At 42.2% G+C, this 121,366-nt stretch overlaps 2 protein-coding genes across 10 annotated transcripts; one reads left to right on the top strand and one right to left on the bottom strand.

Moving 5' to 3' along the window:
* Nucleotides 1–2,870: 2,870 nt before the first annotated feature.
* On the bottom strand, nucleotides 2,871–10,773 carry ERG28 (ergosterol biosynthesis 28 homolog). 2 transcript variants are annotated; one of them, XM_033142512.1, is made up of 5 exons: nucleotides 10,737–10,773; nucleotides 9,759–9,915; nucleotides 7,249–7,339; nucleotides 4,146–4,264; nucleotides 2,871–3,856 (listed from the first exon to the last, which is right to left on the bottom strand). In XM_033142512.1, exons 2-5 carry the CDS (start codon nucleotides 9,889–9,891, stop codon nucleotides 3,777–3,779), a joined length of 423 nt encoding a protein of 140 aa, XP_032998403.1. In that variant the 5' UTR covers nucleotides 9,892–9,915; nucleotides 10,737–10,773; the 3' UTR covers nucleotides 2,871–3,776. The 2 variants fall into 2 exon arrangements, with proteins under 2 accessions (XP_032998403.1, XP_032998404.1); XM_033142513.1 differs by having other exon boundaries at nucleotides 10,741–10,761.
* Nucleotides 10,774–11,141: 368 nt separating this feature from the next.
* On the top strand, nucleotides 11,142–120,096 carry TTLL5 (tubulin tyrosine ligase like 5). 8 transcript variants are annotated; one of them, XM_033142487.1, is made up of 37 exons: nucleotides 11,142–11,267; nucleotides 12,711–12,877; nucleotides 18,876–18,982; nucleotides 19,514–19,596; nucleotides 20,138–20,244; nucleotides 20,816–20,946; nucleotides 22,107–22,189; nucleotides 25,813–25,882; nucleotides 26,335–26,419; nucleotides 31,325–31,426; nucleotides 32,315–32,406; nucleotides 33,922–34,029; nucleotides 49,502–49,583; nucleotides 49,817–49,878; nucleotides 51,126–51,214; nucleotides 52,894–52,935; nucleotides 55,175–55,288; nucleotides 55,719–55,810; nucleotides 56,174–56,236; nucleotides 56,750–56,785; nucleotides 57,901–57,957; nucleotides 61,172–61,323; nucleotides 61,948–62,263; nucleotides 63,588–63,708; nucleotides 64,979–65,125; nucleotides 67,169–67,269; nucleotides 68,191–68,303; nucleotides 68,759–68,872; nucleotides 70,514–70,656; nucleotides 70,849–70,903; nucleotides 77,038–77,228; nucleotides 83,729–83,874; nucleotides 101,110–101,308; nucleotides 106,705–106,925; nucleotides 113,926–114,011; nucleotides 115,527–115,652; nucleotides 119,506–120,096. In XM_033142487.1, the coding sequence occupies exons 2-36, from the start codon at nucleotides 12,801–12,803 to the stop codon at nucleotides 115,649–115,651; spliced, it is 3,912 nt and encodes a 1,303-aa protein (XP_032998378.1). In that variant the 5' UTR covers nucleotides 11,142–11,267; nucleotides 12,711–12,800; the 3' UTR covers nucleotide 115,652; nucleotides 119,506–120,096. The 8 variants fall into 8 exon arrangements, with proteins under 8 accessions (XP_032998378.1, XP_032998372.1, XP_032998353.1 ...); XM_033142481.1 differs by having other exon boundaries at nucleotides 77,035–77,228; XM_033142462.1 differs by having other exon boundaries at nucleotides 70,514–70,903.
* The last annotated feature ends 1,270 nt before the right edge of the window (nucleotides 120,097–121,366 follow it).

Genomic DNA, 121,366 nt, shown 5'->3' with positions numbered 1-121,366 from the left:
ACCCTCCTCTGTCTCTCTGGGATCCTCAGGGAGTGTCCACAACTTTGTCTTTCCTCTTTCCACTGAATGGTACTGAGCTTGTAGCTTGATGGAGGTAAGTTGTATCTGCTAACTTCTTTGTCTGAGGTCTAGCTATTCATATCCAGCCAATGTATGGCCATTCTTCATAGAAACAGGGGAAGTTAGCACTGAGGTTTTCACATTAAGTGGAGGTAAGGAACCATAGATCCAATGCCTGGCTTTGTATTATCTTCATTCAGGCCTGCCTACACTCTCTCTTTGAATATACTGCTTCCATTTCCTTATCCAGGGAAGTCTGTCTAGTGCTATAGCCTATCTGAAGATGTAGCTTCTGGGACTGGCAGGTTCTTACACAAGCAGCACTTGTTGTTATGGTGAAGCATTAACTTCCCCATCCCATAAAAAAAACAAGAACCCCATGCTGCTCTTATCTTTTCTGGCTTATTGGCCAACAACCCAAATGTGACCCATGAAGCTAATTCACTTGATTACTTTGCTCATCACCTTTTTCAAACTTGGAAAGGTGGATGTTAGAAGCAAATTCCAAGAAAGTCACTAGTGCACCCGTTTTCGAATGAATCTGTGGCACAACAAGGTCAGAGGGGCAGAAGATAGATCTGTATCTACTGATAGGTCTCTGAGTGGTCTGTAGTAGATTGGAATGGATTTCCAACTCCTTATTGTTGATAGTAGCACCAAAACCTCTCCCCCACCCACAATTATACTGGGTAACCAGAAGTGGATTTTTAGCTCTTTTTCAGTTCTGTTACTCAAAACAAACTGAACTTAATTCCAAGGGTATGACACTGGAGGAACAAATGTAAGCACTGAGGTCAGAGGGAATTGAAATGTAAAAAACAATCTAATGTGTTGAAATTTGAACTTATGTAAATAATTACAGTGATTATTCACAGAACAGTATCAATGATAACACAAAGATGCTGGTATTGGTCAGGTAATTAGCACTTGAAATTAGCGGGGTAAAAACCCACTAACATGCTGCAAGCCACACAAGTGATAAATTTTAACAACTTGCTAAATTACAATTAATTGGTTTCATGCTGGAGTCTTCTTTCAACATGTCTTCGTTTACAAATGATCCTTTAAGGCCAGTAACAGTGTCTGAGATGTTAAAATATTCACTGAACAGTTTCTGATTACTGCCCTTCCTAACACCATCATTGTGTCCATTATTTTGGGTGTTGGGGGGGTGCTCCTCTGTGAGTGGGTGCTTTGGGTTCTGGGAATGCCTGTGCTAGTCTCTTAAGTTCAAACAGTTAGGATACAGCAATGTTCTGATAGCATCATTCATGCTTGAGCTGACACCAAATGCCTTGTTTACTTAGCTATAAATGGATGCCTGATCCAGTGAGCTGATGCAGATCAAAGGTGGCTATACCTGGCAAGAGGCCAAATCCCTTTCGTCTGTTTTCATTAAAGATTTTTAGAAACAAATACCACCCAAGCCAGATGCCTCAGTTAAGGATCCGGATTCTGCATGGTACAGCTGATTTCTAGCTCCATCCTGCCTCTCTGTGACCTACAATGGTATTGTCTACGTTTGTTCTGGCTTTTTTTGTTGCTGTTGTTGTTGCCTGGTTGGCTCACAGACATTCGTTCACCTATGAACTTTTGGAGCACTATGTATACTTGATGCACCTTCCAGGTGTTTTTTTTTTTTGTTAGTCCCTTTTCTGTGCAATGAAACACATACAGTGCAAAATTGTGTATGCTTAGAGTTTGGTCTAGTATCAATTCGGTGTGCCATCATCTTCTAGCAGCATGTTTAGCAGTACTTATAGCTTTGCTCCAAGTTGGGCTACCTGGAATGCAACTTTCCAAGAGTTGTGCAGCCTCAAAAGATACTGAGGGAAATGACCCCCATTCTGTATTTCAATATTTCGTAAGTAAGTCAGATGCACTGCCATGGGAGAGCTAAAATCTCACCTTCCTTATGTTCCACCGTATGCTGAACAACCTAAGAGTAGCACATTAAATGATTAAGACCAGCATTACCATTTTGCAATTTTTATTTTCAGTTTCAGTAGCTTAGTATACTTATTTGCATTGCAAATTACTTCAGCTGGACTAAATACCGAGCAGCTGGACTAAATACTGAGCACCATTACCAACAAGATCAGAATCCTAATTTCACCTGTTAGCATGCACTTTAAAAAAGGAAAAATCCACCCTTTAGCATTCGTTCACCACCCCGATTGAAAGGACAACTTAACTTACAAAGATCTGTTCAGCACCAAAATGAAAACGGGCAGCCTGCCTGACCCTTTGATTAAATAGGTTAATATCTCACCATCCTAAGATACCTAGAATGCAGGGGATATCACTCAGCCTGTGAAGGGTTCAGCTGCCTCTGGGCATCTCTTTCACAAGTGTCTCTCCAAGGCATTTACATAACTGAGGCAGATGCTCCTGGAATTTTGGCACTCTGGGTCATTGCCTAGTTTGTCTCTAGGCTAGGCCAGCCCAGCACTAACCTATAAGAACGTAAAGAAGAGCCTGCTGGATCAGGCCAATGGCCCATCAAGTCCAGCATCCTGTTCTCACAGTGGCCAACCAGTTGCCTGTGGGAAACCCACAAACAGGATTTGGGCACAACAGCACACTTTCCACTTAAATGCTGTACTCTAGTAAAGAGAGGCGTATGTATCCTCATCTTTGTGACTTCAGCAGCAGGCATTCCACTGAATAAGACAACATTTCAGGAGGACGTGACCTGGCCTTTTTTTTTGTAGCAGCAGTGAGAATCCAATCTCTCTACTTGTCTCTTCAAGTCCTCTGTTCTACATGGCTCCTACTTCTATCACCCCAAAACTATGCAATAGTTGTTGTTTTTTAACTAGCTTGCTATGCCAAGCTTCTTTTCCAAGCCTGAGGTTTGGTCTAGCTCTTCTCATAAGGCAGTCAAGAACAGTACTATACAGAAGTCACCTGCTTACGCTTGAATTTAGTGTGCCAAATGGAGACTTGAAGGAAGTAACACAGCTACCTTAGGAAGGAATGAGAGGACAGGTGAGGAGAATAGGGAGATGTTATCTAGAACTATAGCCTAACCTGTTAAAGGGGAAATTGCCAAAGCAGATTCCCCAGAACTTAAAATGAAGAATACAAAAAGTCATGGTACCTCTTGCTAAGGAGTGAGACAGACAAACAGACAATCTGCTATCTCCTTTTCCCTACCAGATAAAAAGAAGCTGCAGTTCTGCACAATTTTTGCCTGTTTATTGAAAAACCGTGCTTATGGACAAACACACAGCTACTATGTGCCATGATGACTTTGGTCTGGCCTCTTCACACAATACCAGTCTCCACTGGATTTGGGGCAGCACTACATTTCCCTTCCCCTGCAAAGGTGATGGGGGCAAGATATCTATAGCCCTCTCTTCCCTTCCCACCACCAGAACTGAGGATGCTTTAAGAATCATAGAGTTGGAAGGGATCCCCAAGGGTCATCTAGTCCAACCCCCTGCAATGCAGGAGGGCGCCCTCCACCAGGGAAACCCACACCCAGTTTAGAACAGCTCTTCAGGTCTCCGCGTCTGCCACTGGTTGCAGGTCAAGTACTGCCTGTTCAGATCAAAATCAATTGCAAACAAAAGAAAGGATGACTGAAGTCCCAAGAACGATCTGACCACTTGCAGGGTACGGGATGAAGAGGGAAAGTCAAGGAGGCAATGTGGTAGTAGACACTGGAAGATGGCTGGGAGGCTGATCCGACAGATATGGGATCCGTAACTTCAGTTCCGTTTCTTGAGCTGCGATGTTGCTTCTACTTCAAGATATTGCAGCCCAATCAGCATACCCAGGATGGAGAAACCTGAGACAGACGGAAAATGAGAGGGAGCAGAGGACATTGCTACCCTTTCTATATCTTTACGAGGTGCTAGTTGCATTTGGTTACGAAAACCCCCATTTCAGCTCTGTTCGGTTATGAAGCTTACTTGTCGGCTTTGGGCATATCACTGTCACTTAGCTTGTCTAAACAACCCATCACAGGGAAAGTGTGAGGCTAAGTTTGTGATCTTCTCGGGGGGGGGGGGGGAGAAGCAGGCTGCTACAGCTTTAACAAGCCAAGCACCAGGCACCAAAGAATGGGCTCTACTTACTTGCCACCATTAGGGGTGCCAAGACACCGATTGTAGCAGCTGCTGTGCCATAAATAAACACTTCAGAGAGGAAGTGGCCGAGGGCAAGGAAGAAGGTCAAAAGTGTGATGTTATAGAGGCTGCCAGAGAGAACAAAAAAAAAGAAAAAAGAAAAAGGGAAGAGAATTATTGCAGGCCACAGAGAGATGCCGATAAATTAAAAGCCAAGGAGTTAAAACAAAAATTTTTTGCACTATATCAGTGATAGCCAATATAATGATGCTTTCAAAATGCTGTTGGACTCCAACTCACATGAGTCCCCGCCAGTATGGCCAGTGGTCAGGGATAATGGAAGTTGGAGTCTAGGAACATCTGGAAAGCACCACACTGGCTATCCGGTAATACAGCTACATGCTATACTGGCTTCTGCATTTCTTGGAAACGACAGAGAGCCTCTTTCGTTGCTCAAATGGCAATTCAGATTAGCTGGTTCAGTCCATCTTCCACCCACTAGTCACCACATGGGATATTGGCCTTCCCCAGGCTGTTTAATAGGATTAACATCATGGATGGCAAGGGGTGCACCAACTTGTGGTAGTTGCTATTGCTTTGGTTAAAGCGAGATTACTTTTTTATTTAAAAAAGTTTTATTTTAAAAATTACAGTGACTTCGAGAATAACCAGGTTTGACGTGACCCTTGATTTACCATCAAAATGTTGAAAGCCTACATGTACAGCACAACCCTATATGTCTTCCCAGAAGCACGTCCCACCAACCAGCATTACTCACTCACCTGCGTGGTGAAAAATTAATTTGGTATTATCTAAATCCCTCTTATTATTAGGGCTAAAATGACATCACAATTGGAAAAGAATTGGGGACAGGTTTCAGACTTGCTGCGTAACTCTGGGGAAGCAAACAGACCGAGTGCCCGTTCTCCAGCATGCAGTTCCTTGCCACTCTGGGAAATGGGAGATGAAGCTGCCAACTTTGATGATTAAAAAAAAAGAGAGCTATTGTGGCTTTTCACAAATTATTCCTGTCGAGCCAACAGAGTGGAAGGAGGGTGAGCTGGCTTGAATCTCTGGAACAGACTCCTCAGCTAAACTCTGATCAGTTATGCCTACACAGAGGGTAACGGGGACAGCATAGTGCTTTGAAGTCATGGAAGTATTACTAATGAATGAGGGCGAAATGGCTACATTTTACTTTAAGTATGTTGGCAGCGCTGGCAAGTTAAAAAAAATTGCAATCCAAAAACCTTGCCCTTTGAAACTTTATCTGTGCTTTCAATCCCACATCTTTCTCTGTAAATAAGTGACATGTTTGCAAATGTATTATTTCAATCATGGTGATTTTAAATAAATATAATGTAATAGAAACGGAAACCCTGATATGTTTATATACTGTATGCCATTTGCTTTCCAGTCCTAGGCGATCAAGGTTGAAACCCCAACTTGAGCCATGATGCTTACTGGGTAACCTTGGGCCACTCACAATCCTTCAGCCTAACCTTCCTCACAGGGTTGTTGTGAGGATAAAATGTGGAGGAGAGAAATGTGTATGCCAGCTTGAGCTCCGTGGAGGAAAGGTTGATGTAGAAATGCAATAAATAAAGCAGATTGTGCAACTAAAATTAAACTGCAAATTGTGTAAATGGCCAGTTTCGTGTAACTGAGGATGCTTTAACCAGGACTGGGATAATGGAGGGCAAGGGGGGAAAGGGGGAAGAACGGTCTTCATCCTGATGCTTATAAACATGTCAGTCTTACTGATTTCAGTACAATTTAACTTTCTGGTAAGTGTGCTTCACTGTCACTTTGCTTCATCTGCCAGCGGAATAGGAAGGCAAAGGAAGGGAACCATGTCAATGCAGATGAAAGAGTGATGAAAATGCAAGCAATAAGGGAAAAGGGTTTGTGGGGGTATATTTTTAAAAATGTCAAGATCAGGAGCAGGAAGTCTATTTCAGAGGACTGAAAGCTACGGTGGGTGAACTCAGAGCTGTGCTTCCTTATAGAGGTCCCATATGCCCAAATTGCTATTTTTATAAATTTCTCCAAGCAACTACCCAACCAGATCTCAAACGCTTCCATCTGCTTTTTTATATATATAAAAAGGTTACTGGCTTCAAAAGCTCTTTGCATTTATCCATCAACTGCTCCTTTAACAGTTTGTTATTTTTATCACAGGAAGCCCTCCACTGACAGTTCAAGACCAAGACAGTAGACTGTTGTCCCATCTTAAGCCTCCTGCAGAGGCTCTCCTGACGTCTCAGACAACCAAACTAGGTCTCTTAGCACACACAACGCCAAGCTAATGCTGAAGTCAAGCCAAATAGAAACATAAGCTCAGCCCATTCATGCATATGGCTTTCTTGGAAATCACCGACACAAAATATATGAATGGAATAAAAGTTCCAAAAACGACTTCCAACAGAAAATGACTGAAAGTGTACTTGCGAGCTATCCAAATATCACCAAAAGATAGGGCGAATACCTAATTAGAGTGTTTCCACTTTTGATTCCAGACCTCTAATCAAACATGTGCTGTAAAATAACTACCTACATTTCAGTATTATGCTAAACAGTCTTTCCTTCATGCCTGTGCGAATGAAGCATTTCAAGAAAATAACGTTGCCTCAGCTACCTGATAAGAGAGTTTAGGATAACCGGGAGGGAGTCAGGCAGTGACACCATGAGGGTCTGCGCCAGCCAGATTATTCCCTCCTCTCACAAAACCAACACCATCAGCCACGTGAGAAGGAAAAAGAAGGGCATGGGGAGGGGGTTGTTTTGTGTTTTATTTTTATTTGCTGGTATGTGGGTGGGAGACATGTAAAACTGTAAACTGGCTTGAGCGCCTTGGCAAAAAGGTGGTATAAAAACCAATAAATAAATAAACCACTGCCCTCCAGATAAGTGTTGGACTACAACTCCCATCTTCCCTGATCGATGGCCATGCTGGCTGGGGCTGATGGGAGGTGGAGTCCAACAACACTTGGAGGGCCACAGGTTACCAGCCCCAGCTATAGGGGTTATAGAGTTACTGTGGCACCCAAGTGTGTACATGATTAGGAGGTGGGTAAGACAACATGCCCCCCCCGGCATTTATTGTACATACGTCTTGTTGCGGATATCAATGGCACAGTAGCAGCGAATTACAGAGGAGAGTAAGGTCCAAATGCCAAAGGTCCGAGCCTGAAGGCCATTTACTGTGTAGAGATAACAAATATAGAATTACTAGGGTCTGTTGCCCCTGCTTGCTCCGCTCACTAACCCCAATGACCCCTTTGCCCACCCCTCCTCCCTTTACACCCCCTTTATGCTCGCTGACCCCATCCCCATCCCCTCACAGCTCCCTCCACAGTTCAGCCCAAGCCCCTCTGCCCATTGCTCCCAACCCATGCCACCTTTTAAAGGAGGGGCCAGAGCACTTTGGCAAACTCCAGCGTGATGGCAGGCCAAAGAAACCTGTTTAACCATGGAGTAGGCATTTCACCAAGCAGTTTAACAAACCACTCTGTGAAGCACCTGCCCCTCTCCATTAAGCCTTACTGGAGCCATGTTTAACTGGTGGGAGGGGGACGACTGTTTAAGCGCTTCCCAAAGTGGTTTGCAAAATCGCTCTGTGAAGCACATCCTCCCGTTTAAACAGCTTGCCTAGGTTGCCTGCCACCAAGTCATCTACCTGCCTGCCATCATGGTGGAGTTGACAAAGGCAGCCACATGAACTGCAGCATGACAACCATACATTTTTATGTACAGGTATATATGGGCGGGGGACAACTATCTTTTCTGATACTCTTCCAGTCTAGGCAAAGCTAAGCAGTAGGTATGGATAGGGCTCAAGACTAATGGAGTTGGAAAGCGTCGTAGGGGTCAAGGTCTTTCCAAATGATGGAGTAATGCTACTATCCATTCTGAAGAAAATCAGCCCTGAGTGCTCACTGGAAGGGCAGATCCTGAAGCTGAGGCTCCAATACTTTGGCCACCTCATGAAAAGAGAAGACTCCCTGGAAAAGACCCTGATGTTGTGAAAGATTGAGGGAACAAGGAGAAGGGGACGACAGAGGACGAGATGGTTGGACAGTGTTATAGAAGCTACCAACATGAGTCTGACCAAACTGCGGGAGGCAGTGGAAGACAGGAGTGCCTGGAGTGCTCTGGTCTGGTCCATGGGGTCACGAAGAGTCGGACATGACTAAACGACTAAACAACAACAACAATACGTAAGGGAGCAGGGAAAATGCTACTGGCAGTTAATTAAAACTACTTGTTTACTTGAAGTTTGGTTTACTGGTACTTCAGCTGAAGCCAGCAGATCCCAGTCTCTACACATAAGGGTATATGGTTGTGTTTGGGATGGAAGGACTAGACTTAAAAATGTAGATGAGTTATTCACCATTGGACAGGAGTGCATGTATAGCTTTGGAGGGGACAAAAATCTAGAAAAGGTGGCAGTGAATTTAAAATGATGTGGAAGAGCTTAATAATGTGCCAGGCAATGCTTCAATAGGTGCCTATGCCTCTATCATAAGGTCCATTCTTCATAAAAGACATCCATAATATCTGCACTTGCTGGGCCAAGAGATACCTTTTACTAACAGTTCTGGTTAGTGGCTTGAATGCTGTTCAACAGTGATTGTCTGCAATGGGAACTTTTGCCTGGATGATGTCATCTGGGTGGGTGAGTGCCAGCAGCACAGTCTTTTCAGATGGACCATAATGTCTGGAAATGCCCAAAACTCATAATATGGCAGGATTTGCTAGGCTCTTCTTATGTAATACAATTATACTCACAGTATAAGTGTCTGAGATTGTATTTCTTAGATGGGGAAATATAGTGGATTGGCTGATTGTAGAATCAAAGAACATGTGGAACTGTGCACTCACTTTGAAGCAAATAAGCCCATAAGGACCCATGGAAAATGCTCATTTTAGTACTGCAGTAAATGCTTGAGACCACTCCAATGTGGATATGGAACTACACTATTTCCTGCGATAATGCATCATGAGGTGACAGAATATCACTACAGGTGAAAGGGAGATTAATGGAAAGGGCTTTAACTCAATGGCAGAGCACATGCATAGTATGCAAAAGGTCTCAGGTTCAATCCCTGGCATCTTCAAGTAGGGGTGGAAAATTCCTAAGTCTGCAACCCAGAAGAACCACTGCCAGTAAGAGTAAATCACATCGAGATAGGTGGACCAATGGATCAATTGGGTATAAAGCTGCATCCTATGTTCCTAAGGGCTGTCTGACATATTTGCAACTATGTGGTCTTATATTTATTTCACCACATAAATATGCTCCAGAAAGCTATAATGGGACCCTGCTCTCCATTTCATGTACAAATAGTGAAACAAACACAAGCCTTTTTTTACACATCATTGAGGTTTTGGTATACCAAAGATACACAGAACGTTTCACCTAAATTTGTAACACGTTTAGTGGCCTTCAAGCTGTCACTGTTGAAGCAAAAACAGCACTAGCCACTTCTAGAAGTTTAAGTAAGCAGAAGGTGGGTTATTTTGAAATTTGAACAAAAAAATTCAGAGCTCAGGCAGGATAACCCAGGATTAAGGTTCCAGCATTTCTTGAGTGCAAAAATGACAACCTGTGCATCTTACCGAGGCTTGGTCTGCCAGTGTATAGTTTCTCAGAGAGGAAACTGTGATCTCTGAAGCTTTGCACTGTGTTCCCCATGGCAATAATGGACACCATAACTAGCCAGCTACGGAGGACATTCAGGAAACGGCTCATCTTGAAGTGTCAAAACACAATCTGCTAATGGGAACAAAGACAGAATCCAGAATTCACAATGCTTCCATGCATCATAATTCAGTCACCCTCCTTTAACTGTCTGTAGCCTTTCCTCCTAAAGTAGTGTAAAGGGGCTTCATAAGAATCACAGCAAGGGCCATATGCTTATTTTATCATTCCCCTTCATCCAATTTGTCCTATACGATAGCATTCCATAATAATTACAAAGATGGAAATCTCACACACATTGTCCACAAAGCCACTGGCCTTTCTTCCAGAGAGGACTGGTAGCTAGCTGTCTTTACTTTGATCCTCTGCATGCTGCCTTGGGGTTAAACCACAATGGACACGGCAGGGCTTATTTCACAGCAAATACATTTGGGATTGGCTACTGGAGAGAGGATCAGCCTTGAGAAATCATTTTATGTTCAAAATCCTAATTTAATCTACAGCAGAGATAGCTGGCTGCCCAAGGGGGAAAAAGGGAGCACGAGGCACAGTTGGTTTTCCTATTAAGATGCTTAGCTTTGTGCCTATATAGGTAGGTATATCCAGTTTAGACGATTGCATTTAGGAATGATGATTTTAAAAGCTAACTCGCTTTTGGCCCTAGTATTAACCATTCTCGCCCCTCTCCCACTGAAGGGAGCAACGTTTGTACCTACAACGTTTGTGGTATTTAGGAATGCCCTCCAGATATCAGCTCGCCCAAATTCAGTTCCCACGCTGCAATGCCACCTGCTCGCTTGCCTCCAACCCTACCCGCACCCACATCGCGCCTCTTCGTTATCCTCCACCCCCAAAATGCAACCCCACCCATCAATGGACACCCTACATCGCCTTACCTGGTCCTCAGCCGCAGCAGCTCTCCACCCCCCCCCCTCAAACCAGAGCAGCAGCAGCAAGCGCCAGTCCCGCCTCCCCGGACTCTACGCAACGATTAGCGCACTGTTGGAGCTTGGCTTCCCCTGATTGGCCGCTACGCCCATAGCTAGACCACTCCTCCGCGCCACATGGAAGGGTAAGCGACTGCGCCAGTCACACGCGTGGAACCCTTCTGAGGCGCTGTGACGTTTTCATCAAAGGCGTGGTTAGAAGAACGGACGGCGCTACGGCCTCCTTGGTTCATTTTCTTTCTTTTTTTTCAACAGAGGGAATGTTGCAAGACTCCATCTTAGCAGAGGCGAACGAACGGGCGAGTGTTCCCTTGTGCGCACGCGCGCGGGGAAGGAATCCGGGCGGGAGCCGAGAGCCGGCGCTTGCGCAGACGCTTCTTCGGCGAGGGGAGGGAACGGTTGCCTGTTGGTTGTTGTAGTAACAGGAGAAGCGCCGGCGGGAGCCGCGGCTACCGGGCCCGAAGGGAGATGAAGCAGCAGGTAGGGCGCTGGGGGAGCCCGGCAGTGACGGCGCTGGCAGCTGTAGAGGTTGCTTAGGCAGGCGGGTTGTGCTTGGGCGGCGGCAGCAACTTCTCCACTGCTCGACAGGAAGGACCAGGCGGCGGGGCGGGGGGGGGGGGCTGCCTTGGAACCGAGGGCGAGGGACGGCTCTCGCCCCAACAGCCCCCCCCTTTTGCCTAAATAGAGGGCCAGGCCAGGGTGGCCCGGCTGGCTGAGCAGCAAAGTTCGCGGAGTTCACACCGGCGATTCCTGAGGGCCACGTGCAGGACCGACTTCCCCTCACACTTTCACCCCCGAAACCCCCTACAGACTTGGGATGGGGGCCCCGTTTGTCGGGGAAATGCGTCCTCTGGGAACGGTGTGCGCTTCAAGTTGGGGCTCAGAGACGTCGCTACCCACTTGCAGTGTCTCTCTCCCCCCCCCCCCCGGTGTCCCTGCACCTCAGTCCCTAGGGCCGCCTGATTAAAATTAAACATCTTATTTTGAACAAACTCCGCTGGCAGAAAGCAGTGGTGTGTGTTGGGAGGGATTTGAGTTTCATTTTGAGGAAGGAACTTGGGCTGCCGGGAAAAGAGCCCCAAAGTCTCAGTAGGAGAGTGTGAACCGAATAAAAAGTTGATAAAGAAACGGTGCTGAACTGAATATGAGTTGAACTTCTGACAACCGGCAAGTTTTCAGCACAGGCGCCTATCTCAGCCCTCCCATTCCAGTCTATGGTATATTGTATAATCTTTCAAGCCGGTAGATTAGAGCCAGTGAATGCATGTCAACGTGTCTGGGATAAGGATATATGTAACTGACAGGTTGTGACTGGTGTGGATATTGTAAGTGTTGATTCCCATAGCAGTACAAGTAGTGTAACTCACCCGGAGGAGGAAGGCAATCACAGTACAGTCTTCTGCCAGTCATTTATTTATTTATTTATTCATTTAATTTTATCAGGTATATTTATAAACCTCTGAGCATCAAGATAATGCCATGCACTATACAGAAATACAAATAAAATAATAATAGATAAGCGTTCTCAAAATGCAGGAGGCACTGTTGCCGTTTCTGCATGAAGTGCCTGTGAAAATATGGCTTAGATCAATATTAAAGGTGGTCTGTTAGAGAGTATTAATTATTCATATTGGTATCCTCCCCTTTCTCTAAGAAGCTCAGGGTGGTGTATCATATTTTATCCACTCAGCAACATTGTGAAATAGTAACTTGGCTCATAAGCATTGCGGTTGAGGGGGATTATTACCTATGTTCTCGATACCCAGATTTATATCCAGTTTAGACGATTGCATTTAGGAATGATGACTCTTGTCATGACACCACCCTGACTTTCTTTGTAAGGGAGGAAATAATGCCAGGGTACTCCATATCTGCATTTTACTCAAAGCAGTCATTTTATTGTTGTTGCTGTTGTTGTTGTAGAAAACAGCACTGGTGGATAGGTTTACTGATTCTACGGGGGAGAGTTTGAGAGGCCACCGTTTCTGGGCTGTATGAAAACGTCCACAGGAAATGCCCGTTGGAATGGCTCGGGACTTGGAAGAAACAGATTCGTCCTCAGAGGAAGAGGAAGTGGTGGAAGGACCAGAGTGAGTTAACATGGTACCTGTATATGACATTGAAACTGTACATCTTGCATCTCATCATCCATACTTGCAATATTAATTCTCATCGTTAAAAAAGGGGCGGGTGTTGGTTGGTTACAATGCATGAAAGATCAGTATTCAACTTGCACCTGAGTGTTCTTTTAGAGCCTGAAAAGCTGTGTTCTCCTGTAATTCTGGAGTCAGGAAGATAGAATGGTCATACATGAACATACAAAGCTGCCTTATACCAGATCATACTGTTTGTCCATCTAGTCCAGTGTTCTCTGACTGACTGTGACTCTCCAAGGTCTTTCTTGCTCTCTGATCCTTTAACTGCATATAATAATAATAATAATAATAATAATAATAATAAATTTTATTTATACCCTGCCCTCCCTGGCCAAAACTAGGCTCAGAGCGGCTAACATCAAATGTATAACACATTAACATAAAATCATACAATCAGTTAAAATACATCCTAAAATCAGATCAGGATCAGAATAAAATCCAATCAGATGGTAACCCGTAGATAAGGGTTGGGGACCTTAAATGCTCACCAGGCCCAACGGTTTGTGCTGAACTTATATGAGCCTGTGAGAAAAATTGGGAGGCCACTTTCATACAAGTTCTTATGAAAGGGGAGAGGGAGACCGAAGACCTGGCGGAACAGCTCCATCTTGCAGGCCCTGCAGAAAGATGTCAAATCCCGCAGGGCCCTGGTCTCTTGTGACAGAGCGTTCCACCAGGCCGGGGCCATGGCTGAAAAGGCCTCGGCCCTGGTCGAGGCCAGTCTAATCTCCTTGAGGCTCGGGACCTCCAAGATGTTCTTATTTGCAGACTGTAAGGTCCTCTGTGGGGCATACTAGGAGAGGCGGTCCTGTAGATATGAGGGTCCTAGGTCATATAAGGATTTAAAGGTTAAAACTAGCACCTTAAACCTGATCCTGTACTCCACCGGGAGCCAGTGCAGCTGGTATAGCACTGGATTAATGTGATCCTGCAGCGAGCACCCCATAAAGAGTCTCACTGCGGTATTCTGCACCCGCTGGAGTTTCTGGGTCAGCTTCAAGGGCAGCCACACGTAGAGTGAATTACAATAATCAAGCCTGGAGGTGACCGTTGCATGGATCACAGTGGCAAGATCAGGGCGAGAGAGGTAAGGGACCAACTGCTTAGCATGGCAGAGATGGAAAAATGCTGCCTTTGTTGTAGCTGTAAACCTGCATCTCCATAGAAAGGGCGTTGTCGAAGATTACACCCAGACTCTTGACAGAAGGCGTTGGCACTAATTGCGCCCCACCAGCCCCATGTCGTCCCGACCCAGCCAAAGGACTTCTGTCTTTGAAGGATTTAACTTCAACCAGCTCCCATGCAGCCATCCAACCACAGCTTCCAGGCACCTGATCAGTGTGTCTGGGCCCAAGTCAGGATGGCCGTCCATCAACAGATAAAGTTGGTGTCATCAGCATACTGGTGGCAACCCAAACCAAAACTCCAGACAAGCTGGGTGAGGGGGCGCATAAAGATGTTAAAAAGCATCAGGGAGAGGATTGCGCCCTGCGGTACTCCACACACCAAGGAGTGCCGTGACGACAGCTTCTCCCCTAGTGCCACCCTCTGTCCCCAACCTGAAAGGAAAGAGCGCAGCCATTGTAGGACCGTGCCTTGAATCCCCACGTCGGCAAGGCGATGGTCCAGATGTTCATAATCGACCATGTCAGAGGCTGCTGACAGAGCTAGAAGAATCAGCAGCCCTGACCTGCCTCGATCCAGCTGCCTATGGAGGTCATCTGTTAGGGTGGCCAGAACCGTCTCGGTCCCGTGACCAGGGCGAAAGCTGGACTGAAATGGATGCTGGGGACTGAACGTAGGATCCTCTACATGCAAAGCACTTGCTCTATCACTGAGTTATGGGTAGGGTATAAATAATAACATTATTGTTATTATTGTTACCATGAGGCAGAGTGAGACAGCTGCCTCAGGTGGCAGATTGGAGAGAGCTCTGTGTGTGCGCTATGCAACCTTTCCTGCATCCACTAAACTAGGCTCCTGCCCTCAGGGTGCTGTGGAGGATGTTGAAATAAGATTAAATGGTTTGCTGAGCTATTGTATGTGTAATAGACTCCGGGGAGGCAACTTTTCGCCCTTTGCAAAATGCCTTTGGTTGGCTCTGGCTTCTTCCTGAATGGTTATCTTTAATTATCACCAATTTTTATGATCTTGTTATTGATCTTCTTAAACAGATACTGCCATGACTTACTAATGGGTCCTTTGGTGGTTGCCACCAACCCCCTCTCTTTCCCCAAGTCTTTTGGAGTGCATGGAGAACTCTGAAAGGTGGAGGTTATTCTCTCACCTGTGCTGTGGTTTGGAAAAAAACTTTGTTGTATCTTATCCAAAGTACAAGGCAAGTGAGAGAAAACCCTGCTTGCTAGAGAGTGGATGGTGAACTGTGCTCATCTGTATTCATGCTTAGAGAAGATGAGAAACATCAAGTGATTTCTTAGCTTCTCCAAATTGTTTGTACTTGAACATCCATCTAACCTGAGAGCCTGGGCAGCCCTGGATCTGTCAATGCTTGCAGGTAAATAGAAGATGATACTGAAATACAAGAGGTTTGGGAACCTTATCCTGCTTCATATACAGTATTTGTAGAGTTCTGAATCTTCTAAAAATGTTAGCCCTGAGCCATAGAGAAATGGTACAATATAGAGAAGAAACCTATTGCTAACCAGTCATGCTACTAGCATCAAGTGGCAGCAATATCTATTCCTGAGTAATCTGTGTGGCGCTTCTATCTCAGCTTGTTGCTATAAGATCATTTACATAGTATTAAGAATTGAAAACTGCTTTTTTTCCTCTTCCCTCCCAGTTCCTTTTTACCTTTGTAGTATGTTTATTGGATTGTAGGCCAGAGGGCAGGTATAATTGTTTTTAAATATCTGTACAGTGTTTAGTAGACTGTAGGTGTTCTAGAAGTGATAATTAATAACTTGATCTGGTCACTTGAACAACCTTACTCTCCCAGCTGTCTTTTATTTGACTACTGATATACACTGTGAACACTATTTTTTCTAAGGTTGCTATTATAATTTATTTAAATAAGTAAGAGTTTTGCCCACTGACTTGAAAGAAACGTGGACCGCACCTCAGATCAGGTGGGAATGCCCATAAAACTTTTCAGGTATCTTCTCTCTCTCTCTCTCTCTTGAGTTACATCCTGCTAGGGATTCTATGTATTCTTCTTATTGAGGCCCAAATCTTCCTTCCTTCTTGTAGCCAATCTGCTTTGGCAGGCATTTGCTTTTTTGTCTGAAATACCACACTGTGCACAGAATAGCATGGGATCAGTGCCATAGTTGCAGGGATCTCCAGTCTGTATGTCCAAACATCTTTCTCAGTGTACTGGTTGCAGTGCATAGATGTCTGGATTATTCTGTAGACAGTGACTGCTGTCCTCCAGCATGTTATTCCAGGAAACTGAGGGTCATGAAGAGGGTGAGTGTTAGTGTCTGAGCTGTGGTGTCCTTAGTGTAAATCCTCAGAACAGGAATTAGCCTAAAGTACCTTCCTTCAGTCTTGGCTCTGTTCCCACTTACATAAGCTGTTAGAGTAGGCATGAAAAATATTTGACTTAAAATCTTTGCTTGACCCAGCTCAGTCTTCAGGGTGAACAACCTGGGGCATCAGAGGACACAAAATTGTTCTTCATACTGACATGGTGATGTGGGATTTTAATAAAGAATCCTGTGTAAAGGAATTTAAGGAAAGGAAGTTTACAACTATAGAATCACCTTCAGTGATTTGACTCCTTGCAGTTTCTGCAGATAGATAGAATTGTCCTAGACTTGGGCATGTGTTCACATGAAGGCTAATGGTTATTTTTGTGAGGGGTCTGTAATAGCTTATTTGCACTTTTAGGTCATATTGAAAATATGCTTGAGAGCTCTAGCTAAGCAACATGCTGCATATAATAATTTGCATGCTCCATCTATAGGTGGAAAATATTTAATGTTGGTGGACCTATTGTATATGCTGTGCACTATTTTTTTAAATTCTGAAATAATTAAATGTGGGCAGAGTGCTGAAATGTTGATGTGCTGACAGCACTACATAGACTATCAAGCATTTTGGCTTCCTTCCTTCTGTAACATATGCTTGAATGGTCTGCTGTCACATTTACAGTTTACAGCAATGATGTGAGAACTGGAAATCTCTTTAAAACAACAGTAAACTAAAGCTGTTGTTTTTAGGACTGTTAAGGCAGCAGCTGAAAATACACTCATCGCTTCAAGACTGTAAATGCATTGCTTTGTATTTGTAGTAAGAAACATTCTTATTCTTGGTCTACTTGTCAGTTTAAGTACAGTGGTACCTCGGGTTAAGAACTTAATTCGTTCTGGAGGTCTGTTCTTAACCTGAAGCACCACTTTAGCTAATGGGGCCTCCCGCTGCTGCTGCGCCGCCAGAGCACAATTTCTGTTCTTATCCTGAAACAAAGTTCTTAACCTGAAGCATTAGTTCTGGGTTAGCGGAGTCTGTAACCTGAAGCGTCTGTAACCTGAAGTGTCTGTAACCTGAGGTACCACTGTACCTGTATAGTAGTATACTCTTAAACATCAGCATGTTTTTCTTCATACTTTAACAAAGGCAAAAGTGCCTACAGTGGTGCCCCGCTAGACGAATGCCTCGCTAGACGAATGCCTCGCTAGACGAAGGCATTCGTCTAGTGGAAGGCTGCCCCGCAAGACGAATTTGTCTATGGGGCTGCCTCGCAAGACGATTTTTTTTTCCGTCTAGCGAAAACCGCGGTTTACATTGGTGCTTCGCTAGACGAAAAAACCGCTAGACGAAAAGATTCGCAGAACGAATTATTTTCGTCTAGCGGGGCACCACTGTACTTGCAACTCAGTCCTTGTACATCCTAATTTTTCTTCCTGTTCCTTAATGGGAGTCTTGAACTAGCATGTGTTTTTGTATCATTTTGTTCTTGGGCAGAATATTAGCCATGTAGGAGATCTCTTAATTTACTGCTCCCCACCTCCCAGCTTATATGCTATTTTGGAGAGAAAAGGGGTGAAATTGGTGTGGGGAATATCTAAGCGTTCCTCCTTTCTGTTTCTAACATGTCTTTTAGTACAGGGTAATACTGGAAGATGGGTATATAATAACTCTTATCTTAATAGAAATTTCTTGTGAAGTTTTTGGTGCATGCTCTATAGTTATCACACCACCAAAATATGCAAATTTTAATTTTATGTAATAGAAATATTGATAAAACAAAAACATTTCTGCATATGATGACTTGCTTAATTTATAAGTAAGAATTTCCTTGTACATTGCCACATACTATACCCTGGCTTTTCTTCTTCTGACTCCACTTTTTCTTATTTTTCTGCTTTGCTACGCAACATTCTAGACTGAATTAAGCCTTTTGCTGTGTGGTAACTGTACAAATGTCAACATCTCTGTGTTTGAGCTGAGGTGTAACCTTAGTGTAGTAATGTGTTGTCATTTGACTTGCTGTGGCATGGGTTGCCACGATACCTGGCCATTTTATAACTTGAATTGCACTCGGAAAATGTAAGGGTTTGTCTTGGAATAATTCTTTGAATATTGTAGCCCAATCTAATGCTATATAAAATATCGAAATCATCTCTCTTTCCCTAATAAGCATTTTAATGCCTTGCTTTAAATGTTGGATCAGAAAAAAGGAAAAGAAAAATTGCATTCTCCTCAATTGCTAAAGTTCAATGTATTGTAAGTAAGACTAGGAGATAGCCAGATTTTAATGAGATGTGTATATTTTAGCTGTACGCTTCAGCAATAAATGTTTGTTATAAGAGTGTTAACTGCTGTTTTTATGTTTCTGAATCTTGAGGCTTATATTTACTTTTAAGTAGTTTTAATCTACATAGGGGTTGCTGTATGCAGGTATTCTGACTCTCTTAATAATTAGCATTTTCCTGTTTGTGTTCATAATTGTGTTTTGCTGTTTTAGGGACCACCCATGCATCATGTGGACAGGTGGATTCAGAAGGATCCCAATCCTTGTATTTCATGCAGAAGCTATTCTAACCAAGGACAGTTACATCCGCTTGATTGGGGGTAAATGTGGTTTTATGCAACTCATTATCTTAGCAAGAGTATATAAAATGAAATTACCTGTATATGATTTCTCTTCTTGTCATATAAATAAATGAAATGGCTCTTGACATATTAGAGTTATGTGTTGCTTTGACTATCAATAAATAAATCAAAACAGTCAAGTTACAACCTTCTAAGTTCCTAAGAGAAGAATTTAAACATGCACTTAAAATGTCTGTTGAAAACAACAGAAGTTAAAAAGTGCTTAACATTGTTTGGAAGTCTAAAAAGTTCATAGGCTCATTCTTGTGCAGCATCAGTAAATTAGCTGATTAAACAACAGGTGGAAAAAAGAAAGAAAGAGGGAGGGCTAGGGTGAATTCTGTAATTTACCCATATTGGTTTTGCTGCATAATAATAGTAGTAGTAGTAGTAGTAGTAGTGTAGGATTAATAGAATGTGTCAAGTTCCCTAACACTGTTTTCCTTTGGCAGCCAGTGAAATATAATGTGGCTGGGGTGGTGTTACTAATTTGTGATACTTTCTTCACAGAGCGCTATCGCTTGTCTTTTAAGATTGTGAGAACAGACAGTCGCCTGGTGCGGAGCATTTTGTCAGCTCATGGATTCCGTGAGGTATGTTCATTAGGACTTGTTAAATATGAAGAGACTGAAAGTCCAAATATGTTTGCCTGCTCTTAGAGCCAAGAGACAGATACAGTTCAGAGTGTGGATTGTGTTAAGCTCCAGCTGTTAAAACAAAAAGCATGACAAAGCACACTCCTGCATTTGGTAGCTTGTCATACACTGTTTCTAATATGATAACTTTATAATGTACATTCCTTTTGTATAGTATGATATTTTGAAAACTATAAATTGTATACATACCCGAAGAAACAAACTTTGTGGAGGTGGATTAATACCGGCTGTGTAAATTGTTTTTGTTTTGGATAGCATCTTTGGAGTGAGATACAGTAAATGTATAAATATCCTCTAGCAAAATGTGTATGTTAAGAAAAGGGCTTCTTTTTTGAAATTGTAGCTGGAAAATATTTCACTCAGGTTGAGACATACGTCATATTTTTCTGGACTAGAAAGCATGTAGATCTCAGTTTTTTAATCTAGTGCCTTGATTGGTAGGTAATATACTTTCCCCCAACTTCCTTGTCATGTCTAGGTACACCCAAGCAGCAATGAGTATAACCTTATGTGGACAGGATCCCATCTGAAACCCTACATTCTACGAACCCTCACAGATATTCAAAAGGTCAACCACTTCCCCAGGTAAGGGGATATGTGATGACTGGATGACTGCATAGAAATGCCTCTATAGAAGGGTGAAAATAAGCAGTGTGACTGCAATATGCACTATATTATTCTTCAGTCTCTCTTATAGCTTATGTAGAAAATTGGGACAAATGAGATTTATAAATTCCCATACCCCAAAGTCATCATGCTCAGTAAAGCTTTCATAAGAACACTAATAAAAATCGTTTCTAAATTAAAAAACAAAATAAAATCCCTTGCCATGAGATACTTGCTCAAAGAGTTGCCTATTATTGCTTAGAATTAATGGATCTCTAGCGAAATTGGAATGAGGAACCACCACCAAGAAATCTTTCTGTAAGCTTGGTACATTCATACCATCCTTTAGAATGCCTTCAATAGGAGAGAGTCAATGATCAGTTGGTGACTGCAGACCTTTATGTTGTATTCAGACTGACAGTAGCAAGAGAGAAAGCTAGAATTGTGCAAGTTCCTTATGTTCCTTAAAACTTGTGAGTGTTAAGGTAATTAAACTTCAAAGATCCTCACAAAGAGGCGACATCTGAAAACTGCATGTACATCTCTTCAGGTCTTATGAATTAACTCGAAAGGACAGATTGTACAAGAACATCATTCGCATGCAGCAAACCTATGGATTCAAAACCTTCCATGTGCTCCCTCAGACCTTCATTCTCCCTGCTGAATATCAAGAGTTTTGCTGTAAGTGACTGACTCAAAGTGACCAAGTATTAAGTGAAGCTGGGAAGTGTTTTTCATTTTTCATTTTATGACCTTCCTGGTGCTCCAGGCAACAAAATGTATGTCAGCTTTTGAAATTGAAACTCATGATATTTCCATGACTCCCCTAGGAAAAAGTCCTCTCTTAACTCTTTGAATCCTTGCAGTGGAGGTCATTCATGCATTGGGAAAACCTGGGAAATAGATATTTAAATGTGGGACATCTCTGTTCCTCCATACTAAGGCACATGGCTTGGAGTCCTAAGCCTTAATTAAAAAAAAAATCATGAGACTGTAACAATTGACAGGGGGTGATTCCCGAGCTCGGTGCTTACTTTAGTCTGGTTTGCACATAGCCATAAGCCAAACCATGACTTATTGTGAATGAGCAAGCATGCTGGTGCACAGGGAGAGAATTGTGTATGCTTTGCTCTTCCCCTGCTGCCGCTGCAGTACTTTGACTTAGCGTTATGTCCAAACGGGCTCACAAAATGTGATCAGTAACCAAAGTTTGTACTTGGTTTACTGCTTATGGTTTGGGAGAAAACAAACCACAAGCCTGGGTTTGGACATAGTTCTAAGGCAAACCATGGCTTAGGTGCTGGTAGTTCAGCAGGAGTGAAGCAGCACAAGTTTCCCTGTGCAGTGGCACACTTGATTATTTAGGTCTAAATCACAGGGGAATGGCTGTAGCTCAGTGGTAGAACATCAGTTTTGCATGGAGGAAGTCCCAGGTTCCATCCCTGGCATCTGCAGGTAGGGCTGGGAGAGAACCCTGTTGGAAATCCTGGAGAGCTGCTGCTGGTTAGGGTGGACAATACAGATGTAGATGAACCAATGATCTCACTCAGAATAAGGTAGCTTGTTATGCTAGGTACAAACCAGGCAAGTGAATTTTCCAAATCCCATAATTGCTATGTGTCGCTATCTATGACCAAACTGAGTATAAAGTGAGGAGGAAAGATGCAGAATGAAAAGACACCTGTGGCAATTTTTAGCAGTTCATATAAAGACTGGCTGAAATAGGCCTGTAAGTACTGCTGAAATTCCATTCAGTCATTGCTGGAAGCTGTGGCAATGTCTGGTAAACCTTTTGGTAAAGCATTTGATAGTGTTTGTGATTTTTATTCTTTCTCAACCAGGTTCCTATTCAAAGGATAGGGGACCCTGGATAGTGAAACCTGTGGCATCTTCTAGAGGACGAGGTGTCTATTTGATCAACAATGTAAGCACTTAAATATACCAAGCTTGATAAGTCACTTGCATCTTTGAGCAAGTTAGGTGACTCCCGCCATATTGCCAGAGAGGTTATAAGAATACTGTATCTTTTCAGGGGTGTATCCAGTAGAAGAGGGGTAGATTCAGAAAAACCTTGTAAGTCTAGGAGCAGTTATGTTCAGATGGCTGCTGTTTAAATGTGAAGCTTGTATGTTTTCTGTGCATTCTCACCTTCTGAACTGAGATCGCTCATTTGTTGGCTAATGTTACTTCTTAACAGACACATCCCCATTCTGGCAAGTGGAGATATCTTGAGGTTCATAGTGCAAAAGTTAGCATGCTTTTAGGGCAGCCACAGAATGATTAGAAGCGACTATCAGATGGTAATGGGGTCATGTTGACCGTACACTCATGTTAGGCTAGTTGTCTGTATGGTGAGGCAAATTTTACCAAACAGAAATCTGGAGAAGCGAGGGTGTGGTGACATTTTTGCTACAGGTAACTAGCTCACCTGAGTCTGTTGCATTCAGCACAGATTAACACTTGGTAAATAGATTTTACCCATGCAGAACAGTGTAGCAGATTCACTGTTGACTGTTTTAAGTACCTTGTCTGTCACTAGTCGTGAAAGGAGCCATAATGGATAGGAAAATTTGTGTGTGTCCCCCCTAAAACTAATAGGCAAACTATAAAACTGAACAGTGAGTCACTGCTTTCACTCATATATATCTCTCCCTTCCCCATATTGAAGGGGCCAGTTTGTCTCATATGTTCTCAGCCTGGCTTCTTTCCCATGGAATAAGGCAGCTGCTAGCCAAGTGCATGAAGCAACTGTTTCCAGAGCTGCACAAGGCTTTACTCTCCGCTTCAAGGAAAGACATATGTGAACAAAGGGTCAGAACCTGGAGAAAGGCACTCTAAGCTTATTTCCCATAATATCTGGCTCTTCCAGGATTGTTAAACCCACAGATCTGTCAAATGTCTTACTCTTTCTCTAGAGAGTGCTCTCTAGAATCTGATTCTTAAATCGCCTTAATCTCCTGCAGATAAAAGGGCATGCTTTTGTTTCTGTGTGTCGCACTAGATAAACACAAAGTTTTCCAGCTGACTGTAGTTAACTTGTTCATACCCAAACTTATTTGAATAGTGGTTGCTGCATAGGAAATATAGATTTGATTATCTATATTGCTGTTAGAAACTATATCTGTGTTCTGTGCTTTCAGGATGTTGCAGCCCTCAGACTTATCCACATGCAGTCTATAGTCTATTCCCGTCATAATATGAGCCCTTGATCATGACTTTATCAATAATTTACTATATTGAACTGTCACTAGTATCATAGTTGTCACACACAATTCTTTTCTGTGCTAACAGTTCAAGGCCTTGGACAGAATTGCCTAGTTTGGCATTTGGACTATGGTGCAGAAAGTATTATGTAAGGAAGTTGTTTTCTCTGCTGATGTTGTGCAGCCTGAATCCTATGTGAGAGCCAGTGTGGTGTAGTGGTTAAGAGTGGTAGACTCGTAATCTGGGGAACCGGGTTCGCGTCTCCGCTCCTCCACATGCAGCTGCTGGGTGACCTTGGGCTAGTCACACTTCTCTGAAGTCTCTCAGCCCCACTCACCTCAGAGAGTGTTTGTTGTGGGGGAGGAAGGGAAAGGAGAATGTTAGCTGCTTTGAGACTCCTTCGGGTAGTGAAAAGCGGGATATCAAATCCAAACTCTTCTTCTTCTATGCATGCTTACTTAGAAATTTGTCCCACTGTGTTTAGTGGGGTTACTCCTAGGTAAAGGGACGCGGGTGGCACTGTGGGTTAAACCACAGAGCCTAGGGCTTGCTGATCAGAAGGTCGACGGTTCAAATCCCCGCGATGGGGTGAGCTCCCATTGCTCGGTCCCTGCTCCTGCCCACCTAGCAGTTCAAAAGCACGTCAAAGTGCAAGTAGATAAATAGGTACCGCTCCAGCGGGAAGGTAAACGGTGTTTCTGTGCACTGCTCTGGTTCGCCAGAAGCGGCTTTGTCATGCTGGCCACATGACCCGGAAGCTGTACGCCAGCTCCCTCGGCCAGTAACGTGAGATGAGCGCTGCAACCCCAGAGTCTGACACGACTGGACCTAATGGTCAGGGGTCCCTTTACCTTTACCTTTACTCCTAGGTAAGTCTGCATAGGATTGCAGCTTTAGTTCCTATTACAGAGTCCTCATTCACAGCAATGTGGTCAACAATTCCAGTTTTTGCTGGAAGGAAAGAGTAATATTAAAAACCTGAAAGGGAGAAACACCACCACTTAATTCTGATCCAGTTTTGATATGAGAGGGAGCCCTGTGATTGTGTAGAATCATAGAATTGTAGAGTTGGGAGGGACTCCGAGGGTCATCTAGTTCAACCCCCTGCAATGCAGGAATCTCAACTAGATCATACAGCCTCTGCTTAAAAACCTCCAAGGAAAAAGAGTCCACCACGTCTCGTGGGAGTCTGTTCCACTGCTGAACAGCTGTTACTGTCAGAAAGTTCTTCCTGATGTTTAGTCGGGATTCCCTTTCTTATCACTTAAATCCGTTGATTCAGGTCCTAGCCTCCAAAGCAGGAGAAAACAAGCTTGATAATAAACTGCCTTCTATTTTGCTCTCTGATGCATTTGTATTATATGAAGATGGATAATCTCTGAAAATGTTGAACTTGGTGTCTGATATTTGCATGTCTTTATATACAATAACAAGGACGTGTTCATATAAAGACAATTTTGCAGCACTTAATTCTTGCTATTCTGCTCTAAGCTGCAAGTGGAATAGCAACTCTGTTTCAAGATTTCTGGAATCAAAATAACTTTCTGCAGCCATTTGGGCAGTCTCATTTCTCCAGCTCCAAATGTTGTAGGGCAGGCATAGGCAAACTCGGCCCTCCAGATGTTTTGGGACTACAGTGGTACCTCTGGTTACAAATTTAATTCGTTCCGGAGGTCTGTTCTTAACCTGAAACTGTTCTTAACCTGAGGTACCACTTTAACTAATGGGGCCTCCTGCTGCCACCGTGCCGCCAGCCCACAATTTCTGTTCTCATCCTGGGGCGAAGTTCTTAACCCGGGTTAATCGGGTTAAGTTAACTTCTGGGTTAGCGGAGTCTGTACCCGAAGTGTTTCTAACCCGAGGTACCACTGTACAACTCCCATCATCCCTGAGCACTGGTCCTGTTAGCTAGGGATGGTGAGAGTTGTAGTCCCAAAACATCTGGAGGGCCGAGTTTGCCTATGCCTGTTCTAGGGGTACAAATTTCATTCATATGGTTGTGTATGTGTATTTAAGAGGATAAATGCTCCCTTTTCACTTGTTGCACTGCCAATTATATTTTTATCTACTCACCCCACATGCCTCCTGAACCAGTTCATGGTTTTTACACAACCCCCTGGAGCTGAATTTGGGAAAGGGCCCGAGGGATGTAAAGTTCCATTGAGCAAATCCTTGCACAAGTGGGACAACTTCATTGGATATAACCCAATAGCTTTTGCCACAGCGTTTCGTTAACCTAGTAATCAGGCAAACATTTCCTGGCATGCAGCAATTGGGGGACAGTCTGTTAGCATTCAGGTGTCCTGTTCCTCACTCCAATGTGCTGTCTGTTTCTTCCTGTAGCCAAGTCAGATTTCCCTTGAAGAGAACATCTTGGTCTCCCGCTACATCAACAACCCCCTACTCATAGATGGTGAGTTTGTGTCTGAGTTAACTTTTCCTTCAGGAGATGTATGTGGAGGCTTCAGAATTTTATTTATTGATTTATTGTATTTATATCCTACATTTCTTCCAAGAAGCTCAAGGCAGCATATGTGGTTCTAGTCCTCTGCCACTTTCTTTCAATAATCCTGTGAAGTACATTAGGCTGAGAGATAGCAATGGTCCCAGTCGCCTAATGAGCTACAGAACTGAGTGGTGGTTTGAACCTGGCTATTGAATAATAGGAAAACAATTCTGTTTGATTCTGTTGTGAAGCATTCACTCCATTAAAAATACAGTTGTGTCATCCGAACGCACAAAGCATCACTGTTCAGAAATACTCACTGGAAATATCTGATCCCCTGACCCTGTTCTTCTCAACTTTTAGGTAGGTTCAATTTTTGAACAATTTGTGGCCACTGATCAGTGTTGTTACTTTTTCAGATTTCAAATTTGATGTGCGGCTGTATGTTCTGGTGACGTCTTATGACCCCCTTGTCATCTACCTCTATGAGGAAGGTCTGGCTAGGTAGGTGTCGGTTCTGTGTCCCATGCTATAGAAGGCAAATATTTTGCTCCACAAAGTTGATGAGTCAGATGTCTTAATTTCATTTTTTGACTGTCTCTTTTAAGATATTGAAGAGGTCTCTTGGTAATTTTATTTAGCTTTTGGAAGTTGGGAATGATGAATCAATGCTTATAAAGTATCTTGATAAAAATTATTTTCTCTCATTATGAGTGGATTTCCATTCCTTTCCTGTCCTATTCTTCTCAAGCCCCAAGTGTTAGGGGCAGTCTCTGGTGGAGAATCTGCTGAGCTTAGCTACTGGCTGAAATTCAAGCAGCCTCAGCAATGACAGGGAATTATGGAATATACCATATTTTTTCACGTATAAGACGTCCCCATGTATAATTTGGGGGACTCCAGATTAAGAAAACACCCCTTAGCACTACCCGTGTATAAGATGAGCCCCAATTTTAAACCTAATTTTCTGGTAAAAAAAACACCTAGTCTTATACACGGAAAAATATGGTATGTATCAGTGAATGAAATGCTGTTTCCTGACTGTGGCCTTGAGGTGGCAGTAGTGGACTTTAAGGCTTTCATTGCCTTCCAAAGTTTTTGTCTTTCCTGAATTTCTGAGTATAGGCACAAGGGAAAGCTTTCATGACTTTGGCGCCATCAGGTTACGACTCTTTTTGTCCACATATTTCCGTCTCTGGCCAAATTGCCAAGAAACCTATACTATAGGAACATAGGAAGGTGTTTTATACCAGGTCAGGCATGTGTCCTACCCATTATTTTAATTGAGAACTTGGTTGGAAAAGTTTAAACATTCCACAGCCTTTCTTCAGTAGCTATATTAAGAACTAGAGGCAGTATACAATGACTTGTAGGAAGTGGTACAACAATACTGCATGTGAGATAATATGGGATAAAAGCAGAATGTTGCTCCCCTTGTACTGAATTTAGGAAGAAGTTGTGGTGTCCTTAGTACATAGTGTTATGGGACAGTGGTCCTCTCTTGTTTGATATAGGCAAATGGGTTGCAAACTGTGTCATATATATTGCAGGTAACAATCTGATACTTTAAAGTGGAAGGTATATTTGTGATGAACCTCTTTTTTCCCTACTCCTCCTAATGAACTTGGTATTTGTCTCTTATCACCTCACCTGAAGTAGATTTATTTATTGCATTTTTCAGAAATTATTGTCTCCTAAAGTGGCTCACATCCGTAAGAATAAGAGAGGCCCTGATATAAGGCATACTAACTTAAAAACAAACAAACCCGCAAAAGTGAAAGGAGTGAAGGGGAAAGGTAGAGGAGGGAGATCAGTTCTTCAAGGCCAGAACAAAGTAGTGAACTATATAAGCAGGCATTTGTTTTTATTCATGCTGATCTTCCCTTTGCTGGTGTTTTTGCTTGAATAGCAAATGGTGGCTCTTGTTTCTTTGGCTGATAGATGAGGCCAGAGTGTTCTTTCCTCTTGCTTCTACAGTTCCAGAGCAACAGGCAGCTGGAGCTGAGTGTCCTTTCAGGCTGTAAAGGGGGAAGCAAACTCCCTGCAGCTGCTTCGTCTCTGGCTGATGGATGAGGCCAAGTTGGTCTCCCTCTTGCCTTGATGTTATTCCTGGGAGGCAAGGGCTGTGGCTTCCCAGTGGCCCTCGGCCCTCTGGTCAATGGCAGAAGTCATGCTATGTTTCCCTTCTGCTCTCCAATCTCAGAGCAGTTCACTTATCAAGTGAATGTACTTAATTGTGAGCTGATTTTTTTTTGGGGGGGAATCAACTTTACATTTGAATATCACAGCACAACAGGCAGCTTCTGTGGTGCATCTTAAAACAGCCCGTTGTACATGATCAAAATAAAGTGCAAAAGGCTTAGATGCATGCTGGTATTTTTTTGTGTGACGTACCTTTGCAACGTGAATGTTGTTGCCACCTTTTGTGGGCTTTTGTGGTCTTAAGCAGCCTGTGCCCTTCATGTTTTCTGGTTTCGGATTGTGCGCAAACTTCTGACAGCAATGAAGTGCCAGTAGGGGGCACTCAGGCACAGGTTTTGCAACTTTCTTCCTCAACTTAGTTTTTCTTTGTTTGGAGTCAAAGGGAAAAAGTCAGTTAGTTTAAAATATCAAGTTTTAAAGAGCTATATTTTGGGGCCTAAACTCTTCCAGGCAGACATTTGTAGTTGGACCAGTGCTGATCTGTGGAGAAAACGCAGTCGTTTTGTGGAAATACAATGGATTGAGCAGAAAACCAAATGTGCTTCAGTGGGGCCCCAGAAGGAGAAGGGGTGGGAAAAGAACGTGGCTGCACAACTATGCTCTGAAATGAAGGAGCAGGCAGCAGAACCTCGCAGTGCCTGACAGTGTGCTGCTTTCCTGTTCCCTAAGCCCCCTAGTGCCCTCTCCTTTGGTAGTCCCGCTTGCTAATTAGCACTGGCTCCATGGAGATATTTACCTTTTCTCTGCTGGATTCCTGTGGTTTCCAAAGAATTCAGGTACTTACTGTGAGCCAAGGAATTCACATTACCTCATAGACTATGTTGTGGCCAGAGCCTGTTACAGCAGCCCAGTCCCCTTTTCAGTAACCCCTGCCTGGCAAGCCCTTGATGTTTGGGGAATGTAGCTAACTTAAGCAGTGGGGGGATTGCAGTTGGTCTCATGATCCCCCTTTCTCTCTCCCTCCACCTCCCAGGTTATAGCAAACATAACAATTTTGAGCAGCAGTATTTTGTACTTCTTGCTACTGCTGAGCATGCCTCGATCAGTTAAGCTAGTATGAAGCAGAATACCAACATTGGTTTCCTACATTGAAGAGCGTTAGGCTTATTGTCTGGATATGAGAATGTTGGTGCTATCTGTTTTTGTGCATGTGAAGTAGTAGCTAGAATTTGAAAATGGTTCTTCATTTTTTTGTAAGTGGCTTAGAAACTTTTTTGTAGTAAGCAACTAATAATAATAGAATTGTAGAGTTGGAAGGGACCATAAGGGTCATCTAGTACAACCCCCTGCAATGCAGGAATCTTTTGACCATTGTGGGGCTCGAACCCATGACCTTATGATTAAGAGTCTCATACTCGACAAGTAATAAATTATGTACCTGTCAGGGAACTGTCCCCGGCTCAGCACAGGGTGGTGGAAGGGCTCTCGGGATGCTACAGAGAGCCCCAGCCCCACCTGACCAGCAGCACCTCCTCTTTCAGCGGAGGAAGTAGCGATGTCTCAAGCAGGGAGGGGCAGGCAGTTTCGGGTCTTGAGAGCAGAGGCTCTGGGGATGTTGGAGAGACCCTGCACTCCCCTCGCTCAGGGGGCGAGGAGGGAGACACGCCATTTCCGGCACCCCAAGTGCGCAGAGGGGTGAAACGCAAGGAGGGGAGGCAGAGATTTGGGATACCGAAACTCTTATGTTGGGGTCACAGCCAGAAGGGGCCACTCCCGGATTCTGCGAGTGACTGATACAGACATGAACTTGTAGCTCTGCACTGTAAATAGCATGCACAATAAACCTGTTAAAAGACGGTTTGGAGTCTTGCCTGGCTACTCGCGAGCAACCACCCCACGGACCTTACAGCACCCATTAGGAGATTACACAGATCTGACTGAAGAAGTATGGAGAATTTGGAGTGGCTTTCAAAATGGTACACTGGGCCAAGTTGTTTGTGTTTATATACAGTCTTTCCTCCTGTAGGAGCCTGGGGGTGCACAGCAAAGTTACAATACAAAAATCTAATTACAGTAAAACTCCTTAAAGCTTGATTGTCTAAAACAAACAGCCTAATGTAACGCAGCCAGCCCACCATACCAGCCACTGGCTTCCAGGGCTTATTTAGGTTCCCACAGCCCAGATGAATAAATATGTTTCGTTGACATCTGAAAATTTTCAGTGTGGGAGAAAGATACTTCCTCATAGAGGGAATTCTATAACTAGGGTGCCACTACCATGAAGGCTCAGTCTTGGGAAACCAGCTTTCAGGTTATACCTAGTGGTAGAACCATTAGCAAGACCTCTTCTGCTGATCTCAAAGTGGGAGTCAGTTTGGAGACCAACAGACTTATGGGGAAGAGCTCCCCCCCCCCTTTAATTTCCTTGGCACGGTTTATATACCATAATGCCATTTGTGTGTCCTCATTCCATTTAACTTCCATCATTCATTTGCAATGATATTAGATGTTCCGTAAAACTTTGAATTTCAAATTAATTTGCATCGAAAACTGTCAGTTTGCATTGGAAAATTTTCTGATGCCCCTGAGCATGATCTGATTTAACATGCTTATTTTACTTGTATTTAGAACACTAGGCTAAAAATGCTGAAACTGCCAAGCTGGCCTAATAAATTATTTGCATTTGGTATCCCTCAATTGTTCCTAATTAACTTAAGAAACAGAACATTTTTTTTTGGTTGAAAAATAAAGCATTGACAAAATTTTCACTCCACATTCCTGTTCATTTGTGATCCCTGTGTCCATATAGAGTTAAATGGTTTAAAAGTCGTTTAAACTGCTTCCTGCATTGACAATAGGGTCCTTCAATCGATTAGTTCACATAAGTCCAATTATGTGACACAAACAGAAAAAAGAATTAATCAAAGATGGTTCCTGTTACTGATGTTGGCAGAACAGATAATGAATTCAGTTGCACTGCTGTTTCTAAATGTATGTGTGTTTCCTGGATAAGACTGCAAATAGCCCGTTGCAATTTGGTAGTGGATAAGAGACTGTGAAAAAGAGATGATAGCAGTTTCTGATACGGTGTGATGAGGGATGGGTTTGGGGAGGAAGCATGGAAGTTGGCAGCTAGCTTACATCAGATGTATAGGTGAGGGGAGAAAGTAATATCTAGCCATTCCCCAATCTCTAGATAAAAGATGATGGGACAATTGGCCTGCTATGCTTTGAATTATTGTTGTAGTCTTGGTTCTTGTTTTGTAGGTTTGCAACTGTGAGATATGACCAGGGAGCAAAGAATATTAAGAACCAATTCATGCATTTAACAAACTACAGTGTCAACAAGAAGAGTGGTGACTATGTCAGGTACTTACATTTTGCTGAGGAGTTTTTGAGTCTTCGGTTGTCCAGAGAAAAGCAGCCAAAGCCATTATATTTATTTATTTAAATATATTTTTATCCTGCCAGTTAGACACCCCCCGCCCCCACAAAGTAGCTTACAGCAGTTAATATATATAATACACTAAAGCACTAAAAACAAAACTAGTATTTTGTTGTGGCTGTCTTAAACTGATGCAAACACTGATTTAGAGACCACCTTAACCCAGTAGATCCTTGTGGTCTGCGGGAAGTTTTCTTTTGCAAGCTTCAAAGATCTCAGCCGCCCACTCTGTGGTAACTTGGATCAGTCTTTTTTAGTGTGGCTGCCTCTGTTTTTGTCATATCTGTTGAGATATTACAGACACCCACTTTTGGCACTTTCCAGAAACAATTGAAGACATTCTTGTTCCTACAGGCTTTCCCAGTTGAATAAATGGGTATTTGCCATGAGTCTCTATTTTGTTTTTTGTTTGTTTTTTAATGTATTTTTATTAAAGATTTCTTGATTTACAAAAGTATGTGCAATGTCTCTCTTGTATTTTTTCCATGTATCATTTTTACAAACCAGTTTCATTTGTTGTTTTAAAGGTATTGGCTCTTTTGTGTGTTGTTAACTTTTTTTTGCTGTTTTTATTGTACATTGCCTTGAAATGTTTGCCCAGAAGGTGATTAATAAAATAGTAATCATGGTGATGATGATCTATGATTCTATGTGCTGCTTGTCAGACTTGACCCAAATTGTTTATTTCTGTTAAACATTTGTCAGCAATAATTAATACAAAAACCCAAAACTTGTAAATTGACATTTAAACAGAAATTGGAGACATTATACTGAAGTTTTTGAAAGTGTGAAATCTATTTCTTTGGTTATAGCTGTGATGACCCTGAAGTGGAAGATTATGGGAACAAATGGAGTATGAGTGCAATGCTGAGGTATCTGAAACAGGAAGGGAAAGATACTACAGGTGAGTAGAGAACTGTTACCCCCAGAACAGCACACGATAGGAAGAGAGGAGGGATAATTCTGTCTGACAAGCAAAAATTCTTGCACTGACAGAACATTCAGAAGAGTGTGAGGTTGAATACTTCCCATGTGTCTTTTGTAAACAACTATTCCCTATGTAGTATTCACTTTATTAATTCATTGTTTCTTTCCCTCACATTTGATTGATTTACTGATAGCATCATGAATGAGCAATGCAAATTAGAAATTCTTTTTAGCAACAAGTTCTTAGCATTAATTAATGATGACTAGCATCAGTACCAGTGTTGTCAAAACTCTTGTTTAGTGGAAGGAGACTGGTGAACTCAAAAGTGTGTAATGCATGGAATAATGCATGCTGTTTGAAGCAGGCATTGTTTTTTGCAATAGGGAAGAGTCAATGCCTATGAGAATATTTGGCTTCCATTTTCATGTGAGAATTGAAATGGCTTACAATTAATATATACACAGGTGGTTTAGCCAGACTAAGACATGAGCATTCTGATGTACTTTAAATTTTTTGGATCAACTTTGTGTTTGTCTGAAATCTTGAAAGTGATAGACAATAGTCTGCAACAGAAATGGACAATTTTTTTATTCATGTGGGGTCACTAGTCTCCAGACAGTGGTCTTGAGGCCAATATAATATTTTTTGGCATAGTAGCTAGGTTCCATAATAAAACTGATGCTTCCTAAAGGTTTTACATAGCTTTTGTACTTGGGCATAGCAATACATACAAATGTGTACAATTGCTGATAGTCAAGAAGAGCTATAACATTAAAGTGGAATACCTTTCTTGAAAAGCAGCAAGTTTACAAACTTTATTTTTCCACAGAATGAAAGTGTAGGCAAATATATTAGGAGTTTCATGAAAAAATAATGATAGGGTTAACAGGAACTGGAACTAATTGCCTTGGGGGCTGTCATTAGGTTATCCTAGTTTAGAAGAGGCACAACTTGCAAAAGTAGTGGAATTCTGTCCCCACGGAGGTTTGCCTGGCACCTTCATTATATAGCTTTTGTTGTATGCTGAAGACACACCTCTTTACCTTGGCCTTTACCTCTTGAGTTATATATTTTGAAGACCCACTCTAGTTGTGATTGTAATTAGTTTTACACCGTTTTAATGCTGTATTTTATATTGCTATAACCAGCCCTAGGACCTTCTGATGAAGGGTGGGTAATAAATCTAATAATTAATAATTATTATAATAAGCAATAACACTTTACATTGTACCGTGAAACTATAACATTACTTTACTTGGTTTTAATTCTTATACTTTGGTTGGTATTTATGGTGTACCTATAAGCAAGCCTCCTAATTCCGTCCTACAAGTTTCCTTTAAAGTTCTCTTGTGGGTGTGCTCTTAGGAGCTTTCTGTTTGCTGGCTGCTGTTGATGCTCATGTTCTCATTTGTCTTTGTTGCGATATCACAGGTTAACAATTCTCATATCAAATTTCTCATTCTTTTTCGCTTTACCTTTTTCTCCTTCCAGCTCTGATGGCCAGTGTAGAGGATCTGATAATAAAGACAATACTTTCAGCTGAACTGGTAATAGCTGCTGCCTGCAAAGCCTTTCTTCCACACCGAGGTGTTTGTTTTGGTAAGGAAATGAAGGCACCTCATCTGTTGTATGTAATTTCTCTGACAATGCAATCCTATGTGTCTAGTCAGAAGTAAGTTACATTGAGTTCAGAGGAACTTTTCCTTCCAGGTAAGTGTGAAAGGATTCCAGCCTTATGGTGGAATTCAGTATAGCACTAAGTGGGGTATGCATGGGGGTGGGGACAAGGTCTGCTCATGTAGTGGGACATGCCCAGTGTGTGTGATGTCGTGACATCATGCGTGCTGCCCAGCCTAGGAACCTGACTTCCAGTGACACAGGAAGTCAGGTTCTGAGACCTCACAAAGCCTAGGATGTGACTTCCGGTCTTTCGCGAGGCACCAGAAGTTGCAACGGGGGCCCTGCAGTGTGGGTGCCGAGTACCCATAGCAGTTTTTTTGTGGGTGCTCAGGCACCCAGAGCCCCCTATAGTTGGCACCCCTGCCACCAACCCTCCAGAGCAAATTTAAGGGGTGCACAGGGGGAAGTCCCGTTGTACTAGCAGACCTCGTTCCCCACATCCATCAACTTAGTTGAATTCCCCCCTTCAGTGTTTCTTCTTCCTCAAGTCATATTTTGAAGGGGGTCAGGGTAATTTGCACTTCATACTAGATCATTAATGGACAAAGAATGGGCCGGACACCTGTAGACCATATAAAGTTGTAAGCAGCTGTTCTTTGAATGATGCCATACATTGTCACAACATGGGTGGCTGGTTGTGTTTGTTGGTTGTGTACGTCCACTGTGGCATGGGCTGCTGTCAAAGAACAACTGTAACAGGTAAGCTGCTTTGTTTTTCTTAGTAATGTAATATGGGCAGGATGCCAGCAATTAAATTAATGTGCAAGGTTTAAAATGCAAGAGAATATTCATCTGTTCAGTGCTCAGATGACCTAGAGGGTGCATTCCGCTAGTAAAAGTGTAACAAAAAAGCACTCAACTTATTAATGAAAGACTAGGAATGGCAGCAGCTGTGAGATGGAAAACTTAATCCTTTTTTAAAAGAAAAGAAAAGAGAAGCATATTTCTTGTTCACAGTTTGAAAATGTGCATCAGATTTCTCCTGAAATAAGAGGGCTTCAATGATGCTTTAAGAACAGAAGGAATTGAATTAGGGTCATCGTCCCCACTCTTTATGATCTCTTGGATCTCTCTGCTTCTCAAGGCATTTTGTTAATTTTTGTCTTGCACTTGGTTGCTTTTGTGTCCTGGTTTTTTTTTGGGGGGGGGGAGCAGTCTAGGTTGGTGATTATTCAACTAGTTCCTGGTGAGTGTGGTATTGCCCAATGCTTTCTCCTAACCCTGGTTCTGCACCGGGTGGGGAAGGATCACTGGCTCCTCCCCAGGACTTGAGTTGAAAGAGGAGCTGAGAAATGCTTTGACTGCATTCTTGCCAGGTGCATGTGCAGAGCCAAAGCAAGCCTCCACTTCTGCCTCTCCTCCCTGGCTCTGCAATTGAGGAACATGGTGGAGACATGTGGGTTTGCCTCTGCTGGGCACTCTGAGCTTGGAAGATGTTGCTGGAGCAGAAGAACTTGACACATCTCTGACTTTCCATGCTTTCAGATGAAGATGAAACAGGGAAGCTTGTTTCTGTGTTTACATACATACATAATTTTATTTGTATGCCGCCTTTCCACAGCTTACAACATGAAAAAATATATAACTACAACATAACAAAAGTAGTCATAAACCATAAATAAAACATTACAAAATACACAACCACATAAATCACAAGATCTAAAATAAAGATACAAAAAATGAACAGCAACAAGTCCCACCAAACAACCTCCGCAACCCACTCCAGCCCAAGAGGGTGTTCAGCAGCTTCAGTTTTTTGTAGCTGGGGTCAATCAAGGCCCCGCTCTCCCAGACCAGGTAGAAAAGGCCTGCAAGAAAGGAAGCAGATCTTCCTGGTTGTTTGTTGAGTACTTGTAAGATCTAGAACAAAAGCAAGGCTCCACAAACCCCCTCCAGTAATAAAGCACTGATGAGGCTTCTTGTATGGCAAGGAATGCTTCACACTTCTCCCCAGCTTCAAACTTGGAGCTAAAGAGGGAAGTTGTTGTTGTTGTTCAGTCGTTCAGTCGTGTCCGACTCTTCGTGACCCCATGGACCAGAGCACGCCAGGCACGCCTATCCTTCACTGCCTCCCGCAGTTTGGCCAAACTCATGTTAGTAGCTTCGAGAATACTGTCCAACCATCTCATCCTTTGTCGTCCCCTTCTCCTTGTGCCCTCCATCTTTCCCAACATCAGGGTCTTTTCCAGGGAGTCTTCTCTTCTCATGAGGTGGCCAAAGTACTGGAGCCTCAACTTCAGGATCTGTCCTTCCAGTGAGCACTCAGGGCCGATTTCCTTGAGAATGGATAGGTTTGATCTTCTTGCAGTCCATGGGACTCTCAAGAGTCTCCTCCAGCACCATAATTCAAAAGCATCAATTCTTCGGCGATCAGCCTTCTTGATGGTCCAGCTCTCACTTCCGTACATTACTACTGGGAAAACCATAGCTTTAACTATACGGACCTTTGTTGGCAAGGTGATGTCTTTGCTTTTTAAGATGCTGTCTAGGTTTGTCATTGCTTTTCTCCCAAGAAGCAGGCGTCTTCTAATTTCGTGACTGCTGTCACCATCTGCAGTGATCATGGAACCCAAGAAAGTGAAATCTCTCACTGCCTCCATTTCTTCCCCTTCTATTTGCCAGGAGGTGATGGGACCAGTGGCCATGATCTTAGTTTTTTTGATGTTGAGCTTCAGACCATATTTTGCGCTTTCCTCTTTCACCCTCATTAAAAGGTTCTTCAATTCCTCCTCACTTTCTGCCATCAAGGTTGTATCATCAGCATATCTGAGGTTGTTGATATTTTTTCCGGCAATCTTAATTCCGGTTTGGGATTCATCCAGCCCAGCCTTTCGCATGATGAATTCTGCATATAAGTTAAATAAGCAGGGAGACAATATACAGCCTTGTCGTACTCCTTTCCCAATTTTGAACCAATCAGTTATTCCATATCCAGTTCTAACTGTAGCTTCTTGTCCCAAATAGAGATTTCTCAGGAGACAGATGAGGTGATCCGGCACTCCCATTTCTTTAAGAACTTGCCATAGTTTGCTGTGGTCGACACAGTCAAATGCTTTTGCGTAGTCAATGAAGCAGAAGTAGATGTTTTTCTGGAACTCTCTAGCTTTCTCCATAATCCAGCGCATGTTTGCAATTTGGTCTCTGGTTCCTCTGCCCCTTTGAAATCCAGCTTGCACTTCTGGGAGTTCTCGGTCCACGTACTGCTTAAGCCTGCCTTGTAGAATTTTAAGCATAACCTTGCTAGCGTGTGAAATGAGTGCAATTGTGCGGTAGTTAGAGCATTCTTTGGCACTGCCCTTCTTTGGGATTGGGATGTAAACTGATCTTCTCCAATCCTCTGGCCACTGCTGAGTTTTCCAAACTTGTTGGCATATTGAGTGTAGCACCTTAACAGCATCATCTTTTAGGATTTTAAATAGTTCAGCTGGAATATCATCACTTCCACTGGCCTTGTTGTTAGCAAGGCTTTCTAAGGCCCATTTGACTTCACTCTCCAGGATGTCTGGCTCAAGGTCAGCAACCACACTACCTGGGGTGGATGAGACCTCTATATCTTTCTGGTATAGTTCCTCTGTGTATTCTTGCCACCTCTTCTTGATGTCTTCTGCTTCTGTTAGGTCCTTTCCACTTTTGTCCTTAATTGTGGTAATCTTTGTACGAAATGTTCCTTTCATATCTCCAATTTTCTTGAACAGATCTCTGGTTTTTCCCATTCTGTTATTTTCCTCTATTTCTTTGCATTGCTCGTTTAGAAAGGCCCTCTTGTCTCTCCTTGCTATTCTTTGGACATCTGCATTCAATTTCCTGTATCTTTCACTATCTCCCTCGCATTTTGCTTGCCTTCTCTCCCCCGCTATTTTTAAGGCCTCATTGGACAGCCACTTTGCTTTCTTGCATTTCTTTTTCATTGGGATGGTTTTCGTTGCTGCCTCCTGTATAATGTTACGAGCCTCCATCCACAGTTCTTCAGGCACTCTGTCCACCAAATCTAAGTCCTTAAACCTGTTTTTCACTTCAACTGTGTATTCATAAGGAATTTGATTTAGATTGTATCTTACTGGCCCAGTGGTTTTTCCTACTTTCTTCAGTTTAAGCTGGAATTTTGCTATAAGAAGCTGATGATCAGAGCCACAGTCAGCTCCAGGTCTTGTTTTTGCTGAGTGTATAGAGCTTCTCCATCTTTGGCTGCAGAGAATATAATCAATCTGATTTCGATGTCGCCCATCTGGTGATGTCCATGTGTAGAGTCGTCTCTTGTGTTGTTGGAAAAGAGTGTTTGTGATGACCAGCTTGTTCTCCTGACAGAACTCTATTAGCCTTTGCCCTGCTTCATTTTGAACTCCAAGGCCAAACTTGCCAGTTGTTCCTTTTATCTCTTGACTCCCTACTTTAGCATTCCAATCCCCTATAATGAGAAGAACATCCTTCTTTGGTGTCATTTCTATAAGGTGTTGTAAGTCTTCATAGAGTTGGTCAATTTCAGTTTCTTCAGCACTGGAAGTTGGTGCATAAACTTGGATTACTGTGATGTTAAAAGGACTGCCTTGGATTCGTATCGAGATCAATCTATCATTTTTGAAATTGCATCCCAGTACAGCTTTCGCCACTCTTTTGTTGACTATGAGGGCCACTCCATTTCTTTTACGGGATTCCTGCCCGCAGTAGTAGATATGGTAGTCATCTGAACTGAATTCGCCCATTCCCGTCCATTTTAGTTCACTGATGCCTAGGATGTCAATGTTTATTCTTGCCATCTCATTTTTGACCACATCCAGCTTACCAAGGTTCATTGTTCTTACATTCCAGGTTCCTATGCAATACTTTTCTTTACAGCATTGGACTTTCCTTTCGCTTCCAGGCATATCCGCAACTGAGTGTCCTTTCGGCTTTGGCCCAGCCGCTTCATCAGCTTTGGATCTACTTGTACTTGTCCTCCGCTCTTCCCCAGTAGCATGTTGGACGCCTTCCGACCTGAGGGGCTCATCTTCCAGCGTCATATCTTTTATATGCCTGTTGTCTTTGTCCATGGAGTTTTCTTGGCAGGGATACTGGAGTGGGTTGCCAGTTCCTCCTCCAGGTGGATCACGTTTGGTCCAAACTCTCCACTATGACCTGTCCATCTTGGGTGGCCCTGCACGGCATAGCTCATAGCTTCCCTGAGTAATTCAAGCCCCTTCGCCACGACAAGGCAGTGATCCATGAAGGGGAAGAGGGAAGTAGAGGATGGTAACTAATCATGTACTGCGTCAGGGACAAGATCTCTCCTATTGGAGGAGGGACATAATATTGATGAAGGCTCAGGCTTCCTCAGCTTCGGCCCTCCAGATGTTTTGAGACTACAATTCCTATCATCCCTGTTAGCTAGGGATCATGGGAATTGTAGGCCAAAAACATCTGGAGGGCCGAGGTTGAGGAAGCCTGATGAAGACAAACATTTGAAAGCCAGCCATACATTGTCCACCCTGGCCCCAATTTTATCTCAATTATTAAAATAATGACTCAAATGTAACAACATAACATATTTCCTTTCTGGATTAGATCAACAATCCATCTACTCGTAATACTCACTTTCCTCCAGTGGCTAACCAGATGCTCCTGGAAGCTCAGAAACTGAGCGTAATTGTCATTGCTGTCTCCTGTTGAGTATAATTAGAAATACACTGTCTTGGATATTTCAACTATTATGGCGATCTTTCATGTATTTGTCAAATCCTTTTAAAAACTATTTAGGTTAGTGGTTGTTGTAGCCTTCTGTAGCACTGATTCCCACAATGCCTATCAGTTGCATTGGGTAACCCAGAGCTGTAGTTGAAATTAATGAAAAAATTTAAATTACTCTCCAATACAATGTCCATATCACTCTCCTTGTTCTTGTCATTCTTAGGCCTCTCTCACAATGACACACTACCCCAATGATTTTAGTTCTTCTTAACACCCCCCAGTTTTCTCCAGCTTTGCAATATTTTTTGTACAAAGGCAAACAGAACTACCCACAATATTTTAAACACTGGGGAAAACAGCCTTTTGGAGCTCTTCAGAACTTATGAAGCACTGTACACTTGGCTTGGATCCTGATATAAGAATAAATTTTGTCTGAACAGTGTGCCTAGAATTCTCAGGGTATCCTTCCCAATGCTGTGGATTTCCCCACATGCCAGATGGATAGCTTTGAATCACTAACTTCTGTTTCCACCATTAAATTTCATCCAGCACCTGGACCTCACTACTGTCAGGCTGGGATAAATCAACTGATGGTAGCTGCGAAGCTGTGAATTACACTATCTGTCATCCATAAAAAACTGTGAAATGTCCTTATGATGCAAAAATGACTAAGTGAAAATTCACAGAAGGCTTGCATCTCACTAGCATGCCTTTTCCACAAATTTAGCATTTTTGAGAGAAAGTGCATTGCTTTTGTTTGGGTTTTTCTGGGCTTCTGTTTGGATGGTCATACCACATGGCGGCGATAGAGCTCACATCTGGCAGTGCTTTTGAATGGAGTTATGTGCTGGCAACGATTGGAAGACTTGCTGGCAAGAAACCTGGGAATGTTTCCAAAAAAGCAACGGATGGTACCAGTTTGTGCCTTCTCCCACTTTCTAGTACGTACCTGTTTCTCAACCTTCCCTTTGGCAGCAACCTATTGCTTCCTGCAGCCTTATGTATAAATACAGGACAGACGCTGCAGAGCTGGGAATTGTAGAATCCAGAAGCACTTCATTCCAGTAGCTTGATCATATCAAGGGTTGCTATTTATTAAGGCTGCTCAGGCCTACTAGACTAAAAGTGAAGAACCCTCTAGCTCAGGATATAGATAATAGAGCTGTGAAGCTTGATAGCACTATAGTTATTATATCAATTACATTAAAAGTACAGACTTGATTAAAGTTGGGTGGCAGTAGGTCCCAGAAGAGCTGGAACAATATGAGCAATACCGAGTGCTGTGAAAGCTACTGGTCCTGTATGCTCTGCTACTTGGAACTCATAACCAAATCTGTAGAGTAGGGAGCAACCTTCTTGCTGCAGTAGCTGATGTGCATGGGCTTTTGCCCTTCCCCTCAGAGAAGAAGGGTGTAAAGCAGTACTAAGCCCCATGCAGGGGATCTTAGTGTCAGCAGGAGTGTGTGGGCAAGGAGTCCAGAGGTCCCTTGCTGCTAAAGAAGAAAGGTGGATGCGTGATAAACAGCAGCTAATCAGAAGTCAGAATCCTGTTGCAGAGTGTGGAATGTGTGTTGGGGGTTATGGAAATAGGGATAAAAACTCCATGGGCAGTATGGATGAATGAATGGGGAAAGCCAGCATCAGTGATTCCAGCATCCAGGACAGGGGTACAAGTTGCTGTTTTGGTATCTGCCTCAGATATCAGAATGCTTGTGGCCAGTCTTGTTTACTAGCCAATGTCTCATACAGGGATTCAGGTTCACCATCAGCCTTCTGATTTGGCCTTTTCCTCAGTTAGGAAGTTGTGCACAAGGAGTTTGTGGTTCTAGGACAGTGGTGTGGAACCACTTTGGACTGGAGGGCTGGAGCCACAATTTGCCAAACTTCTGTAGGCCACATTGGTTTTTTGCAGCCAAGACTTTACCTTTGGCGCTGTTTGAATTTGACTGTTGTGCTGCTTTCAAACGGGGTCGGATACTACCCTGTCATGCTGCCTTTGGCAGGTAAGTTGCCCAAATCAAACAGTGCCAAAGGTAAAACTGGCTGCAGAGGGAAGTTCTTTTGCAGTCATGGCTTGAATTTGGCACTGTTTGCAGCCTTTGCTTTATCTGTCCCTTGTCTAATGTCATATGTCAGATGTCAGATGTTAAACAGCTGGCTTGCACAACTTTTCATATCATTTGCACAAACATTGTAGAGGAAGGTGATGAACCCTTTTCACTTTTTTGATAAAGAATCCATGGCCACCTGTCATGGATGCTTTAGCTGAGATTCCTGCATTGCAGAGGGTTGGACTAGATTACCCTTGGGCTTCACTTCCAACTCTGTGATTCTATGAAATGGTGTGTATATTCAGCTCTCTAGTGTAACAGCTGTGGTTTGGAGCATGCACTACAAAACAAATAGCTGCATTTGAAAGTGACTCTGTTCAATGCCAAGAATATTTAAAATGTGCAAACTGCATAAACAAATGCATATTAAACAATGTGCATAAATCCTTAGTTTAATAGTTCATTTTTGCTTCTACAAGTCATGGGGCCAGGTGGAGAGTTCTATGCAGGACCTGCCTCCAAATTCTATGACCACCAGGAGTACCTATTCAGACTTTCCCCCAGAGATTGCAGCAGGCATTGCTTGCATAAATTCTTTCTACAGATGGGCAGAAACGTATTGTTTTAATTACAGTTCACATGTTTTATCACAATGTGAATTACTGTATCCAGTGGCAAATTACACATGTGCACTGTAGTTGTGGAATAAAGAGAACCAAAACTATAGGATTCCTAGTTACCTTTTGGTGATTTCGGCTTTTCAAACAGTATTTTCCATTTTTACTTTTTCCTGTGATCAGAATCTTGGGATATTACGAAAATACAGTTAAACCTCGATTCCCTAAACAGCTCCATTCTGGAATGTTTCGGCTCCCGAACACCGAAAACCCAGAAGTAAATGCTCCGGTTTTCAAACATTTGACTGTAACTCCTTTCCACTCTTTTGTGTTTTATGCTACCCAGGATTCTTCCTCTCTTATCTCATTCTGCATCTACCAGACCTTGCAATATGCACATTTTCTGATTTGGAGCTTGTACAGAGTTGCTTTGGAATCTTCTGTTTTATTTTCAAGCACCTAGAAGTGGTTGCACATGAATTTAGGGCCCTGTTAACCAAAGTAGGAGATTTCTGCTCAAATCTTAAAGGGAAAACATGGGGGCGAAATATTCCTATTTGGCTAGTAATATTTGCTTGATTTGCCTCGCAAATGCCTTGGAATCTATAGCTATTAATCCTTGAATCTTGAGGCACACAGTAGTCTCTCATCATACATAGAGTTCAGCTTTGAACAGGGGAGGAAAGCCAAAGTAACCTCAATTAGTATAATGTATTTTTATCTTCAGTGAGGGTTATTTCCCCTTGTAAATGCTAACCAGCTTGACATTGGGAGATACAACTTAAATTGCAGCCCTAGGTGGTCTGGCTGTAGCCTCCCTGGAGATTGCAGGTATTATGTATACATCCTGACCAGGCATTAATTTGGCAGGTAGTCTGGAAAATGCCACTGCATTGTATTCTGATGTGAAAGCTGTGTTTAGCATCTGCATTGAGTGGAAAGAGGTACTGCATTTTGAGGGGAAAAGGGCAACTGGCAAGTGGGAGTTGGGATAAACCAACTTCATATAGGATCAAGCCCCTTAATGTGGTAAATATAGTCCTGGGAAGGTGATCAAAAAGCATTTTTTCCTGCTTGGCAGAACTAGCTTATCCCCATTTGTACAACTTCTGGAGGGTTACAGAGGCATCTATGAGTTAAACAAGGGAGAGTGGGAGCTTTCAGCACTCCAAGCAGACCATTACAGAAGTGATTCAGCAGGAGGAGGAGGCAGGAGACTGGTATATTCCGGTCCAGGCCTATTAAAGGTTTCATTGTTTTGACTTCTGGAGTCTGCTTCTGGGTGGGCATCGAAAAGCCCCATTATGGCATATATTGAGTCCTGTTTTGAAGCACTGAAATTTTTCCCTAGGGGGAAAAGGGAAGAGATGGTGAGAAGGCACCAAGTTCATTTTCTGACTCATTCACCACTGCTGCACCCACAGCATAGATCTGGCGCAAGTATAATCCTATCACAGTCCCATATCTCACTCTCATAATCACTGATATAGGTAATGTAGCACTATAAACTACCCAGAGAATGTTAGTTATTGAGCAGGAAAGCAAAAAATTGGGAATTGAGCACCAGAAGCCTTCTAAAGCTCGAATGAGCCCATAAACACTGATAAATTGTTTTACATTACTGAATTGTAACCCATTTGTTCTCTGTCAAAGCGATAGAAGAACATGCAGAGGCTTAGGGGTTAGTAGTTGTTTAAGAAAAATGCAACAACTTTTGCATACAGTAGGTTTATTAGTTAAGCAGAGTGAGCTCAACATATGACTATAATAACTGGGGAGAAGGGGAGAGCAAGGAAAGTTATTTGATTTATTTATTCATTAAAGGTGTTTTAATACAGACATACAATCTTATCCCCATGGCACTTACTTAAACTAAGCTGTCATTTTCCAGTCTTGGAAATTAGAGAACACATGTGGTTCAGTAAAAGATTAGAGTATGAAATTGTGTCATGATCATACTGCTGAAATTATTCACTGAATGATGTATGTTCTTTTAAGCTGAAGTGGCGAATGGAACAAATGACTGCAATGTTCTTCCCCTGAAAACCACCATAAAGAAAGTATTGGGAGCAACTATTTAAAGCCTTGGCCCCTAATCTGCAGAGAAACTCAGTGTTTAATTTATTCTATGTCAGGCAAAAAGGTGTGTGTGTAGAGAGAGCTTTTATCCTGTGGTCCTTTTCTGCCACACTAGAGTTGGAGTAGATGTTGAAAAAGACCAAAAGTGCTTTCAAGACTTTGAATGCCCTACACAGTTTTCTCACAGGGTAAGGTAGCCTTCCCCAACCTGGTGCCCTCCAGATGGTTTGGATGGTAATTCCTATCAACCTTAGCCAGTGTATCCAGGGTGATGGGAGTTGTAGCCCAAAATGTACGAGAACACAAGAAAGCCTGCTGAATTGGACCAGTATCCTCTCTAGTCCAGCATCCTGATCTCACAGTGGCCAACCAGATGTCTGTGGGAAGCAAACAAGGAGGACCTGAAAGTAAGAGCAGTCTCCCCTCCAGTGGTTTCCAGCAACTGGTTTAGGAGCATACTGTCTCCGACAGTGAAAGAGGAACATAGCTGTCATGGCTAGTAGCCAATGATAGCCTTATCCTTTATGAATGTGTCTAATCCTCTTCTAAAGCTGTCCAAGTTGGTGACCATCACTGCCTCTTGTGAGAGTGAACTCCATAGATTAATTATGTGTTATGTGAAGAAGTTCTTTCTTTTGTCCTGTATCTTCCAACATTCAGCATCATTGGATGATCCAATGTTCTACCACTGTGAAGACAGATGCAACAAATTCATTCAACTTCTCTGCAGTCTCCTTATCCCTCTTTAGCATACCCTTGACTCCTATAATCTAAAGGTCCAACTGCCTCACTAGCCTGTCTCGTGCTGCTCAATGTATTTAAATTATTTTCTTTGTTTTTATTTATTTTTAGCAATGTGCTCCCCTGATTCTTTTATATCATCTGTTATTGCCTGTTTGCACTTCTGTAGCCAAAGTTTGTGTTCCATTTAACTCCCATTTGGACAAGAGTGTCATTTTTATCTCTGTAACAGCTTCTTAACTCTACTTGTGAAGCACACTGGCAACCTACTGGCCTGATAGTACTTTTCCTGGTTTTTTGTATATATTCCAGCTGTGCTTCTAATAATGTGATTTTAAATAACTCACAAACATTATTTTTTTGGGGGGGGGTTGCATCTCTTGACTTTGTAGTTGGGGCACCAACTAATGATGTACCTAGGAGCACCCCAAAACTATACACCTGCTGTGTCCAAGGAAATGCTATTCTAACCAGAGCTCGTACACAGCCCAATTCCTGCACCTGGGAAACACCCAACCAGAGGGACTCAAGTCTTGTCAGGATTCAGTTGCACTTCATTAGCCTTCATCCAGCCCATAGCTGCATCCAGGCACCAGTTTAGGATATGCACTATTCTCCTGATTTAGATGTTACAGAGAAATAGAAGTAGAATCTTTGAAATTTGGGTTTCAGTATTTTTATAAGGACAAGTATTAATACTGATTTCCCTCACTCTCCTTATTGCACATGGTACTTCTAGAGGTAACCAAGATTATTTCTTGTTAAGGGGAAGAAGATCTCCCAAAATATTTCTCATAAGGATCTTGGAGGTCAGTTTGCAAACTCCTCTAACAAGAAGGAGCTCAGGGGAAAAGACATTGCCTTCTGAACTCATATCAAACCATGGAGAAAGGCTGTGAATGTGAAATAGCCATTTGTTGTTTGTAGATCCTGGTACAAGTGGAACGTTAGGAAAACATCTGAGGAAACGTGATCTTCAGTTTGCTTCCATTTTCCCTTTTAACGTCTGGTGCAATATGAGCTGTCAGGGCTGATGTTGCAGGATGAGAGGAGATATCCCAGAGCATTGCCCTCCTTTAATCAATCTGCTTTCTTTAATCCCTTTACAAAGGGAAAGCGACACTCTGAAGCCTGGCTGTGTCAAGCAGCTGTAGAGAAGGTGCCTGGGTTTCTTGAACAGTGCATAACTATCCCTTTTCTTGGAACTCCACGACTGCTCTCTGTACTTTGCATTAGATGGGGTGTTCTTCAGAATGGTAGCAAACATTTTATGATTGTTATCTGAATGTGATGCATCTTTCTATAAAAATTGGGCCTCCTATAGGCCTTATGTTAGGGAATAGTGGTGCAAGTTCAAAAATACAAAGCTGTAGGATCCAAAGAGTTTACTATGTGGATATGATGGCAGAAGAACAATGTATACTGAGATATGACAGTGCCGTGTCCTCCAGGTCCTTTTGGACTCCAGTTCCCATAATCCTTGATTACTGACCATGCTGACTAGGACTGATGGGAGTAGGAGTCCAGCAGCATCTGAAGGACACTGTATTGGATATGCCTTTCAAATACAAAGGAGCAGTTATGATAATGCCTAATAAAGGTGGTGTGTGTGTAGGTGTAGGTATAGAAATAGAAAGAGAAACATGAAAACTTCAGAAGGAGAGAAAACCATGGGGGGGGGGGGAGGAAATAGTGTGATGAAGAAATGAATAATGAAGCATATGGAGAAAAAGCTGAGTTTAGGAAAGACTGACTTCTAGCAAAAAGGGGGAAAAGCTATATTACATATTAAAACATGAGTTATCTCTGGGTCTAGAGAACAAGGGTGCAGCTACTGTTTACAACTTTTGGCAGTTATCGGTACTATGAAGTTGCTTTTTACCAGAGAGCGAGTCTCTTGCTGAGAATTGTGAACAATCTGTTGCATGCTGTGACAAATAAAAGGTGCACTTCCCACTCATAAACTGAATTTGGGAAAAGAACCTGAGTATTTGGAGTTTTGTAACAGCCATGGAAGGAGGACTCAAAACACAGAGCATTTGAAGACCTTTTACTCCAGTGCACAGGAAAAAAAAGAATTGGGTAATACAAACATCTGTTTGTAGAGTATAAAGACCTCCTTTGTGTGCTTTTTTCCCCATGGGAACATCAATACAAGTACTAATACATGTGCCAGAAAGGCTGTGTTCCTCAAGGTATGAATGACAGCTCAAGTGTGTTGTGTTCAGCTTGTGTATGTGACTGCGCAGAAAGAGAACATAAAGAAATCATAATGGTAGTTGGGGTTTTATTACAAGAAAAGAAAAACATTTCTAGCGTTCTGCAAAGGTTGAAAGGAAAGTGTAATACTAGGAGGGATACAAAGTAGGCTCTGGTATTCACATTCTAGGGCTTTGTTCCAGAACAAAGGCAAGGAACATCTTTCTATTGAGGGCTGCATTTATGGGGGGTAATTTGTTGGGGGCTGCACACTGCTGGTAGGCAGCTCCAGAGCCAAAAGCAGTAGCATTTGCAGTCTTACAGGATTGCATAGCAGCCTGCCTCCCCTCACCCCTCTCTTCCAGGGTCCATTTCAGCTTTCCTCTCTTTTCTCCTCTAGTAACATACAGGTCAGAACTGATTGCTTGCAGAAGCTTCTCCCTTGATTCTGTCCATTTTGGCTCTGTCCATTTCTGTCCATCCACCCCCCCTTCATTCTCCCGGCTTCTTTTCACCCCACAGTTCAGTGTAAGAAATTCCTATAAATGTGTCTGTCTTACATATGTGTGTGCATGTGCATGCATATACTCTTTTTCCATCCCTTCATTGATGTGAGAACTAAGGGGATTCAATGGAAGCCTTCCTGCAGGGAGGGAGAGGGGAGGAGCAAGGCCAAAATTTGATGCCCCAGCTGTATCCCAAAGCCAGCTGAGTGAAGCATGGGGCTTTGGGAAGGAGGCAGAAGGCAGAAGGCTCTGGCAGGGTCCTAGAGCCCTCCCATGCCCTTCCCAAAGCTGGGAAAGTGCTAACTAGTCTTTGGGAAGGAGGTGGGAGGACTCTAGGACTGTCAGAGCCCTCACACCTCCTTCCCAGAGCCCAGCACCTTGCTTACCTGGCTTTGGGAAGCCATTGCGAGGGCTGCGGCAGGTGTGTGTGTGTGCACATGCACCAAAGACCTCAAGGGTGTTGGACCGCCCTGCTTGGAAAATTCAAGACTGAGCAGTAGTTCTCCAAGCCAGAGAATCTTAACTTTGACTTATTTAGTAATGGCTTCACAACCACCTCCTTTAGACATATGGGCACCCTACCCTTCTTTGGACAGGTTTGCAGCACCTCTGAAATCCATGTGCCCAGCCTCGTCCTCACCAACCTTAACAGCCAGGGAGTACACAGTTGCACAAGCTAAAAAGCATTATAACTAGGCATGGGGGAGGAATTAGTTCAGACTGCTTTCCATCACCCCTTCATTCTAAGCAGAGCCTAGGACCTTGGACAGGACCACTGACTGAAGTTGCAGGAGCATCTGTCAGGAAAAGTTGTATTGTTCCTACTGGTCCATTACCCCCTTCATAGGCTATATGTATATTTAAGGTAAAAACCTTTCTAAAGGTAAAAGTACAGGTATGACCAGTGGCAGGCCTCAAAAATGGGGGAAAAAATATTGGTTGTAAGAGCAGCATGGGTAAACTTAATTTTCTTCTCTTGACTCTCTCTTTTCCCCATTTCTAACTCATACTTCTTGTTGGTGTAGGCTGCAATGATGCCTGGATTGCTTAATTTTGCAGATGCTTAGAAAAACTAGATTCTGATGTCTGAAAAGACGGGGTTCTGGAAAACATGCCTTGTTCCCACCCCCTTTATTCTGCTGCCATTATTCTGCATTCCCTTTTTGAAGCTTTCTATTTCATTAGGGCTTTTCCTGAACTTTAACTGGACAAAGGCATGCAGATGCCTCTATTGTGGGACTGGACTTGTGTATTTCTCAAAACAAAGAACAAGGAAGCAGTAACAGAATACATCACCAGTACATCTTCATTCCAAAGCAAGAGCCAGTATCTTAAAGGTGGAGCAATTGCGGCCACCGAATATTCAAAACTGGCCATGGTAATCTGTATCACACTTTTAAAGAAATGAGCAAGCATCACCACATTTCTCATGTAAAATATTTTATATTTATCCACAGTCCCTTGTTTTGATGTTGGTTCGATTCCTTGAAAATACACTTGCGCCACCACGAAAGACTTTGTGTGTGCTTTGTTTCAGAGCTTTATGGCTTTGATGTCCTCATTGATTCTTCTCTCAAGCCTTGGCTACTGGAAGTGAACCTATCCCCTTCCCTGGCCTGGTAAGGAGTTATTGAGAAAGATGGAATTTGAAATGACTACTATCTGTTGAATATTATGGATGGCTACAACTGAATAACTACTTTATATACCATATTTTAGAGGAAAGCCTCTCCAGGAGGCCAGAGAGCATTCTGGATTCAGGATATGCAGTTCCTTCAGGGACATGGGATAAATTAACTGCTTAACTGGAGATACCATTAACTGATTGCCTTTTCTGTTTCTTGTTGGATAGTGATGCTCCTTTGGACCTGAAGATTAAAGCTAGTATGATTTCAGACATGTTCACACTTGTAGGTGAGTTGAGTTTTGAATAGTGTTTTGTTGGCTTCGGATGGTGACAGCGGGTTAAAAGTGGGCATGCCATGTTTGTATGGTGGGTGTGTATATATGACATTAGAATGGTATGCTGTAGAATAGTAAAGGTATTCGAACTTGTTTTGTGAAGGGCAGGAATGCTGTAGCTGAAAAGTATATAATCTGAGAGAAGCGTAGGTTCCTTAGCTGTGTAGTATGAAAGAGCAATGAATACTGGTGAACAGGGTGTGTGTATTTTTTTTTTTGAGGGGGGGGGATGCTGTTGAGTGCCTGACATCTGTATGATGCTTTGATAGCCTGAGGATCATTGGGTAACTCTAGAATAATTATTGCCTTTGTTGGCATGGTTCCTATTAAAACAAGTAGGTAACAGGAATGATATAGAGATGTGAAGGGGTGGTGGAGGGGAAAAAATGGGAACCCAATTTTTGTTTTTGTTTTTTCCTTGAGCCTTCGCATGTCCACAAAGCATTGTGCCAGAGGTAGCTAGCCCCCAGTTTATGGGCCTCACCCAGCTTACAGGCAAATTTTTCTGGCTTCCCCAGAGCCCACCAATTTTGACAGTGGGGAAAAAAGTTGACACAGCACAGATGCAACTCTCCTCCTTTTCTGTCATCCGATAAATCATTTGAATCAGCTGATCTGTGTGTTTTGAATTTGGATGCATTTCAGTGTTTCCTAGTAGTGCATTTAGATCTTGTTTAGAGCATGGATGGAGAACTTTTTCTGACTGGAAGGCTATATCTTTATCTCCCCGACCCCTGGAGGGCCCAAGTTGACCTGTTAGCCCTGCCCACCTGTTAGTCACCTGATGGCATAGTGACATAATGTGATTCTTTGTTGGGGCTTCAAAGCAAATGGGGGTTCCTCATGCAGGGATTTTTACAAAAGACTTTTAGATACCCTTCCTGTCCTGCATTTCTCTTTCAAACCATGGTGGCTTGGAGAAGCAGCAGCAGTGTATGTGCTGGTTGGAGTGGTAAGGTTGCACTTTACTCAAGGCTTTCAAATGCCCCCCTTTCTTCTTCAAATCTTCATGGATTGCAGGGTGGGGGGCATTTGCGCATATTCCATCAGCTGATGGGTGTGTCACAGTGCGCCTTCAAATGCCCCCTTTTTGCAGTTCTTTCATTGGAGGAATTAAGCTGTTGTTGGCTATTGATACAGAGTTACTAAACTAGCCCATAAATTAAGTTTTCTGTGGCCTATTTTGCTTCCTCTTTCAGGCTTTGTTTGTCAGGATCCAGGTCAGCGGTTCAGCCGAACATCATATTTTACCCCTGAGGGAAGGAGACATCCTTATCAGAAACCTCAAGTAAGGAGAAATTTGAGAAAGTAGCTTAAAGATAAAAACCTTCTCTTCTGCTATTAACAGATTATGAAGATGGGTTTAAGCAAGGATGATTGCCATTTCATTTATTCATTCTTATCTGACGACTTTGTGATTTCTTTGATTGTTTTGTATCTTAGTACTTCATCGCTGTGTATGGCTTCTATACTGCTGGAAGTGAAATTGACCTCTAGATGCTAACCATTCCCCACACCCAATCCTTTGCTATTTTGATGATGATTATGGTGATTATATAGTGCCATCAGTGTGCATGGTGCTTTGGAGTACAAGAGGACAGGTCTTTGTTCCAAGGAACTTATAGTCAACAAAGGGAAATGAGAAGAAAAGGGTGAACTGGCCATCAGTCTGGCATTGCTTCATTTACATGTGCTTTTGCTTTAGTCTTCTCAAGCAGAAGAGGAAATTGGTTTTAAACATTTCACATTCAACACTATTGTGTGCTGCATGTATAATCCGAAATGTCTTGAGTACATACAGTGGTACCTCTGGTTACGTACTTAATTCGTCCCGGAGGTCTGTTCTTAACCTGAAACTGTTCTTAACCTGAAGCACACTTTAGCTCAGTGTTTTTCAACCTTTTTTGGGCAAAGGCACACTTGTTTCATGAAAAAAATCACGAGGCACACCACCATTAGAAAATGTTAAAAAATTTAACTCTGTGCCTATATTGACTATATATAAAGTAATTCTCTTGAATTTTTCAATTTTTCCCACGGCACACCAGGCAACATCTCACGGCACACTAGTGTGCCGCGGAACAGTGGTTGAAAAACACTGCTTTAGCTAATAGGACCTCCCGCTGCCGCTGCGCTGCCAGAGCACAATTTCTGTTCTTATCCTGAAGCAAAGTTCTTAACCTGAAGCGTTATTTCTGGGTTAGCAGAGTATGTAACCTGAAGCGTATGTAACCTGAAGCGTATGTAACCCGAGGTACCACTGTATTTAAGAGGTAAAAATGTAATGATGAGGATGAAGCAAAAGCAGTTGACATTTTACACAGAATAGAAATTTACGCTAGATGGGTGATAGTTGTAATATCCTGCTTGCATGATGTTCTTCCACTCACGCAATTGTGTCTTCCCTTTCCTCTCCTCCTCACTTTAGCTCGCACCCTCAAAATCTGCTCCATATACTTGAGAGACTCTCTGGACTGGAGCAAATAGAGGAGGGAGAGGCATAGGAAATCTGGTCATGTCTGCTGGTGTGAAATCTATGCATTTATGACATGCTACATGAGCAGAGTTGCTTCCAGGATTCAAAGGGGAACATCAAATCATTATTCTTTGTCTTTTCCCCCCCCTTTTGTCTAAGTTACTATGTCACATAATTTTATTAAGTTTTCTCGTAATTCTACTTTAAGCAAAAAATGTACATTTATGAATTATATATGTATACAAAAAATTATATCTCACACACAGACACAGAAAAAATACTCTTATGCTAATATCCTGTAGAAAACTTGTACAGTTTGTTAAAAATAAAAAAATGAAAATGAAAACCAACTTCCCCCCCTCTGCTTCCCCCCGTTCTTCTTCTGTTTTCTTTTGTCACCTATATCCACGGATATATGCTTCTTTATTACAATTATTTATTACAATTATTTATTACAATTATTTATTACAATTCTTTGTCTTTCTTTGTAGCGCCCTGTTTCTGCACAGTCCCGATCGACAAATGCCAAATTGGTAGGTATTGGGCTATTATGTCTCTTCATTTACGAACTTCCATTTGTCTATTTCAAAAATTAAAGTAATATATTTATTTTGTCTGCAGTGACTTTAAAGACACTATAAAGGAATGGTAAAGAGGTTCAGGGGAGAGAAATGAACAATGCATATAGAATGGCAGGAGCTGCAGGCAGGTGATAACCCTTAGCAGAGCCGTCTCATCCATTGGGGCTGGTGGCACGGCGCGCTAGGGCGCAATGGCCTGGAGGGCGCCTCCGTCCTCCAGCCCCGCTGGCAGCGCCTGCCGGCAGCGCCCTCTGACTCCTGGCAAGGGAGCTGGCCGGTCACGCCACGCCCTCTGGCTGCCCAGCAGAGCACAGGAGCACAGCTCTGCGCGCCCTTCCAGCGCTTCCGGGACGGGAGGCGAGGGCGGCCGGCTCGCGCTCCCGCGCGCAGCCGGCCGCCCACCCGATGGAACACAAGCTGCCCAGCCGCGCCGCCCGGCTGCGCCGCGCCATCCGGATGCGCGCGGGAGCGCGAGCCGGCCGCCCTCGCCTCCCGTCCCGGAAGCGCTGGAAGGGCGCGCAGAGCCCCGCGCCGCTCCAGCGCCACGCCCCTCATCCCCCGCTCGCCCACCACCCTCCCAAGGGGCGGCAAGCGCGGGAGGGGGGCGGCGGAGAGGCGGCATGGCGGGGGCGCCGGAGGGATAGCCGCGCCAGGGCGGCAGATCCCCTTAAGACGGCTCTGACCCTTAGCGTGCCTGCCTGCCTCTCTCCCGCACTTACTTTTCCTAAAATTGCAGCCATTTGTGTCAAGTGAATCCCAACTTTGTTTCAGAATAAAGCACACACATTAAACAAGATTATGCATGCTCGTCAAAATATGCCTAAGTTACTGCAACAAATTCAAAATTTAGATTATTTTGATAGAGTGTATGCATATTTCTGAAATATGGAGAAATACCAATGTAAGAAGAAAGGTTGTACTAAGGGAAGAAGAAACCTTGGAGATTGGAGACTGGGTGCTCATAACTGACTTAATGATGGCAGAGGCAAGCACACACAACTGTTTGGTGTTATTTTCATACGAAGCATCCTAGAGTCAAAGAGGAGACACATCTTGTTCAAGAGAAGAAATGATACTTTCCCTTGATTATGCCTTAAAAATGGCAGAAGATCCATACTATAACTGGCTGGAAGGATTACAGTTTATTATTATTTTTAAGTAATGGGAAAGATTGCTGAACTAGATGCAGTTGTGGGCTGATGCAGCAAACCTATGTTCATTCATAAGCCTGAGTTACTTACTGATAATAGGTCTTCTTTTGTCTAGGTTTGTATATGTCTCTTCTGAGGCAAATTCGGTTTTTTGTTTTTAAACTTTGCTTTTCTGTGTTAAGAGGAATATAACCCATATGAAATAATGAGGCATATTGCTAATATTCATATCTTTATGGAGATGAATCAAGCTGAGCCTTTAATCTGTGGTGCAGCTGATCTTGGTTTTAGCTTCAGCTACTTTGATCTCAAGGTTTAAAAAAACTCTTTAGGAACTTATTATCTCTAGGTCTTTAAATACCTTTTGTTTTCAGCCTTGGCAGTGCAGCTAGGTCAAAAGTGTCTTGCCTGGATTTCAGATTCTGCTCCCCCTCCCTTTTGTTTGCATTTTGTACTTGCCCATTACTAACTCAAACAGCCTTGTGGCGTGAGATAGAGCTGAATGCAGGATATGCAATCTTCTGGCTCAGTAAAGATCTTTAGCTATGGTCATTTTAACACTTGGAACTAGTGTAAATACAGATGAGCTGCATTTCTTTTCCTTACTGTAGCTTCGTCTCCTAAGCAGGTTACTACTACAAGACATGGGTAATCCAGCAACTGAGAGTTGAAAATGTTACCCCCAGGTACCAGAGCCAGGAATATGTGTCATGTTTTGCCCATAGAGACAGAAGCTTTGAATGCTGGCTCCTGCTACTTTGGGGTGTGGTTCTGTGGTCAAACACTGGGAATGTGAAGTTTGGCTTTGGTATCAAATGGGGTGTGGACTTGCTATAGTTGGAGGCAGAGAGTGTGAATCCTGGCATTGGTGCCCTTGGATTTTTCTGCCTCTTGAGCGTGACTCCTGGTTCTGATGCCTGGAGAGTGATGTCTCTTGCTGGGCAAATGACTTTGGTATTTGAAACCCCATTAAAAATAATTGGAATAAGATTAGAAGGAGGGAAAATGCTAAAATCAGGTTTCTCATTGTGATTCTACAGCGTTCTCGGCCGCTGTCTGCCAGTGATGCTGAGATGAAAAACCTTACGCCCTCGGCGAAGGAGAAAACAGTAGGAAGGCATTTTGGCTCCATGCTGGGGCTCTCCATGGAGGAGGTAAGGGTTGTCATGTACTGTATTCACTCACTGGACATGGTAAATGTGCAGAAGAAGGGAACAATTAGTCACCATGAATGGGTGCATTTGGCTACTAGATGCCTCTGCCTTGTGTCAGCAGACTGAGACTGGCATCTTGGCAACATAGTTGGGGAAATTAAGTGACAAAGAATAAAATGGTTTGTATTTTAAAAGTGGAACTGTTAATATTGACCCCATAACTAAATGATTCACAGTGATTATGTGTATCTCAGTGCATTCCATCCTGAGGTTAACCCTTCCCATTATTTGTTTTTATTTATTTGAAAGATTTATTACTCACCTTTCATGAAGACTGATGCCAGGTCCAGTTACAGCAAGACGACAAAACCAATTCAAACCTAAACAACTAAAAAGTACTAATGCCTTTCATTGCTTGTTCTGATTCCAGATAAAAGTCTTGCGTCGAGTGAAGGAGGAATATGAGCGAAGAGGGGGATTCATTCGTATATTCCCTACGCCATTAACTTGGGACACTTATGGGTGAGCAAAAAATCTAATTTTGATTCTTTCATCCTGGAATGATAAAAGAAATTAGGAGGTAGAATATGCAAATGCTAATTTATTCCCACCTTAGTAAACTCTCAAAGGCCATTCATTATGCTTTAAATTTCACTTTCAGGGTCTTTTTTCATATCAAATGCTATTCTGTTGCCTTTTGTGTTATCTAATTCTTACCAGCTTCCTTATTAGTCTTACCTTTTCCTCCATTCATGACAGGTGAAGCTACTGGTATTTCCCCCTCACTTTTCATGATAAGCTTTCACTTTTTCCTCACTGAGTCTTCCATTTTTTAAATACTCCTAATCTGAATTTAAACTGACTCCCTTCCTCTTGGTTTTTCAGATCCTATATGGAGCACAAGACGACAATGAACTATATGCTGGCCTCTCGCCTTTTCAGTGACAGGTAGGAAAGTGGTTCTAGGAGTTTGCAGTACGGAAAGTGACCCATAGGAGAAAGAGAGAAATGAAAGTGAACATGAAGAGCGGATTGCTTGTAGACAAAGTACTGGGTCCATTGGGCAGTTGCTCATAGAATGCATTTTGGCTCTTAGCTCACTAGCTGGAGCAAACAGTAACAGAAATAGAATATTGCCTTGGCTGTTCAGATGAAAGCCCTCTTCAATGGGTAGCTAACTACTTCTGGAGGTTCATCAGAAGAGCCTACTGGATCTGACCAATGGACCACCTAGTCCAGCATCCTGTTCTCACAGTGGCCAACCAGATACCAATTGGCCAACCAAGCTAATTTAGGGAGTGAGGAGAGAAGGCGAAAAGCCTTGTTATGGAAGCCTTGTTATGGACTTCTGCTGATGGGATTCATTAGGCGAATCCTGCTTTGGCTTTTTATGTATCTGTTTTACGTTGATGTAGTATAATTGTAATGTAATCAAAATATTCTTTTTTCACTGTTCTGCAGAGGGTCAAGAAGATGCCTAATTTCTAAACGAACTCGGTAAGCAGCTTGTATAGGCAAGTTATTAAAGGAAAGTGGTTGGTTTTGTACTTTTGACCATGCAGTCACCTTAGACTTTAGATGGGACTCCTTTTGTCAAACAATAGAATGTTGTTTTCAAGGCTAATTGCTGTGTTTGGGGTAGTGACAAATGTTCCCTATGTGCTGAGACATCCAGTAGGAGGCCTTTTACAGAGGAATTGGGGGTTTTTTGCGGTGGGGGCTGTAGTTGTGGAGGGAAGTGGTAACCCTCTGCTTCCCATTTTCTATGAGCCTCATACCCTGGCCAAATATTCCCTGCATGGGAAATAGTCTTAAAAATGTCTCTGTGTTAGGGGGTTCCCTCTTTGGTGGTATCTGTCATTTCTTTGGATTTCAGTATCATGGGACTGCTTGTTGCTCTGCCATTATGAAATGGTTGTGAAAGATGATTTGGTTAATTGCTATTATTGTTTTGCTAAGGTCCAATATTAATGTTCTTATGATTGCTTAGTTAAATTCTCAACTAGCTGTTTTTTTATGGTGAAAACTGGTGGTCCTGAGTATTGTGTTGCTGGATTTTTGTGATTTTCAATTACTACTTTAAACTGTGTATTGGCCAGAGAACATCCGTGCGTGTGTGTGTGTGTGTGTGTGTGTGTTCCAATATATAAAAAGAGGAGGAGAATTCAAAGCAAAAAGTCAAAAGCATAATAATAATAATAATAATAATAATAATAATAATAATAATAATAATAAATATTTAGCAAGCAGAATAATTCAAAACTAAGTAGGACTTAAAAGGAAATTCCCCATAATGTTCTTTGTATTCTGCACCATAAATCATTAATATTAAAGAGTCTTCACACATACAGCGAAGCTGAGAGAGGGATGCATTTCCATTCATTTCAAAATTCATCCTTGGAAAAGCCTCTCCTTCTCTTCTGCAGTTGGTTCTTCAGGCACAAGATGCCAGTTTCCAAAATCATTTTTTTCCAGGCAGAAAATTGCAGAAGCCTTGGGTTTCTTGCACTTTAACTCCTCCTAGTTAACAAGATATATCATCAACAGGCACAAGACAGAGTTCAAAGGTGCAGTCTTTAAAATCACACAATTCTTGCTCCTTTACTCTTTAGAGGCCTTGACTTGCAACGTGGTCATCTCGCCGCCAGATGTCTCAGGACCGAGTCCAGGTAATAAAACTCACTCCCCCCCCCCTTTGGATTTGCATATGGCTTCACATACCCTTTGATCCCAACTAGGCAATAGTTCAAAGCTTTATAAACTGGGGCTAGCTGCAAGCTCTTGTCCCCTCTACTCAGCCTCAAGTACAGTCTCTGCACACAGATCTCAGCAAGATCTCAAAAGGATGCAAGTATCATAACTTCCTATTTTCTTTTCATAATTCCAGCATTGCAGTAGAGAATATTGCCAAATCTTGGAGAAACCTTATGAAACATTTTTATCAGCATCTTCCACCTTACTCCATGTATGGAGAAGCACTGAGTTCTCTAGGCTAGGATCTTTCTTCATATTTCCCCCCCAAACTATGATTCTTTAAGTCCCTGCCCTCCTCAAAGGCCACTTTGGGGAATTCCCAACCACCTGTGAACTCTGCTTTCCTTCAGCTTCTGAATGCAGACATTTTTCTGCTGAAGGGTTCCACTCTCACATTTGCTTAGTTTAGCCAGTATTTCTGCTCTTGGTTCATCTAACCTTACAGGCTGTTCCAGTAAATTTTTTTGCCAACCCCTGATCTGGAGAGTGGGATGGCTTCTCCTCCTGGAAGAGGAGGCAATATTGTTCAAAGGGCGCTGCCTATATTCTCTAGTGGAAAGAGTCATCCGGTTAACCGGATGTCCTCCAGTCCCCTCTTCAAACAAAATCACAGTAGTACCAATTTCTGGGTTTTTTGTCTGGTGCCTATTTGATTGTAGAAAATGGTATTTTATGTAGCTTCCTTTATTTAACCGATGCCTACTGCTTGAGGTTAGACTTATGGTTCTTCAGAACAGCAGGGCATGGAAGAGCAGGAAATCATTACATGTTCTAGGCTCCAAATATATCAGAGGCACAGAAAACCACTTTTAAAAAAGCTTCTGACCCTGCCTTTTCATGGCAAAATTCAGTCTCTCACGGAGAGTGACGACAAATTAACTTTGTGCGTATCGATCACAAGTAGCAAGGCTTGCACTGGCTAGTCAGTGATGATGTCATTTTGAGCTTTCCCTTACAGGAAATGCAAATTAAGCATAATTTATACTGTGTTAATAAGTCTTTGTTCTTTTCCCTGCTCCTACAGTTTTTTTTACTGTTCCTTAGCTTGTGTTAATATATTGTTATATATTTTTTATTTTGTGGGCCACTCGTGAGTGGTTCTCCCTGAAAACCAGCATATAAACTAATTAAATAAATTTTCACAACTCCACAAAGCAAATCAGACATTCTTTTTACCATTCATAGGTCACATGCATTTAACATTACTTATCCAGCAGGATGAAGAAGGGAGAAGATTTGGGAGGTTTCAATTCACAAAGGAAATGTCACAGGCTAATTCTAATGAAGTTTTATACTGAAAAGATGAATAATTGATGAAAGTTTAAAAATCCAACTACCGGTAGTTTCCTTCACACAGGGCTGGCTCACAGAACTACCAAACCTGGGATCTTTAAAATGCATTATATTGCTTCTCCAGATTCAGAGTAATTGCTACAACATTGTATGGTGCTTGAATCTATTGAGTTAGCACAGTGCAGCCTGTTGAGGAAACCTTAAGAGAATAAGATCCCTGCTGGATCAGGCCAAGTGGAAAGTCTATCATTCTGTTCTCACTGTGGCCAGCTAGATGCTTTCATGAATGAAGCCCACAGGTGCACCAGCTCTCTCCCCCCACTTGTAATTCTCAGGTATCATAGTAGAGAACTTCATTGTAGCCATTATATGAATCTAAGCGGCAGTTCTCAGTTTTCAGAATCCAGTATCCTCATTATCTTATCCTCATTGTCTGCTTTTAAAAAGGGTATTTCAGCATTTCTAGAATTGTTTTGCCTGATGACAATTGAGTCTCAATTCCCACAAGGGGGTGCATGGAATGAATTACTCATTTGCATTCACCAGTAGCAAAATATACCTGTGCTGTGCTGTGCTGGCTGGTGACTATCTCTGTTGGAGTGTTCTTGGCATCTGGAACTGCAGGGAATGCCCCTCCTAAAGTTTTATTGCCTTTCCTGGCATACCACTGGACATATTTTCTAAGCATACAACTTCTTAGTGGAAAATAGTTTGCTTTTAAGAGGAAAGGAAAATGCTCAGGGATTTTTGGTGGAAATCTTTTTAAACTTCTTCTAAGACAGCCCTTCAGTATAGGAAAACAAATCTTAAAAACAATGAGTCCAGGAAGTGATGGCTACTGCCATGGCCTAATGGTGCCCTGGTTTGATTAGGATATCAATGTTCAACACAGAGGCTGAGTGATGTGGCATATATCTTATAGCTGGTGTGGTACTATAATGGCAGGAGTGCTAAAGATCCTTCTTCAGATCCTTGTTTTAGATCCTTGTTCAGCTGTGCACTGAAGCTCATAGGTAGTGTTAAACAAGTTTTTTCTTTTCTTTTTAAGGATAACATACTTCACAGAGCTGTGAGGCTACAAGACTGCTCAGGAGTAGGATACAAATGAAACAAATAAGATGTATTTGGGCAAGGGGTGTGTTGGGAGTAGTCAGATAGGCCTCCCTGGTATTAGTTTTCATGTGCACAAATCCAAGGAACTTGGTGCTGCATAATCATAAAGAGACCAGTATCTTTCCAGTTGGGCCCATGAAGCAGATAGATGTATGAACAAATAAATTGCTTCCTTTTACAGGTGGGTAGCCGTGTTGGTCTGCCATAGTCAAAACAAAATCGAAAATTCTTTCTAGTAGCACCTTAGAGACCAACTGAGTTTGTTCCTGGTATGAGCTTTCGTGTGCATGCACACTTCTTCACTAGCTTCCTTGTTCAGCTAGTTTCCACCCCCACCCCACCCCAGCCCTCCAGCTACAATCCTGTGTGTATAGTTAATATAGAAGCCTAGTGCACATCATGGCTTGTTACACATGCCATTTACTGAGCCCACACATGCACACATACATCCCACCTGCTTTGAAGAACGGAATAATTTTTTTTGCTCCCGCTTGTGTGACTATGTGTGTATTCAAAGAGTATTAGTTAACAGGCAGGTAACTCTGATTCTTCTGTACTCCTTGTGATTGGATAATTCTTAGAAATGTAACAGTGTACTTGTACTAACTCAGTCCTGTTTGTCTGGTGGTGTAGGAACAGTATATATTCACTACAGAGACCAGCATATACAGGTAGCTAGGGAGGAAAGGCATTGAGGAATCTCCTTGTTCTTGTCTTTTGCAGTTTGAATCTTGCTGGAGAACTGGGTCTGGACATTATGGATTGTAATGCTCAGCTTCATGCTGCTCTGTATGAGCGGAAGCTCCTGTCACTAGAGGTACGGAAACGAAGGCGGCGTTTTGGCAAACTGAAACCAGGAAATGCAAAACTGTCAGGTACATGCAAGTCCTGCCTACTTCCCTATATTATAACATTGGTGCCTGGGTTTAAAGGGTGGTTAGTGTGGGTGGCGCTGTGGTGTAAACCACTGAGCCTTGGGTTTGCCGATTGTAAGGTTGGCAGTTTGAATCCCCGCGAAGGGTTGAGCTCCCATTGTTCGATCCCAGCTCATGCCAACTTAGCAGTTTGAAAGCACGTCAAGTGCAAGTAGATAAATAGGTACCACTCCGGTGGGAAGCTAAATGGTGTTTCTGTGCACTGCTCTGGTTTCGCCAGAAGCGGCTTAGTCATGCTGGCCACATGACCCGGAAAAACTGTCTGCAGACAAACGTCAGCTCCCTTGGCCAGTAAAGTGAGATGAGTGCTGCAACCCCAGAGTCGTTTGCAACTGGACTTAACTGTCAGGGGTCCTTTAGCTTTAGGTTCTCTTGCCATGTGTAGATCTTGACCATATTTGGGCTAAAAGAAAAAAGATTGTACACCAGATATTTCCTGTATTGGTGGTCAGTTGCTAGCATGTATTCTGTGAGTACACATGGTGCATATGAGAGCCTGAATTTTTCTGCCTTACTTTACTTATCCTAAATGTTGAGAACTAGACATCTGTTGACTTTTGACAGGGACTTCTCAGTCAACTGACTTTGTCCTCAAGTCAGATATGGAATGTGAAGAAGAGGAGGAGATAGTGGAGGAAGTTGAAGAACTGGAGATACCTCAGGAGGAAACAGCTGGCTCTCTTAGGAACATGCAGGTGAAACTTAAGCCAGAGTTGCCAGAAAAGGTGGAGCATCCAAAAAAGGAAAAGTTGTCAAAGGAGTCGGAACAGAAACCTGTCCGTGAAGCACTGCTGCTTCAAGCCAAAACGGAGCCAATGCCAAAAGATACTGAGCTTCCATTTAATTTGCTACAGATTTTACAGGAGAACAGTAATCTAAGGTAGGAGTTTTCATGAGATTTATTTGACTATCATTGTGGCAAATACGAGGACAAGCATGTAAAGCAGAGTCCTCCACTTGTGAAAAGGCATGTTTTTGTACTACACCCCTGGTTTTTAGGTTGTAGAAGAATTGCTCCATAAAATGTATGCTTTGGCCTCTTAATCTTCCCTAGGCCAATGGATGGATGCTGCCATTGATGCCCAGCATTCATTTAGTGCCCCAAGTGTACCAGTTGCTATACAGAATACTGTACTAAAATAGTTTGTATACTTGTCCGGTTGGCTTATGCTATTTGCCTGCTGGTGGGCAAAAGTGAAGACAGTGTTGATAAGAAGCAGTGAGAATGAGGTAGGGTGTACTAATGGTTCAGTAGAGAACTTCCATTGCCAGTGTTAGGTAGGGGCAGAGTGAGAAATCCATAATGGTGACAGCACATGATTTGCTTGTTAGTTCTACTTTTTCCTTTGCTGCTTCCATTGCTATCTATTCTTAGCTATCCCACTGTAGGAGTTAGGTGGGTTACTTTTTGAAGCATGATAAAACAAATGTACAGTACAGAGGATCAGAAAGGAAGAACAGTTGAAGGGTTAGAACAAACAGGTCCTTGGGTGATAGGTCTTTCTGCTTTATGATGTAGAGTTGTATTAAGACAATAAGTTGTCTTACATGCTCGTATTGAATAACTTTCACAGTCCACCTTGGGGTTTAGAGAGAAATGGATCGGCAGCAAAATCTTAGTGTACGTTTCACACCACCAAATGTTGTTTCTCCCCACCTCCCACCCCTGAGGTTTGTTTTTGAGAGAAAGCTTCCCTGTTTGAGACTTGAGTTAGTTTTTCTTATTTAGTCTGGGAAATATGGGAAGTCTCCTTTGCATAGCACTTTTGAGGGAGTTTTCCTGTTTTAGTGGACTAATCAAAACTACTCATGAGAAGCAAAATCATAACTTCAGAACATGCTAGAACCATGATGACGATAATGTTCATGTGGGAAGTAGTCAACCCCACTTTCTGTCCTACTATAGCCTCCTGTGGTATTCCAGTGAGAGAATGAGGAACACTGATACCCAGACATGTTTTTCTGGATGTCTATTTTGAAAAATGAGCTAGAGTTTTAACTTCATTTTCTAAAATGGACTGCCAGCAGCAAATGCTGTTGCCATGTCCAGGTTGGCAACCAGATGTGGTGGGAATTTGGGGCCTCCGGTTGCTGGCCAAAATTGTAAAATGTTCCTTTGCCATGTACTGAGGGGGTTCTTTGTCTAAAAACAAAGGTGTTTATCTGTACTTCTGACTGCTGTCTGTGCCACTCTGCTTCTACAGCAAAGTTCAGGCTCGCAGGGCTTTCTCTGCCTATCTGCAACGTGTGCAGCTGCGCCTGATGAAAGAGGCTGGGGATCAGGTCCATAATCCTGCCTGGGCTGCCAAAGAGGATGAGCAGATGGTAAGAAATTGTTTGCTTGCCCTGCTCCTTTCAGGGAGGAGCCCAGCTCATCTTACTCCACGTTCCTGAGTTACACTTAGTGTGAAACTGATTCCCATCAGCTTGAGCTAAACAGCTAGATGCTGTTAACTCATCCTGCCTCTGTTACTGAAGTGACTTGAATTCCTCTCTGACCCAATGTAGACTGTTGGTGTGCAGAGCAGGTAGAAGAGGTGTACTTTAGACTCCAGGGTAGAAGAAGCATTTTTGAATATTGCTGAGGTGATGGCCACCTCTGATTGCCATCCTTTATTTTTATTTTATTTTTTGCATAGCCTCCCTAAAGCCCACTTCTTAGTTTAAGCTCTCTGTATGTCAATCGGTTTCCAGGTATGACTTTGAGTTGTCTGCCGGTTTCCCCAGACAGTAGCTAAATCATTGTACCATATTTGAGGCAGTTGCCTTACAGTGCTTATTGACTTCAGTCCACATTTCTAGTCCTTGCCCTCAGCTGGCAGCCCACATGGAGACACTGTGAAAATCCCATATGGGTAGAGAGCCAATCTAGCTCATAGATTAAAACTCTTATGTCAGGAATTGGGAATAATCAGTTTGCCTCAGTGGAAAATGTTACCCTTGCTCTTTCCAAGTGGAAAATTGAAACTGGTTCTCTGAGAGCTGCTTTGTCTGCTATGCTGTGAAAAATAATGTTTAAAATAACAGATCAAACCAGCCTAATATAATGCTAGTGAGAGGCGAGCTGTGAAATTCAACGCTTTGGCTATGAAGCAGTTCACTTGCATGCTAGCAGGGCACCTAACCAAAAGTAAATCCAGAGTGGAGACAGAATATGTTTGAAACTAAACACTCACAGCAGGCGTCTTGCTCTAGCGCTCACTTTAAAGTGAGGGTAGTTCTCCCTGCCATTGGCTGATGGGATAGGAGGGATTGGTGTGGTTGGTGCAAGGCACAGAGCGTGACCAGAGGTGGTGCCAGAGATGCATGAAGGTGACAATAATATAAGTGGTCAGAGTTTTATTTGAAAGCCTGCTATCCTTACAGAGATGCACTTTTGTCTGCAGTTATTTTCAGCAATCATAGATTATCTTAGAATCCCAAGGCTTTTGCTTTACACCTTTTTGTCAATGAGTTTACTTTTATTTATTGACTTTTTTTGCAACCCAATTTCTCTTATCCTCAACCCAAACACTTTGAAAATTGTTTCTAATAGAGTGGTGTATATGAAGATAAACAAATGGGCTCACTCTTTGATTTTGTTTCTTGGTGGCAGGAACTGGTTGTTCGCTTTTTAAAGCGAGCAGCCAATAATCTTCAACAGTCTTTGAGAATGCTGCTCCCAAGTCGGCGCCTGGCCCTGTTTGACCGTAGGCGCATCTTGGCTCACCAGCTAGGTGAATTCATCATCTGCTATAATAGGGTGAGTATGGCATGTGCCAGCTCAGTTCTAACGCAGCAGAGGATTTATGCAGATGATCTAGAGCAACACTCCTTGTTTTGTTTTATTGCTTCTAGGGTTGGCCCAAATGTTTCAGAGAAGGAGGGAAAGCAGAAGCATGAGTCATTCATATTCCTGCTTTCTATCCTACTGTAATCATTAAATAGAAACTTTTTGCATGTTACCTACGGGTGATCCATGAACTTCTGGAGCTCACAGATGGTATTGTGAAATTCTCAAATTTTGTTTCTGATTATTACAGGATAAGCAGAAGCTTCTGTTGTTGAGCTTTTGCTTTCCCTGTTTCTTCATAATGAAGAATTTATTTATATCTTGCTTATCAGGAAGTACCCACGTTCAAATGGCAAAATACATGCGCAGCCCTGTCAGTTGTGAATTGCGTGGGTGCATTTTACACTGAAACAGCCCCTCTCTCCTGCTCCTCAGGTAAATCCAACATGTGCATTATGTGTGTTTTGCCATTTATACTTGGTACTTTTTGTACCAAAGAATGAATTAGCTTTTACTGTATTGAATAGTTGATACCCAGCATCTGGGTAGTGCAGAAGAATCTGCATTTTTATATTTTCAAAGTATTATAATTATTTCCACAATCAGGATTTTTTGGGGTAAAGGTAAAGTACATTTGTATTGTAAAGATACACAGTAAATGGTAAATCAGCTTATAACCATACATGATTTATTGCAGCAAGAACAGATCAGTTAGGATTTTAAGAAACAAGTGTTTAAGCTACTAAACGTCTTGAGGCACAGATGTGTTTATTTCACAATTTGGACTCAAGACAAATTTATTTCACTCAACTGAGATAACTATATACATTTTGAATAAAAGCTCCTTGTCTTGAGCAAGATAAGCAAAACTCATCTTGTTACTGAAGTCTGTTACCATGAAGTTACATTCCAGTGGTAAGAATATTGTCTTGTGCCTCAGGCATAGCCATGCTGCTGCAAGAGCATTTGAGAAGCTATCACTGGCTACTGAACTAACAGATTACCGGTATGTTTAGGAGTGCAGGAGAAGATATCATGGAATACTCACTGAGGTCTCGTTTAAAAGATAACCTTTCTAGCACAGAAGCACATTGGACATTTTTACAGAGGAGCATTTGAAGAGGTCACTGTGCTGCTTGTAGTGACGCTGCTGATTTCTCTAGTCAGAGGTCAGCCTAAAGATCAGTATAGTCTCCATGTGGCTTAGGAATGTCACGTTCACCGAGTGGAGGTCTTGCGCAGCCTCCATCCAAGTACTCTGCCTGAAAGCACCCAAAGTGTTACATAATCTAGAAGTGTTGTTGTTTTATTTATCAAACACTTTCTTTTATAGAGTTTCTAAGCAGCTTATAATAGGAAATTAATTCAATGCAGATCCCAAAACCTTTTTCTAAGAACACAAAAATAATTATATATCGATTATAAAAATGGAAAGCAGAATTCCTCCCTACACAGTTGTAATCAGCAAAAGATTAAAAATATCTATGATTACAGCGCAGATGGTCAAATGCTAGGAAAACAGAAAAGTGTTTGCCTGGTGCTAAAAAGATGTTGGCACAGGTGAGTCTCCCTGGAGAAAGCATTCCATAGGGAGGGGGCCACAAGGCCCACACTCTGTACCACACTCCAAACATCTCTTGGAGCGTGGACTTGCAGAAAGACCTCTGATTATAATCTCAGGGTCCAGGTAGGCTCCTGTCAGAGGAGGTGTTCATAAACTATTGGGATCCTAAGCTGTATAAGGCTTTATAAGCAAAAACCAGCATGTTAGACAGGACTCAGCAATATACTGGCAGCCATTGCAGCTAGACCAGATCAGTGTATATGATTGGACACTGTGTTCCATGTCAGCAGTCTGGTCGCTGAATTCTGCACTAGTTTCCAAACTGTCTTAAAGGAAGCATCACCTGTAATGCATTGCAGTAATCCAGCCTTGAAGTTATAGAGAACATAGGATGCCTTTATGTGCAGAAAGGCTGGTTTGGGAGGTTGCTTAATTTTACTTATTTGCAGGAAACAGATCAAATGGCTCAGAGGAAGTTAATGAAGAATCAGGAGGACGAAGAGGAAGGGGTAGATGCTGAAGGCTTTCACAAATTTGTTACTAAGGCAAGGTATGAATTTACTTTAAAGCAGGAATAATTGTACCTTGAACTGCAGCGGAGGGGGAGTTGCTGGCACTATGCTCAGTCCTTCGGAAGGCACTGAGGGCTGACAAATCGCTTCTTTTTACCCCTCCCTAGGTGGGAAAGAACCCTGGATTTTGAGGCTTTCTTTAGCTGCATAGGCCTCTTCTATGAGCAGAATTTTAAAATGCCACGTGGCAGCTGATATGTGGGGGATAAATTCTGCAACGGTAACAGGCATGTGCAGCCAAGGAAAGCCTGTGAAATGCAGGCTTCTTTCTTGTGCTCCTCAAAGTGGTGATGGTGGAGAATGAAGGGGAGAAAGAAGCTTTCTGTAGCTGCTTGTGCCTGTTCCCTGGGCAGAATTTGAATCAAGCTCATAATCCAATGAATGGGAGTTAAGTCCTGCTGCGTTGGCTGCTGGTGCCTGTTCCTTGCTCAGAACAGGTACCTGTAAGCCAATACAGAATCAAATAAGTGGGTGTTGTTTGGGGGAAATGGCCTTGGCCAAGATTGGCCTGTGGCCTGGATATTCCCTACCCTTTATGTAGGGCTTCTGGCCATGTTAAGAGATTTATGTGAGCACAATTGTACATGCATAGAAACTCCCCTCTTGTGTGCTGTCGAATGCACAAAGATTGGGAGCAGCAGGCATAAGCCTGTGCTCCTCCATCTGTTCATTATTGAAGCAGGTGAGGCATTTGACCTATCGTTGTCTTCAGTTAGTTTTTCCTTCTGTGTCTCTCTCTTTCATAGAATCAGAGTAGAGTTGAAAGGGACCCCAAGGGTCATCTGGTCTACCCCCCTGCAATGCTGATGCTTCAAGAGTCTCTCTGTATCTATTTCAGTTCTGTCACCACATTGTAAAAGCTTGCCACTTGCTCCTTTTCTACTCTTTTCACATCTTAGCGAAAGTGATCTTGAGGAGGTGTTGACTTTTTACACACACAAGAATAAGTCAGCAAGTGTCTTCCTGGGAACAAATCCTGGAGTTACACAGAATAGTACCAGCCAGTTGGAAGGTAAGGCCAAAGAAAGTGAGCATACTTTTTGCTGCTTATCATTGTTACTGATAACTTCCCACAGAGAGATGGAGAAACATAGGTGCAGTATTTTTAACCCCCCCCCCCCATTTTCTCATTTTACATACATTTAACAAAGAAGAACAAATGTATACAAAAACAATCTGCATTTCTTTCAGCATCTCTCCTCTCCTTTCTGTGGTTACATATTTTATAAATTTTCTCTACTGCATGTAAAAACATAGATGCAGTACTTAACTTAGTCTCCCTAGCTGATGTGTGGAAATACCAAAATGACAATAATTTTCAGTGCTGGAATGGATTTGTGCTTGTAACATACTGTCAAGTTATTTACCATATTAAAAAGCAGTGGTGGGTAACACATTGGAAAGCCTTGTCGCAGAGTTATAATTGGGAATTACCCCACCCCCACCCCCACCCAAACTTCATTTCAGATCAGCCAGAAACAGTGGAAGAAGCTGCAAAACAGCAACCTGAAATCCCAGTGGAAAAGGAAAATGTGGCAGAGAAACTGAGAAGTGACCAACTCAAAGCAACCAGACTATCCAGTGAGTGAGAACAATGGAGAGGACTAAACTAGCAATACATAACATTAAGAACAGGTGCTGGATGTTAGGGTCTGACAGAATTTTATGGCTTCTTTTCGAATTCAGACACATTTATAATTGGTGGCTACAGCAGTAAATGGTATTTCTTAACAAAGCTTCCACTGACATTAATATTTATAACAGAATAATCAGTGAGCTGACATGCTAAAAATTGTCATTTCCTACCAAATTCTAAACCCGTAATCTAGAGTTAATCATGGTCAGAATTCTTTGCCATATTTCCATTGCGGTGACAGTAACAATGGATCAGTCAAGTGGAAGGTACTCAAGTCCACTGTTGGAGAACTTGTGGCCCTTTAGATGTTGCTGGACTCCTTATCAACCCTAGTCCAGCATCTTGTTCTCACATTGTTCAGCCAGATGCCTATGGGAAGCTTGCAAGCAGGACCTGAATGCTGCAGCACTCTCTCTACTTGTATTCAGAGGCAGTTGAGATAGAGCATAGTCATCATTTTATAACACTCATTTGAAAAATTCAGTTGTAGAAAAAACATGTTATGGAAAATTGTTGTGTAGTCTGCCTTGTATAATATCTCATGTCCTTTGTTTACGTAAGATGGAATTCAATATAACGCTAAGTGGGGCATGTGGGGGGCAATGAGGTTCACTTGCTCAACAAGACTTTTCCACCCTCTTCTCCTCTCCTATGGCCCACTAAACCTGTTATGGGTTTTCCCTCAACCTGCCAGAGCAGATTTGTGGGACTTGTGGGGGAAGATGGGGAGTCCCATAGCACAAGCATATCTCATTTCTCACAGTCAGTAACTCAGTTGAATTTCAGCCATTGTCCTTCTGCACAGTTTTGTAAAAGGCTACTCTAGCGTAATTGTGAATATAGTGGTACCTTCGTTCTCAAACACCTTGGTACTCAAACGCCTTGGTTCCCAAGCACCAAAAACCTGGAAGTAAGTATTCCGGTTTTCAAATGTTTTTCGGAAGCTGAATGTCCAATGCGGCTGTCAGCTATTGTTTCCAGGGCGCCTGCACTGATCAGAAGATGCGCCTTGGTTTTCGAACATTTTGGAAGTCAAACAGACTTCCGCAATGGATTAAGTTTGGCGCTTTTGTTTTTGTTATTTATTTTGTGTTTTTGTTTTGAGGCTTTTTTGGTTAATTTGTTTTTGTGACTGTGTGGAACCCAGTTCAGCTATTGATTGATTGATTGATTGATTGTGTGGCTGTGGAAATGGATAAAAGTCCCCCATCCAAACAATGAGTATCATCAGTGCAGGTAAGAAAAAAAATGTAATTTTAATTTTTATCATCTACAATACTGTCTTACTTATTTTATAGTACAGTACATTGATTATTGTTTTCATTTTATGGATAATGGTCTCGCTAGATAGTAAAATTCATGTTAAATTGCTGTTTTAGGGGTTGTTTTTAGAAGTCTGGAATGGATTAATCCGTTTTGCATTACTTTCTATGGGAAAGTGCGCCTTGGTTTTGGAACACTTTGGTTTTGGAACAGACTTCCAGAAGGAATTAAGTTTGAGATCCAAGCTACCACTGTACTAGATTTGTGTTTTACTTCAATGTTCTGATCAGATTGGATATGTCTTTTTTTACAAAAAAAAATAGGGATGCCCTCTTCGGCAGAAGATGAACAGAATGCACCGCAACCCAGCCTCCTTAGTACGTCTTCCTTTGTTCCAAGTGCCATCCTTCCACAAAGCATCAACTCCCAGCTATCCTCTCATCCTGCTGCCTCAGATAATGCACAGGTGCCTGATCATCGCCCAGGGCTCTCTTTTTCATCTGGTTCTAGACTGACTCCTTCCCCTTCTCTCCAAAGCACAGCACCTGACATCTGGTCTAACACAGCAAAAATTACACCCCGCCTGTCCTCAAACAATGCAAGCTTACACCGTTGTCGGTCTGGCAGTTACACTGCCAGCCCCTTCTCTTCCTTTCAGAGTGCTTTGCAGATCTACAGCCAGAGACTGTCCCGACCATCTTCAGCAAAAGCGGGTAAGCCATATCTGACTGCTTAGCTGGCACTGTATTGTAATATTTTCATGTCTAGCAGTATTCAGAATAGCTCAAATTGTTTTTTGTTTTTTTTATAAGAGTTTATTGACATTTTTACTTATAACCACATACAACCTTAACCACACCTACATTTATACACATACAAAACAAATACAGTTACACATCTAATACATAACTTGCCATGATTTTCCTTCTTAATTAGACATCTCGAAAAAAAAAAATTTCTTTTTCCAATCTTGACAGTTGACTTCCCCTGCCTTTTCACCTTCGAGTTTATATCCATAATCTACTTTTTAACCTCTTCATTTAGAAAATTAAACTTAATTATATATATAAAGAAAAACATTCATCTTAATCTTCATCTTAATCTTAATCGTCTTAATCTATAAACTTAAACCACTTAAATCGACTTTATTTATACTACATCAAATCTATCTCTTCTGTCCTTTGAACTGCTGCTAATAACATAAAAACTTGAAATATCTCTTTTCATGTTCGAATAGATAATAAAACAAACTATTGTTGACAGTGTTCACCCTCCAATTTCAAAGTACCATAACAGATTACTTTAGATTTAGCTTAATACTTCACCCCACACCCCCTCTGTCCATTCTTCTTCTCCTGATGGCATCAGCACTGAACTTCCATGCAGCTTCCCTCTCCAAACGTCCACAGATCCAGGCATAGTCCAAAGCTCTCCTTGCCACGAGCTCCGAGGTGTCCAACTCTCCCTCTCTCAGCTTCTCCGGTTCTTTGTAGCATTCCTTTTCTTCTTGTAAATACCTTAATTCTCTGTCCCTGGCCCCCGAGCTCACACCTCGGGGACTGGATATAGCAAATCTTGACATCGCCTTGGGGCTGCCACCCCCAACAAGCGAATTTCTTCTCCGAAGTAGCTCACTCATTTCTTTCCATCTTTCCATCCATCCTCTCAGCTCTTTGACAAGATTTTCTTCCAAAGTGTCAAAAGTTTTGTTAGCCTCCTCTGTGGGCAGTTGGTTCCATTTCAGACCCCCACACAAGACTTTGACTTTTCTGTAAAGTAGTTCCACCTTCAAGGCAGTGAGCCTTTGTTCATCTGTTAGTCCAGAGTTCAATACCAGTTCAAGGACGAAACCCAGCATACTGGCAGAGGAGGAGGAAGTGGGTATCATATTTCTTCTCCTGTCTCTTTGTTCGTCGCCATTTTCCTAAGCTGGAGCGCATACACCGCAACTTTAAATAGAGATATTTCCCACTAGTTAGCTTCCCAAGAAAAAAGTTTGCCAGTCTCATGTATCGATTTTAAATACTTTATAACCAGTTCTGTGGCAGCAATCCCTCAAATTGGTTAATTTCTTAGGCTCGAAGGGAGGGAGGCAGGCTGCCTTTCTCCTTCCCCCCGGATCGTTCCAAAAACACGATTTCTGCCAAGATTATTTACTCACGACCACCGGGTTCCTTTAGCTCCATTCTTCACAGGTAGAACTTAGACGCTCACCGCGGGCTTTGCCGCCGCATTTGCATCCCGGTTGGGGCATATCCCCGTAAGCCCGGCTCCGTTGTCCCTTCACCCCCACTCCCCCTTTACAGGGGGGCAGGGGAAGGGTTCGGAGCCTCCGCGGGCGCAGCCGGGGAGCCCAGGGTGCGGGACGCTCTTCCCGCACCCCAACCGGAGCCGCGCGCTGCGGTAGCGCGGCTCCTAACCCCCGGGATGGACAAGGCGCTTCGGACCCGAAGCAGCCTTCGACCACCCGGCGATGGCGTCGCCGCCGGAAGTCCACCCAGAATAGCTCAAATTGGCACAAAGGGTCAGAATGTGGCTATGCAAGCAAAATTTGGGGAAATACTTACTTATGGCTTGCTAAAAATAGTAATACAGCTAATCAGATTCAGAAATTGGCCTCTAGTTAAGTCCTAGATTAAACATACATGTGTGAAATTATATTATTATTATTATTATTATTATTATTATTATTATTATTATTATGGCAACTTCCAGAAATATAGGATCATTTTGCCTCTCCAATCTAGCTGCTGTTGGCACATGACACGGCTTGGCAGTGATCCCCGGCAGTCCAGGAAGTGATGATTAAAGTTTACGCATGTGAAACTGCTTAGGGCAAAGTGTAGGGCAGCAACAGAAAGTAACCTGCATTGAAGTATGAATGGATGACTCAGATTAATAGCTCTTTTCTTGGAATAATTCTGTATTTGTTCTGTGATGTAGCTATTCTGCTCACATTGTCAGGCAATATAGCTCTCAGCTATCCCAGAACTTTGTCACTAATGATATACATGAAGGGTTTAAATATGGAGACTGGTGCCATTTTTGGTATGGCATATTCTCACTTCCTTGGTGCTTTTAAATTGCCAATTGGGCCACTAGCACCTGAGAGCTTCTTGAATACAATGCTTCTTCTCCTTGTCAGTTTCTAAGTTTGGTAGCTTGTCATGTTGGTGGCTTGCAACATTCTCACTTCAAAATAGTACTGCAGCATTTTTCTTAACTATGGTATTTCTAGGTGTTCTATTCTGCACTTCTTTCTTGCATTCACATTTTTGTGATGGTTCCTCTCTTTTCAAGTGCCCTCCCCGGGGAGGCCTTCCTGGTACCTCACTACTAAACACTGTGGCAAAGAATTTAGCAATGAAGGATTAGGTATCAGTAGGAAGTAATGTCAGCAATTGCCAGCTGTTTATGCCATGCTCTTCCTGCATCTGCTGTCTTATTGGGACTGATTCTGCCCCTGAACCACAATTTTGTAAGTGGTGTGTCTCAGTAATTATCAGCCTCTCAAGTAGGCCTTTGGGGTAAAAAAAAAACTTAAGAACCTGGGCTTTGTTAGACAAGGATGAGATGACAATAAAGTGCAAATGGCCCAATGACCTTTTAGGTGTTGAAGGGGATGTTAGGCTCTGGCTAGATTTAGCTGTTTCAGGCTTGCAGTCCTGAGGGATAGGTGCCAAAGCCGAGAAATGCAGATAAAGTCTGCTCAGATGAGACAGAGATTTCCCAAGAAGTGGCAATGCTACCCCACAGTGGTAGCATTGGTGAGCTTAACTCTGTTGTATCAAACCCCTATCTTTCACCTCTTCAAAATATCCAACAGTAGGTTTTTCTTTCAAGCTTCTTTCTCAGAGTTTTGATTTTTCTTCTGGTTTGACTTTGTCTTCTAAATATAACTCTGCTGCACTACATACCATATATTGTGTTTTTAATATTATGCTGGGAGCCGCCCAGAGTAGCTGGGGAAGCCCAGCTAGATGGGTGGGGTATAAATAAATTATTATTATTATTATTATTATTATTATTATTATCCATATATAAAATGATGTTTTTTGCTAAAACAAATTAGTCAAAAATTGGGCGTCGTCTTATACACAGATGGTGAATGAACAGGGGTAAAAGAAGCAGCGGCTGCCGTGTAGAAGCTGCTGGAATGCGCTTGCAAGGCTGATGCTTGCCTGTTGCTCAGCAACTCAAGTATGCCCTGCAGGTCAGAGCTGCTGCATTACTCAGGCGGGCGCATGCCCGCTCCTGGCGCCGATGGGTCACGCTCTGTCAGTAAAATATTGATTTCTTAGTTTAGTTTTGTTTGTTTTTAAATAATATTTATTGATTTTTCTAAAAACACAAAAAGCATCAACAACAAAAAAAAACAACTACAGAAGAACAAGCAAAAAACAAAATAACACAACTACAAAAATACAATACATCAAAGATAGTAAGAAAAAACAAAAAAACAAACAAACAAAAAATATCATCTTACCAAAAATCTACTTTTTTCTTATCATCTTTTTCGGACTTCCTCCTGTTTCCCCTTATTTGCGTCCCTTTAGAATATTTCACTAACTTCCAAATTTAATTTCCTCACATATTTCATACATACTATTATCTCTTAAAAAAATAAAAAATACAACACTTTACCCTCTAAAGCTATTCATATCTAAAACAATTTCCAAATCCATTCTAAAATCCATATATTCCTAAAATTCTCCTTAGTTACTTCAACTTAAAATTGACAGCCTATCCTTATTTTCCAAACACAAATTAATTTTAAATATTACAATGTTTTTTCAAATACAATTTAAATTTTCCCCATTCTTTCTCCACTGCGTCCTCTCTCTGGTTACGGATTCTCCCGGTCATTTCTGCAGGCTCCATATATTCCATCATCTTCATCTGCCATTGTTCAATAGTAGGTAATTCTTCCAATTTCCAGTTTTTTGCTATTACAACTCTTGCTGCTGTTGTGGCATACAACACTAAATTTCTATCACATTTCAAAATGTCTTTACCTAAAATACCTAACAAAAAGGCTTCAGGCTTTTTCTTAAAAGTGTATCTAAGTATTTTTTTCAACTCATTATAAAGCTTTTCCCAAAAGTCCTTCACCTTAGGGCACAACCACCACATATGAAAGAAAGTTCCTTCGGATTGCTTACACTTCCAACATTTCTTACTTGATCCCTGATGCATTTTTGCAAGTTTAACAGGGGTCAAATACCATCTGTAAATCATCTTCATAAAATTCTCCCTTAATAAACTGCACGCTGTAAATTTAATACTCTGGTTCCACAGTCTTTCCCAATCCTCCATCATAATGTTATGCCCAAGGTCTTTTGCCCATTTAATCATAGCCGATTTCACCAACTCATCTTGCGTATGCCACCCCAATAATAAATTGTACATTCTGGAAAGATTTTTACTTTTCGGTTCTAGTAGTTCTGTCTCCAACTTGGATTTTTCTATCTGAAAACCAACCTTCTTATCTGCTTTGAATGTTTCATTAATCTGATGATATTGTAGCCAGTTCGTAACTTGGTCTTTCAATTGTTCATAAGTTTTTAACTTATAATTCTGTCCTTCTTGTATCAAAATGTCTTTATATTTCGGCCATTGTCGATCCTGATTTCTTAGTTTTGGGGTCATCTTACACATGGGGGCATTGTATACACGTAAAAATACGGCGATATTTAGCCATGGCTTCCTTTAGAAACCAATATACTTTTTCATGGTTCATTTTTTTTGCTTATCGGTTTTTACAACTTTCCAAGTCATCATTTTTCAAGAAAATTAAATTTCCCTATTCCTATAATTTGTCCTTTATAAGTAGGATGTAGTGTTCTGGCAGGTGTATGGGGTGTTAGGGGAGGTGTAGTACCTCTGGTGGGGGACACTTTGTGCTCCTTCTGAGGTAGTCTGCCTTTGGTCCCCACCCTGCACACAGCTCTCACTTGTGGCTCCTAGAATCTGTCAGCATGCAACAGTAGCCACACACTGGGAACAGTTTCAACTGGCCGGCTAAACTAGGTGTGGGCAGCTGATGGTTCTCAAACCCTTGGTGAGTTAAGGACTTTCCCTGCCTGTGAAGACACACTCCTGCAGGTTGAGCAGACAAGACCAATAGTGGGTACAGCAGTGAAGAAGGTGGAAGTGAGGGGCAGACAGGGCTCATCAGTCTGGAAAGGTAGCCCATCTAGGAGATGGCAAACTTTGATCCTAAACCTCTGCTGCCTTCTTCTTTGGGAGAAGAAACGGCTAAGGAGTAATCTCTATGCAAATCCTGAGTGGAGTCCCTAAGATTGTTGGATGGTGCCTTGTATGCCTCCTTCTGGCAACTCCTGCAGCCAAGCTGGTGCCAAACGTTTTACTGTGCTTTCCTTTGGACTGCATCAGCGAGGCTGAGAGGGGGGTCTTGTCATCTGGGCAGCCCAGGACCTCCATACATGCTGCCCAGGCTTGTGCCCCGGGGAGGTCACTTTGGTGCTGCTAATGCATGTTTGGCTTCACTCCTGGAGGCACACTCCATTGTCTCTTTAGACAGATGGATGCCAACATAGTGTTGTGTATTAAACCTTCTCTGGATATAAAGAAAAAAGAATGGAGATTTAAACTGTTTTGTGCACAAAGAAGGCTATGTGAAGTTGGAATCAGCCAGAGAATTTAACAGTAGAAACAGCAACACAGCCATTCAGAGGAGAATATATCAGTAGGTTCTGTAGAAAACACCGTGGTTCTAAGTGGTTGTGCAGATGTTTGTCTCTTGCCATTTTCACACACACAAGGCAGATTCTTTACTGACTAGTACAAAGTCTTGCAAAGTAATTTTTTTCACCATCTTTAGCAGATTCAAGGAGTCACAGCCCAAGCAAACAGCGTGGTGGATCTGCCAGAGTTAACAAGGATGGGGATGACTCCTTTTCTGAGAGCAAGCAGTACAGTCATGGTCTTGTTACAACAGAACTGCAGAGACTGGCAGAGAAGCAGGCAGCCAGGAAGTACTCTCCTTCCAGTCACATCAGTCTCCTTACACAGCAGGTACAGTGGCAGCAGTATTCTATGGAACGAAGTCTGTGCATGAGTGAGAGAGAGCTTGGACAGAATGTTTTTGCTAGTTAATGGTTTTTAATGGATCTTGGGCAATACCTGATCGCATCACTTTGAAATGCTCCTTATGTTCTCTCTCGGTCCGTAAGGGGTCTTGTCAAGGGCAAAATGTTGTAGGGAAATAATTTCTTTTTGAATTAGACTTACACCAGAGGATACTGGAAGCATTACACATAAAATGTAGATGCAGTTCTGCCAGAGGCACAGCTCAAAAGAAAACAATAGTAGAGCAAACTGTGATGAAATAGCCAAATATACGATCTTTAATTCTGCTGTCATGAAAGCAAGTAATAAAATTATTGAGGTTTGTTTCCGCAGTTGGGACTTGTGGATGAAGGAGAGTCTACCAACTGAAACTGCGAATAAGGGGGGGTGTTCCCTTCCACCATGATTTAGTATGGTTAGCCAGGTCACAGGAAACTTCAGGGAGCTGATTTGCTCTCTCCTCATCCTACATTCATGCAGATGAAGTAGGAGCAGAAAGAACTTTTATAGTTACCCCACACCAACCTGACCTTCCCAATAGGTGGACCTATCTTTTTAAAGCAGCAGGCAGCTTGCTCAAACAGCCTTGGATCTCCCCTGTCTCGGCAAAGGATCCTTCTGGAGGAAATGAAGAAACTACTGTTTTGAGAGAATAGATGTAGCAGCTAAAATGGAAGGGGTGGTGTGAGGCAGTAGCAGTGACATCTTCTGCTGCTCCTTTCACAAGTCTCGGGTGGGGGGTGTGTGTTCTCCTTTCTAGTGTGGTGAAGCAGCGTAGTAGTTATACTTGTTATGTGATTAAACAGTTTCCAAGACTGAGATCCTAATTACAACAAGAAGTAAGACAGCAAGCAAAGCTTTGCAACCACTGTTATTTTTATCACTGTCAGATCCCTGTAACTGTCAAGCAGATATTGCTTGTAGAGGTAGAAATTAACTATAATCTAAGTTATTGTATTACAAATAGGAATAAAGGCAACTAAGGCGATTGCTTAAGCACTGGTATTTGGTAGCGGTTATGGAATTAGGTGCCCACAAGAATGTGCAACTTTATATGTTAAAGAGTTGCCATTCCTGAAGGCTAGTCTGCTTGCCTGGAACTGGTGGTGTATCTGCTAAAGTGCTCTTGGTTCTGTTTTTCTGTGCTAATGAGTCTGTTCCTTCTCCTTCCTTTCACTCCTTCCATTTCCTATTTTTCCTCCTTTTAGACAAGATAGGGTTTTCTGTATAGAAGGCTATTGAAATACTTGTGACTGAGCAGTTTGGAAGTCATGTTTCATCGTTTTCGGCTTCAGTCCTAGACTCTCCATTAATGATTCTAGTCTTCTGGTCTCTAGTTGGTCAAAGCCAATAAAAAATTTGGCTCAAAAATTAATCAATTAATTAACAACAACAACTGTTTAATAAGCTCCCTTTTTGCTTAGTAAGACAAGGTGATATGCAAAAGAAAGATTCTTTTCTTTTTTTAAATTACCTATCCTTTCTGTGGTACACGGGTGGCGCTGTGGGTTAAACCACAGAGCCTAGGGCTTGCCGATCAGAAGGTTGGCGGTTCGAATCCCCGCGACGGGGTGAGCTCCCGTTGCTCGGTCCCTGCTTCTGCCAACTTAGCAGTTCGAAAGCACATCAAAGTGCAAGTAGATAAATAGGTACCTCTCCGGCGGTATTTCATAGCGTTTCCGTGTGCTGCTCTGGTTTGCCAGAAGTGGCTTAGTCATGCTGGCCACATAACCCAGAAGCTGTACGCCAGCTCCCTCGGCCAATAAAGCAAGATGAGCGCTGCAACCTCAGTCGTCCACGACTGGACCTAATGGTCAGGGGTCCCTTTACCTTTATCCTTTCTGTACAATATGCTGTGCTGCAGTATCGGATCTGTGCAATGTATTTATGGTACTTTTATGTATGTGTTGGGGGCAAGAAGCAGTAGCCTGTTCCTGTTGTCTCCTAAGCTGCTGTGCTTGGTGGTCATAGATGGTAAATAGGCTGTGTTGAATTGACATGACTTGATAAAGAGAAGGGAGAATTTAGTAGGAGCACTGGCTGCCCTTGTCCATGAACAAATGTGTGAGAATTTAGGGCTGGCTATCACTAGGAACAGTTCCAGCTCTTCCTTCCAGAGAGTTTGATCACAGGCATAAAACCAGACCACCCAAGTGAGGGAATGAGATGTATCTTTCTTATCTAAGCCAGCCAGTGCTCAAATGCTGAAGCCAGGTTTCCTGCAAATGTGATGATCTATCCCTAGGACGATGAGCACATATTCCTTTCAAGTTTTATTTTACTTATTTTATTTCACAACATCTATATACTGCTTGATTGTAATAACATCTCAGAGTTTGCAGAAAGAATGAAACAATGAAATTATCAGTAAAAAGCAGTTAAAGACAAGTATTTAAAATATTCACATGTTTTCATTCTGGTAGGGAGATAATTAGAGGAACTGGTCATTCCTCATAGAACTATACGGAGTGCAAATAACCCACTGCTGTGGGTTTACAGTAACAGCCTTCTGCTAGGTGCCCATCATTTCAAAACCTGACCTGTAGTTTTACAGTGTGACTTTGTCTGACCAGCACGTTCTGGGTGGAAATTGGACCAATGGCTGTAAAATGAAGGAGGCAGGTGAATAACATAGTTTATGCTGAAATTAATTAATTTCTTGGATGAGACAAGTCATTTTTAATGGCATCCCAAAATGCTCTGTTTTCTTCTACATTGTTTGGGCGTTACATTTTTGTCACTCTTCTTTGCTGAGTTATGTGCTTCCAGTAATACTGGCTTGCAGCAACTTCAGTAAGATGTCTCATGTTAGGAAATTTATTTTTAGAAGAGTAATTTCAAAGTTTTCAGTCCCAAGTGCTGTTTTTCGCTGCAACCTGGAACTTGAGACTTACTTTATTTATTGAGGGGATCCCCATGTTTCTCCTTCCCTGCCTGACACCCTCCCCACTGTCTTTATTCTTCTCTGTACTTTGTGACTTTTTAACTTGGTGAATATGACCCACCTGAAGTCAGGGCATGACCCATTTCTAGGTCATGACCTATCAGCTGAAGACCAGTGCTTTAAAAGAAGAAAGGTGTCTTTGGAGCACCACCATTCCTGCTGTATTCCAGCTGCAGCAGCTTTTGTGCAGTTGGAATGGACCTTGTGATTTGAAGGAGGCCGCCAGTTGAACCAAGCTGAGCTTCAAGGAACTTTTGTTGTGGGAAGGATTATTCCGTGATCATCAAACGTTTGGCACATCTATGCCCTATTGAAATAGCTCCCACTGAGAAGATTTGAAGCTGAGAGTACTTAATTCAGAGCCTGACTTTTTAGTAACGGCAAGAGGCAAGTAACCATCCACTGCAGCACAAACTACTTTTTTATTGTTAAATGGATGCATACGCTGGAGAAACTACAAACGAATCTGCAAGTTTGTCAGGTTTCCCAGGAATGTCTTTGGCAGGTCTTTGTCTGGAACGTTTTCTGGAGACTAGAACACTTATGCTTTTTATGCATGTGCATATCCTGTAAGCTGGTAAGCTCAGCAAGCAGGGAAGGAATGTCATGGGCCTTTAGCCAGATCAACTTTGGTACACACACAGATTTCACACCTCTCTAGCCCTTTAGTCTTTGCTCTCATTTTCCTCTGGCTTATAGTTGTAAATACAAATGTATGCATGAAATGAACTTGCCTAAGGGTAGATCTGTATTGTATGGGTGTGGCTGAAAATGAGCCTCAGCCGACAACAGAATGGCCTTTTTTCCTCCCCAAGAGGCCCCCTACCCACTATTAGATACTACAAATCTTAAGGCCAGGGAATAGTGCAACATGCAGTTATACCCCCTGCCCCCATTATTGGCCATAAATACACTTCATATTAACTTGCCTGACTTTTCTAGTAGAAAGATTGGCCATGAGAGATGAGAAGCACTGGATGTAGGTTTGAGGGTTCTCAGTGACACAGAGTGCCTTACATCAGCTTAGCCTGTTTGCCTAACTGTGACTGTATCTGGACAAGGATAACTTGACTACTATAATCCAACCAATCAGTGTTGGATTGTTGCAATGTGTTTATGTGGGGCTGCTTTTGCAACCTGTTCAGAAGCTTCAATTAATGCAGAATGTCCAACTGTTGACAAGTTCAAGGCAAACAGACCACATAACACCAATTCTGTTTGAACTTTACTTGGCTGCCTTTATGCTTCTGAGCCCAATTCAAAGTGCAGGTTTTGAAGTTACAGGTCAGGACCCCAATATCATCTGGAATACCTCTCCTAACATCAACCTACCTGGACTCTTAGATCTTCATCTTAGGCCCCTCTCTGGGTCCCTCCTATGAGTGAGGCTGAGGGGGCAGGACAGGGACAAAGAAGAGGCACTTTTCAGTTGTGGCTCTTCATCTCTCGAGCAAGGGCTGGCCAGCACCTTCTTTGACATCTTTTCAGCACCTGCTAAACACTTGCCCTTTTATCCAGACTTTTGATAGACTAGGATGATATTGTGTATTATTAACATACTGCCAAAGCTTGCTGTATTGTAAGTCCTTTCAAGAACTTCATATAACAAATAACTAATTTATTCTTCATCGTCATCATCATCATAGTTTCTTTCATTTCATGTGCCTGAAACACTGCAATCAGTTTTCCTTTCCTTCCTTACACCCCGCCCCCTGCTTTTCTAGTAAAAAAAAAACCCTTCATATATCCACGACAGTCTGAAAGTTCATTAACTGAATGGGAAAGTCTGTCACTATCAGATAATTCAAAGCAGAGCTGCTGTACAGATGCATAAGTATTACGGGCTACCCAAGGAATCCACCAAGCTGGCAGGCTAATTATAGCAGCTGAAACAAATCAGGGCATGGAGGAGTAACTATCAAAATGAACGAAGCTGGTGGGCTGGTTCAAATATGCCTTGTGTGTTCTCCTTTGAATCCATTGCCTGTATTTAATTCTGCTGTAATTTAAACACCTGTCTACATGGAATGTGTGAAATGTCCTTACCCGCCACACTCAACTGTTTACACACCTGCCTTACTTGGAAAGACAACTTTAAAATAAACGGTGTTTTGATATTGGAGGGAAAATGCAACAAGGTAGCACAGATGGGGGAGAATAGGATAGAGTGGTGAAACAGCACATTGATGCTGGTGGGAGAGATCTTATTTTAGTTGTCTTCATGCAGCGCTTCTTTACTGGAAATCAAATCTTATGCTTATGTTTTAGCGGGAGTTGGGCAGGGCATTTTCTGAGCTGACTTTTTGATCTCCTAGTTCCAACTAGAGCCACTCATAATCTTGTAATATAAATTTGGGTTGCTCGGGGCAAGATAAAGTGACCAAATAAATAAATAAATAATGTCACTACAGCTTGCTAGTTGGGTTTTGGTTAAGTTTACATCTTTCATTTATGTGTTGATACAGCGGCTGCACAATAGGTGGCAGAATGTTTGCACCAACAAAGTAGAAGTAAGAAGGTGTCAGAAGAGTTTAGCAGGCAGGGATATCCCAGTAGAGAGAGTGAGAGTGCTCTTCAAAATCACACTATCATCCTTTTGGAGTCTTAATGTTGTGGATTTTCCTCAAACATACTGAATCTCACCAAGAGTCCACCTAACTCTTACTGCCTTTATAATGGCAGAAGAATGCTGAGAGGCAATATTTGTAGCTACTTGGCTCTTAGGGATTTTTTTTTTATTTTCTCCAGAGGTTCATCTAAGATGAAGCATTGCAGAGGTGGGGCAAAACCATGGTGTCTATTAACACAAGACTTACCTTTACTCCATTGATGCTTTGGGAGCTTTATCTTTCGTTTTTGTTTTTATGCTCTGATTTTGAATAATGTTGCAACAAGTCCTGAGCTCTTGGGACAGGGTGGGGTTGGATCAGAATCGAAGAAAACACAGTTCTGTTCATAGGCTATTTGTGTCATTCATCTTAACCATTACAGTGATGAAAGGAAAGGGATAAACTCCAAAGAACAATGACACCATATTTATAAATATTTTCTTTCGTTGTTGCATTTTTATCCCGTCCTTTCTCAGTGGAATTCAAGGTAGCATACATGGCCTCCCCCCCCCCCAATCTCTGAGGTAGTATAACTTGAAAGACAGTGCCCGGCTCAAAGTCACCCAGTAAGCTTTGTGGATGAATGGAGATTTGAACCAGGGTCTTCCCAGACTTAAATCCAGCTACCTTTCCAGTACCCTGACCTACACCCCACTGACTATCAACATACGGAGATAGTATCTGTTGGGTCAGGGATTGGGCACCTGTGGCCTTTCAGGTATTATTGATTCCCAGTAACCCCAGCCAGCATTGCCAGTAGTCAGAGATGCTGGGAGTTGTGGTCCAACAGCACCCATGCGTTAGACAATGAAAATACCTGCACTCAAATGTATTATAATCCAAACTTTCTCGAGTCTCATAAAGTTCTTTCCTTTTTTCTTGTTTGTTTTTAGTTAACAAATTTGAATCTGATGAGTGGAACTATAAACAGAGGAAATGTAACTTCTGCCGGTTACCGATCACCTCTCAACCAAGGAAACTCATTTTGGGCCTTTCAAACACACACCGGTGACATCAGGCCTGCATCTTTGACAGTGAGGTAAGTTAAAAACATTAGACTGAGAATACTAATACAGTGTGTGGAAATACTTTTCAATATTACTAGTTTGCAAGGCAATGAGTGAAATGTAGCTCTAGTTTGAACAGGTACAATAGATGGGAGGTGCCATTTGATTCCACAATGAAACCTGAGAATAAGCTTTTAATATTTATTCAGTGCTGAGATGGTGCAGATTAGGTAACGGTATCAGCTGAAAATGGGCTGTATTTTTTCTGATAGTAAAATTCAGAATCCCTTTTCTCTTCCATGGAAAGTCTACTAAAAGGGAAGTGTCTTCCCTATCTGCTTAGGAACGAGGCAAGCCAGCTGACTGAGGCACTTGGCCAATGGGAAAGACAAAGCCTTTTGGCAGGCAGATTTCTTTCATGCTCTTGTAGCCTGAACATTTTTGTGTGTTCTCAGTGGAGAGGGAGGGTGTATAGAAAAGCAAGAAAGGCAGAATTTCCACAAGTTTTTAGTTGAGTTTTCACTTTTTTTAACCTCTTTACCTTTTCAAGAGTTTATTTGAGCTCTGTTTGTAGGGATGCGGGTGGCGCTGTGGTGTAAACCACTGAGCCTTGGGTTTGCTGATCGGAAGGTCGGCAGTTCGAATCCCTGCAACAGGGTGAGCTCCCATTGTTCAGTCCCAGCTCCTGCCAACCTAGCAGTTCGAAAGCACGTCAAAGTGCAAGTAGATAAATAGGTACCGCTCTGGCGGGAAGGTAGAGGGCGTTTCCGTGCGCTGCTCTGGTTTTGCCAGAAGCAGGTTAGTCATGATGGCCACATGACCCAGAAAAACTGTCTGCGGACAAACGCCGGCTTCCTCGGCCAGTAAAGCAAGATGAGCGCCACCCCAGAGTCATTCACGACTGGATTTAACTGTCAGGGGTCCTTTATCTTTACCTTTTTATTACTATTTGTACAGGATAGGATCTTCCTTTTCCTGAATTATTCGAAAGAATACATGGCTTCAATAGAGAATAAGCCTGTCTAAATTGTGTGCATGCATGTATTTTTGAAAGTTCTGTAAGTGAATTAGCAATAATAAATGTTTCTAGTATGTGGAGGTGGTGCACCATATCATATGTGTATTTTCTAGTGCTGTTTCAGTTTGTGAAATTGAGCTCATGAAATTACTGCTCTGAGGCAGAGAAATGAAAACAAAAAGTTTTCAAACCTGAATCTAATGAAAAGGGAGACATATTTGGGGCCGCTGATTTGGTCTGTGACCAAGGTTTGTTAGTAAACTGAAAAGTAATTCTGAGGTGTGAAGACTCCAGAAGTGGCCTGGAGGCTATGCTCCAAACAGACCTATTGACTGAATTATGGAAGATTCATGTTCTTTTTGAATCTGAAGATCCCTCTCTCCCATATTTAGAGTTTCAATAATATTTCATTTGTTACTGCTGTAAGTCCCCAGTGCTTCTAAAAATGTGATGTAAGAGGTTGATTATATCACACTTACTCCAAGCATACTGGTCCTGCCCTTGGACACAGAATATTACAGAGTTCAGTGAATTTCTTGTGCTGGGTCATGGGTCCTATTGGAAGTCTGTCAGACATGAAGATGAATTTTACACAGGCATTAAAACATGTAACTAAGATCATGGAAAATTGAGTAACACTGGATTGCTGAAGCTACTTGTATTCATCTGTCTGTTTTCTAAACATTGGCCTTCTACATCTAGAAAGTGCTAATTCTTCTGGCAGATCCTCACTTCCTATGTTTCTTGCTGTTTGTTTCTATTTCTGTGTTTTAAGATTTGTAAAAACATCAGATAAGGGGTGGTAAATTTGTGTCTTTATGGCCTCCACCAATCTCCCACCCAAACTATTTAGTTCTCACAGAAAGCAGAACTAAAAGGAGACACCTCCCTGTCCTCCAATAATACATTTTTATAAGCAAAACTTCAGTTTGTAAGTGAACACCTCCCCCGCCCCAATTTGGTGACTTATTCAGTGGCCTCACACTTTTTATCCCTCTGAATTTAAAGTATGCAGCCTTCTGTTGTTGTTTCATCCCTCATCAGATTGTTGCTGAGCTACTGTAACTGCTCTACTGTCCACTATCCTTCGCTGCTTGCATTGGCCCCGACACTCTCTGTTCTCTGGCCACATGCTCTTGACATGGCAGACATTGCAGCTGCCACATCTTCTGATTAACTAGAAGAATCTTAGCGTGGGAGAAGCTGTGGAGTTTCTATGAAAGCACCCTTCCTCTCTTTTCCCATTTTAAGCCCCATACAAAGGAATGGCTGTGATCCTAAACACAATAGGGAGTAAGGCCCATTGAGCACAGTAGTAGGAATTGCTTCTGAGAAAACTTCTGAGATAAGGTTTTTTGTGTCCTAAAATTTCCAGAACCCAAGAGTTTTCCAGAAGTCACAGCTTTGTTTGGCTATAGTTCCTTTGCCCTAAATTCATCTTATTCATTCTCTGCTTTTTGCTGTACTACCCAGTGCCACCCCCACTAGAGGAAAATATCCTTTTTATGGCCTTCCTTGCATATTCTGTAGCCACCAATTATGTTTATTCCCTGAGGAAGCTTTAACCACATAGTATTTGGAGAATGACCTTAGCTCTGTGTTAGAAATGGCATCATGTTCAATCTCCAGGATCCCCCAGTAGAGCTGGGAAAGCCCTGGTCTCAACCACTGGAGAGTCGCTGTCAGCCTGAGCTAAATAGGCCAGTGGTCTGACAATTGAAGGCGTCTTTTTATGAACTGTTTCTCTAGAAGGATTGTCCATCAGAGTCAAGGAGCATTGAGGCAAGTTGTTCTTGGGCCACCACAGGGCATAGCCACATGGCTGTAGCCTTAAGGGATAGATAGCAACCCATGGCTTTTGACTCAGTGGGGCTTATCCACTCATGCGGTCAAATACCTGCTTGCAACTACAGCAGCACGACTTACACTGCCTGTGCATTGGCTTTACCATACTGGAGAAACCTGTGTTGGCAGCTCCAGTTGTACCTCCGCCTCTTCTGAAATAGTTCTGAGCCCATTATTACGGGATGACACAGTTTTGTGGCCAATTGTTTTTTGCAGCCTCAAATCTTGGCTTTGTCAGCCTGGAGCCTCAATGGGAGGTAAAGCAGGAAGCTTATATCTCTCAGCGGTTTGAGGCCTGACCCTGCAACCTCAGATTTCCAGGCACTAATGAGCAGTTAGTTTTCCAAGGTAATCAGGGATGTTAGTTGCCAGAGAGTTACTGGTAAGTAGAGTGCCAAGAGCCACTTTCGGCCATGTATTCTGAGTTAACAACAATAGCTCAAGTGATGGGTGGGAAGAGAGGTGACAGAATGTTATCACCATGGCTTTCAGTTATGGTGGGTGACATCTACTTGGCACTTGGTAAACTCTGAGGTCTCTGTGCTGCTGTAAATATTAGTTCTGCACCTGCACAGAGCAGCATTATGAACCTTCTAGAGATAAAATGCTGAAAAAAACCTTGGCATGGAGGTCTGCCCCAGGGCAAGGGTACTTGACTATGAAGGCAGGACTTGTCTTCCTGCTCAGTTTCTTTTTGATTGCCACAAGTGAGGGTAATATACATGTACAGTACTATATTTTTGGAATATGTGGCTCCCAGATAATTAACAGCTGATCGTCACTCCTCAGTTTACTTTCAGGGTAGCATTCTTTTCATTCCCATTGTCCTTATGCTTAGCTTTTCTTGGCTTCAAGCTTTGTTCAGATCGCAGCTGTAAGGAGGATAAATGGAAGGGATGCAAATCATACATCTTCCCTTTCACTAATTCAGCCTAGTTCTCAAAAGTTAGTTCTCAAAAGTGTACTTCTGCTTCACCTCTCTAAATTTCCCTCTATTTATTTTTGGGTTCATAGCTTTAACTATTTTTTACTCCATTGCCAACAACATAACTATTATTTATTTATTTAAAGCATTTTAGCCATTTAAAACATGTTTAGCCCACTTTTTAGCTGAAAGGGCTCCAGGGCAGCTCACAGGAATCACTAGTAAGAAAGTCTCTGTCCTCAGACTTACAATCTAAAGACATAACACATAAGGAAAAAGGGGTTGGGATGGGAAGAGCAACAACAACAACCAAAAATTCAAGCACCAACACCTAAATTTACGGTTCAGGTGGTCTGATGGAATGACTACAAGTAGGTGACAATGAAGGAAGGCCAATACAGCAGAGACCATATAATATTTGGGTTTCCCTCTACTGGTCACTCTTTCATATTATTATGTTAGCTTTTTGGTTCTCTGGATGACAATATTTCAAGTTAGGGAATGCATCATTGTTTTCCTTCCCAGTGCAATCTGTATCTGATGAAGGTTCCTTCCTACAGAGATTTATATCACAGTAAATTTAGTTGTCTTTTATGAGAATCTCTGTATTAACCTTTGCTGTACCTTTTCGCTGCTCATAAGCTTTCCACTGAGATTTTAGTTTGCTTCATTTAGTCATCACATTTCTTATCTCCCAGACTATGGTTTGGAGGACTGGGAATGAACCTTGTGCTTCCTTCTCTTCTTCTCATATGCATGTCTTAATGGAATACTTTCTGGTTTGGCCACAGTCAGCTTGCTGGTTCAGACACAACGGCGAAAGTTTGAGCATGATTTCCAAACCAGGGATATTCCATTAAGCCAAAGCACTAAGGGCAGGAGAGACCTCATGAGTCCAGAGATTGTTCCTGCCCCTCCAAACCAAACAGTAATTGAATGCAGTCATTGAGTTGCTTACAAAGAGTGTTCTTTTTATTGCCAGTGGTTGACATAGGGCTTGAGTGTATGGTTCCCCCCCCCCCCTAGTTTCCACTTTTGCTTCAAAACTGAATCTCCCACCCCTATTAGCTTCCAGTCCAAATGAAATTAAATTGTATCAGTTGGTTCTGGCTATAGTGTGCATACCTGTAACATTGCTGAGTAAATTTGATTAGGAATGGGCTGTTGGTTTGTCAGATTATGCTGATACTGCAGCAACGGCCATACATTTCTCTGCTGCTCTGTTTGCAAATAGATACTTGAAGCAAAGTGTGTGTGAGAGGGGGGGGAAGGCACTTTCCATGGTTATATGAATGAGGGTATCAAATTATAGCATAGAACACACAGATTTCCAAAAGAAACTACCAGTTTGCTCCCCAAACCTGATACACTCAAAAAAAGAAGGGGGAAGGGAGGTTAATGCATGTTATAGTGATTCAATCCATTCTATCTGCTGTTAGATTATTGGCTTCGTTTTATTAAAGCTTGTTCATATTGCTTCTGTTTTAGTCATATACTATATTATATACTATATAAATAACTATATTATATATTTATACTATATAATTATACTGAATATGTGCTTAGTAATATGAATTAAATGCCACAAGTACAAATGCCAGTTTGTGTGACATTGGCACTATAAATTTCTACACTGCCCTCCATCCAAAGATTGCAGAGGGCAACCTTGCATTCAGAGAGGTGTATCATTCCCATTTTGACAATAACTCCTTTGTTTCTGGGTCATGTGACCTCAGGTACTTTAATCAGCAGGAGCCTTTTGTTGTTTAAAAGGTCTCAGATTCGGCTTTACCAATGCCAACTTCACTATCTTCCTTGAACAAAAGCTGCTGGAGCTTGCTCTAGTTATTTATATGCTGCTCTCTGGGGAATATACCCTCAGCTGCTTTCACTATAATGCTCCCTACTCTAATTTCATAACCTCAGCCTTAAGTTGCTGTACTTGGTTCTCAAATCTCTGATGTTTGCACCTGGCCAATGTATATCTTATTTGATCTTGGTGCAAACAGCTGTATGGTGCACTTTATACTGAATGCAGTAAACTAGGTTTCTAACCAAAATATCTCCCCCATTTCTGTTGCTAGCTACGGTATGTGGCAAGCAGATTTCTAGAAAGTCAAGTGTAGAATTTGACACCAAGCATTTTCATGGCAGAAGCCAATCTGTTCAGCTTAAAACACCTGGAGTTGCTTTATCATCATCATCTCCATTTGTTCTCCCGTACACGCATTCAGGGACAATATATCACTCCTAGACTTTGTTATATAGAAACAGTGAAGTTGTGACCTTGGACGCATACATTCAGTCTGTTGAGATCCTGTAATCTTATGCCATTAGTTCACTTTTGTTTTGCCTTGTTTTCCATTAGAACATCAGAGAGGGATATGAAGTAAAGAGTTAAATCACCTTCTCTGCCTAAGAAGAGCCTGCAGGATCAGACTAAAGACCCATTCTGTCTAGTCCACCATCCTGTTCTCACAGTGGTCAGTGGGAAACCAGCAAGCAGAACCCAAGGACAGGAGCATTCTCCCCTTGTGTGGCTTCTGGTATTCAGAAGCATTATTGCCTCCAAGTGTGGAGGCTTGTGCATCTGAGATGTTTTGTCCATTTTAAAGATGGAGACTGAGAGTGAAACTCTTTCAGCTGATCTAGTATTTGAATCGAGATCTTGATTTATGCAGAAGTTAGTAGGATCGGAGTTGTCCTTGCAACTCATTTTGGCTGTTCTGAACAACTGTTAAGAGGTTGTGTGTGGAAAAAAGATGCCTGTGCTACCCTGACGAATGAAAGCAGGAAATATGTGCTACTATGTGCTACTATGACATAGAAGTGTCAGTCATTACTAAACAATCCTATCTTGTCTCCTCTACTCGCACCTGTGTCTTTGTTGACATACTTACTCACTTCTGGGTTTTATCTGTACCTTCATGGCCCTTGTACTAGGTGTTTCCTGTTGGAAGTAAGACCCAGGGTGCAGGGAAAGTGTTGCCCGATGCTCCTCTTGCCGTTCAGTTTCTCACTATCACCTGCTTGGATGGGCTTGGGGGCTGCCAAACATGCTGAAGTGGTTAAGTTTCCCACAGGCTCCTCTGGAAGCTGTGGGGGAAGAGTGGCTCCTGCCTGATGTGTTTTCAAAGTGAGCCGAGTCTTTGAAGTTTCGTTTTAGCAGCTGCCAGGTATTTTTGCCTCAGCCCTGTGCAGTGTTTCTGAACCCAGCCTTCATATACTGCATTCTTTGCTGCACATGCCAGTGTTTGCAGATGGGGGAAGGGAGGAAAATAATTAGCCAAGGGGGTAAAAGGCTTTAACCTAGTTCTACTTTGTTTAAAATTCTTTTGGCACAAGCCCTCTCTTGCTCTTCTGCTGCTTCTCATGTGACTCACTCGAAATCTTTTTCTAGGTGTTTACTAATATTTACTGGGTTTGGGGTTTTTTTTTTTTATAAAAAAAAAAACAAACTTCCCTGGTTCTGCAGTTTAGATTTGTTAGTGCAGTGTTCTTATACTTTTGTCTCTCTAAAACATGAAGAATGTTGCAGATACATTCCTTGAAGGTTTAGAGGATCAATCTTGCTTTAAAGATGAGAAATAACCTTAGCAGACGGAAAATGGCTTCTTGGAAAGTTAGAGAGGATCTGGCTGCCAGAGATTATTTCTGGGAAAGACTGATGTCTTGGGACAGCCTTTTCCAATCTAGTGTCCTCTAGATATTTTAGGCTACAACTTGCTTCCCTTCCAGCCATCATGGCCAGTAGTCATGGATTCTAGGAGTTGTAGTTCAAAACATCTGGAGGAGCACCAAGTTGAAGAAGGCTGCCTTAGGCCTTGGTGTATTTGGGCGCTATGTGAAACCAACTTACACTCCCGTCTCTTCACTACTGGGCTTCGTAATTTCCATCTCCCTCATGCTTTTCATCTTCACTTTTCTGTATAGAACTAAGTATGCTACTGTGGATCTTCAGTTTTTAAGCCAGGACTGTGTAACAAAGGTAGTGATGCACGTTGTCACTGTGGAAATCTGAGGCATGCGGTTACTTCTTTCTGTGAAAATTTTGGTGGTGTGAAAGTAGGTAATACCTACCTGTGCTGTTTAATTGAGTAGTATTACTAACCAGTGACTGGAGAATCCAGAATTAATTCCTTTCTGTGCTACAGTATTATTGTGAAGTTTGTGGGCCAATATATCACTAGAAATGTACTTTACATTTACTCTTTTGTACAATTGGATGAATAAACGTCTCTTTCAGCACTCTGGCACTCCAGAAAGAGCTGTTATTGATGCATTGGTCTAGCTTTCTCCAACCTAGTGCCCTCCATATGTTGTGGAATTCCAGCTCCCATCAGCCCAGACAGCCTATGGTCAGGCATGATGGAAGTTTTAGTCCAACAAGATCTGAAGGGCCCACATAGGATATCCCTGCTCTACTGTGTCCCAACTAGAGGACTGCTTAGGTTTTGCTTTGCCTACTTAATGTGGTCTCAAATTTAACTTGATCGTTTTCTGGCTAAAGCACAATTGCAAATAATAATAATAATAATAATAATAATAATAATAATAATAATAATAATTTATTTGTACCCCGCCCATCTGGCTGGGTCTCCCCAGCCACTCTGGGCGGCTTCCATCAAATATTAAAATACATTTATACAGTGCACATGGCAGCCGTAAGAGCAATTCTCCCATCTGTAGAACAGTTTTCATGTGTTTTGATTGAGTTTATGTAATATACCAATAGATGAATTGTGTTCATGCTCTCCAGATAATCTGCTTTCCCTGTACTTTGCATTTGTTGGAATACTTTGAATTTGGAATTGTGGCATGCATTATCTACAGAGGCACCTCTTCGTCTTCTCCAAATAATGGAATAGCAGCAGTTCTCTCATTCATGCTAATCTCATCACATGTATTCTTTATCATTAAAATGTTCCAGCAGGCTGGGCCCATGTGCAGGTGCAGGAGCATGTGCAGGCATCCAGAAGCCAGGACTGCTTCCTGTTCAGTGCACCTAACCATTTGGCTTTGGCTAATTGAAAGAGAGGCTGCTGTGTGCTCTCTGATTCAGCTAATCCAAATCACACAAAGGGGATAAGCATTGCTGCCATTACTACCTCTTCTCCTCTGACCTGATGTGTTGTGATGGGATGGAAGCACTGAACCTCTTAACCAGATGACCCCTCACTTTCCTTTTGACTTAGTTCCCATATGTTTTCCCATTTGTTTTCAAAGCTTGATTTTCTATGAAAGGAAAAGAGGGAGGAGAGGGGGGAAATGAGACACTCAGCTGCCAAATATTTCCTAGCTCATAGAGGCCAGTGTTACAGTACTCTTGGCACAGGTCCAGAGATGCTACTTTGGGCTAAGTGAAAGCCCACTCTGCCAAAAGCTAGATATTTAATAACTGGCAAAATCTAGTTGTTCTGAACATGATAGTGTGGGTAATGTCAATTGAATCCAGAAATAGTTTAATCTGAATGTCTTTAGATTTTACTTATACAGCCCTTCCAGTGTTTCACTTCTTCTGCTGTTTCAGTCCATTTTTGCCAGCTAACGTTTTGGCAGACCTACGTCATGCGTGGCCACATTCCTCCTCTAGACCACCATGTTTGGCTTTGGTCAATTGCTTCAGGCTAAATTTCCAAAAGTGTAGCCTGCACTGTGAGGGTGTCCTGCCTGAACTCCGGGAGAACATTCTGATAACCTGTCAGGTGGCACTCTCCCCTTGGATCGTGAAGCAGGGCCAAGCTTCTGTCAGCAACTTCTCTAAGAGGAAGGGTGCCCTGAACCAGCCATGCCTGTTTGCAGTAGTACATCTTGGTTCTGCATGCCACGAGCTTGTTTGGGTTCATCTTACAGTGATTTCCTCCCTTTTTTCTCCCTTTACTCAACTTATCCATAGTCCACAGAAGAAAGACCTTCAGGTTTTGGAGGGAAAGAAACTTGTATGTCACTGCCACTCCATTTTCCACCCCTCCCCAAACATGGGGAGTGGAGCTATGGTATTTCTTTGCACAGGCAAATACCAGGCAAAGCACTGACTCTTCATGGTCGTGATTCAACACCTGGAAATTAAAACCATTGTACCAGTGGCTCATTCCAACAAGTGCTCCAGAGTATACTTAATAGAGGGATTTTCTCTTCTTTCTTTCTTCTTCTAAATAAAATGAAATAAGCCACCCTGGACCTGAAGTGTGTGAACTAGTCACTTGGCTAGCAGTGCTTCAGGATGGAAATGCTGAAATCCTTTTTGGCTTCTATAAACAGGAATTTGTAGCATTCATTTATTTGTACAAGGCATATTTCCACATTCCTTTCAGAGATTGGAATAACTTTTGCCATTTTTACTGCATTGTATTATGCTTTTGCCTAACTTTGACTCCATGGCTGTTTCCCAAGGTCCTGGTGCACACCTTAGGATGCAGGGCATATGTCTATAGATGCAGGGCAACTATATCCAGTTGGCTAAAGGAAAAGAGCTTGACCAACACCCAGGCCATACTTTCATGCCGTAGACCCTTGACTGTGTTGTGAACTGGACAAAGAACTCACTGATTCCCAGGCAATGCCTGGAGCACTTGGGGCTTATCCTGGACATTGCACAGTACAGAATGTTCCTTGCTGATAAACAAAACCACAAGATTTTTCAGTTGTCAATGACAAAACAGCAAAGCATGACTATTATGACCTTGGCTCAAATATTAGACATGATGGCCATGTCTCTTCTCCAGACTTTTGCAAGAGCTTCTTTTACCACTCCCAGTGTACATAAGAACATATAAGAATATAAATATGTGATAGCTTCCTTCACACATCTGAAGGGTGATGATCACAGACCATATCTACATAACACTGGACTTGTGGTTGAACTCACATAAGCAGTCACGCAGAATGAGTCAGAATTAGAGAGCCCATAGTAACAATGGTCCAATGGGAAACCCACCTAGGGGAGCATGTGGCTCAACAGACCTGATCTCAGTTGGAGTTCTGCCCAAACATAAAATGGTTAGAGTTTGTAGGTGGCCCTACAAGCATTCAGGAAGAAGGGGTGTGTGGTTCTGTTAGTGCTTTCTGTCAATCTGGTGGGTTCTACTAGATGGCTGACTGTTTCAGTAAGACACCAATCCAGGAGTTGGAATATGCGCTCAACCTCAAGGTTTTCAGATATTTGGTATGCCAGCTAGTCTGACTGTTTCTGGATATTTTTGCCTTCACAGAGATCCTGTACTGAATTTATAGAGACCATTCATGTCCAGTATTAAATTGTCCAGAAGCTCCTGGAGGCAGGACTTTTTTTTCAGCCCGAACTCACCGGAACCAAGTTCTTCCATGGTGCTTGGGGCTGCGCAGTGGAGGCAATGCTCCCCCTCTTTTTTCTTTTATTCTTTTAGAAAAAAGCCCTGTCTGGAGGGTATTGAACAGGATGGCATATCCTATAGAAGCCCATAAGCACAGTTAAATAACTTCCTTCCTTACAAAGGAGAAACCACACATCAGTCCCCAGACTAGCTCTGCACAGTGAGTCTGTAGGTCATTATTTTGTTCTCTTAAGATCCTAACCTAATCTAGCTTTCTCTTCACATTATTTTTTGTTTCACCTCTTCTTCTCCTTCCCTCTTTCCTCTGGCACTTCCTAGGAAGGGAAGGAAGACTTTTCCCATGAAGATAGAGGGACACTCTTTTTCTATTGTTTTTGACTCTGGTAACCACAGTTGGTGACATGTGAAGAACCAGGCCCTTAGTAATGCTACTGCAGTGTGGCAAATGTACCATTTGGCAAAGCACAGTCATGGAGGCCACAAACTGCACCACCAATGCTGTAGAGGCCAGGCCACTGGAAGTCATTGCTATCTCACCTGACACATAGGGCAGTACCACTATGGGGAATTTGGACTTCTTATAATAGGCAAACACGCCCATTCAATAAATGAACTGACGATAGCAAACAGGAGAAAGTGGAAGCAAGCTCTTTGGTGAGGAAGGCTACCAAGACTCCCTACATAATAGGTTAATCTTGTCAAGGCATGAGCCCTTTAAAAATGGGTGGTTTGATTTTTCTTTTTAAATTGCCTTATCTGTGGCATTCTTGGCAGATTCTTGCTTTGATGCCATTCAGTTTGATGCCAGAAGCCTAGTGATTAACAGGTTGACCAGAAGGAACAACTGGCTGAGGAATTATGATGTTGACCTGGGTGGGGTGTCAGACATGTCATTCTCAGGGCCAAATCCCCTAATTTGGAGAACCGCCGAAGGCGGTTTTGGTTGAGACCAAATATAAAAGAGAGCTGTTCCAACAGCAAAGGAAGATAGTAAGAAGCTTGGGTTGTAGTATTCTTTTCACGTCTCAGATACCATGCTTAGATCTCCCCTCAACAACTTTTAACTACAAGCTTGCAGCCTAGATGGAACCATGGCTTTTAATTCTTTTTTAATTCTATTTTAGCTATATTGATAATTGTCCTGAAAACATAAATTTGTGCTGAAAGTCCAGGTTCTGAATTACATATATTCAAAGGATTTAGAATGCCCCTCTGCTTCTGTTGCTTACTCTTCGTAGGAAAAATCCCTCTTTTTTCTGCTTTCCAACTGCTTTGTAGCTTTTTGCCATTTGTAGATAGTAGGAGAGTAGTATCTGGACAGCTCACAGCTCTAGTGAAAATATCTAGGGCATTCATTCTAGTCCACTAAGGAAAGCTACAAAATATAATTTGTGGGCATATAGCTATGTGCGTATAAGAACAATGCAGGTTTATATGTTTGCTTTCAGCACTTTCACAGATGCAGGATAGTGATTCACATGAGATGCAGGCCAGAGTCTCTGGCCATGCTGGATGTTGGTTTTGCTTGGTTATCCAAGAGTAACTTCGACTCTTAGGTTACAACGCAGAGTCATAAGTAGACAAGACTTAAGCAGGGCTCCGTGAAAACATCTACAAGGGCCTTGGGGGTTATGGAGTGAAGTTTAGGTCCAACAAAGCTTAGGTGAAAAATAAGGGTGAATGAATTGGATAACAGGATATATAGCCTGCAGCAGGAGTGACATTGGGAATAGACTAGGTCTTCTATAGCAAGTTGGGACTGAAAAGAGCCAGTCAGGACATGCAATAGGGATTTGGCTATCTATCTAGGTCACTAGACTTAAAGGGAGAAGATACTGCTGTGTTAAACCTGAGGCATCAGGATCTGGCTAGGTTCAAAACAGAAAGCTAGAATAACAAATGTTCACTGTTAGCACCACAAAAGTCCAATGCCCCCCCCCAAGCTGCTAGGTAGTTTGACTCCTCCAACCCCTAGGCTTTTTTTTGCCAGACAAGTTTAAGGTGCTCCTGGAAGGATTTTTTTATTTTTTATTTTGTTTTGACTATGGCAGACCAACACGGCTACCTACCTGTAACAAGTCTGAAAGGGATTGTCATGTGCCTATATGTACACACCAGCAGTGTTGTAAAGTCTCAATTTGCATTCCGTGACTTGGGGTTTAGAGGATAAGCAAGGTCACTAGTATAGAGCAAGTTGATGATCCAAGCCTCGGAGGTTCATGGCTAGGTATAACAATGCTGCTGCTTCTCTTTGGCAATCACTCGTAGCCGAGTAAGATTGTCTTCCATGAACATGGTCTTAACAGTGAGTCTGTAAGTGACTGTGGAGGCCAATTCTGGATCCACACGTCCTTCCATAGTGGGGACATAGGTTTTCGGGTGGGAGTTGATCATGATGAGGGTTTGCCAGACATGCATGTTTCTCTCTTTCGTCCTGAGTTTGAGCATCTTCAAAGCCCATGACACCTTTGGTGAACGCTGTTCTCCAATTGGAGCTCACACAGGCCAGTGTTTCCCAATTGTTGTTTATCCTACATTTTTAAAGATTTGCCTTGGGAGCATCTTTAAACCTCTATTGTTGACCACCAGCATTACACTTTCCATATTTAAGTTCAGAATAAAGTAGTTGCTTTGGAAGACGATAATCAGGCATCCGAACAACATAACCAGTCCAGTGAACTTGATGTTGAAGAATCATTGCTTCGGCACTGGTGATCTTTGCTTCTTCCAGTACACTGGCATTATTTTACCTGTCTTCCCAAGTGATATGTAGAATTTTTTGGAGACACCATTGATGGAATCTTTCGAGGAGTTGGAGATGGCATTTATAAGTGGTCCATGTTTCACAAGCATACAGTAAGGTTGGTAGTACTATAGCTTTGCAAACAAGCATTTTGATGTCCTCAAACACTACACTTCAATCGGGAGAAAGCTGCACATAGCCTTGATGTGGTAATAGTGCTAAATGTGTGTGTCTGTGGATGAAAACAAAAGATTCCGTCACAAAAGACATACCGTAATCTAAAGAACATACCAGTGAGGAAGCATGTAGAGCTTACAGACTAAGCATGGAGGAGCTTCATGGGTTGTTTTTTTTTAGTTAAACCAAGTTCCAGGAGCCATTGAGTCATGTGATGTGCTTTTTAGGGGCTTCATATTCCAGGCCCTGTCAATCTACCACCTGTTCTCCACAAAACAAGTGTGCCTGGCCTAGAAGAGTGCAGTACTGCAGCCATGCCCACAAACTCAAACTTCAAAGCAAACAGGCAGGCTTCTATTGGCATGTATCACATTGCAATTCACAGCTGAGCTCCCTCTATTGATGGCAGGGTTGTAAAATTGCTTTTGTCCTTTGAAAAGGTGCCTGCTTATTTAAAGACCCTACTTTTTGGTTGGCTATTATACTAGTGTGATGAATGAGACAAAACCAACTTCAAGCATCATGAGGCAGTTCCATGTGTAGCCTTGCCTTTACCAAGCTTCCTCAGCCGTCTTCTGTGCATTTTTCTGTCTCCTAATACACAGGACATCCTCATGGATTTAATTGGTCTGGTCAATCTCTGGTCAATTTGGGTATGTGAGAGCACTTCGTATAAAATTACAAAAACATGATGGAATTAGGCATCTAGGAATTTTGGAGTAACTGCTTTTTTGTGTGTGCAATCTGGATTCTTGTATACCTCTTTTGGGACTAAAAATGGACTGCTGGTGCCCTTCTTCTTGGTGCCAGAGTCTACATATCCATTTCTAATCTCTATAAGATTCCTAGGTTCTGGGCAAATTATTACAGTAATACTGCATGTTGCTCTGTAATCATACCTACCGGTACTCTGTCAGCACCATGATTCCCTTTCAGTCTTGGATCTTCTGTATCACTTTCTAAAATCCTGTTTGTTCCTTTTGTGCTTGGAGAAAGTGGATATAGCACTTTCCCAGAACATGGGTAGTATTGTACAATAAATGCTCTTCCATGGTTATTCACGCATTCGAGTCTTTTATCAACAATACAAGAATTTCATACCACCATTCAAATAAGAACCTTCTTGAACAAGCAAAATTAGGAAATAGGGAACAGAAAAAAAGAATGTGAGAATGTGAGAAATTGATCAAGAAGCAACAAGTTAAATGGTTTTCTAGATGTTGACATAAACATAACACAGTAAAACATAGGTATATTTTAAAATGGGACCAAAATTTGTATATGGAGAAAGTATAGAGTTCTTTTTAATTCAGCGTAGGCTCAAATTTTACAGTAGCCACCAATTAGAGAGAATTCTATCAAAATTGTATTTCTGGGGCATTGGTCACAGGGATGGCTGGGTCAAATTGGATTATTTGGGTATGTTGTTGTTTAATTATATAACCCAGAATTGTGTGTCGAGACCCCGTGGCCGCCCCCTCGAGGATGAAATAAAACACAAGGACACAGGATATAATGGTAATGTTATTGGGCAAAATTTGGCCACAACTTCATTGGTTACAGAATGTGAGCGGTATTGGCTTAGGCATTGAGTGGACCTGACTATATCTGACTCCTGCCTGCAGAGCAGGAAGTCACGTAAGGGGAAACCACAGGTAGGGAGAGCTCCGTCGATTCAAACCAACTCGAGCTCCCCCTGGGTTCCCAAAGGGTCACGGCATGGCCCTAGCCCCACCCTGGGCTTCGGACAAGATCCACACCCTCAGATTCCTTTAACGGAATACCCTTAAGCTTGGAGGGGCAGGCGATGGCCAGGCCCCATCATAAGGTCACCCAATGCCTAACTGCAACACCTTACAAAGTTGTGACAGTTGCTAAGCGGTAGGCAAAAACCACATGGACAAGCCAATCTGCCAAGTGGAAAAATTCCTACCAGGCCCCTGACAAGGGCAGGCAACCAACCAAAGTCCAGAGCAAGGCCATTGAAGGAAAACCTGTAAATAGGGAGGGAGGGTGGGAGATTGAGGAAGCGAGCCGAAAGGAAGCCCTCCGGCTCGCATCTCTGCTTTTAAAGTGGGTCCCAGCCACACACACCCGCTGGCCAATTGGCCGGCTGTTCGCTGATGCAGCCGGGAATCCTCCAGGCGGCAAGGGACAAAGTCCCCCACCCACCTGGAAGTGAGAGGGCGGCCGTGCGGTCCACTGCAACTCCTCCCCACAGGTAAGTGGAGCGGATTTCCCAAACTGTGGTACACCAGTGGTCCATGAACTTCATTCATGTAACTTATACACTGGCACAAGTGGACTTGTCCCACTGGTTGCCCACCCCTTTTCCAATTTGTTTATACTGCTGTGATATATCCCAAAGGATGCCATCCTCCCTTTTCTCAGAGAAAATAGGAATGTTTTACTTATGGTAAATGTCTTATTGAGGGGTAGGAAGGAGAGCAAACCCCCACCACGTTGATTGGCTGAGTTTGCCTCATCTTTCCAGAGATAGGCACACAAGGCCTTCTAGGTCAGTGTTTTTCAACCACTGTTCCGCGGCACACTAGTGTGCCGCGAGATGTTGCCTGGTGTGCCGTGGGAAAAATTGTGTTTATTTGATTCCTATTCAAGAGAATTACTTTATATATAGTCAATATAGGCGCAGAGTTAAATTTTTTAACATTTTCTAATGGTGGTGTGCCTCGTGATTTTTTTCATAAAACAAGTGTGCCCTTGCCCAAAAAAGGTTGAAAAACACTGTTCTAGGTTGTAATTTTTATTTCTGTGCTTATTGACAATTCTTTGTAAGGACCCAGTTGGCACTGAATATTTTTTTTTCCTGGTTGTTGATATTATTACAGTATCCTAGAGTACCTGTGCTTGATGTGGGGGAAGAGGAGGACTCCTGCGAAAGAGTATTATGCGTTATATATATCCCACATATCTCAAATGACAACTTGCATTATCAAGCATACCCTTTTCATCAGGTGGAAGAGGAGAGCAGCAAATACAAGCTTTGGCTATTCATTGTATGAGGGTGTAGTCCACAATAAACAAATGGCTGAAATTTGGTACATTTTAGCACCACTAAAAGAGCATGAATCATTTGGTGAAGATGCTCCCCCCCCCCTTATAGGAGGCAAAAGCTCACATAGCTCCTTGAACAACAACAAGGAAGGTCTTTAGGCATGCTCTCTTTCTTTGTATGCAGGCTGATTAAAACGTAAAACTTTTAAAATGGAACCTTTCTTACTGCAGGACCCTGGAGACTGACAACTTTGCCTGGGAAGGAGATACAGAGAACTGCATTCGCAGTAAATTGATAGGAAGCCAACCAGGGCTTCCCAGGGCGCCACCAAGTGCCGGCAGCTATCAGCTCCATTTTGCCCTGCAGCAGCTCCAACAGCAGAAGCTTCAGTCTCGGCAGCTTTTGGACCAGAGCCGAGCCCGGCACCAGGTAACTTAAGATGAGTGAGGCTGTCTTGGAAGATGTACAATGGTACCTTGGGTTGCGGACACAATCCATTCCGGGGTGCCATTCACACCTTGAAAAGTCTGCATCCTGAGCGGCGATATCGCACTTCTGCACGTGGCAAAACCCAGAGGTAAACACTTCTGGGTTTGCCGCGTTTGCAACCCGCAAAAACGCAACCCACAGCAAACGTAACCAGAGGTATGACTGTATCATTGTTAGATTCCAAACGCATTCCGAATAGATCAGTGTTCAAAATAAAGCTAAATGCTGTAAATAAAACACCCATACCCAAATTATGCAGGTGTACGTAAATGCATTTGATTTGCATAGCTGCTTCCCTGTTCCTTCCAATTCCTACAAATTGCAAATGGCAATGGAGAGCTTTAAAGAGGAATGGGCCACACCATCTGATCACAAGCATATACAGGAAATGCTGCCTACAAACCTTTAGTCTTTTCTTCATTATCAGAAGCCAAATTTTTTAAAAATCACAAGCCAGGTTTTTTGTGATTGTGTTATAATTACAGCCCCATAGACTTCTCTCAGACTTGAACTAATAATTTTAACTGGATAAAGCACAGAATGGAAGCAAATTAATAATCTCTCCCCATATTTGCTTATTCTGAAACAACATTCACTCAACTGCACATCTTACATGCTATTACTTAGCCTTGCTTTTATAAGCATATTTTCTAATCCCTTCTCCCATAAACCCATAATCATTAGGTACATAAATAAGCTGAAGAATAACTTAATGGCACAGTTTCACAACAGATTCTGAAAAGCAAACACATAGAAAAGAGCCCTTGTACTTCAGCAATCCCCGCTTGGTTGTTAGGACCCACTGTGTACTGTCCCTCCATTTGTACTCCCCTCTGTACTAGCAGAGCAGAAATAGTCGGCACATTTTTAATCTTTTATCCAAAGGTCTCCACGTGGGCAGTGCTCAGCTCAGGGTAGCCCTGTGAGCAAAGCTGTGTCTGTAAGGGGGTTGAAGGGGGCCGTGCTGCCTGGCTGATCCCTCTTCTAATTGCTGACATTGAGATGATGTTGTTCTTGGCTTGGGGCAAAGCCATTACTCAGGAGTTTCTGTTAAAGTGATTCTTTGTTAAACCTCTGCTTGCATCCCCCGCACTCCTCCTCCTTCCCTCCAAGCACAGCCGTTCAGAGTTGTAGTTACAGAGATCTTTGCCATGCCGCAGGCTCAGGCAACACTGAAGTTTCCATTATTGAAGAAAGGGGGTTGTTCAGCGGCAGAGGCTCTCACAGCACACAGTGTAGGTTAATTTAGTTAAACACAAGATCAGTATAATTTAAATGTCGAAAAGCAACAAAATATAAATGATCTGGCTTTGCCCTTAGTAACCAGCGGGGTTTGCCATAAATCTACATGCTGACATCAGGCTGCAGCAAAAGTCCACATAGCCACTGCCACCATGACCTATTAATTCGTTATATGTACCATTCAAGTTTCACAAATCATTAAGTAATAGTTTAAAACGTGAATTAAATAATATAAAGAAGGACGTTATAATACATGTGTAATAGGTTTCAATGTATAAGACCAGAATTCATTCTCTCTTTGCCCATGGCCTTGTATAGCCCTGGGCAAGTAGCTTTTTCTTTAACCTCAGTTCTTTAAATTCTAAAATTGGAAATTTAATTATTGATATCCCAGGGTGGTTGTGAGAGTAAAACACATCCTTTATATAGAAATTGGCAGATAAATACTCCTTAAGTTATTAATAATGTTCAAGTATTAATTTCATCTCAAAAAATAATAATGTGCTTGGATTTTAGGTGTGTCACGTTTGATAAATTCATCTTTTTCTTTGTTTTTAGGCAGGTTCCCTTTCAGTTTTGTAGAGATCCCGATTATTTTCACTACTTCATATTCCCTTGTAACAATAGGGCTGCCATGTTGGCCACTGAAGTGTAGAGATTATTCAAAGTTGCATTTCCTTGCTTTTGAATTATCTAAATTACAGATGGGGGACCTCAGGCCAGGGGAGCAAATGCTTCCCTGTAGCACTCTGTTTGGCCCTTGGGACTCTCTCCAGACCATATTTCCTCCCCAGTCTCACCCCACTTCCCATGCTATACCTCTTATCAGCCCTGTTGGACTGGAATTTGCCCCTTTGGTTGATAAAAATGATCCATCCTTGATTTAAATTGTTCAAACTGTGTGTGTCCTACATAAGCTTATTTCTCAAACTGTGTTTTTGATAATCTTGTTTGTATCATGGAAGATTTTTAGGTGAAGCATCCTGCTAAAAGAAAAAGAAAAGCACTGTGTACCAAATCACACACTTTCCTGGCTTAGTTTCTTCTTTTGAATATAAAGCACAACAGCCATTCAATGATTACATGGAATTCTTTCCCCATTCCCCTTCTGATCACTCTCAATGTGCTTTTTCTTACTGCTGTCTTCATTCTTAACTTTCTTCTCATTCTTTAGTTTGTTCCTAGGATGGTTTACATTTGCCATTTTCAGGGTCCTTTAGCCTTTGGTCCACAGTGCCACAACTTATTTTGGAAAGAACTTCAGTCATACACATAGAAAAATCATGCCAGGAATGTATTTAATGTATTTTTAGTGTAACAGCTGAGAAGAAGGAATGGGGGTTGGCTTTTCTGGCTCATAGCTTGGGAACTCCTGGTTCAATCCTTCCTTCAGTGTGTGTTCCTCCCTCCACTTTCCCCCTTCTTTCTTTTTTCCATTCCCTCTTTATTTCTTCTCATAAATCATTGACCCTCAAAGAGAAGTTTTCCCCATTTTGAGTTCTGTATAATGCCTAGGATATAAATCTCAAATGGAAGCAGTATCCATGCAATCTGACATGGAGAGTATAAGTGAGAATTGATGATTTGCATTCTTCTGTCAGGGCTATTGGAAAACAGCGGGTTATGTGGCAGTGGGAGAGTCTGGGTTATATTGTAAAAGCTTGCTTTTGTTGCTGAGTTCTGCAAGAGCCCTTTGCAGAGGAAAGATCCTCTGTGTTCTGCAGCCAACAAAATTACTTCTGGTTCTTAGAGGACTTAGGATATTTCTGCATCAGAATGGCTCCTGTTGCAGGGGAACAGCAGTAACTCAGTTTCAGAGCACGTGCTTTTCACTCCAAGTCAGTGTAGACAGTACTGAACTAGATGGAGCAATGTCCACCTTGAGAGACTTCTAGGAAAAAAGCAATTAAGCAATTAAGAAGTGGCATGATAGAAGTTTGTAAAATTGTGCATGGCACTGAGAAAGCAAATAGACTTTCGTAACGCTAGAACTCACTGACATCCAATGAAACTGAATGCTTGAAGATTTGGGACAGATAAAAGAAAGTACCAGTACTTCTTCGTGTGGCGCATCGTTAAACGATAGAACTTGCTCCCACAGGAGGCAGTGATGGCCACCAGTCTAAATGGCTTTAAAAGAGGATTGGACAAATTCATGGAGGAGAGGGCTGTGCTCTGCCTCTACAGTTGGAGGCGGTAATACTTCTGGACACCACAAGAGGAGATGAGTGCTCTTGTGTTCAAAGCCTGCTTGTGGGTTTCCCACAAACATCGGGTTGACCACTGTTTTCAGAACAGGATGCTGGACTAGATGGGCCATTGGCCTGATCTACCACGCTCTTCTTATATAGCTGCTATTGCATCTGTGGCTGTGTTGTTTCAATCAATGCCAGAGTTCTGATGGCATTCAGGGGAAGAGTGAGGTAGTCCTACTACCGGTAAATGAAAAGTGGAAGTATGAGTCCTCCTACTGGACTAGGCATGCAGGTTCTTCAAGGCATTTCTCCTCCAGGGGGAGGAGCTGCCCCACTCCATTGGTTGGAAGCAGGGAAGATAAATTCAAATGGCAGTATTTTCTATAGCCCGATGTACATAGAACTTACTACTCCAAGCTCAGATATGGTAATTTATAAACAATTGGCATTTACAAATTAATTCCTGGGAAGATTCCATTTGGCAGTCAGTTTCTATAGTCTCTCCCCATTATGTGTGTGTGGATAGTTAGGCCTAGAATATTTTCCAATATATTTCACATGAGAAATAACATGAATGAAAACAATACCAGTCCAACCCTATAACAACTTAATGCTTGTTGGAAAAGTTCACATTAAATGTGATACAATCCATGCTGCTGAATATCTGGCTCACTCTGGATTGTTTTATTCAACAGCTAGTTGATTTCTTCAATTTTCTGGGTTAGCAAACTACTGTTTGCTGACCATTTAATAGTAATTGTGTTAGCAGAAAATCTGGTGTGTGTCCCCCTCCCCCCACCTCCACTGAGATTGTTCAAGAGGAGCAGTAAGCAAACTAAATGCATTACTTTAGCCTTAGAGCAGGGCTCTGATTTGTCAGTTTAAAAAATGGTTGTGTAATGACAAATGTTTGTACTGCATCTGACACTCCTTAGAAGCTACAGATCTCTGACCTATTAAATATTGCTTGGGACAACTCATAGAATAATATAATTTGTAGAGCTGGAAGGCACCATGAGGATCATGTAGCCCAACACCCTGCAATGCAGGAATCTTTTGCCCAATGTGGGGCTTCAACCCACGACCCTGAGATTAAGAGTTTCATGCTCTACCGTCTCAGCTATCCCAGGCCCTGTTGATGGAGAAACATGGGCAGCAAACTAATAGTTCTGTACATATCTGACTTTTTATGCCTGAATTGCTCTTGCATCCTTCCCTCATTGCACCTGATCCATGGCAGATGAAAGCTTCTTTCTATTTTTTTGCTTCCCCATTTATCTGCGTCAAGATTTTCCCAGCTCTGACTTCTTTTGCTGTGTGGTCAAACCTCTGACTTCACTTGCTGCTGTCTTGTTTGTAGAGTAGCTTCCCCTGGCTTCCTAACATACACTAAAGGGGTTCACAGTGGGATAGCTTTCTTTGAAGCTGAATCCAGAAGCTCAGGTCATTCTGTATGCTGGCTAGAGTGTAGAACAGCCAGGATTACAGCACACCAGAGAAACAAAAGCCTTTTGGATGTCTGCTGCCCCCAAGAAAAACAGTCCTGACCTTTCTTCAGCCTCTGACAGTCATGCTGTTAGAAGCTGCTTTGTTGACTCTTCCCACTGGGTGATAGAACTCCTCGTCTGCATGCAATTAGAGAAGATGCAAAGGCAGCACTGAGCAATAATAATCTCGCAAACATCAGGAATCTTAAGGCTCTAGATATTGGAGAAAAGCATAAATTAAATTACTTTTTCATTGCACGGTGAACTATAGAACAAGGTGTTTGTAAAGTTAGTATTGCATCGTAAATTTCAAGTAGAAATGGTTTGGCGGGACACATAACATCAACTTCATTACGTGGTCATAGAAGGCAGATTAAATCTACATTTCTTTCTTTCTTTCTTTTTTTGCTAGGCTCTGTTTGCTAACTTCCCAACATCCACCATCAGCTCTATGACCCTATCAACTAATTCTGGTGCCCACAGGACATCAAGTGCCATTTCTAGCAGCCAGAAGGTACCGAACCTGAATAAGGTGATGCCATCCCAGAGTGCATCTTCAAACATGATCCCTAAGCCCCCAGCCAGCCATAGACAAGCAGTTATTAGGAAGGTGGCATCTCAGAGGATTTCCAAGTAAGTTTGTGTTCCTGAACCAGAACTCACTATTGAAAGATTTTGATGGAGAAACATGGGCAGTAAATGACTATCTTTTCTGGGGGGGGGGGGGGGTATCCTTAGTGTTTAATGTAACTGTATTAGATAAATTTTAAGAACTTTTTTTTTTCGTTTGAGGAAGGGGGGGGGGAAGAGTAACCTAAATAAGATGAATTGCTATACACCAGTGATGGCCAAACTTGGCCCTCCAGCTGTTTTGGGACTACAATTCCCATCATCCCTGACCACTGGTCCTGTTAGCTAAGGATGATGGGAGTTGTAGTCCAACAACATCTGGGCACCTAAAGTTGAGAAAGGCTTTGCTGTGGCATAGAGCCAGGTTGGGAAAACTATTTCACCCCAAGGGCCTGATTCACACTTGATCAACCTTTTGGGAATCACAACATCACAAAACAAACATGCACAAAATAAATTCGCATGCACCAAAAATGCAGAGAGACAGTGCACACACACAGCAGGCATGCAGACACACAGGTCCATGTGTACACACACACACACACACACACACACACACACACCATTTCCAGCCCTCCTCTCCAGGGGTTGAGGTGGCTAGCGAGAACCCTCTGCCTGCTCTTTAGACAGTATCACTAAAGAGCAGACAGGGATATTCTTCTTCTTCCAGCCTTACCACTATGTACCACAGTACTAAGTCTGGAGGTAGATTAAAACTCAGCCTTGCTTCCTAGCCCCACTCCAACGTTGGAGTTGGAATAGGCAGAAATTCTGTCTTTTTAATATTAAAGAGCAGTCAGAACACTTACCAACAATTTTAGCTCTGTGGTGCTTAGTGCTAAAATCGGAAATAAGAGATCCGCTTGTCTGCTCTTCATTTCCGATCTCCATATGATTAGTAGGTGTGCAGCACACAGTGGGACAGACATGGCAGGCTGTCAAAAGTTCCCCACTGGTGGCATTCATCCTGCTAGGACCTCTCATTGCACACTTCACTTTCTGATCATTGTTTCTTTGTCATGGATTTCTAATACATTAATTTTGAGCCAAGAAAACTTTGCATTTCTGTATGGTGATGTATGCTTGTTCTGATCTATATCTCTGTTTGAAAAAATAATGTGTAATTTAGCCATTATCCTGTATCATTCTTACTTGTATTTAATGCTACAAAGAAAGCTTTAAAAAAAAATTATCTTAAATGCATATAGAAGTATATTCTTATCTCCCTGTACTGGTGATATGGTTTATTTCCTGTGGTGTGATAGACTGCTTTTGTAACTTCTGTAGACTCCTAACAAAAACCTTAACTGTTGATGTTTTAAATGTGAGAACAATTTCATATTGTATTGTCCTCAGTTTTTAGTTTCAGTATAGTTTCTGGAGAGGTATTGAAATCATTGTTGCTTGTAAACTTGTCATCTTTCTATTTTTATGGAAGTCATTAAGTTGGAGTCTGACTTATCTTTCCTTGACCATTTTGTTATTTTGTGCTCCATCATGCTGCTTCTTGCTTGTCTCTTTCCTAGACTAAACAATCTCATTATTCTCAGTCTCTCATTATGCAGAAGCCTCTCCAAGCTCCTCGTAAATTATATTATCTATCTTTGGAGATATTGAGTTGCATTATAAATCTTTATTGTTTTAAAATGTGATGTTTGCTTCGCTGCCCACAGTCTATAAGACTAGGCAGCCTTCACATCAGGTGAAATATGCATAGCTGTGATGGATGCATCAGTGTGCAGCATCCTATGAAGTAATAATGACCCATAGGGGTGGAAGGACCATCCTGTTAAAGGGCTTCTTCAATCCTTAGAATGGTGCCTCCTATGGACCACATAAACACAGCCAGAAGGAGGAGCCACCAACGTTTCCTGACCAGCAATGTCTCACATGTCTATCAGCCAGGCCAAAATCTGTATTAAGAGACCAACTCCCTAGTATAACCATTCTCCAGTGGTTTAAAAATTGTTTTTATTATATTTAAATTGTATGAATTTCCCTAAAATGCACAGTTGTATACACTTTGTATATCAGCATTTTTGTGTGCCTTTTTTGAACTTAAACTGCATTGCAAAAAGTGGCACAGCACACAATTTGCTTAATAACTATATTCTGGTCATCTTAAAGACTAAGAGTTTTGAATTTGTTGAATCTGATGTGGACCACAGAAAATCCTTCTTCATCCCTGCTGTCCTGTTATGGTTGTTTGGAACCTTCTAGCACTTAAGCATACTAATATTTGGTAGCCTGGTGTATCCAATCCTCCACCCCAACCCCACACAATGTGAGTGTGGCTTCTCTTGTAACCAGGTGTCTATGTAGCACAGTTGTTGTTTGACAAATACAAGAGACTGGGGGGAAATTCCCAACAATGAACACGTATGGCCATTGCCTCTTCTGTGTCCAAGAAGAGTGTAAGATGGAGAACTGTGTTCACTGCCAAACATTGCAAATGATTCCTACGTGCCAACGTACTGTGAGTACAAACAAGAGCCCAACATTCCTTCCCTGACCATCCAACTCTGAGATTAGTGCACTGCACAGAGCGGTGTCATTGTTCCTTTCTTTCTGGTCACAGCTTTTTAGATTACAGTATTGTTCCATTAGAAGGATTGCCCCTTCAATTTTTATACATTAACTTTCTTTTCACCTACCATGAGCCTCTGAGATAAGATGGGCTTCTAACTGAAATATTTTTAAGACTAATATTAAAATGGGATCCAGGTGTTAATTAAATTTGTCAGTTCAACAAGTACAGATAGCCATACCTGTTTCACTAGTCCTGTGCTGATAATAGCTTTTGTTTGACTCTCCCCTGTCTGTCCTGGGGGTCATGCATGTTAGTTCAGGTGACAAGCCTTTTCAGTGAGTTTGTCTGCCAAGCAGCAAGATGTGTATTCGAAGATGCCGGTGTGCTGTACTCACATATTGGCAGGGAGAATGTTTATCCTTGTGAGATGGAATTGCAGCTCCTTGGACAGACTTGACTTTACTGCGTTCTTGTGGTTTCTGCTCTGTGACAGGCATAAGTGTGGGAAAACCGGAAAAAGCTCAGCATCAAAAATGCATAGAAGGGTGAAAAAAGTAAAAGATTCCTTCACAATTTCAGAGCGTAGTCCAATTACTGAAGGCTGCAAGGAGCCATTCCGGAAATACTTTCTGAGTTGCTGTTCAGACTCTAGCACAAGTCTCCAAGTCTATTCTTGCAATTTGTGGGATCACATACTGACTTTTCTCAGTTACACGGAAATGAGAGCTTCCAATATATTCCAGAACAACTGGGGAATTGACCACATCCAAACCTCTTTCACTGATCTGTGTGTCCTTTTGTGTTTCCAGTTTGTCTTTCTAACAGGATCAAGAGGGGGGAAACACTGCCCATGTTCTATATGCAAGAGAGACTCCCTTTTACTAAAAAACAATTCAAATGAAAACTACTTCTTAGGTGCTTCAAGTCTTATGCTTTCCATTGTTCTTCAGCCATTTAATACAGACCATTTGTTCTTTGTTGGTATTTCCAGCCTCCACTGTCAAGAATTCCATTACATCTCATGAGAGAAAATGCTAAGAGATTTTATGTTTGGTCAACACCCCCCCCCCCCGCAATACTCCATCCTTAACAGGAAGGGATTAAGTTCTAAGCAAACTCAAACTTCAAGCTTTTAATCTACGTTTGTAGTGTTTTCCCTCTGGTGTGGGGGAAGAATATACTAAACTTCTGTGCAAGTTCCAGTGCAAGGTATTGAGATGAGCAAGAGAACATGCAGTTCAGAACAAGCTGCCTCAGGAGGTTGTGGAGCATGTGTCTCCATGAAGCTTCTCAAGGAAAGGTTGAACCAATATTTTGGCCTACATGACTCCTTTGATCTGTTCATGTTACACCATTCTGTATTCTGGAGGACAAACTTACCTTTGTTGTGTTCTGGTCTTGGTAATTTGCAATGCCACTCTATGCACATTTACTTGCAAATAATTCTGTGTGTTTAATGGGGGCCTATTCCCAAGTAAATATGTGCAATGTTGGATATATAGTTTTCTTTATCTCAAAACTGCTGCCTATTGCCTTGTCTTTCTGCCATTTCATCATAGGTACAATATGCTACAACCATTGAATCTCTTTTCAAAGTTTTCTAGAGAAACTGTCTTTGAGCAATAAAGAAAACCTAAAATCTGTATTATATCTCTGAACCATCTCATTATTCCAGTCTCAGCTGGAGTACATATGATCTTTAGAAGGAAAGAGAATTACTAGAGGTTTTTTTTTTTTTTTAAATGGCTGAATACATGATGGATATCCTAAAGATGAATATTTCTAATTCAACAATATTTGAATAGATTGAGAACCTCCTAGTTAGGACTCTTCCCCATTCCATCAACCACATGCATATTTTTCCTACTGAGGAAGGTAATAAGAACTAGACAAAGAAGGCTCATCTCTTGCTATATACTGTAAATTTAGCATCACCTCCTAATTTGTAAGAGTGAATCACTTCAATAAATAAATAAATAGGAAACTCCCTAACATTATAAAAACATGCAATTTATGAATTAAAAGTTTGGGGATTTTGGTGGATTGTTATAAATGTTTATTTATTGAAATATAACTCTAAATAGGTATTTTTCTCAACATAATGATACAGATAGTCCTGTGACACTAATATTCAAACTCATTGAATTTATATTCATCTTCTGGCTTCTAGGGTAGGAAGTTGATGCAACTCAGAGCACATTCCTTGTCAGGATGGTGCCTCTCTCTAGATCAGTAGGCAGGCTCAATGTATGAGCAACCATCTCACCAAGTGAGAGGCTCTATCATCCTGATGTGCCCCAGGTGCTGAACGGCTGTTAGAAACTACGGGTGCTTTTTTGGACCTCTGGTATTTGATAAACATCTGTCTAGGCTCCTTGATGAACTTGAGGGCAAACCTCTAGGAAACAGTTGCCGGAATCCAGACATCAATTCTTGATAAGATCCAGGTGCTTGCAAAGTACTGAAGTGCCAAGTCTGTCATGGAATTTAGGGCGAAACTGGTGTCATTAAACAATTTGGGAGCAGGTTAGCTAAGGGGTCGCCTGGTAGGTGTGCTTCTCAGATGGGGTACTGCTGAGAGTGCTGCATGCCCTAGAGGTGCACTTCATTTTTACTAAAAACTGAGCTTTTAGTGTTGCTTCTCCATCCCCCTGGAATCAGCTGCCATTGGAATAGGACCTGGGCATGAACTTTGATTTAGACAAATGAGAAAGTGAGTGAAGTGTGGAAGGAGATAAAGAAAAGTGAAACAGCAAAAGACTAACCATGCGTAGGAAGAGGAGTACTAAAGAGAGAGAGAGAGAAATCTGGAAATTAGGGGAAATGCAGCTGTCAGGAAACAGAGGAGGAGGCAGTGACCTATGATCAAGTGGAAGATCAGCAACTCCATTGGAAAGTATATGTTTATCTGCCAGCAGAACATCTAACAGCATGTGGAATTTGGGGATATTAAATTAGTCCAAGCTTAGAGGTCAGAAATAGAGAAATACATCTGAGTCATCTTTGCAAAGATTGTAATTTTAAATATAGCAACGTATTAGGCTGAAAAAGAGGTAGAGGGTAGGGCTCAGAGATAGGAGTAGAAGGCAGTCCTTAATGCAGCAGTGTTAATTCATAATGCTGCAGTGAGCAAAAATGTAATTCTTTTCACCTGACAAAATGCCTTGGGGCTAGTACAGAGTTTAATTTTCAGATGGAAAATGACCCAGCCTATGTCTAAGTTATGTCTGAATATGAATTTGATAATGGAACTTGTAGAACTTTTGAGCTGGGTCTGTAACCTCTTGTAGGGCTGTTTTTTAAAAAAAGTAAAATACATAATCCACTACATTACATATCCATATATCAAATTCTCATTACATCTGCAAAGTAGCAAAGATACGGTCCAATATCTTACAGTTTTCATACAGTGAAAGTAATTTGACCCATCCATTCTGTCCCCATGCTGAATCTGTTTTATAACTGTATATATATTTTTTCATTTCTGCCACTTGTCAGTCTGAAAGTATTCTTTTTTTAGGCTGGAATATTTTATTCTCAGTGTCTACTGCATGCATTTTTTTTTGTTTTTTGTTTGCTTCCATGAATTAATAAGGAAGAAAAGCACTGTGCAACCCACCAAAATTGAAGCTGCTTGCTTCACTTACCCTGTCTCTGTGTACTTCTATCTCTAGGAAATTGCACGTGGCACCTTGCTGTCAGTCTTCTCGACATGTACTTGAGCTATAATGAAAATGTGCTCCTTTATGAATTCAATAACTGAATTGGTATATACAGCATTAATTGAAAAATTTTAAGTAGCCGGGTTACCCTTCACATTGCCTCATTTTTTCATGATTTCTTTGTTTTGATATTCACTGAACACAAGTCCTGGCAAAATGAAACATTCCTGGAACCAAAGCACTACTTCATGGAAGAACATCTGAATTGTTCATAGGAAATTGATTGTGGATTCTGCATGAATTATTTGAGAACTGAATCCATTTTGAGTAGCCCAACCATCTCTGAATCTAGAATCCTCCAGATGTTTTGGACTCCAGCTCCCATCGTCCCTGACCATGGTCGCTGGTGCTGGAAGTTGGGGGGCCCATTTATATGATCAGCACCAGGTTGGGGAAGGCTGGAACTGCTCTTCTTTTTATCTGCTTTTATAACGGTGTTTTACTATCTTTTTGTCATTTTAGTATACCAATTTTAAAAGATTAAGTAGCTTAGAAATGCTTTTTTAATTACTTAATTTAAAATAAAATAGACTGCATAGGTCTAGATGGGACAAAATAGTCTGATGTGGCATGAGGTTGATTTGTACGTTCCTGACAACTACACATTGATTATGCGAAGAAATAAATTGTCTAGAAAGACCTTTTGGTTCATCTGTTAATGAATACTAGAACGGCTTTACCCTTTAGAGATGTATTTTCCCTCTCATACATGGGTTTGTGCTATACTCTGATTCAGTGTTTTGTCTAGCAGGGCAACCTCCACAGAAGGGCATCTGAATGGATTCCAGAATAGCCTTAACAGTGCTAAATCCTGTGAGCCACTCACAAACTCCAAAGGTGAGAGAACTAAGGCATTGCAGCCAACCTTTTTTTTGGTTTTCCATTTGCATTGTAACTTGGCTGCCCTGACAAGAATCATAGAATTGTAGAGTTGGAAGGGACCCAAATGGTCATTTTGTCAACCCCCTGCAATACAGGAATCAGTTTTCAGCCATGACCTCAGTTAACATGAAATGTCATAAAATAGGGTTGCCATATTTCAAACAGAGAAATCCGAACAGTTGTTGAGCCTTTTAGGCCAAAAAAATATATGCAATTTTTTAAAAGCTACTTTTTTTTTGGCAGTCTTTAAGAAAATAGGGCCTATCCACTCCATGCTGCAGGAAAGGAGTAGTCCTTGCTTGTGCCAGGCATACGTCATGGTGGGCGGAGCTTTTTCTGAATTTTTAACTGAGGAATGAAGAAAGCACTCAATAACATTTCCACTTTTAACTAAAGTAGAGGGAGTGTTTTCTTGTCCTGGACCCATATTAGTGCTGGAGCTACATTTCCCACCCCTGAAAAGCTCAAATACCGAAATGGAACATCTCCAAGCCAACTTACCCGTATTTTTCGCTCCATAAGACGTACCTGGACATAAGACGCACCTAGTTTTTAGAGCAGGAAAACAAAAAAAAATATTCTGAATCACAGCCTTCTTGGGAGGAGAGCAATCCCCTCAGGGGCTTGGGAGGCTGGGCGCAGTTTCCATCCTAAGCCTCTGCAGGGATCACTCTCCTCCCATGGAGGCTTGGGAGGCTTTACCTTCTCCCAACTTTTTTCTCCCCCTCCCCAATTAGCACAGGCCCCTTTTCCAGCCTCCTCTCCATCCCTTTCGCCGAAACTCCTCAGGCGACACCTGCAATTTCTCCCCTTCACTACTGCCTCTCCTTTGCCCTCTACCATGACTCTCCAGTCGCGGCAACCTACCTCCTCTCCCTTCGCCCCGCTTCTCAGTCCCCCTCCTCTCTGTCCTCTTCCTCCCCTCTCTTGGCAGCTGCCTCTTCTCGCCATCCTCTGGCCAGCATCCCCGGAGCCATCAGGGGAAAGGGGAGGCCATTGGCAAAGCCTCTCTCAAAGAGGAGCACGAGGCAACGGCGCACAGCCAGCCCGCTGCTCATAAACCTTCCTGGGGCTTCAGGGGAAAAGGGAGGCTGCTGGCAAACCGGGAGGACGGGGCAACGGCGCGCACCACACTTGGGCAATTCAGATCCAGGTACCACACATTCACTCCATAAGATGCACAGGCATTTCCCCCTTACTTTGGGGGGGGGGAGGGAGTGCGTCTTAGGGAGCAAAAAATACGGTACTTTTTCTGTCATGCTGGTGAGTATGTTGAAATCCCCTTCACTATATGGAGCACACACTCAGCTTCTCATGGTGTTGCAGTTTGATTTCGCATCAGGTCATTGTCATCTTTTCTGTAATTGGTGGGCGATAAGCCAAGTGGAAAAGAGGTTTTAGTACAAAGAAGCAGAGGAACCTGCCCCACGCTAAGCTGTTCTCTTCCCCCCCCCCCCCGCCATTTTCCAGGTCTTTTGGAAGCTTCCCCACACATTATTTTCGCCAGAACTAGACCTTTGTCCAGCCGATCCAGAGCCACTGATACACTTGTAGGCCAGAGAAAGAAAAGGCCAGTGGAGGGAGGGCCAGCTTAAGGTAACAGAAGACTCATCTGCGCCGCCCAAATATTTTCCTTCCATAATTGAGTAGAGTAAATGGGGCATATCCCCCCGAGAACATGTGAGGGTAGGACTTTTTGTGAAAGAGAAAAGACTAGACATAATAAAAACCTGTAGCAATTCTGTTCATAGTTATATGTCACTTGCCAGCATATTCTAAGAAATAAATAATGGATTCTATATGCTCTCGCTGTTTGAGCTAAGCAGCTGGACCCTCATATTTTTGCCGCTCATGTACAAGAAGGCTTATGATTTTTGCAAGTTTTTGCCCTTGTGTTACAGTCACATTTTCAACCATAACTCAGAATTTGCCAATACCTTGAATTCTACAATTGTGCCTATAAAATCTTTATTGATTAAGTCAGGGCTTTCAGCAATGTTCAGTTACCTTCACTAGTTTCTCCTCTGCTTTGCTTTCTTTTAAATCCATTTTCTGTGCACTTGCGGTACTCTGTAGAATGCAGCTTCCTTCAAATGAATGGAATTTTTAATTGTTGCACTTGTTTTGCTTTCCATGTCTTCCCCCAAAGTACTATTGGGTGGCAAAAACTCATCTCCCTGGGAGGCGCTTGGGACAATAAGATCCCCTATGCAGGGTGGACAGCCTCATATAGAAGCCCCCTAGAAGGCAATGGAGAGAATCTTCTCTATGTGAGCAGGGACTGCTTTCCAAGGCGTCACCTGGGAAGTCTTCTCCCAATTGGATTTTAATCTGAGTTTGAGAAAAATATGGAGTGCTTTTGATTCTTGTATCTTTTTTTAGGCAAATGTTGCTGAGCCCCTGAAGTTCATTTTCAGGGTGGAGCCTAGTGAATTTTGGCAGCATCTATAATCCTGACTACCGGTATATGCAGGTTTTTCATCATCTATATTGTAGGTTTAGGTTCCCAGGGCTTCTATAAAGTCAGAAGAGTTCTGTAGATCGCCACTCTTAAGTGTGCATTTTTTGTGTTGAAAACTCTGGCCTCTGAGACCTTGGCTCTTAGTTTCAGAAAGCTCCTCATTGTCAGCTGTATCTTTAAATCCTTCAGCAGGAGCAGCTGGAAACAGGAATCCCTCCAATTTCTGTTCAGTGATGCATTCCTTCCTGCACAATAGTAATCCCTTTTAATTCCGTTCCTCATTTTCACCTTCCTGCCTCTCTTTGCTTACCATAACTGACAGCATAAGTTGTCTTGAGTTTGAAACCTCCCTTCCAATGACATTTCAGGTGGGAGGCTGGAGAACTGGCTCCGTAACAATTTTTTGTGCATCAACTTTTCTTTCCAATTGTGGGGAAAATAACTGGAGGATGAGTTTCAGTGGAATAATAGCAAGAAGGTGAAAAGGTTAAGAAGCCCCTCTGCCCTTTGCCAGTTTTCCACTTCAGATTGCAGCCTCAGCAACTTCATAATGCAAAGAGAGCGAGAGAGAGAGAGAGGGGAGGAGAGGGAGGGAGGCAGGGAGCGTGAGCGAGCGCACAAATACCCCAGTGAAAAATGAACTATGGAACTGTATGTAACGTGTAATTCCATCCTTAGGTTTCCTTAGTAAGCAGTTACAGTTCTAAAATCAACCGTCTTTTGCAGTTGCAACTGTTTATTCAGTGATCATATTTTCAGTTGAAGTTGATTGAATCCCAGCAAAGTTGAAAGCTGCTTTCTCAAAACTCATCTCAAGAGAGCATCTGGTGTATAATGTCAAACACTGTAGCCACCTTCCCCACTAAATCTGAGGGTTGGTGCTTGCTTCTAATGAGATACTTTTAATCTAAATAGATACTTTTAATCCTCAACTGAGGAGAATGACCTGCCCCTCGTACTTTGGGTCAGCCACTTTGTCTTTGTTTTACAAGAGGAAGAAGGTGTTTCCTGTTATCTGCTGGTTTTATGCTACAAAGAGTCCAAATAATCCAAGTCTACAGAGTATTTCTATGCTGTAGAAAACACTTTTGGAACTCTGGAATGAGAGAAAAAGTAGTGTGTCAAACCAGCTCCCTGAGTTGAGAGTAGAGCAGGATGAGTGATTTGAGATAGAATAATCTTGGACTATACCATTTCAGCCTACAGATAAGGTTCATTGTTTTTAATGATTCCCTCCATTTTTTCAACAAAACATAACACATGATAAGCTGGCACATTTGACAGAGAAGCTTTGCATATCTCTCTTGATGATGTGTTTGTTTATTGCATGGGTGGCAATTCATCTTAATCTTGTATATGTGATATTGAGCAAGGGAATTCCCGACCCACTCCTTCCTTGTACATTCACCTGGACCCTCCGAAAAGCTTTTGCTCTTAAAAATTACTTACTATTTGATTGGGGCTATTTCCCCTTTCTTCAGTTTTTTTTAAATACATGCCCTTCTTAAATCTTAGCTCATCTGTAAGCTCCTTAAGCAGCCACAGTGGTTTCTTTAGAGGCCTCCCACTTTTCTTTCTTGTTAGAATTGTCTGCATTTGGGCCTTCAGTATTTCACCTTTAAGAAATTCCCATCCATCTTGGACTCCCTTCTCTTTGAGTATTTCTGACCTTAGGATCACACCCAGTGGTTTCTTAAGCTGTTTGAAATCAGCCTTCTTAATCAAGCTCAGATAGTGGTTCTGTTATGCACAAAACATTTTTCATGCATGGCAATATTCCCAAAAGGTCACTCCTGTGATCAAAATATCAATGTAGGGCAAACCAACAAAAAGTTATATCTTTGGCTACTCATGAATCAGGCATAGAGCATCTGGAAATGATTACATATCTGTGTGTATTAAGATGCATTTTAATGTGTGTTGGTATGGAGGAGTGTGTGTTGGGAGCTTGCAAACCAAACTTGTAATGTGTGAAGTGGCCTTGGGATGTCCAGAATCCTCAAAGCCTATGAACTGAGTAGGACGGGGGAAAGGGAAAGACTCATTCATTAGCTCAAACAGTTACTGCAATATAGCAGGGTTTAACTCCAACAAAAAAGACAAAGTGAAAAGATATGGTCTCAAAATAGATTATTTCCATAGCAGACTTCAGTCACAGATATACATGTTTTTGCATACTAGTATTAAAGCAATGTGGGGTTGAAATAGAAGTTTTATCTTAACTCTAATGCTACTGTTACAAGGCCAATAATTTTTCAGTGAGTGCTGGCATTTGCAGTATTCCTTAAGTTAAAGTATAAATGCTTGCCATGCACAGAGTGGAGTTGATAGCATGGGAATTCACTTAACTTGGTACTGTACCAAAAGTTTCTGTTCAGGGACCCAGCTTTTAATTTTTAATAGCTAATATGCTTGTTCTGTTGGATCAGGCATTGCTCACAAAGACTTCAATTTTGGCCCAGATATCATTCTAAATTCCATGGGTTTGTGTGATGCTGGACACTTAAGGAGACAGATTCATCTTTGTAAAACGCTGCTAATATTCATAGTGCTACTCAAGGTAGGTTACACAGAGCAATCAACTGATTTTAGTAAAACTTGCTGCATGTGTAGCACAAGTTATGAGAAACCATAGCTCAGTGGCATAGAGCATCTCCTTTGCATGTGGCAGGTGGCAGCTTCAGTCTCCCAGGAAATAGCAGATACCTGTTTCCCTAGAGCAAGCTTGCACTTACTGTGAGAAGGCAGTCATGTGATTGCTGATCCCTGCCAATCATATAGACTATTCTAGAATAGCAGAGTCTATTCTTCAGTCTGCACAGCAGGGATCAGAACCACCACAGCAGCATTTTCCTCTGCCTGCAGCTAACACTATCTGGAATTATTCTGTCTGGTTTCATAACTAGTGTCAAGGAAGACTCTTGTATCCTGTGGCTCATGCACATATTTCTGGAACCATTAACCAGCTTTCCTTTGTCTCTCTTTCAGCTCCCGGTTGCACTTACTTTCTGAAGTGAAGGATTAATCCTCAATAACGGGTGGACAAACAATCCAGTGCGTCAGCATGCAAGGAGGAGATGAAGCAGGAATGAGTGCTCATCATTCCACACTCCTGGCAACACCCAGATTGACAGCAAGACCTGTCGCACACTCCAGAATTTTCCCCACTGAAAGGAGAGCAAAGCAGCTGAGTGTTTCTGGAAGAGCTGTTGGAGCCCCGACTTGAGGCTTTCTAGTTCCACTGAGCTTTTGCTGCTTAAGCCTCAGGCCTTCCTTTGCATTCTATATCACATCTTCCATCAACTAGTCAAGCTTATGACTCACACAAGACAGGAGCTCTTAATGGTGTCTGCATTATGTATCCTGAGGCCCAGGTTTCTCCATCCACTCAGTCATTTTGACTCACTTTGAGAACAATCAAGCTTCTCTATCAGGTACTGGGCAGCTTTCACCACCAGTGGCATGAGAAGCTGAAATGCTGACTTGACTATAGACACTTCTGCTGGCTGCTATCTTGGATTTTGACAGAAAGCCATAGAAATGCTCAGTCTGAATAAAGTCATTCATTTTGTTTGTTTAGCTTAAAATTTACATTTATTATGCTGGGTAAAAGTCCTTCCAATTAGTTGACATTTAATTTTACTCCAGTGGGAAGCCTTATTATTATTATTCATGCATTACGTACTGAAGTTGTGTTTCCAGAGCCCAGACTGATCCCACTAATAGGGATCTGTCACTTTAGATCAGCTGCGTGAGCATGGAAACAGTACATTATTTATCATTTCCACACCATTCAGCATTCTAAGTGCTTTACATTTGTCCTGTGAGGTAAGCTGGGCTTGGAGAGAGTCTTGCAAACCAAACAAACATCTTACTCAGTCACAGAACAGGAGTTTGTCCCTGTTCATTTCTGTCCAAACTGGCCACTCTGTTCATTATACTGCCTTTACTACTACTTGCAAGCTTAACAGCAAAATCATATGCCTGTCTTCTCAGGGTTACTGTGTTCAGCGGGGCTTACTCTCAGGGAAGTTTACATATGCTCACAGACTAGTTATGACACTGTTCAGTATTGAGGTTCCTTTCTAATTGTGATATTCGTATATTCGTCTTTTTTTCTCCTGATGTTGACTTGAGAAAATCAGTTTGCAGTCCCCACCCAGCATAACAGTCCACACTGTGTAGGAATCTTGCCATCCCAGCTTCCTACATGCTAGAGCTATATCGTAACTGGACAGATAGTAGGAAAACACGTACTTGGGCTGACTCTTAGTGAATATTTTAGTACTGTCATGAATGTTGGGGGGGGGGGGGGAAGGGCAGCATCACTCAAGTTTTCTCCTTATGGCATTCATAAATTATTGTCTCCATCCCACATAAGTAGGTTGGAGAGTTAGCTGAAGTTGTGGACTAAAATGCAGATTTTTTGTAAGTGGTTTGTCACATCGTAAACAAGCTATTTTAAGTGCTAAAACTGGTCATGGTGAAGATCCCCCTGGAAGACATACTGCTTACAATACTATCTTTAGCAGCAGCCATAATGCATCTGACCATAGTGGACACCTTCCGCACTGTGAACATTAGTCATCAGCTCATGTTTTATGAGCTACTTACCTTTGGGCAGACAAGATCCCCACAGCAGAGCCATGCATTCTCAAGGATGTGGAAGATGGCCTTTAAACCATTTTCTTAGGAACAGATTTCTCCCCGGTCACAGCCTAGCTGACATCTCAGGCAGTAGTGATCAATGTATTATGGCCAGACATAGGAACTGGCTACAAAGCTGAGGCATGGATACAGATTTGCAGATCAGGTTAGTAAGCACCCCAATCTCCAGCTCGATCCTCTT

Source organism: Lacerta agilis, chromosome 1 (genome assembly GCF_009819535.1).
Source record: "Lacerta agilis isolate rLacAgi1 chromosome 1, rLacAgi1.pri, whole genome shotgun sequence".
Classification (NCBI taxonomy): Eukaryota; Metazoa; Chordata; class Lepidosauria; order Squamata; family Lacertidae; genus Lacerta; species Lacerta agilis.
Note: the sequence above shows the minus strand (reverse complement) of the source record. Positions and strands in the feature narration are given on the sequence as shown.

Excerpts from the sequence above, each read along its gene's own strand:
- ERG28 (XM_033142512.1), bottom strand. The coding sequence starts at position 9,891 with ATGAGCCGTTTCCTGAATGTCCTCCGTAGCTGGCTAGTTATGGTGTCC. Across the intron at positions 7,340-9,758 it reads CACTGGCAGACCAAGCCTCG|TAAATGGCCTTCAGGCTCGG; the intron begins GTAAGATGCACA and ends ATCTCTACACAG. Across the intron at positions 4,265-7,248 it reads ATTGATATCCGCAACAAGAC|CCTCTATAACATCACACTTT; the intron begins GTATGTACAATA and ends TCTCTCTGGCAG.
- TTLL5 (XM_033142454.1), top strand. The coding sequence starts at position 12,801 with ATGCCCGTTGGAATGGCTCGGGACTTGGAAGAAACAGATTCGTCCTCA. Across the intron at positions 31,427-32,314 it reads AAGAGTGGTGACTATGTCAG|CTGTGATGACCCTGAAGTGG; the intron begins GTACTTACATTT and ends CTTTGGTTATAG. Across the intron at positions 52,936-55,174 it reads GATCGACAAATGCCAAATTG|CGTTCTCGGCCGCTGTCTGC; the intron begins GTAGGTATTGGG and ends GTGATTCTACAG.